The sequence below is a fragment of the Drosophila persimilis genome, unplaced genomic scaffold (genome assembly GCF_003286085.1).
Source record: "Drosophila persimilis strain 14011-0111.01,24,50 unplaced genomic scaffold, DperRS2 tig00000002-arrow-pilon, whole genome shotgun sequence".
In the NCBI taxonomy this organism is placed as follows: domain Eukaryota; kingdom Metazoa; phylum Arthropoda; class Insecta; order Diptera; family Drosophilidae; genus Drosophila; species Drosophila persimilis.
The window spans coordinates 13,481,798-13,607,993 of NW_020825289.1; the positions used below are offsets into that span (position 1 = coordinate 13,481,798).

The 126,196-nt window shown below is 47.0% G+C and overlaps 21 protein-coding genes across 29 annotated transcripts; 10 read left to right on the top strand and 11 right to left on the bottom strand.

Annotated features, from left to right (window-relative positions):
• The first annotated feature begins 3,511 nt into the window (after window positions 1-3,511).
• LOC6592359 (segmentation protein even-skipped) lies at window positions 3,512-4,670 on the top strand. The gene is made up of 2 exons (XM_002018395.1): window positions 3,512-3,644; window positions 3,715-4,670. The coding sequence occupies exons 1-2, from the start codon at window positions 3,512-3,514 to the stop codon at window positions 4,668-4,670; spliced, it is 1,089 nt and encodes a 362-aa protein (XP_002018431.1).
• A 9,289-nt stretch (window positions 4,671-13,959) lies between these two features.
• Window positions 13,960-28,120, top strand: LOC6592358 (ubiquitin carboxyl-terminal hydrolase 31). Of its 2 annotated transcripts, none has more exons than XM_026985263.1 (6): window positions 13,960-14,929; window positions 23,447-23,665; window positions 23,743-24,012; window positions 24,072-25,902; window positions 25,971-26,839; window positions 26,921-28,120. In XM_026985263.1, the coding sequence occupies exons 1-6, from the start codon at window positions 14,360-14,362 to the stop codon at window positions 26,969-26,971; spliced, it is 3,810 nt and encodes a 1,269-aa protein (XP_026841064.1). In that variant the 5' UTR covers window positions 13,960-14,359; the 3' UTR covers window positions 26,972-28,120. The 2 variants fall into 2 exon arrangements, with proteins under 2 accessions (XP_026841064.1, XP_026841065.1); XM_026985264.1 differs by lacking the exon at window positions 13,960-14,929 and adding an exon at window positions 21,201-21,493.
• A 798-nt stretch (window positions 28,121-28,918) lies between these two features.
• LOC6592357 lies at window positions 28,919-31,878 on the top strand. The gene is made up of 4 exons (XM_002018393.2): window positions 28,919-28,939; window positions 30,218-30,516; window positions 30,590-30,931; window positions 31,028-31,878. Exons 1-4 carry the CDS (start codon window positions 28,919-28,921, stop codon window positions 31,668-31,670), a joined length of 1,305 nt encoding a protein of 434 aa, XP_002018429.1. The 3' UTR covers window positions 31,671-31,878.
• A 1,192-nt stretch (window positions 31,879-33,070) lies between these two features.
• LOC6592356 (suppressor APC domain-containing protein 2) lies at window positions 33,071-34,388 on the top strand. Its single transcript, XM_002018392.2, has 2 exons — window positions 33,071-33,958; window positions 34,019-34,388. Exons 1-2 carry the CDS (start codon window positions 33,071-33,073, stop codon window positions 34,328-34,330), a joined length of 1,200 nt encoding a protein of 399 aa, XP_002018428.1. The 3' UTR covers window positions 34,331-34,388.
• LOC6592355 (coiled-coil-helix-coiled-coil-helix domain-containing protein 1) lies at window positions 34,368-34,904 on the bottom strand. Its single transcript, XM_002018391.2, has 2 exons — window positions 34,846-34,904; window positions 34,368-34,784 (listed from the first exon to the last, which is right to left on the bottom strand). Exon 2 carries the CDS (start codon window positions 34,780-34,782, stop codon window positions 34,420-34,422), a length of 363 nt encoding a protein of 120 aa, XP_002018427.1. The 5' UTR covers window positions 34,783-34,784; window positions 34,846-34,904; the 3' UTR covers window positions 34,368-34,419.
• A 224-nt stretch (window positions 34,905-35,128) lies between these two features.
• Window positions 35,129-36,938, top strand: LOC6592354 (neuralized-like protein 2). Its single transcript, XM_026986077.1, has 3 exons — window positions 35,129-35,750; window positions 35,805-36,107; window positions 36,175-36,938. The coding sequence occupies exons 1-3, from the start codon at window positions 35,276-35,278 to the stop codon at window positions 36,288-36,290; spliced, it is 894 nt and encodes a 297-aa protein (XP_026841878.1). The 5' UTR covers window positions 35,129-35,275; the 3' UTR covers window positions 36,291-36,938.
• On the bottom strand, window positions 36,936-38,717 carry LOC6592353 (glutathione S-transferase 1). Its single transcript, XM_002018389.2, has 3 exons — window positions 38,685-38,717; window positions 37,692-37,802; window positions 36,936-37,625 (listed from the first exon to the last, which is right to left on the bottom strand). The coding sequence occupies exons 2-3, from the start codon at window positions 37,784-37,786 to the stop codon at window positions 37,049-37,051; spliced, it is 672 nt and encodes a 223-aa protein (XP_002018425.1). The 5' UTR covers window positions 37,787-37,802; window positions 38,685-38,717; the 3' UTR covers window positions 36,936-37,048.
• Window positions 38,718-38,875: 158 nt separating this feature from the next.
• On the bottom strand, window positions 38,876-46,127 carry LOC6592352 (epidermal growth factor receptor substrate 15-like 1). 3 transcript variants are annotated; one of them, XM_002018388.2, is made up of 12 exons: window positions 45,739-46,126; window positions 45,418-45,654; window positions 44,574-45,334; window positions 44,177-44,498; window positions 44,034-44,123; window positions 43,726-43,788; window positions 43,361-43,558; window positions 42,816-43,304; window positions 42,564-42,752; window positions 42,433-42,501; window positions 40,053-40,608; window positions 38,876-39,986 (listed from the first exon to the last, which is right to left on the bottom strand). In XM_002018388.2, the coding sequence occupies exons 1-12, from the start codon at window positions 45,802-45,804 to the stop codon at window positions 39,268-39,270; spliced, it is 3,759 nt and encodes a 1,252-aa protein (XP_002018424.1). In that variant the 5' UTR covers window positions 45,805-46,126; the 3' UTR covers window positions 38,876-39,267. The 3 variants fall into 3 exon arrangements, with proteins under 3 accessions (XP_002018424.1, XP_026840794.1, XP_026840795.1); XM_026984993.1 differs by lacking the exon at window positions 43,726-43,788; XM_026984994.1 differs by lacking the exons at window positions 38,876-39,986; window positions 40,053-40,608 and adding an exon at window positions 41,534-42,018 and having other exon boundaries at window positions 45,739-46,127.
• Window positions 46,128-46,887: 760 nt separating this feature from the next.
• On the bottom strand, window positions 46,888-51,342 carry LOC6592281 (histone-lysine N-methyltransferase eggless). 2 transcript variants are annotated; one of them, XM_026986202.1, is made up of 9 exons: window positions 50,538-51,342; window positions 50,200-50,435; window positions 50,021-50,138; window positions 49,670-49,965; window positions 49,347-49,608; window positions 48,775-49,280; window positions 47,994-48,716; window positions 47,217-47,930; window positions 46,888-47,149 (listed from the first exon to the last, which is right to left on the bottom strand). In XM_026986202.1, the coding sequence occupies exons 1-9, from the start codon at window positions 51,316-51,318 to the stop codon at window positions 46,943-46,945; spliced, it is 3,843 nt and encodes a 1,280-aa protein (XP_026842003.1). In that variant the 5' UTR covers window positions 51,319-51,342; the 3' UTR covers window positions 46,888-46,942. The 2 variants fall into 2 exon arrangements, with proteins under 2 accessions (XP_026842003.1, XP_002018422.2); XM_002018386.2 differs by having other exon boundaries at window positions 50,200-51,342.
• A 177-nt stretch (window positions 51,343-51,519) lies between these two features.
• Window positions 51,520-51,926, bottom strand: LOC6592280 (larval cuticle protein 9). The gene is made up of 2 exons (XM_002018385.2): window positions 51,860-51,926; window positions 51,520-51,799 (listed from the first exon to the last, which is right to left on the bottom strand). The coding sequence occupies exons 1-2, from the start codon at window positions 51,869-51,871 to the stop codon at window positions 51,533-51,535; spliced, it is 279 nt and encodes a 92-aa protein (XP_002018421.1). The 5' UTR covers window positions 51,872-51,926; the 3' UTR covers window positions 51,520-51,532.
• Window positions 51,927-52,543: 617 nt separating this feature from the next.
• On the top strand, window positions 52,544-53,414 carry LOC6592279 (uncharacterized RNA-binding protein C365.04c). Its single transcript, XM_002018384.2, has one exon. It carries the CDS (start codon window positions 52,589-52,591, stop codon window positions 53,342-53,344), a length of 756 nt encoding a protein of 251 aa, XP_002018420.1. The 5' UTR covers window positions 52,544-52,588; the 3' UTR covers window positions 53,345-53,414.
• LOC6592278 (tyrosine--tRNA ligase, mitochondrial) lies at window positions 53,363-55,104 on the bottom strand. Its single transcript, XM_026985014.1, has 5 exons — window positions 54,959-55,104; window positions 54,556-54,888; window positions 53,926-54,500; window positions 53,661-53,849; window positions 53,363-53,595 (listed from the first exon to the last, which is right to left on the bottom strand). Exons 1-5 carry the CDS (start codon window positions 55,093-55,095, stop codon window positions 53,435-53,437), a joined length of 1,395 nt encoding a protein of 464 aa, XP_026840815.1. The 5' UTR covers window positions 55,096-55,104; the 3' UTR covers window positions 53,363-53,434.
• A 191-nt stretch (window positions 55,105-55,295) lies between these two features.
• On the top strand, window positions 55,296-57,366 carry LOC6592277 (serine protease MT3772). Of its 2 annotated transcripts, XM_002018382.2 has the most exons (6): window positions 55,296-55,400; window positions 55,466-56,178; window positions 56,245-56,408; window positions 56,473-56,582; window positions 56,635-57,094; window positions 57,156-57,366. In XM_002018382.2, the coding sequence occupies exons 2-6, from the start codon at window positions 55,469-55,471 to the stop codon at window positions 57,242-57,244; spliced, it is 1,533 nt and encodes a 510-aa protein (XP_002018418.1). In that variant the 5' UTR covers window positions 55,296-55,400; window positions 55,466-55,468; the 3' UTR covers window positions 57,245-57,366. The 2 variants fall into 2 exon arrangements, with proteins under 2 accessions (XP_002018418.1, XP_026840816.1); XM_026985015.1 differs by lacking the exon at window positions 55,466-56,178 and having other exon boundaries at window positions 55,326-55,400; window positions 56,282-56,408.
• Window positions 57,251-59,427, bottom strand: LOC6592276 (NF-kappa-B essential modulator). 3 transcript variants are annotated; one of them, XM_002018381.2, is made up of 7 exons: window positions 59,306-59,427; window positions 58,888-59,206; window positions 58,721-58,823; window positions 58,351-58,658; window positions 57,997-58,158; window positions 57,564-57,923; window positions 57,251-57,496 (listed from the first exon to the last, which is right to left on the bottom strand). In XM_002018381.2, exons 2-7 carry the CDS (start codon window positions 59,167-59,169, stop codon window positions 57,368-57,370), a joined length of 1,344 nt encoding a protein of 447 aa, XP_002018417.2. In that variant the 5' UTR covers window positions 59,170-59,206; window positions 59,306-59,427; the 3' UTR covers window positions 57,251-57,367. The 3 variants fall into 3 exon arrangements, with proteins under 3 accessions (XP_002018417.2, XP_026840818.1, XP_026840819.1); XM_026985017.1 differs by having other exon boundaries at window positions 57,558-57,923; XM_026985018.1 differs by lacking the exon at window positions 59,306-59,427 and having other exon boundaries at window positions 57,558-57,923; window positions 58,888-59,253.
• A 1,102-nt stretch (window positions 59,428-60,529) lies between these two features.
• On the bottom strand, window positions 60,530-67,049 carry LOC6592275 (rhythmically expressed gene 5 protein). Its single transcript, XM_002018380.2, has 3 exons — window positions 66,406-67,049; window positions 61,600-61,786; window positions 60,530-61,435 (listed from the first exon to the last, which is right to left on the bottom strand). Exons 1-3 carry the CDS (start codon window positions 66,517-66,519, stop codon window positions 60,840-60,842), a joined length of 897 nt encoding a protein of 298 aa, XP_002018416.1. The 5' UTR covers window positions 66,520-67,049; the 3' UTR covers window positions 60,530-60,839.
• A 1,054-nt stretch (window positions 67,050-68,103) lies between these two features.
• LOC6592274 lies at window positions 68,104-68,976 on the bottom strand. The gene is made up of 2 exons (XM_002018379.2): window positions 68,776-68,976; window positions 68,104-68,712 (listed from the first exon to the last, which is right to left on the bottom strand). The coding sequence occupies exons 1-2, from the start codon at window positions 68,959-68,961 to the stop codon at window positions 68,278-68,280; spliced, it is 621 nt and encodes a 206-aa protein (XP_002018415.1). The 5' UTR covers window positions 68,962-68,976; the 3' UTR covers window positions 68,104-68,277.
• Window positions 68,977-69,257: 281 nt separating this feature from the next.
• On the bottom strand, window positions 69,258-70,717 carry LOC6592273 (origin recognition complex subunit 4). The gene is made up of 2 exons (XM_002018378.2): window positions 70,519-70,717; window positions 69,258-70,461 (listed from the first exon to the last, which is right to left on the bottom strand). The coding sequence occupies exons 1-2, from the start codon at window positions 70,708-70,710 to the stop codon at window positions 69,283-69,285; spliced, it is 1,371 nt and encodes a 456-aa protein (XP_002018414.1). The 5' UTR covers window positions 70,711-70,717; the 3' UTR covers window positions 69,258-69,282.
• Window positions 70,718-72,269: 1,552 nt separating this feature from the next.
• Window positions 72,270-73,264, bottom strand: LOC6592272. The gene is made up of 2 exons (XM_026986265.1): window positions 73,152-73,264; window positions 72,270-73,090 (listed from the first exon to the last, which is right to left on the bottom strand). Exon 2 carries the CDS (start codon window positions 72,912-72,914, stop codon window positions 72,339-72,341), a length of 576 nt encoding a protein of 191 aa, XP_026842066.1. The 5' UTR covers window positions 72,915-73,090; window positions 73,152-73,264; the 3' UTR covers window positions 72,270-72,338.
• A 472-nt stretch (window positions 73,265-73,736) lies between these two features.
• Window positions 73,737-74,420, top strand: LOC6592293. The gene is made up of 4 exons (XM_002018376.1): window positions 73,737-73,784; window positions 73,839-73,994; window positions 74,047-74,211; window positions 74,271-74,420. The coding sequence occupies exons 1-4, from the start codon at window positions 73,737-73,739 to the stop codon at window positions 74,418-74,420; spliced, it is 519 nt and encodes a 172-aa protein (XP_002018412.1).
• Window positions 74,421-74,864: 444 nt separating this feature from the next.
• LOC6592292 lies at window positions 74,865-75,417 on the top strand. The gene has a single exon (XM_002018375.2). The coding sequence runs from the start codon at window positions 74,965-74,967 to the stop codon at window positions 75,322-75,324; it is 360 nt and encodes a 119-aa protein (XP_002018411.1). The 5' UTR covers window positions 74,865-74,964; the 3' UTR covers window positions 75,325-75,417.
• Window positions 75,418-93,791: 18,374 nt separating this feature from the next.
• LOC6592290 (homeotic protein distal-less) lies at window positions 93,792-116,661 on the top strand. Of its 2 annotated transcripts, XM_002018373.2 has the most exons (7): window positions 93,792-94,649; window positions 96,578-96,753; window positions 98,824-99,017; window positions 115,321-115,462; window positions 115,550-115,654; window positions 115,737-115,956; window positions 116,071-116,661. In XM_002018373.2, the coding sequence occupies exons 1-7, from the start codon at window positions 94,519-94,521 to the stop codon at window positions 116,087-116,089; spliced, it is 987 nt and encodes a 328-aa protein (XP_002018409.1). In that variant the 5' UTR covers window positions 93,792-94,518; the 3' UTR covers window positions 116,090-116,661. The 2 variants fall into 2 exon arrangements, with proteins under 2 accessions (XP_002018409.1, XP_026841476.1); XM_026985675.1 differs by lacking the exon at window positions 116,071-116,661 and having other exon boundaries at window positions 115,321-115,654; window positions 115,737-115,960.
• Window positions 116,662-126,196: the final 9,535 nt, after the last annotated feature.

Consider the following 126,196-nt stretch of genomic DNA (forward strand, 5'->3'; position numbering starts at 1 on the left):
GTCTTCCACAAGGTTAGAGCGTTCTAGTTACCTGTTAATTGTGGCCATAACTCACATTCACGTCCGCATTCAGTGCTCTCATTTTTAAGATATGTTCTTTTCTCTCTGTGTTTTCTGTTCTGTTCTTTTCCGCTACGGCATTCATATTTTTATGAGGCTGTTCCTTCGGCCGGGCCTGGCATAAATTATTTGAATTTGTTTTTCCATTTGCTCTGAAATTGTCCATTATTGGAAAACTGTGTGTGTTTTCATGGTATTGGATTGTACATAGTATAGTTCGCCTTGGGGTTGGAACTGACTGTCTTACTCTCTGTCCCCCGGGGGATGGCATGCATGGCACTGTCCAGGGTGGAGTCTTGTCTTAAATTGGGGGAAAGTCTGCAACTTGGTCTCACCTGAATTACTGATGGAATTCATACAAAAACAATAATCTTAACCAATTTAGCAGCATTCCATTTACCAAATGTTCGAGGATCTTACAGGCTTAAACATACTACGAAGTATCATACATATGATAGAAGATCTAAGAAGGTAAAACAGTACATTTATCTTCCGATTAAGATTGAAATCAAATCGGAAACAATCTTAAGCAGGTGCTTTTCGGCCATTATTAAGATTCGCACAGCTTTGTTTGCGAATGCTTTCCGTATTGTATAAAAAATAATAATGATAATAATTATTATTTTATGGCGGATATCATGGCAGTACAATTTGCTCGGCATTTTTATGGCATGGCCAATTTTTGCACAGTGTCTAGGCCTTTCCTTTGCCAATTCTGTTACCCGTCTTGTCTCGTCTCCCACTTTCTGTAAGGGAAGGGAATAAAGATAGAGGCCCAGCCCTCCGTCCAGTATTCGCCATTTACTTCCCATGATGACGGACATAATCAGCGAGATCGGATCGGCGCTTTGTGCGTGCAAAATGTGCAATAAAGCAGCAACAACGGGAGGATCGCTAGAGGCTTCGTCTTCGTCTTCGGCTTCGGCTTCCCGGTATTGATTCCGCAGCGAAAGGCCAGAAAGTGTTCTTGGATGGAGTGTTGAGGCCGGACAATGGCCAGGGGCAGGTACTGATCCTCGACAGTGCAACAGCTCGACACTTTCGCCTGGTGAAAGGTCTGCCATAAAGGGTATTTACTGTCGCTGCCGCACTGTCGCCCTGAAGCCATGGCTGGGCCGGTTGAAGTTGCAACTCAACTCAACTCAACCCAATCCAAAAAGGGACACTCTCGCGGACACACAGAGTCAAAGACAATGGTGGCACAATAGGCAAGGTTGTGGGTAGGGTTCTGTTCTGTTCTGGACGGGTCGGGTCGGGTCGGGAAGGCTTGCACTGGGCCTTTTCCAGTGCGGCCAAGAGAGGAGATCGCTCCAGGTAGAGCCTCTGGCGAGTTAATGCTAATGCAAATTGCGGCGCAATATAACCCAATAATTTTAACTAACTCGCAATGGACAGGGCAGTAGAGCAGTAGAGCATTGCAGGAAGGATGCATTACTCGGGAATGGAATGCATAACAATGGGCAAGGACCAGGGTTCCGTTTCGCGAGATGAGGTTCTTTGACGGTTCCTTGACGGTTCCCTGTGTGCTCTCTGCTCTGTGTTAATCCGTTTGCCATCAGCAAGATTATTAGTCAATTTTCATATTTCCAGTCGAGTCGCAGTTTTGGTTTCACTTTCCTCCTTTGCCACTTCTTGCCTTGCCTCATGTGGATGCCGATGCCGATGCCGTTGCCGTTGCCGTTGCCGACCGACGAGTTAGATTTTATTGCAGCATCTTGAACAATCAACTGGAATTTGGTAACATGCTGCGCGGCCTAACCCTGGAGATTGCTCTACTTTCGCCTCAATTGAATCGGAGTTAGGCGGAAGACGGCGGACCCTTGCAACCAAGGGTTGTCTCCTGGCCTCAGGAGTTTCCACAGTCAACGCTTTCGCTGGTTTGTTTATTTGTTTGTTTGTTTTAGCCAGGATTAGCCCGAGGGCTTGACTTGGAACCCGACCAAAGCCAAGGGCTTTAGGGCATGCTCAAGAGATCCCTATATCCCTATCCCTGTCGCGATCCCTAAACCGATCCCATTTAGCAATTTCATTAGAAAGTCATAAAACACACATAATAATGAGATGTCGAAGGGATTAAGATTAAGGGACGCACACACAGGCAGCAGGATCATTAACGGACTAACGGAATCGGGTTATTTTTTGCGCTCAACCGGACGGAGCTTAACGCTAAGCCACAAGCTTAACCCCTTGTGGGCCGCGGCAGGTAAATCGATGACCGATGTCGCTTGCGCAAGGCCCCTACTACTCCCCTTCCCTCCCATATGACACCCCACTAACCCTGCCCCCGCCCTCTCCACCACCACTGTACTGTATGTACAGTTGCCTCCTCTCTGGATGATTATATCATCATAATAAATGTTTTTCCCATCGAAACTGAAACCGAGAAACTTTTCAAATTAAGTTCCGACCCGCCGCCCCCGCCGCCCCCGCCCCCCCGAAATTGTGCTCCATTATCGTAGATATACTGCCTGGAAAATGGTAATGCGAATCCCCCTCCACCCGTGCCCCCCCCAACGCTGGTGGGTGGTGTGGTGTGGTGTGGTGTGGCAAGTGTGAGGCCGTTAAACGTGCTGCATTATATTAAGACTTCATAAAAGAGCAAATAATTCGCTGGGCAAGCATCGATCGATAAATGCTACTCTATGTACCCCCGTGGACATGTATGTACATGGCTATGGCTATGGCATCCATGTACATATGTATATACATAATGGGAGTTGGTGAAAGCAACCAACCACCCTACCATCCTGTACTCTCTTCCTTACTCCTTACTCCTTGGTCCGTCCGTACTGCTGGGCAGCATTATACCATATCATACTTGATGAAGCCGATAAAGTCGCATTATTAAGGGGGCACATCACGTCTCGCTCGCTCTGGGGCGTCCGCCTGCTTGCGGACAAGCGAAACAAAAGATTCGCTCATCCGCTATGAATACCAAATTCCTCTCTCTCTTGCCGTGCACACAAAGAGAGAGAGATGGAGAGAGAGAGAGAGCGAGAGCGAGCTCCATGATAACTTGATTATGTTCTCCGCCTGTCCGCCCCCCGCTTGGCATCCTATTTTTTGTGTGCCCTCCCTTTTGTTCCGGCATCGTAATTGCCTTCATCGTCGCATAATTGTCAGCCAGCAGCAGCAGCACCAGAGACTCTCTCAGCAGCAGCGACTCTCTCAAAGCACCGCAAGATTAGCACCCTCATCTGCTGTCCCGCTCGAACGCCTGGCTGCCTGCTTTGATTGGCTGCAGGGCAGTGCCTGGGCGACGGCGGCCATTGCAGGCACGGGCGCAGAGGTATATAAGGGCCGCGGGGTGGCCGAGAGAGGCACATTCGAACTGTAACCGTCGCACAGTCCAGACACACTCGATCCGCTCCGAAAAGAGAACCGCAGTTTCCAGTTCTTCTTAGAGACAACGCCCTCACCAGCCCATCAACATCCAAAGAACACATCAGCCATGCACGGATACCGAACATACAACATGGAGAATCACCATCACGACTCCAATGCCGTGGACCAGAAGCCCCTCGTGGTCGACCTCATGGCCACGCAATACGGCAAACCCCAGACGCCGCCGCCTTCTCCAAATGGTAGGTTTCCGCAAAGCCCAATGGACACATTCGACAGATTACTAACCCAGTCTTTTCCCTATTCTTGCAGAGTGCCTCTCCAGTCCGGACAACTCGCTGAACGGCAGCCGCAACTCCGAGATTCCCGCTGATCCGTCGGTTCGACGCTACCGAACCGCCTTCACCCGCGATCAGCTTGGACGTCTCGAGAAGGAGTTCTACAAGGAAAACTACGTGTCCCGCCCGCGTCGCTGCGAGCTTGCCGCCCAGCTCAACCTGCCGGAATCCACCATCAAGGTGTGGTTCCAGAACCGTCGCATGAAGGACAAGCGCCAGCGCATCGCCGTCGCCTGGCCCTACGCCGCCGTTTACTCCGACCCCGCTTTCGCCGCTTCCATCCTGCAAGCGGCTGCCAATAGCGTGGGCATGCCCTATCCCCCATACGCCGCTGCCGCCGCAGCTGCCGCCTCCAATCCGATGCTTCCCACGATGACAGCGATGCCCTCGATGCAGTCCATGCAGTCGATGCAGCAGATGCAGTCCATGCAGTCCATGCAGTCGATGCAGGTCCCCGTCGGAGGGCACGCACCCTCGCCGTACGGACAATACCGCTACAGTCCGTACCACATTCCCGAACGCCCGCACCACGCGCCGCACATGCACCCACACGGGATGATGGGAGCTGCCGCCGCCTCCTCTGCAATGGGATATCCTGGAGCAGCCATTGCCGCCGCCATGCCCTCTGCCTCCTGCTATGCGGCCCTCACGGTACCCAAGACACAGACACCGCCGCTGGATCTGCAGTCCTCCTCGTCGCCGCACTCCTCCACCCTCTCGCTCAGCCCCGTCGGCTCGGACCACACCAAGGTGTTCGACCGAAGCCCCGTTCCGGCGACTGCGACCACCACCACCACCACCAGCCCACTGCCAGCTCCTGGTCTCCTGATGACCAGCGCCAAGCGTCCTGCCTCTGAGATGTCGCCACCGACGACGGTGCTGGCGGAGCCCAAGCCTAAGCTCTTCAAACCCTACAAGACTGAGGCGTAGGCATGTCCTCCTGTCCTCCTCCCCCGCTCCCTCAAAGGATTGTACAAATTAGTCTTAGATTGTCCATCCACCCTCCACCCCCCTCCCAAGTCCTATTTATTGAATGCCCCTCTGGATGGATGATATGATATTGTAATCTATAGTTGAATATTAGTGCTTAAGTTCCAACACGAAATCAAAAATAAATCTACAAAACATTCGAAATTATATCTAAAGTGTTTTTGCCATATGTATTTTACCTGAATCCGAATCCGAATCCGAATCCGAACCACCATCCGTTGGGTTACCTGGCGATTTACGATCCAACTGAGAGTTGGATTTGTCAGCGCTTTTATGGACCTGGCTGTTGGATTAGCTGTGGAGAAACCTGGCCTGAAATAGACTCATCGACACATCGACACATAGCCACATCGAGCCATCGAAGGCAGCTGCTCTCCTCTCCGCCCCTCAACTGCTGGCCTGACCTTCGCCCCGGCTCTCTGTAGGGAGGAAACACTGTGTGCAAATTGAGAGGCGGAACGGGGACAAGCGTGCCTTCGGAGTGGCCTTCGGAGCACTGTCAGTGTTTGGCCACCCACAAGCAGGAGACATCAAGACAGGACAGCACGGGGGCATCCACGGGGGTTTGGCACAAGCCAGGAATCAGCACAGAATCAAAACAGAGCCTGGGCTCCGTCGGAGTTCGAGGCGTATTAATGCGATTCCAGCAGAATCGATGCGGAGTGAGAGGGTACCCCGCAGGGCAGCAGCCTTGTGGATGTGGATGTGGGCCTCCTCCCTGCCACGCGTCAGGTTGCATTGCGAGTCAAAATAAATTTCAGTGTCCTCGAATTGTCCTCGGCTAATTAATTGTCACCTCACCCGTTGTGTACTCATTCTGGTCCTATCTCTGGCCCCTGGTCCCTGGTCCCTGGCCTTCTGTCCTCCGACAATTGTCATAATTGAGAAATCATTGGCAAAATAGCAAGCAAACAGAGAGAAATGGGATGGAGAGAAAGCGTGCGTGTCCAGGCAGGAATCAAATTTGGATTTAATTGCCAGACAAAACATGTGTTTCAATTGCAGCAGCAGCAGCAGCCCTTAAAGGGGTGTGGTGTCAATTGCTCATAATCCCGCCTAGCATAGCAAAAAAAAAAAGAGGCAACAACAACAGAGTCAGCAGAAGGCAGGAAGGCAGGAAGGCAGGAAGGCAGGATATCTACAACCCCTGATCCTGGTACTATATCTAATTGAGCGTTCGCATCAAAACATGTTTTGACACTTGCCAGCGAGCCGTAAAAAATGGTCTGTGAAGTGCTCGACCCGGAATCGGAGTCAGATGGTTCCCCCCCCTTGCCACTGCCATGCCACTGACTATGCCCCTTCTGGTATGACACCCCTTTCGTGGTGGCTGCGGCCTGGCTGCTCTTCCTTTGGGGGATGCAACACAAGTGGCAACATTTTATGATTTGATAATAAAGATACACGGCGAGGAGGATGAGGATGAGGATGGTTCTGTTCTGTTCCGTGCTGCCCTGGGGAATGCCTCGCCAGGATTCGGATACAGTAAATTAAAAAATAGCAAAACAGGAAAATCTCTGCAGAATTGGGAGTGGGAGTGGCAGTGGCAGTGGCTGTGGGAGTGGCAATGGGTGGGGTGAGTGGATAGCAATTCGTTTCCCCACGGGCGGAACAGGGCGGGCGGTGTTGACTTTCCGGGCAGGTTGATAATTAATCATGTGGGGATTAGGGATTAGGCTTGTTTGAAATGTAGCAATCATCAAGTTGTTTATTGAAAAATTATGCGACTATGCGGCTCAAGGCGGGCGGATTAGGACACCAGCTGGGCGACACCCACCCTCATATCTGTATCTGTGAGAAGCATCTGCTCTTTTCATAAAAGAGTTAACCGATTTTCGGGTCTGTTGAGGGAATAAATGCGATATTATTATCAATTAGGCATTTGTATCTAATTCGGCATTGTCTCTGTGTTCGACTGAGACTCAGACTCAGACTCCGACTCCGACATCGACTCATACTCATATTTCAACTCGAGAGATCTTGTGTTTTATGGGGGGGCAATCAATGGTTGGATGGATGGATGGATAGAAAGATACATAGATACACAGCAATGAATGGCAGCCACTTCATGCGAAGTTCTCCCACGTCTCCACCTCCACGAGAGGGAAACAATGCATTATTCAATAGCATTATCCAAGCCAAGACAAGACAGGCCAAGCCAAGGCTCTCCTCCTCTGCGAGTATTCGATGTGCAAACAAAATTAAGTTTTATTGGGGCGTGATGAGTGGCCGTCGGGACTTACTTCAGTTTCGGTTTTGGTTTCGGTTTCTGTTTCTGATTTCTTTTAATAGTGAATTAGCACCTCTGTCTCGTCTCTCCACCCGACCGGGGTTTATGGCACGGGTGCTCCCTGGCCGCTTTCCCAGCATTTCGGAGCCGACAAAAGGCAGCTTTTGTCCGTGGCTGGCTGGAGGCGACCGCAATCCGGGGATCTGTAAGGAGTCTCTCTCTCTCTCTGTCTCTGTCTCTCTCTGTCTTTATGAGGTACGAATTTCACACTAACGGTCAATGAATATAAAGTGATCATCAGACGGGGAGTGCAGCCACCGAAGGGTCCATGGTCCACGGCGAGATCTAAAGATGGGCACATACTCGTAGCATAGATCCCCTGGTCCCCTGGGCCTCTGATTCCCATTCACTTCCAGCATAATTGCAAGCCCAAGTTTGAGCGCTAAACGAAGTCGAAAATGTTTTATGAGTGTGCCAATAGATGTACAGACATAGATACATATGTATGTATCTTAAGGTGGCACCTAGAGGGTTTTGCAATCAGCTCGCCAATGAATAAACATCTTTGTAAAATGATGATGCCAGCAAGCATCGGAATAATTTCACACGTTTCAGGCACACACAGCCTCAGAGAGTAGAACCCGTTTGTCGCCACAAATATGCGAGACTCTGACTCGACACAGATACTGTTGTACAAATGTATCTTCCGCTACACATGTACATATGTATTGTATCCATGGGATGTGCTGTGGCAATTTGCACGCTGTCCATTAACGGGGACCATGGAGACCATGCGCCATTCCGTTTATCGGATCTCATTGGATTCATTCTGCCAGCCTCATCATTTTCATGGATATTAACAAACTGATAATCGCAACAATCAAATTACGAATGCGAGGACGGTTGACCGGGGGGGTGGAGACGGAGTGAATGCCTTGTTTAGCCAACATTTCCATATCTATCAGGGGCGGAGCAGGGGAGGGGGCGACAGTAGGCCGCATTCGACTGCAATTGGTCAGGGTTCATGGTAAATGGTGAATGCTCAATGGAAATCGACAATAAAATGCCCGGGAAATCAAATCAATTGCCCTTGATGGATGCTGCGGCTGTCCGAAAAGTTGCAAGATTTTTAGGGTCAACCAAGGAGGGGGGACAGGGGCCAGGGAGAGAGTCCTGTGGCAGCGTAGAAGGACAGGCCATAAATCTGCAGCTGAGATAATGAAACTAGAATGATTGCGGCAATCACTGGTGTGGCTAAAAGGAGTCCATGTCCATGCCGCCAGAGGTGGAGCATATATTGCTCTGCGCATGTCCCTGCCGCATACATAGTGATAGATACAGGATACAGGATACAGATACAGGACCATGGCCAGTACATAGAATACATTATGTAGAGAAGGACCCTCTCTTTTGGTCTGTTCTGTTCTGTTCTGTTCTGTTCTGTTCTGCCGATTACCGATTCTAGAGTTTCAGGACTTTCAGATCCTGCGCACGACGGTGTCAACTTTATTGCGGTTTGACTTTGCCCCTCGAGGAGTCAGAGTCAGAGCCAGAGCCAGAGCCAGATACTAAAACCAGGACCATGCAAGGTCCCAGGTTCTGCTTCGACCATGATTTACAATTCTCATTTTTTTCGCGTTATTTTTTTAGGGGCTTTAATGGCCATCGTAAAGCCGCAGGACTCGAGACCTCTACTCTCTCCTCTCCCTCTCTCTCTTGCCCTCAGATGTGAGAGTGCGAGCAGGAGGTGTGGCATAGGTGGTTCCCATTTCGCGAACTGATTCTAAAAAATGAAATCATTTTTTCTCGAATTTCGCAGAGACGACTGTGTAAAGGCTCTTTGTCCTGGACCAGTGCTCGTCCTTTTTTGCACACTCGGCATCGTTTTTTTTCCCCCCGCTTCGAGTGCTACCTAGGCCTCCGGGGTTTTTATGACGGAGATGATATTCTGTGAGGCTCGGCTAGGCTCGGCTCTCGGTGCTGTTCCGTTTTTTAGGCCATAAAAATTAGGCGGCATAAAAAAACTGCATTGGAATTCTAGTTCTAGTTTCAGATTTTTAGGTTTCCAGAGTTTTTCGGACTTTGGGCAGATTTTTATGAAATTCGCGGAATTCGGAAGCAAAATGCGGAATGCGGAACGGAACAGAATGGCAAATATCCGATATTCCGGGGCTGACCTTGCCGTCTTCTCCGCCTCTGAGGGCCGTAAAAAAATTGACTCGCTGCGGTGCGGTGGATATTTTTTAGAAATGACTTTTTCTGCAGCCTCCTAGCCTCCTTGCCGATCCCGATCCCGACTCTGATCCTGGCCTGAATCGTAAAAAAAGAAGAGCGTACAAAGGCGGAAATGGCACTCAACAAAAAATATGATCTTTTTATGGGCCCATCGCTAAAAAAGTAAGTCACAAAGTCGCTTTCCCTTCTCTGTCTCTGACTTCGAAGGAAGCCGCTTCTCTCTCGCTCCCTCGCTGGCATCGGGAAGAGCAGAGATCTGTGGACACTCCAAGGTCGTGCTGGACTCCGCTACGGGGAAAGCCGCAGGACTCTATTCCACATCAAAGCTCTCTGCGCCGCCGCAGCTTCAGCTTCCACGGAAGATTCACACGATTAGCGGCATTTTCACGTTTGAAACGGACATGCCATGCAAATTATCCGAATTAATTCCGGCCAGTGGTCATGCCCATTAGGGAGTCGAGTCCCCCCTCCCCTCCGCCCACCAGCAGCAGCAGCAACCACTGCTGCAGCCACAGGCACTGCCACTGCCACTGCCATCAGTCACTGCCGCATGACCTTCAGATCGTTTATTGTCCCTGATTTTGCTTATTTTTTCACAGGCAATTTGCGCCTGCTTCTGATGTCCCTCTCGCTCTCCGTTTGTGTGCCTGTTGTCGGTCGTGTCCTTTTTAGCATTTGGCATGCTAAAAATCTGCGCGATCTTAGCCGGAATCCGAGTGGGATTAGAGCGTTTATGGCCTTTAGAGCACGCCCTCGTCCCGGCCTCAATCCTCCATAAAACACTAAGCGCTTTCCCCTAATGCATCTTTTAGATGCTGTATCTGTAAACAACTTTTTAATAGAGCATTCCACAAGATGGCGGATGGATAAGAGAGGGGAGGCTCCCATCCCCCTATTGGCAGTTGGCAGTTGGCAGCTGGGAAATGCATCCGGATCCAGAAATATCCCATCCCATGGAAGCAGCCATCAATTAGCATACAATTAAAGAATGCTTAAACAGGGAAATCAACTTGAACTGCAGCCCCCAGATGCGGCAGATACATATGTATCTGTATCTGTATCTGTGACTGTAAGTGGCCAACGGCTGCGGCTGGGATCAGATCAAAGCGACGACAACATAATTGCTGCTTCACTTCACAGTTTTCGGAGCACACTTAAGGCAGATACACACATACATACCGCATATTACATATTGTATCTGCATCTTCCCTTATCGATCTTGTTGGAGTATCTTTTTTATGTCGCAGCGACAGCGACAGCCACTGCCACTGCCACTGCGGTGGCCCTTGAGGGCTCTGACTGCTGGCGCCTGCTAATTGAGATCTGAGTAGATCGCAGCGATCCCAGCGGCATCCACTTGAGGACATGTCCACTGCGGAAGTGACTTCCTGATGTCCTTGAGAGGGATCCGTGCATCCGACTCTACCGATCCGGTAATGATAATTCGGTGGAGGAGAGGCCTGATATGCCTATGTATGTACCTGATGCCGGGAGCCAGTCCGAGACTAATCCACAAATATTGTCAACTCTTTGGCTCTAATCTGCGCGACCTAATCACTTCCATGAAATGCATAATTGTGCCGTGGCTTTTGATACGCTCCTGACGGAGAGACAAGAGAGAGAGAGGGAACCGCAGCACGGAGATCGGCAAATCCCGGTCCGGACAATGGCCAGAGAATGGACAACAAGTAGCGGCGAATTAGCAATCCTATCATGCTTTTATGGCCATCCCAACTCTTGCCTTTGCTCTAGCTCTGGCTCTGGCTGCTGGCCACCTTCTCCCGGCCTTCTCCCGAATCGTAGGCACCGCCAACCCCTTTAGGGCGATAATCCTTCTAAATGTTTGTATTAATTTCGGGGCGTGGACGGATTAGGGCGTTCGCCCTGGGCGTTACCCGCAGCAGAAACCGCCGTCCAGGAGGACACTGCACCGACTGCGAGTCCTCTCTGACCTGCCGTCTAATCCTTTCGCATTTGCGACTGACTTCTGTGCCAAGTCCGCCCCTAATCCCCTACCCTGCCTGCGCCTCCGCGAAGGAGTTGAGTCCTGTTCGGGGTCCGGGGACTTCGACAGCGACTGTAACCGGATTATCGCCGATTACCCCAGATGATCCGCAGAAAGTCAATCTGGTTCGGGCCTAATGGCCAGCAGTCAAGTCAATCCTTTCGGCCCCGTTCCACTCCCACTCTCCAGAGATCCCCTGATCACAGATCTCCATAGAGACAGATCTCTGTTTATTTGTTTGTTTTCGTTTGTTTTGAGAATTTTTGGCAATTAAGTTTCGCGATTTGATGCGGGATCGGGGCCACGGGGGCGAGCGCATCAAATCCGTGTTAGCCATACCTGTACCTCATGCATCCTGCATCCTCTGGGCCTTTACACAGGCTCTACTCTCTCACTCTATCTCTCTGTCTGTCTGTCTGTCTGTCTCCAAGGCCGCAAAGTCAACAAGTCGGCAGCGAATTTTCCCTTTATTTTCCTGCATTTTTTATGCCGAACTTTGTCTTCCGCTCATTGCGGAGATGATGCGGGGATTATGCGTTGATTGCGTGCAATTACGACTCCCGATCCTGCGAAAAGTGTCCGAAAGTGTCCGAGACTGTTGAAACTTCCTGCTAAATCCTTTGAGAGACCTAAGAACCCCTTTTGTCCTGCCCAAGGACCTTGACTGGTCCTCTGGCGTTGCAGCAGCTTGCGTAAAATTTCATAACCCTACGCGGTATGCGGATGCGTTTCGTGGAACGAGCATCCGAATCCGCATCCTTGCGATTATCCTTTTTACCTCTTGCCAATCCGTTGGCTAAAAAACAGCTCCGACACTTCCGCGAAAGGGCCACAAAAAACAAACACACTGAGAGAAAAGAATCGCTCTCAGCAGTTACCTGGCAGATCCTTTCGCAATAACCCACGCAAGATGAGGTCCGGTTATATAACGGGTTTATATGACGATATGACGACTGGCAGGCCATGAGGAAGGTTTAGAGAATTTAGGATTGCATTGGCAGGGACTTCAGCGTCAGTTAATTGCTCAGGCAGTCAGCAATTGCCGGCAATTATAAAACAACGCAGATGCGGCGCATCTTTATCGTACTCCCCCTCAATCTGCAGGATGTGGATGTGGTGGGGGATGGGGCGAACGGGTGATAAATGTGCGTGATTTGGAATGAATGCGCATCGATTAAAACCGCAGGGCAATCAATTTAGCGCCTTTTACACCAAAATTGGCTTGAACACATCCAATTAATGTCAGCGGGTGAACATACACACCAACCCCATCCTCCGTATAGGGCCCCGGGGCCACCCCGAGAAACAATTACAACAAAGCAACAAACCACCCACACCAGCGACCGAGAGACAGAGACTGAGGGATAGAGAGGGTGGGGGTTACAGAGGGAAGCATTCCGGACAATAAACCTCCAATAAAGCGAATCCAGCGTGAGGCGTCGACGTCTAATTGCTGTTAACTCGTCAACGAGGAGCGCTCCCTCAGGATCCTTGTGCTCCTTGTGCTCCCTTTTGATTAAGTATAGGGTGGGATGTCAGATTAGGTGGAAAGGCAGTCAGAGAGGGAGCGGCAGTGTGGATGTTGGGGCGCGGCAAAGTACACTCTTTGCATCATACACCGCAATGAATGAGTGCCCCATAATTGTGACTCTGAGGCAAGCGACGGCCATCTTTATGTAGCCACCCACCCCCCACCCCCCACTCCACTCTTCGTACTCTCTCCTTTGCATAAAAACTTCTTCCCTCGCTCTCGCTCTCGCTATTACACTTCAACACTCTCTCTCTCTCTTGTTGGGCCGCTCTCTGGCGCATGCGTCTTGGCGCACAGGGAGACTGCGCGCTCATTGGCTGTCAAGGGGGGCGTTGCTTGGAGCCATTGCTCCAGCAGATACATTTGTATCTGTTTGCTCAGCCTCTGCTGCGTTCGCTGCTGTGCTGTCGTTGCTGTCGCTGCTCTGCTTATGGCTAATAAAGTAAAGCAAAATAAAACGCTGCCATAATTGGCATTAATGCCGCAACAACCATGAATACTAAAAAGTTTTTACGAGTAAAAGCTGCTGCAGTTGAGTCGAGCGCGAGTCCGCCATTAGCAGCATCAATGCCGGGACAGGTTGATGGCCCAAAAGAGCGGATAGAAAATTCTGATTCATCTGTAGGTGTGTGTTCTAGTTTAACAAATAAAAGGAAATAATATATGCATAATAAAAAATTAATTTATATTTACATTAATTTTACATACATTCTATCTCCAGTCATCAAAAGTATGCAACACTTTTACTCAATAACGTAAGACGCTACGTTACACAGCTATTTGAATATCGCAGCATCGAGAGTTTGTCAGTCAGCAGACAGATAGATCGGTATTTTTACGGCATTTCTGAGGGTTAGACGGTCACACTGCTGCTCCCTCCTGCAGCTAAAAAATGAGTCGTAGTCTTGAATGGGCAATAAATACGGGTATGGTTTCTGGACCGTTTTGCCTGTTGTCCATACCCTCTTTTTCCTTTCATGATGTAGCAACTGTGTAGTTACCATGTAGTTACGAAGGATTAACCCATTGTAGACCAAGGGTGTATTTTAATATTCCACCAATGATAATGAGGATCTACATGAAGAATTTACAATCAGTAATATCATAATATTTTCCGCCACTTACCTCAAGTCGTTCAACTGTTTAAACAGGGGGGGTTAAGTGGGCTAAGCCCATTTTTTCATCGGTATGGTCACACTGTCTGAAACGCGAAAAGGTGCGGGGGCGCGGAATCTGCGCTCGCAAAGTTAATATTTTTATTACTAAGCTAAAACCGTGCAATGTGATACAGTTTCGCCTGCGTGCGGCCAAAATACAAACGCGAAAAGCGCTCAATAATAAATGCCAGTTGCAAAAGTAGCGCCACCAAAAGTGAAAGTATTTGCATACCGAACGGAGTGGGTCACTAAGGAAGAAGAGGAAGGGGAAGCATAGGCAGACAAACAGCGAAACGAAGCGGAAGCGAGGAGAAAATCGGAAATAAAGTGCATTAGAAATAGGTTAAAAATCACTGCTCAACGGTCAATTTGAATTAGTTAATAACTCCCGCCAGTGCAATTTATATATGTGACGAAAATTAGTGTTTTGCCGAGCTGAGAGTGGGCGAGTGAGAGCGAGAAAGAGCGAGAATGGGCACAACTAAAGAGCAACAAAATGAAGGCGACGCCGCAGCAGAGGCGGCCGTGGGCGCCACCCACACAACACCAACTCAACATCAGAGGAAGGAGACAGAAGAAGAAGAAGAGAAGACGCTTCCCACACCGCCAGTGGTAGCCTCAACCATGGCCACAAATGCCGCCAAAAAGATACGCCGAGCCTTCTCCATGCCACGCAATCCGTTTCGCTGGTCGCGTAAATTCAAGACAGCAGCCGCAGCGGCAGCAATAGCAAGCGACGCAGAGTCTGGAGCCGGCAAGGATAATGCAGGGGAGCGTCGAGGCAGCCATACGGCTATTTCGTCCTGCGTAAGCGGCGGACGGGGACGCAGCGGCAGCATTATTTCTCTGAGCAGCTACGAGGCGGCGCCTGGAGACGCCGCAGCCACCACCACCACCAATACATATGCCAATAGTAACAGCAACCACACCAATAACAGTACCAGTAACAGCAATAAGCGGGCACGTGTTCTGCGCCGTTCGTCCTTCAAGAAATTTCTGAATCGCATTGCTCAGCATCTGAGCGCAACGGTGAATGTTGGAGTAAGTACTCAATTTGTATTTGTAATCACTCTCCACAGTATGGGGGTGGGGTGGGACATGCTCGAACATGAAACTTTGCCCCTCTTTCACCTTTCTTTCTTTCGTTCATTCTTTGTTCTGCTTAGGCGGCTGCAGCTTCTAGCTGCGTGCTCGCTGCCGCCTGCGGCTTCTCTTATCAAGAGCAATATATTTATAAAACGGCATCCATCGCTTAGTGCGTTATCGTTGACTTTGTTTTGGTCGTGTCTGGTTTCTGTGTCTTCTTTCCTCTTTCTTTGTGCCTCCCCCATACTCCACACTCCACACTACTGCTGCACTCTACTCCACTTTGGTTCGGCATTTTCTTTTGTGCAATTCTCTTGTAAATAATGGAATATTTTGAACAGAAAACAAACAACCCAAGAAGTGCCCTTGTTCCTCCCCTCCCACCACCCACAGGGTAGGCCTGCCACAAATCGCACTTTGCCACGTAGGTTTTTTTTTGTCTCTAGTACCCCTTCCACTGCTGAGTCACATTTTGCGTGCTCGATGATAACAGAAAGGTACAGCGGCACGAAATGCGGCTTATTGGGACTTTGGATCGGGCTTTCTTTCTCAATGCAAATCTGAAGGTGCGTCAGGGCAGCAGAGTATCCAGAGAATTCCTTAATCTATATGGTCTCGGGACTCTCTTTGTTTTGCTGGGGGTGTGCTGGGTGGCAGTACTCCCGTACTTTGCCCATAAACGATCAATGTACAGTTGCATTCCATTCGATATAAATCCTTTGTTTACACAACTATAAATACATTGTTGTTCCTCCTCTTTTTTTCCCGAAGTGTATCCCAAATGTTCTCCGCTCTTGATCGTTCTCAGACAGAATTTAATCTACAATTACCATACCCCATACCCGGGGACGGCGCATGGAAATTAATTTTATTTTTGAACAATTGCTGTCTCATTATTATCATAATTTTTGTGTTTCTTTTTTGCGGGTGGTGTGAGGAGAGGAGCGGAGCAGAGCGGAGGGTAGCTGTGTGGGGCTGGAGCGTGAAGGTGAGGAGAAAAGTAGGGCTGGTGCTGAAGCTGAAGCTGTAACTAGCTGTAGGTGGGGGGCTTTTGCCTTTTGTTTCGCAGACAACAATTGTTCAAACAATTTTTGTGTAAATGTTGCCAGCATTTGTTGCTCTGCTCTGTTCGTGCTATAATGAAACAAAAAATTCAGAAACAAAACAGTCCCTGACTCCAACAAGAGCAACAATGCTTTTCAGGTCGAAAGCTGTTGGAGCCAAGCGAAAGAGTGGGACACAGAGGGACTCCCTGCTCCGACAAGGCGCTGGATGACAAATGTGTGCCACGCTTCTGTCAGGAAGACAAAACAACAACAAAAGGGAGCGAAGACAAGTGCCGGGCTCCATGACACACACAGAATCCCCTACCCTAGAGACCCAATGGAATTCAATTTGATCTAATAATATCAGATCATACATACATGTACATACACACATTTGTACAACTGTTGTTGTGCTTGTAATGGGTTGATTAATTGTGGGGGGCAAGACCTTAGTATTGCAGTTGACCTTTTTTTGCGCTTTGAATTCCAGAACAGAACGATAACCGCATACGAAATCAGACAGAATTTCATTCAAAGCGCAGCGCAGAGCAAAAGGGTAGGAAAGGGGGGGAGTGGAATAACACGTAATTCTCAATGAAAACAACCGTATATCTGCCTGCCAGAAGCCGATATCGAGTACAGTGGAAGCTGCAGTAAGCCAAAGCTCAGCTCGCAGATCGAGCTTTAACTGTACTTGTTGTGCAGTTGTTGTTGTTGTTTCCTCCGTCGTTTTCGGGCACGGCACCTTTCGCCACCAGCAGCAGAAGAAACAGTAGCAAAAGCCAATTGGAAAACAACTACAACGTATTATTGTTGTTTTTCTCTGTTCCTTTTTTTAATGACATTATGAGGCAATTGCCCATTGTTGCTGCTTTTATGCTTCGCACTACTGCTGCGAGATTACCTCATGGAAAACAATTGCTGACTCTGATTTATGATTCATGCCTCTGGCATTCCTCATCTCCCATTGATTTTATTCAAAAGCTCAGCTCAAAAGCGAGAACAGCGGAGAGCAGCAGAGCACCAACAACAATAATCTCCCATATTAATGAAAAATATTGCAAATAGCAACAACTGAATGGCAATGAAGCGAGCAGGAGTGGGAGGGAGAATAGGTGCAGAGAGAGAGAGAGAGAAAGTGTGTGTAAAAGTAAAAAGTGACACTGTGAAGACGATCTCTTAACACGTGATGGAGGAGGCACACTTACATCATACATACACAGCATGTACATGCATATGTAATGTACAGTTTGGTCCAAGGTGTATTGAATGTAAGGTGAGGGAATATACCTATCTCGAGGTTCTTTTTGATGTTTGCTGAACCCAAACAGGCAAGCGGTCTCTAGAAATTCCTCACCCAACATTCAATACACCTTGGATTTGTCTATTTCCGTATGCTTTGCAGCCACCCACGAAATCGTGGCTCACGTTGCTGTTGCTGTTGCTGCCGCTGCACTTGTTGATGGGAAGATTAGTACGTAACAGCCGTGTATACGCTTAGTCCTCTTCCCTCCTCATTCCTGCCACACCCACACCCCTGCGTGTGAGGGAATGTGTGTTTGTTCCGCTACTGTTTGCTGATTTTCTATGATATTCAAGTGCACGATATACTACTACTACTACAGAGTGTTACCGGCCGGGGGGGAAAGTGGGGGCGGAAGGCCTTTCGCGTATTTCGTATTTCCGCTGTTTCTGGCTCTCACACGTAACTGTTTGTTGTTGCCACAGTACAGCACTGCGAATCGCTGTCTGTTGTTGCTTTTGCTTGCTTTTTTTTTACGGGAGGGGGTTGCCTCGCACGTTTTGCACTCTCACGCTCTAGCACTCTCTCTCCCTCGTTCTACCTCTCTTTACGTATCTGCCTGTCCCGCTCTTTATCTGAATTCTTTTTCAAGGTAAAATCAATTGAGATCAAACTAATTGAAAAAATGTTTTTAGAATTTTTAGCCTCTGCATTTATTTTCGTATCTCTGCCGTTCGCAACATGTTTATTTTCATAAACAATCATATCATTTTTTTCGGATGGGTCTGTGGTACACTCCCTCCATTAGGAGGAGCTTGGGATGATACATAATGTTTTCAGTGCTGCTTAGGCTGTCTAATTAGCCGTTGCTTCCATCACGCTTTGCTTTTGTTGTTTGTCCGTTCGTCCGTCCGTCCGTCCGGCCAGCAACAAAAATTATTCACGTCACTCCGCGGTAATTACTCTCTGCCTTTGTCTCCTCTTTTGATAGCCCCCAACTCCAACCCACTCTGTGATATATGGTGGATATACTGGAGCCATATAAAGATTGTTGGAGCTGCCATCAAAAGGTCTACACTCTCGCTTGGGGCCACCTCCTCGTAACCCTAAAACAGGGGCTAAGTGAAAAGGTGCAAAATTTATGCCACATCTGCAGGCCAGTCACCGCTTTGCCCTTGCCCAAGACTTGGGGCGCCTGGCAATACTTCAGTCCAAAATAATTTAGATATCAGTTGGGTAGACAGAAGTCAGAGATGTACTTTGCGTTTCATAGCTGTAAGACACTTTGAATTTCCACAAATAATTATTTATAAATATGGCTTAAAATCGATACAGAGTATATAGAGTTTCAATGAATAACTTGATATTTGAATAAATGCGATGATAATTTGTTCAAATATCCCTTCAGTTGCGATACGCACTGTACATATGTAGATATGGCGCCCATAGTCGTGTCTGATAAGCACTCTATGTATTTCCAAGGTGGCCTGATTAGAGCTCTCCCCACCCCGACACACCGGTAGACCGACAGACACACCAAAGACAACCTTGACAAAGCTTTTCCGTTCTCCTCCACGTCGTAATCGAGCCAACCAAAGGGGCGTGGCACTTGCAGTACACATCGTAAGGTGGCTAGGCAGCCACGTGCGACAGTTTACATATTGACGTAAGTAGATCTCAACAACAAGATCTAATTAGTACACCTCTGGAGGAGGGTGCTGTGGGGAGCGGAAAACAATGGAAACAATGGAAAAGGCAGAGTATCAGAGACTTGATTAAGCGTATAACGATGCCATAATCTTAAATGATTGCCTGATGTCTTTTATCTGAGAATTTCTCCGAATCACGGGCATAGAAACGCTTCAACATGTAGCGAAGTAAAAGCTCGTAAATGCATTGGGAGTCGTATTCCGAAATCCATGCATATAATGACGCGATCGATAATAATATGTGTGTCACGTGATCGATCGTCGCAGCCCAACTTTGCCTTAGAATACATAGAACGCCCCGCCTGACTAGTGGGAATATCAAATGCGATTTTATGATTAGACACATGACAAACGACTATCGATAGTACAGATAGATAGGGAGAGAGAGAGAGAGAGAGGGAGAGTCTAATAATAGTTTGTGTTCGAGAGCCTCCATTAATAAAATGCCGTCTAACCGGTAGGAGAACCTAGTCACAAACTCGGTCTTCACTCGGATTCAAGCTTACGATCTCTGGGGGCGGTGGAGGGATGCAGGGAAAGCCCAACCCAAAAGCCAATTTCATTCATGTTCCGAGCCAAGATCTTGGAAATAATAATAGCGTAATGGCAGCAACTGTAACAACAACAACAACAACAACCACATGAACATGCAATTATCTTCAATTATTTACAATTATTTAATAAAAACGTAAACGTAACTACAACAAAATTAACAAGAAATCTACTTGCTGTTGCCTTTTTGTTTTTATTTTTGTTTTAGTCTCTCCTTCTTTTGTGGGTTACGTAAAATGTACAACAAATACTTGAGAATATAGCGCAGTGCAATATCTATAGCAAATAATCATAAGTTATCGCGATCTCTCTCGGGGGGGCTCTCGGGCTTATCACAAATCACACAGCTCCCCAAACGAGAATGGAATTTTCTGCTGGCGCAAGGGAAGCGAGAAAACCAACAAAACGAAAAGAATTCGAGACTTAGCATAATAAGTCGATAAATCGAGTTTCGGGGAATTTTCCAAATGCAACGTAATTGTAAACAAAGTGAAACCAAAGCCAAAGGACGGTGAATTGCTGGCCGAATCTTCTAATACCCTGGAATAGAAGATTTAATTGATATTCTAACGAACTATGGGATGGTCTCTTTCGATAGTATCCTTTGAGAAGCCAATAAATCGCAGCGAATGCGTCCGTTTGATTATGGGAAGAGTAGGGCTAGAGTAGGGTCAATCCCAAATCGAACCACGCAAAACAATAGCCTGACACCGACACCACCCTGTGGATATACCACTTGTTGGCGACTCCAAATGCAAACAAAACGAACCAGAAATGTGCTTAAATTTATAAATAATAATGACGATAACGATGACGCTGACGATGTATGTAGATGATGATAAAATTGCTGCCAGGGTAAATTGAGACAAGTGGCCGATGGCTACTTCTATGCCCCGCTTGCGGCTCAATTAACAGAGGCCGCGAGACGGGGTGGACACGGCAAGAGGTACGGAAAGAAAGGAGAAATTGGAATTGGAATAGCGGCATAGCGGCATACAGCAGACGGCATACGCGTCGTATGCGCAACATCCAGGTCTCGAAGTCTGGATCTCCAGCTGTGTGAGAAATGCTTCACATGGCAGCCTGACCAACAACGCGATTAGGTCAGCAGCAGCCACAGACATGCATACTCGTACGTATTGTACATATAATATGTATACGTATACGTATACGTAAAAAGAATGAGTGCTACATACAGAGAGGAGATCTGGACATGCGTTTGTGGCAACTTAAAAATTCCATTCAATTTATTTTCCACAGCCACAGCCGGAGATCCCCCTTTGCCGTGGGACTGCTGTGGCTTCTCGGTTTACATCACCGTGGAATGGGACTTAATGGGGTTTGTCCTAATGAGCAGAGCTTCTGCTTAAATGCAAAACCCTTTCAGCTTAACGCCGCGTAGGAGGCGGAGGAGGAGTGCCGAGCTCTGGCGCCACTCATATTCCGAAAGAAAATCCGCTTATCGAACGGAACGGTTTGAAGGTCAGTCCTGGGGCTGGGGTCGGGTCGGGTCTTAAAGTTTGCTACAGATGTTCGAAGCGCTTTAAAGTTGCCACAAGTTCATGCCCCTTTGTCAGGCGGCACTCTCTAGAGCAGTCACTTGGCTGCCATTCAATATGGGCGTCTGCTTCAGAGATGTACCATCCGCAGATAGCAAATGTCCGATGCAGCTGGCAAATGTCAATTTTTGCAACAATTTCTGGCTTCTATGTGCTATGGGAAGAAGGGTGGAGGAGGTAGTGAGAACGGTGTCCCAGGGCTAACTTTCTTCCAGGGAACTCCAGAAATACCTGTGCTAACCATATATGTATATTTAAGTAAATGCTTTACCGATCTTCTAACTAACATTTCGATTCCCTCTCTTGCCTGCTGCATCTTCAAGTCGGAGGAGCAGAGCTCTGCTGCCGCCAGTCGGGTAAACTTGATAGACATCGTTCCCTTCTACACCGGATGCTGGCGGAGAAAAGAGGTACAAAGTGGTACAGTGCATCGCATGCTGGTAATGTCATGATCTTCTTCGGTGTAGCGCAACAAAAACCTCACACGGCAGAGATCTATATGCCACACGCCCACCCATCAACAGTCAACCAAAAGCGATTTATTTCTTTCTTTATTTGTGGTTTTTTGTTGGACAATTTTCTATTAGCCGTTGGATTTCTTTATTTTCCTTTTCTTGGGATCTCTGATGCGTGGGTTTTCGCTTTCTGGTAAAATAAAACCAAACCGGCTTTTGTATCCGATTTGTGCGCTTTTTTTGTGGGTCCCCACTGTCTTCATCTACGATTTTGTTTCTCTATTGATTCCATTATTCGTTGAATGTTTTTTTCTTTCGTTTTCTTTGTTGTTGTTGGTTTTTGTATCGTTTGAGCTTTGGCATCGATTTGCTAGACACAAAGATGACGCTGTCATCTATGGCCCTGTCTCTGGGTCTCGGTCTGTGTCTGTCTCCGTCTCCGTCTCTTGCTTACACATCGTTGGCTTGCCTGTTTCTGTTTTTTTTGTCCGACTTCGTCATTCTTTCTTTCACTTCCTCCTACTAGTGCATATAGGCAATGTGGATACACGAAATAAACCCACTTAGCATTGACCGCAGACCACCATTGCAGTTGCATCTTCGTGCAACCCATACGACCGCCTGCCGCCTGCCGCCTGACGCCGCATGCAACAGACCCCAGTGACCTTTAACCACTGGCTGCCCCGTAGTTTTCCGCTTTTCGCTTCGCACTGGCGGCTGCCAATTTCATAATCCACAAAATTTCAGTGCCGTTAAAGGCACTCAGCCCCCCAGATATACATATGTATATACATATGTATGTTTGTATGTAGTTTCCACAGCCACTAGCCACTTGCCACTTGCCACTGGCCACAGCCTCAGTTATAGCCCCACATTTCATTTGATTTCGTTGCGATTCGTTTCCAAAAAAAGCGTGTTTATAATATCGTAAATTCATATTTGACTGAATAGCCCACAGCCCCTTCTCGTCCCCCCAAGCTTCCTCTCTTAAAAGGTTGCATTTAATACGAGTGCAGTGAACACTCTTAGATAGCGGACAGCCTATCGAAACTTGGGAGATTCCCTTTGTAAAATGTTCTGAGCTCTGATTTCTGTGCATATATTTTAAAGAAAGTTTTCTTATATGAGAATACTCTTTTGTTCTCGTCTGTGGAAGTCCTCTTTTAAAGTATCTTCTGTCTTTCTTCTCGATTAAAAGAATTTACCGTATAAGACTTAAGCTCTTTGGTTCTTTTGTTGATTTGGTTTTAAGTTTCTTCATTTTTCTGATGGAAAATTTTCAATTTTTCATCGCGTGTGATTCAGTGCAAAATAATATTTCTTTGATCATTTGAGCACATATTTTGTAGTAAATTGATCTTCATAGTCCCACACAGACACACATCGATGATCCTCCACGTTTACGCAGCTCGTTAGCTATCGTTAAATATATTGTATTCGAAAATGGAGATATGTACATATGTATGTATGTATGTGCATTGCCAATTGATTCGCCAAATATTATAATAAGATATAGGACTGTCCATTCGATAGAGTCTGCCGTCTATCTTTTGAATACTAGGAATACCTTTTGAGAGTACTCAAATATTCGGTCTTTGGCTTGAGTTGGCTTTCTTTCTTGTTTTTATTTGTGTGTGTGTCTGTTTATTTTCTTATTTTCCAACAAAATATTTCTTCATTTATCGCAAATTGATGTCCGAGAGCTGCGCTAAACAATTTTTAATTGGCAACGAAATTGAAACCCATTTGCCCACCCCAGAATGCCCCACAACTCCCAATCGGAGGCTGGGGCTGGAAACGGGTTTCTTTCGGATCAGCCATCAATTTGTTGTACTCCCCAGCGACTAACACTTGCCACCTCTTTCTCTTTCTCTCCCTCTCTCTCTCTCTCTTTCTCTGTCTGTCTAGGCGAATAAACACCGGCAAACGAATGGATTGGGATCGGCGAGCAGCGGCGGAGGAGGAGATCGAGTGCCTCCCATTGGGGGCTATCAGTGGCCGCCGGATCAGACGCCCGGAGTGATGGGGCTGAAGAATCATGGCAACACCTGCTTCATGAACGCCGTGCTGCAGTGCCTCAGCCACACGGACATTCTAGCCGAGTATTTCGTTTTGGACCAGTACAAGGTAAGTGAAAGGATGATTCCATTGAAATCATGTGAAATAATCACTTCTAATCCACTTGCCCACTCTCCTCGCTGCAGGCTGACCTTAAGCGCCGCAACAAGATCAATTCGCGAAAGTTCGGCACCAAGGGAGAGCTCACCGAGCAGCTGGCCAATGTGCTGAAGGCCCTATGGACATGCCGCAACGAGAGCGACCACAGCACGGGCTTCAAGGCGGTGGTGGATCGTTACGGGACGCAGTTTCGCAGCTCCACGCAGCACGATGCACAGGAGTTCCTTTTCTGGCTGCTGGACAAGGTGCACGAGGACCTCAATACGGCCAGTAAGCGACGCTACAAAAGCATCAAGGTACGGGAAATAAGACCAGAGTGCAGGACATTATAATCCCTACTTTCTACCACACACAGAACTCCTATGGCCGGTCGGATGAGATCATTGCCGCCGAGACACTGGCGAATCACATACGGTGCAACAATAGCTTTGTGCAGGCCGTGTTCCAGGCCCAGTTCCGATCCTCGCTGACGTGTCCGCGCTGCAAGAAGCAGTCAAACACCTTCGATCCCTTCCATTGCATTTCCGTGCAGCTGCCGCAGCTCACACAGCAGACGATCTTCGTTACGGTGGTGTACATGAAGCAGCAGCCGCGACAGATCAAAATGGGGCTGAGAGTGCCGGCCGGATCGCCGATTGTGGCCCTGCGGGAGCAGCTGCAGACGGACACGGGCATTGCGGGGTCGCGCATGGTGCTGGTGGACCTCAATGCCGAGGGATTCACGCGCGTCTTCTACGACACTCAGCCCGTGGAGACGCTCAGCAGCATCGAGAGCATCTACTGCATCGAGGTGCCGGAAGCCCAGGCAAAGATCGGCGCCACCCCAAAGGCCGCTCCCTCCCCATCGGCTCCCGAAGCGGCAGAAAAGATCGCCTCTGCCCCAGCACCTGCGGCCGCCCCACAGGCAGATCTGCTCCTCCTAGTGGCCAACGTGTACAGAGCAAAGGACGGGAAAGACATGACCCGCTTCGGAGCCCCGTTTAGTATGAAAGCTCCGCGCGACTGCTCCTACCAGGATCTACAGAAGCGGATGCTGCGCGAGATGTCGCCGCTGCTCAAGCCGGAGGTCTTCTCCTACACAACGCCCCTGGCGGACATGTTCCGCATCCGGCTGCAGGATCCCTCCGCCGACCCCGACACCTACCTGGAACAGGTGGAGCATCCGCTGCTCACCGAAATGATCGACATGGCCCTCTCAGTGCTCGCCTCGGAGGCGGGGCCACCGCACATCAAGCTCCTGCTGGAATGGAACTCGCCCGAGGATCACTTTCTCGCCCGCCAGCAGGAGACCGACGATGAGGCCGTCGTTGAGCACGAGAGCGTGGCACGGCTAAGCGCCAGCAAGGCCAAAGATACCGCCGCCCTAACGCTGGAACAGTGCCTGGAGCACTACACCAAGGCGGAGACGCTCAGTGCTGAGGACGCCTGGCGCTGCCCCCACTGCCAGCAGTATCTGCCCGTGGTGAAGACCCTGGGCCTGTGGTCACTGCCCGACATCCTGGTGGTCCACTTCAAGCGCTTCCGCCAGCACCAGTCGAAGGGTCCGCAAGCGGCAAAGCTCACCACGATGGTCAAGTTTCCGCTGACCGCCTTCGACATGTCCCCCCACCTTGCCAAGGGTGTCCACGAGAGCGCCACCAGCAGCTCTCTGGGAACCCTAGATGGCGGCGGTCGCGGCTCAAATCTGTGGAAGCGGGCCCGGTCCGGCGACTCGCGCTCTTCCACCCTCAACTCTCGCTGCGACCCCAAGGACACGCGGTACGATCTGTACGCCGTTTGCTACCACCAGGGCGATACTTTGGAGACGGGCCACTATACGGCAGCCTGCAAGAACCCATACGACCGGCAGTGGTACAAGTTTGATGACCAGCGCGTGAGCAAGGTGCCCGAAGATGATATCGAACAGGACATCATCAACAACGAGGCGTATATGCTTTTCTACCAGCGACGCAGCGTAGATGCCGGAGAGTGCTCCGGCTCCAGTTCTAACTCTGGGGATCACTGGGTCTCCCGCATTGCTCCAGCCCCAGCTTCGGCAACCTCTTCATCGGCCGACTCAACATCTGGCAAGGAGAACGACGGAGCTATTAAGGCGGAGGCGGGCTCCAGCGAAGTGGCCGAAAGTGGACCAGCCGCGGAGAAGGCCCAGTCCAAGCCCGTGAATATTCCACTCGTGAATGAAGAAGGTAAGAGAATGAGCCGCATAAGCGTCACTTACATGAATATTAATCTGTATGTAATCCCTCTCTTTCAGTTGCTCCAGAAACCACAGAAGCTGTGGCCCCAGAAGAACCCAAAGTCGCCGCCAACGAACTCCCAGCCCTCCCACTGAACATTGAGGAGCTGGACTTCGCCGATGCCGATGCGGATGTCAGTTTGAGTGAAGATGCCAAAAATGAGGGGATAGAAGCTCCAGCAGAGCAAAGCCAAACAACTGCAGCTGCAGCAGCAGCTGCAGCACCCAAAGCTGCAGCGGCTATTGAGGAAGTCACGCACATTTTTGCCATGGACGAGGAGCAGAAAGAAGAACCCGTGGAATTGACAAAGGTCATCAGCAGGAGCGAAATACTACCCGAGAGTCTGCCCACCGCTGATGTGGTTCGGACCAATGGCCATGTGAGCCCCTCCTCTAGCTCGGCTTCGTCGGAGAGCTCGCTCTCGTCGCGTTCCTCGCCACGTTCGCTTACCACCTCCGTGGCAGCGGCATCCACGCTGCAAAACAAACTCAATGGCCACATGAATACCGCATGCTCGAGCATGTTCAATGGGAATGCGAATGCCACACACCCGCAGCTATCCTCTAGCCTGCAGCTTACGCGGCAGGTGCTGAGCAACCACAACTGGCATGGATCCCGGAGCAGTGTCTCGGCTGTGGAGAATGCCACACACCAGCAGCAAAAGCAGCAGGCGGCGGCGGCAGCTAGCCTCAGTCTGCGGCACTCCTTCTCCACCAGCTCCAACTACAAGCTGCGCGAGTGCACCGAGACGCTGTCCTCGCTGCTGCGCAATTCAACCAACACCTGCAGCAAGGACACATTGCTGTTTATTGATCAGCAGAGCCATCACCACACAGCGGGCCTCATCGAGGACGACGATGATTCGTATATGGGACGGTCCTTGTGGGTGAGTTATGCTCTGATGAGAGATACGACCTATTGCTTTTAGAAATCTTGCTAAATGTCTCATTAAATATCTCTTCTGCAGATATCCCCAGTGACGCCACACAAACTTATTACTGTTTCGCCCAAGAATTAAGTGGCGATATCGGGCTATCTACAACACAGAACACACACAACACACAAGCAGGAAACAGGACGCAGAACACGGACACACACACAAAAACGCACTATAGATTTAAGCCTAAAGTTTACTTTATATTGATATTTTTACCGTTTAAGAACGATCGATAAGCATTACGAGGACGTTATACAACACGGTTTACTTTAGTAGGATATACATAATACGATTGCTGCAATATGGCATTAAGTGGAAAAGTTGAGATGAAAACTTCTCTACGAATTCATTAAGTTTAAGGTTATTTATTCTGATTTGATGGCACTTTCTAAAGCCAACGACGAGAAGGACTCTTGTTCACATTTTACCAATTGACATTGCATTATATTCTGTATAACTATAATATTAGTGACTAGGCCAAACAAACAGTGAAGTACAATTTCGTTTCGATTCGGTTTAGTTCTCCCCACACCTCCCCCCGCTTATAAGTACTAGCTTCTCTGTATAGATAGTTCTCCTCCATCCCCTTCCGGATATGTATCGAGGAAGTGCTTGGCATTTCCAATTAGGTTTAGTTCTTTTTTTCACGCGAAACCAAGTTTCAAACTACAATTCTGTATACATAGATACTATATAGATCTAGCTGTAAAAATATACCTTTACCTTGGGGGGGGACTACCTTGCACACTTTGATTTGCCATTTACCAAACGATTTGCCTAAAACTTGTAAGATTTGAGCACACATAAAAGCAAACCGCTCTGGCACAGCGGTCTAAATATATGTATGTACTTTTTTCGATTCACATTGGTTCTATATACCCGATATTAATATAGATATATCTATAAAGATTGTATACTGAAACATATTACTTTATAAATAGGTGTATTGTAAATGTAGAAAGCTACACCAAAACATTATATTGATAACAGTTTAAAGACTCTATGGCATTGTTTTTGCAAAATGTTTATTACATATACGTACTCTATATATACATTATATATAAATTATACATACACCACACATCCATGTATACACGGAATGGAGGAAAAGGATCGGGTCGGAGACTATGGAGAGATGGAAGGAAATAGAAAAGAGGAAGGAACTTTATTACGATGTGTAATGTTCATTGAATTCATAAATAAACGTGAAATTGTTGGAAATAATGGAAACTCATATTTGGATGTTATTTAGAAACAACCTTTCACTTATATGAAATGTGCAAACATATAAACAGGATATCAGGTGAACCAAAATAGGATTGAGAGAAAAACCACTACATACTCGGTTTGTCCACTTATTCGAGACCAACTCAGAAGCTTCGCGCTTGCGTAGAGTTCTCTCGAAGACAACACCCACCATATGTTATCTGAAGAATGCCGAACAGAAGAAGGTTCGTCCCTCTCTCCAGCTACAGCCTTAACCTAGCCTAACCTAAGTGGTTGGAGCTGCTTCTTTCAGTGTTGTGGAAAATTGGGAAGCGGCATATTATACTCGTACCGTATTTTTAATTCTACACTGTAATGTAATGTACGAGTATGTATTTTATCTCCAGCAAAGTCAGCCGGAAAGACCGCTACGAAAAGTGGTTGCGGGCGCCAGACTCGGGGCTCTCTCACCGTCTCTCTGTAGCTCTCTTGTATGCTAAATTCATGGCAAAGCTTTCTTTCAATCCACTTTCTTGCGGCACGCTCTTGCCCGTTGACCGGGCCTCAAGAAGCAACAGCAGGCGACAAAGCCAGAGTCCCACTGGAGGTTCAACGTCTGCTGGCTGCCACACTCTTGGCTCAGTTTCAGTTCAGTTGCTGCACTTGACGCGTCTTGTTCTGTTCTGTGTTCGCGCTGCGGATCAAAGAAAACCGAGACCCGACTCTCAAGAAGGCCAAGACCGAGACCGAGACCGAGAAACCATTATTGTGTGCGTGTCGGAAAGAAGTTGATCGCCAGAAGAAAAGATTGTCCCATTGAGCATGGATTATCGTTTACTGTTGGTATGTGTCATTATGGGAAAGGGAATGGGATGGCATGGCATAGGAATGGGCGCCTTATAGCTGGTGCTAACTGTTTTTGCCATGTCTGAAGTTCGTTGGCCAAGTCATTTGTTTTGCAACATTTGCTTGCTGTGTGGCTGGGAAAATGGCCCGATTCTGGAGCATGCTAATGAATTAAACTAACTGTCGAGTGGTAGGATAGGGAGTGGGGCTTTGGCTCTGTTCTAGTCGGTTCCGTTCCGTTGGTGCGTTCTTCTAGCCTGGGTGCCGCAGCAACTTTCCCGTTAGCCATAGCATGCACACATTTGGAGCACAGCACACACACGCCACCCCAACGAGTTATCTGGCTGGAGGAGCCACCTCTGGAGTTGTTGCTGGCCATCACCCATCACCCATGGACCGAAATGCGGTCAATTCTCAAATCTGCAATTAGGCTACAAATATTTACCATGCAAATTCTTTCCTGTTGTTTCTCCGTTTCATTTTTGTTGGGTTTTTTTTTTTTTTTTTGGTAACAAACGAGTTTTAGCCTCATTAGAATGGGCCAAAGAAGTGGAAAACAGAAGAATGAAACGAGACCTGAGTCTTTGACCCAATTTCCCTTTAGACGGAATTCAAATTTGTGCTGTGAATCATGTCACGAAGTCAAGAGATGCCACAGCTTGGTTTTGGGGATCATCGCATCGTACCCCAAAACAGGCAGAATCACTTGGGCATAAAACATCACAGACAGAAGGGGGGAGGAGATTGGGGAAGAGCAGTAGTGGCAATGACAGAGAAATTCCAAAGTGTCTAAGACTGCAGCCAGGCCAGTCGCCCTCACCAGCACAAAAGAGATGTTACTGACTTGACCTGAATCTCTTTGTTGAACTTTTGATTTCATTGAAGTGGCCAGAATTTCAGGGAAAGTTCCCAGTCGCCTGTCCCCTAGCCCCTAGCCCCTGGACCACAGCACTTAATGGTCAAGTGAGCAGCAGGCCCACAGAGATGCAAAGATCACAGTCTCTGTCTCAGTCTCAGTCTCGGATCTCAGTTTCAGTTTGGTTTCAGTTCAATTTTCAGTTGTCGGGTTTGTTTATTTTCAAGCCCGCAACTTTCGCGCTTTCGCCAAACAACAAAAAATGTCTCAGACGGAGAGAGAGGGAGAGAGAGGGAGAGAGAGCATTTCTTTCCACACAATGCGGGACCATTCATGCTGACTCTGACTTCGACTTCAACTCGACAATTAATTTGATTTGTTTCTCCATGCCCCATCTGTGACTGTCTTTTTATTTTTAGAAAATTCTCAGCTTTCTGCTGCTGGCCCACTTGGGTCTTGGCCAGTCGCAGCAATCGCCCGCAACGGACTACGGTGAGGAGCAGCCGCCCGAAGGCTACTACGCCTTTGTGGAGTCCCCGAACGCCGTGCCACCAAGGGTCAGGCCGCCACCGTATACCTTCGTGAATGCGGACTGTAAGGATGTGGCGGCGGGCAAGAAGTCGGCCGTCTCCGTGCACAACATCTGCGGCGATCTGAACAAGGGACAGATACCCAAGAATCCTCTCGGACAAAACGTGCTTGGCGAGCCCTATCCCTTGTAAGTCTTTCACCTGATCTGAGAACCGAGTCGCATTCCTAAGGAAATCCACAACCATTCGTTTCCCCTCCAGCGAGCTAATACGCAACCAGACGCTGAAGTTCCTCTCGAAGACTCTGCCCGTGCTGAAGGCCGACGACACCTTGCCCAAGGTCACCCAGATCATACGCGATGAGCCCGTGGAGCAGCTGGACAACAACAACATCGACAGGCCGTATCCCGGCTCCGGATCCACACGCATTCGTCGCAGCGTCCCCGATGGCATACAGTCCAATGAGTACAGCTACTTCGATCCTGCTTTGGACGAGGAGGACGGACACCACCAGCAGCAGCAGCAGCAGCAGCAGCGGGAGCAGCAACAGAAAAGAGCCGCCGAAGAGCGTAAACCCCGAAAGTTCTGCGATGGCGGTGGCGTGTAAGTAAATCCTATAATCTTCATCGGAATCATCAGCATCCCTCACGAACTGCAACAGGTCCTTTGAGCTAATCCCTAATAATCTCTCTCCCTTAGATTCTGCACATTATATCGGGCCATTCAGGGAGACACTGGCAGTGCCGCCGCTGCCACGCCCACAGCAGAGAGACGGGAGGAAGTGGGACCCATTAGATATGAGGGTCCGCCCACACCCTGCCCCGCCAAGGTGGAGTATGCCACGCCAGTGTTCGCAAAGAACTACCAGGGCGCCTGGCGCTATGTGGTCCAGATCCCCTACGAGGGCTACTTCACCCAGACGGTGGAGGTGACGCGCTGCATCCAGGCCAGGTGCCACTATCTCGACGGTGGATGTCTCTCCTCGCCCCGCTGGGTTAGCCTGCTGGTTGCAGAGATCTTCTACCCCAATGCGGAGGACACCGTGCCCACCAGCTCAACGACCACCCAGGCGCCCTCGGTGCAGGACTTCCAGGCCTATCAGCAGTACCTGCAGAAGCGTGCCGGTGTGGCCACCGCCTCCGATGGTACCTCCTCCACGGGTCCAAATGGAGCCGGAGCGGGCGTGGCGCCAGCGGATGCCCACTGCGATGGGCACGATGAGCTGGGCTGCTTCCAGGTGCGTCTCTACTACGACTGGTTCTTGATCCCCGGCTCCTGCAAGTGCTGGCGTCCGGACTACTTTGCCAAATACGTGCGCCGGAAGTCAGTGGCCGATTTGTGAGAGCCCATGAGATCTTTAGATCCTTAGCATAAGTGTACTCTTTAGCAGTTAAGAGAGAAGGATCGAGATGAAGTGCTCATTCTAGTGACCCAGGCGAAGGATCCATCGACTTGGATTGCGTAGAGTCTGCAGTTCGTGACAGATACCAGATACAATTTTAACTTAGGCGATTAGCTCCCTCTTTGACTGATTAAGCCAGGCGCATTGAATTTCTACTAATAAATAAATATATTTCTTCTAAAATGCCCCCCCACCTCTATCTCTCGCTCTTCTCTGCTCGCCGATTCGCTTGCGGGGATTTAGGCTAGGCCAAACCGCTTCGATGGTAGTGTGCTCTGTTTGTGTGTGTGTGTGTGTGTGTGTGTGTGTGTGTGTGTGTGTGTATGGGGGCCTGTGCCTCCTTATGCTCTTCGTGAGTATCTGTGTGTGTGTTGTGTTTGAAAGATCCACCGAAAAAAGCAACAACAGAAACGAAACCAGTCCCGCCGCCAGTCAACCAGTTGAGCATGCGTGCCCGCCACAGTCTCGAGACCCATAGTCGAGTGTGCAGTCAACAGCACAACCAGTCAGTTGGGTTTGGGTGTTTTGGCCGGGAGCTGGACCGAACTGAAGCGACGCAGAGCGCCGACGCGACGCCGCACTGGAAGTGCATTACATACACATTGGAGCCACCACTGCCGCCACTCGAAAATAGGTGCAAAACTTGTGCAAAGCCTTGACGAACGGCCTCAAAAGGCTGCCACACAGAATCGCACTCTGAATTGGTGGATACATTTCCGCATAGCTTAAGGTAAGTACTCGTACAATAATGCCGAAAAGTATTGGTTTCTTAAGAGACTGGGCTTGGGGGAAATTTAAATCCAATTTGTAGGTGGAAACTTGTGCCAAGTCTTGACGAAAAGTTACAAGATGTTCGCAAAAGCATTTGGATTCTGAGTGAAGTTTTTGTTTATAAACAATCCCATACAATGGGAAAAAATATGAAACAAAGCAGGAAAAGGAGGCCGTAGCTTTAGATACCATTGCAGAATGGTACTGTGACAGTTTTATGATTTTACAGTGCAAACTTTTGAAAGGCGAATAACCTTCCTTGTGTGCCCTATAAGTCCGTCAAGAAACACTAGTGCCTTTAGCAACGGTATAAAACAGTTCAGGGCGTGAGTCTTTCCTTTTGGAAGATGATGTGAGCCATGGGTTAGGCAATTCTCTTTGGTTTTCCCATCATACATTCCATCAACATCTCCACCTCTGTCTACGTCTTAGACTCCGTTCGTTGACTGAATCATGAAAGATCCAAATGGGCTCACATGAATATTCAAGTTATGCATTGAGTCCACTGCGTGGGACCATCCATAATCCGAGTACACACTTTCCATTTTGGGTCTCTCTTTCAGAGGAAGATGCTGCGGCAGAAAACCAGCACCAGCATGCTGGCCCTCAACACCAGCGATGCTCTCAATGGAAACAGTCCCAGCCAAGGACAGTCCCTGGACATGGATGCACTGCCTAAGCAATTCGTGCTGTCCATGAAGAAGCTCTTCGATATCCTGGACGACAAGCAGAGCGGCTACGTGAGGTATGTGGACATCGAAAAGGGTTGGCAGGACGATGGGTCGAAGGGACTGCCGCGCGGGGTCCTGGACTCTCTGCGCCGGGTCACACCCAGCTGTGGCCTTCTCTCCTTCGAACGTTTCTGTGCCGGCCTGAAGCTATGCCTGCTGCGCAATCAGCAACAGATGAGCGAAGCAAAGATTCGGCCTCGATCACAGCCCCAAAGCCTGGGCGCTGATCTGGAGTACGGATCGCCAGCACCACCGCCCAAGCCTCCGCGTCAGGCAGCAACCGTGGCCACATCTCCTCCGGCTTTGGGCAAGGCGGACATTCGCCACGCCCTCCAGAATTGGCAGCTGAATCTTATGCACAGCGAGCGGGATGCGAATGCGAGTACAGTCAAGCATAAGTCGCTAACGCTAAAGACCGCCCGCGAACAATTCGAGCATCGCGGATCCGCGGATGGTGGATCATCCTCCACCTCGGCCTCGGCCACCGACTGGAACCTGGCCCTGCCACCGAAGAAGTCGAGCAGCAAGCGGCGCGAGTCCCGCAGACACACGCTCCAGCACGGCATCGACTACAATATGCTGAAGCGGCTCAAGCAGCTGGAGGAGCAGCGGGAGCTGCTGCTGTTTGGCCTAGACGGTGTGGAGAAGGCGCGGGACTGGTACATGCAGCAGGTGCTCAACGTGCAGGAGCAGATCAAGTATTTCGGACGACTCGGCACCAGATTCGTGAGTAAAACAAGGCTCTTGTATTCTTCCAAATTTGATTTTCCATTCTATCCACTGCAGGATCAATGGTCGGAGCTGCAGCAAGAGCGCCTCAACTTCCAGCGGGCACGCGTTCTGGAGGCGAATCGCAGCCTGGCCATTCTGGCCGACACATGGGAGCATGGCGGCTATCCGCTGCACATCAATCTAGCAATGCCGTCGAAGCTCTCCGATCTGCTAGAACGCGGCAATCTCTACGATCAGCAGCAGCAGCATCCACACCAGCTCCAGCAGCTCCACAATATGCGTGCCATGTCCAATTTCGTCCTCAGCCAGCCCTCCCCCGAGAGCCAGTCCTCTGCGGGCCTGGGCGACGCCGATGTGGTCTACTAGGGAAGAACTAGAATAAGAATGGAAATAAGTCTTTGACTACTTTGTAAATAGTGTATGTATTATTAAAAGGCTCAACAGTCGGATCTACTCTAGACGGGATTAGGGAAGCGACGCATGTACTTGTTCAGTTGCTTATAGTTAAGGTTGTTGCCCGGCTGCACGACTCCTTGGTTGACGGTTTTCTTGGCCTCGAACTTGCGGTCCATGTAGCACTTGAAGCAGTTCTGGAACTGCTGTATCTCTTTGTGGCAGTACTTTTCCACGAACTCGTTGTCCTTCATGCAGGCGAACAGCATGCCCATCTCCTGCAGACAGGCCACATCCGATCCAGAGTCTGCCTTACCGCTCACCGTGTTCTTCAGGCGCAGCGGCAGAATCTCCTGGAATGGTACATCCTTCTCGCTCTGGGGAGCGCGGCCACGTGCTGCATAGAGGGCTCCGGGAATGCGCATTTCTACGGAAAACACCAAGTCACTCAATTCCCTCCTTTTTAGTCAAATAAATACAAGTTTTACCAATAATATTCCTTTTCTCCGTTATTCAGATCAGCTGTTCCGGTTACGTCAAGCAATGCGATTCTATGCGATGATTTTCCCTCCTCTTTTCGATAAGTATCGCGACATGGATGTTTTTAGATTAAAACAAATTAAATCAAAAATTAAAAACCAACCTCTTTGAATGATAATACCAATACCAAAATAATCTTTTTGGAAACAATTTAACTTTTTTTTAACAAACAATTTTTAATAATAACCTAACCAACACTATCAGATTTTGTCGTAGCTCGCAGCACTGCTTCCGCGTCAAACAACATTTCAGCGACAAAACAACAAAAAACAGTCGGAGTATATAGATATATACGAAAAAGGGTAAATAATAGCACGGAAAGGAAGGTCAAGAATTACAGGGCATAAATTGACCGCCAGTTATTAACGCCCACGCGTCATGGAAGCCGCCCAGAACCAGGACCAGGCGGCCCAGCTCGATGGGCCAACAGACGCGGAGCCGCCGCACCAGCATCCGCTGTCGAACAGTGTGGGCAGTCTGAAGCGCCAGATCAGCCGTTTCCATCCCTATCATGGGTCAAACATCCAGCTCGATGACGATGCTACCGTCGCGTATCGCAGGGCGAGCTTCGCTGATGCATTGGCTTTCTCGGAGCGTCCGCTGGCGCCGGGCGACATATTCCTAATTGAGATTGAGCAGATAGAGCGCGGATGGTCGGGCCACATGCGCCTGGGCCTCACCGAGCTGACTCCCAATGTGATTGAGGCAAGCCCCGACGGCCTTCCGCACTTTGCTCTGCCCGACCTGGCCAATATGGGCAACAGCTGGATTTATCCGATCTCCAAGTTCGATATGAATCAGCGGCAGGAGCCCGTCGACATAATCGAGCCAGAGACCTATAGTCAGTCACACAGTGAGTAGACGGCCATTGATGCAGTGAAGCTTTTGGTAACGCCTGCTCTCTTAGGAAACCTACTGGGCGATGCCCCGCATATAAAGACACCGCGTGGCCTGCTGCCAAAAAGACTGCTGCGTCCGGCCATGGGCAAAGGAAACTCGGACATTCTGCTCACCGACACAGGTTCGCGCATCGGCATCATTTACGTGCCCACAACCAACAGCCCGTCCAGGGGCGAGCTTCATTTCATCATTAATGGAGTGTCCCGTGGACCAGTCGCCAGGGAAATTCCCTTGAATATGGCACCCCTATTTGTTGTTATCGATGTGTACGGTACCACCAAGCAGATCCGCATTATCCAGCTCGATGGCAGTAAGTGCAGTGAATCGAGCCATGTTTTTCCGTATATTTATAACCGTCTACTTGTTCGATTCCGCAGTTTTGTCCCTGCAAAGCGCCTGCCGCAATGTAATCCTGGAGCACGTCCCAGAGGATGCGGTTGACGACCTGCCACTGCCGGAAAGCATTAAAAGATTCTTGCTGCGCCGAGATTAGGGTCACACATAGACGGCTTTATGTAATAGAGCCTTGTGTAACAGTGTGAATGTCTGAGAGAGTGTGTATGCATGAACATGGATCGTGATAGTCTGTTTACCCATATTTTTATAAGCATGTAACACAACCAGTACCAGCAGTAGCAGCAGCAGCCACAACTGAAGTGCTCGTACATTGACTCTTGATTCCAGACAGCAGGCCTTGGGTGCTTAATGTAATGGATTGATGACGATGCACTCCCCTACCTTCCAGTTGAAAACCATACAACAATCCCATTCCCAGGCCAGCCTTTGCTATTGCAGGTGTATAATTGTAAAATGTTCTAGTTATATTTTATATCTGGTTTCGTTCATTATAAATTTAAAAAAGAAAAAAAAACCGCATACGAGACTATGTTTGTAAACATAACCATCGTTAGCATCGTGTAGGTGTATATTTTACAGACTCAATAGGAGGGTTACCATACACATACCCCTATCCAAGAGGATATCTGCGAGCAGCAGAATATTGACCAGACCCAACACCGCCCTGCCTTTTAGCGTTTCGGTTCCGATCCATTCAAGACGTTTTCCATTTGCTTTACCTCTAAGTAATTGTTGCTATATGTAAGCTAAGAATGTAATAAAATACCGATCAAAGTTGCTGTAATTTGTCGTATTCCATATGCCCCATGGGGTTGCAAAACTAAAGCCGTTTATTCAAGCATAGATAAATGTATGTGTAGACATAAAAGATTGGATAAGTAGTCGCTAGGGGAACTACTTGCCGCGATTCTCGGCCAACTTGGCTTTGAAAATGGCCTTCAGCTCTTCGGCCCCATCTCCGTTCAGTTCCTGATAGTAGGGCAGCTCCGCAAGACGTTTCAGCCAGGCGTTGACTTTGGGGAACTTGAACTCATCAATTGGAGCGGTATCGTTCCCCGAAGCGACTGTGGCCACGGCACAGAAGTCGGCAATGGTTAGATCAGTGCCGCACAAGTAGGGCTGCTCCTTGAGGAAACCCTCCAGAATCTCGTAGCACTTTTGAACGTAGGCAATCTTGTCAATGGAACAGTCCGTCGAACCGAAGTACAGGATCGGCTCGTATAGGAAACGCAGGCGGGCGAACAGATGACCCGAATCCAGATGCAGACGTGCATCGACATTGGCGCGCTGCACCAAGTCCTTTGGATAGAGCTGCTGCTGCTCCTTTCCGTATTTCTCCACCAGATAGGCGCAGATGGCGTGCGAGTCGATTATCGTTGCATCCCCATCTATCAAGGTCGGAATGGTATGTTGGGGGTTCAATTTGACGAATTCCGGCGTCAGATGTTCACCTTTCTGCAGGTTAATTGGCCTGTACGGGCGGGGAGGCTCCGGTTAATTGGTTTATATATGGGGTATTATGGTTGTGGGAACTTACCGCAGTTCAAGATCAAGACCGATCGCCTTGGCCGTGAGCAGAACGGCGCGTGAGGGAGGACTCAGTGTGGCATAGTAGAGAGCTGGCTTCGACATGGTGTACTGTGGATAACTGCAGCAAAATGATGAAATTAGTTTGACGAACTCTTCGAGCCACCCACGCGATTAACTTCATTAAACAGCGGTCCAAACCCCCCCCCCCCACACACACCACACCACATATTTAACCTCATACACCAACACTCTTACCCTCGGGAATATCAGATAACCATGCAACTACATAAACATTTGAACATACATACGTACATATGTACATATATGTAAGATAAGTCACTATCAGACGACACTCCTGAAGGAATTGTACTGACAGTCCAGTTATCGCTGGTCTCCACACACATACATACCTATGTACCCCCCACAATATCCCCTTCGCTGGGAAATTAAATTTACAAAACAAATGTAATTAGCGGCCCAAGCACACACACACGCACACGCAATCAAATAGACACGGGCAAAAGTACAGATGTTGGAACAGCGCAGATCGTGCCTTTTTTATGTGTGTCTCTCTTGTTGGCTCTCTCTCTTTCGCTTCGTACATATCTAAGTTTGTTTGCCGGCAGGTTGTAATACCCTTGAAGAGGATACTATCTTGGGCAGACGTTTGCGGTTGCACATAACATTCTTACCCTAAAAACCTATATGCATTTTATTGATCAGCTTTTGTAGCCGTGTTTCAATGAATCGCTGCACAAAACCTTGTTATTCCAGCTACATTTATACAGCGCGCAGTGCTGTTGGATCTGTCAGGGTATCAAATGTTCGGCGGACCGAAGTCTGTCTTCCCCTCTTGTTTTTGTAGCGCTAATGCAGCAGAATACATGTTACATATGTGTGTGTATGTAGGGGGGACTTGGTTGTTAGCGTTTGATCACCCTCATCCCTCCACTTTGAAGATTATTATTATTTCACATTTGTTTAAGCGCACAACACTCACAAAATTTCTATGACCGCTCGCTGCAAACTCGGAAAAGTAAATGTGATGTGGAAGAGAACCTGGAGCAGCGTAACGAAACGAATCGCAAAAGGCAGACCGCAGATTGAGCGCGGCTACGGCTACGCAAGCATTTGCATTGGTATTGGTGAGAGTGGCAGCACCAAAACTGCGGCTGCAGATGATGATGATGATGTCGTTTCATTCGTTTATTATTCATAGACTTTTGGTACAGGTTAAATCATAATGTTTTTAGGGTCTAGGAGTATATGATTACTGGTAATTTTATAAATTTATGTAGACGAATATGTGAACGTACTTAAAGAGCTTATAGATATGCAGTAATACCAACGTTTCTCATCCTACACGGCAGACGTGCGATTCAAAAATCAAATCAAGCAAATCCTTGAGCCCAGAAGAGGTACAGAAAAAGTGCTTGAAGCTCGAAGGTTCGAAGCCTAAATCAAACGATCATAAATAGTAGTTATTAAATGGTGTCGTATAGAACATTATATGCACTTAATTGGAGATTTCAAATTGTTCGATCACACACGTCTGTTTCGTTTCGCGCTCGCCTTCTCAGTTGTTAATTGTCCAGCATACTGCGCTTGAGCGCCTCTTCCAGGTCAGCGTCAAAGCTCTCCGGCTTTGAGTAGTCCGCCGCGTACCTATCCTTAGTTTGTTCCTTCTTGGCCCCGCCATTCTGCTTGCCCTCCGGGAAGCCCTTGCCAAAGTCACTCGAGAAGTTATGGACATCGAAGGCCTCGAATTTGGCAAAATTGTTGTCCAGTTGGGTGGAATTGGTCGGCTTGCTTCCACCAAAGCTGTCCTCGAAGTTGTCATTGAAGGCGTCACTACTAACGGCAAAGGCATCGAATGACGTCCTGCTCGTACTGATTTGTTCGCTGGCCAAAGCTTTTGTTACCGATGTCGGCATTGTTCCTGTGGCTGTGGTTGTGGTGTCGTTAAGCTTAAAGTTGTCATTAAATGCATCGAAGAAGGAATCGTTGAGTTTCTTAGCGGTTGTCGTCGTTGTTGTTGTTGTTGTGGCTGTAGTTCCAGCTGTGTCCGATCCAAAGTCATCAAAGTCCGCAAACGCATCCAGCGCCGTCTGGGACTTTTTGTGGTTCTGTGAGGCATTCGAGTGGTGCGAGGATGGGGCCGGACTCGCGTTCAGATTGAATGCATCGAACTGCTGCATGATATCGTTGTTCAAGGGTGTTACGGCTCTCGGTTTCGTGTTGTTATTGATGCTCATGCCTTTCATGTTGTTGAGGGTCTTGACGGCGCCGGTTCCCATATCATCTGAAATATGAAAATTCTATCATGATGAGATTATCCTGAGCTGAAAAAACCAATTTGCGTACGCACCCTCTGAGCTAAAGTCCTCCGCAAAGTTCTTTTTATGGGCCTCGCCCTTGGTACCAACATCCTCCTCCTGATCATCGTCGGCAAAGGGATCTTTGATGCTGAACGGATCTTCATAGCGGTAGTCCTTGAACGGATCATCCTTAAAGTCTGTGGGCCCCGTGATGAGGCCTGGCGTTGGTGTTTTCGCATTGACGTTTCCTTTGCCGCCGCCAAAGGCATCAAAAAGACTCGCTTCCAGGCCCAAGCTTCCTGTCGTTGCTAATGCTCCGATTCCCAATCCCGTTGTGACTTGCGTCTGCAGCGGTGTGTTGGAACGCGACAAGTGTTGGTTATTTGAGGTGGTGGACATGGTGCTGGTGCTGCTGACGGTGGGAATTGTGGACGCTGTTGACGTGGATGAGGATGACGCTAGCAAGGGGTGCAGAGGTGTGCTGGCAGCCTTGGAGCCTGAGGCTGCATCATCGAACAGGGAGAAGCTGTCCAGCAGCGAGGCATTGATCGTTGGAATAGGGGTGGCCGTGGCCATGGGCGTGGGCGTGCTGGGAATGTTCTGGAGCTGTACGTTTGTTTGCGGGGATGTGGTATGAGTGTGTGAGGGGTAAAAATCAAATAAATTAAAAGTAAATCAAATTAAAATCAATTCAAATCGAGTCTAACTTATAAGCAAAGAGATTATACAGTAAAAAAAAGGGGGAAACCATAAGCACAAAAGTCAAACGAAAGCATTGAAGCACACATCGCAAAGGTGGATGAGGACCACGACCATTAGCATTACCATAATCAGAAACCGGGGAGCCGGTCATGTCCTTCCCAATAGAACTCTCTCTCTGACGTACGTGGAATGATGTCGAACATAGATATTTCTCTTTATTTATAATGCAAAACGTTTTGTCTGTTACATTGTGTGTATTTTGGGTTAGGTTTGCCGCTCCTCTTTATAAGTACGCATGTGTATATGGATATATGTATGTATATTCTATGTACGGAGCCGTGTGATGCACAGAAAAATCAATGCACGGGAAGCTTACGGGAAGTGTATGTGTGTGGGGGCTTTATTATAATCAAAATCTGACAAATATATAGTTGAATATTTGGAGGCTAAGCTAAACCGCATTGATTTCTATGTATAGCATGTATGTTTAAATTTGTATCTGATGCAGTATCAGTTAATAGTAGTGGGGCGGGCAGCCAACTCCGGAGTCTGATGGCCCCTCCCCCATAAAATTCAAACTATCATATTCTGCGGCAGTTACATCCATAATCCATAATACTTATATATTGTATTTTATATGAGTTTACGATGTAAAATGTTGTCAATATATGCTATATGTGGTATGGCTATAAACGTTAGTATTCTCATATGCAGAAACAACAAACAACTTGCATTTAAATTCCCTTTAGAGAGATCCTTCTCTTGACTAGCAAAAAAAACAAACCATCCAAGAAAATATGATTAGATGTTCTCCAGTTAAGATTCGGTATTTAAAAAATTCGAGGGAAATCTCCATAACATAATCGTAATATTAAGTTAAATACAATATATTGCACAACGTTTCGGAATCGAACTTTGAATAGAGCTACGTTTATCCATTTCATTTCATTTCGTTTCTTTCTTTTGTTTTTGTTTTTTTTTCTTGTGACTACATTTATAACACAACGAGACGTAACGCTTGGAATTTGCTTGAGTTTTTGAATTGATTTAGTACATTTAGCTAATTATAGGCATGATTGATAAGTCTGTACTCGCGTACTGATGCAGGAGTACGAGTATGTTTAGGTTAGGTGTAAATATTATATGTATGTGGTTCGCCATTAGCTTTTGTACGCTTCAAATCGATTTGCAATGCTGCTAGAGGAGGAGGCCCTCCCATTAACTGAGTATGTGTGTGTGTGTGTGTGTTAGTACTGGTATATATGTATATCAGATATATGCATTATAGAAATGTGATTATTTTTAAGATGTTCACTGAAAGTAAAGAATTGCAAGAGATGAGAGAGAGAGAGAGACCAGACGGTTAGTTTTATACGAGCAGCACTTGGGAACGGAACCAAACCAAAGGCAAGCCAAAGCCATCGACTACTGGGGGACGTGGGTTCACGGGGTGTACGATGTGGAGGGGCTGGCAATTACCGTTAAGCAACAAATCAAGTGTACAATAAACAAAGTAAAACCAATACAAATAATCAAAGTTCTACTTTTTGTGAGTGCGTGCTTCCAAACAAAAATTTATTTCTAAACTACACAAAAAAACATAAGAAATGTTAGTAAATAATCGTAATTGGAAACCAAATCGGATTAGCCATACTATAAATACAAGTGGTAGTGAACGGTGTGCATGCATTACCACCGATCCCAGCGAACACTGAATTGGGTACCAACCTTATTGTCAAAGTCTTCAAAGTCAGCGAAGCCTCCTCCCCCGCCGCCTCCGCCAAAACCACTCGTTGGCTGTGGGGAAAAAAGGAACAGGAATTAGTAATCCTCTTAGACACTCATGTCCTGTGCCTTACCTGGGATGCTCGTGGCGGGGCTGGTCTGGGTGGCGGCATCTTGGATTTCTTTGGCGGCAATGCTGGACTAGGCGACTCCGGTCGTGGTGGTGGGCCTGACCTCTGTGCGTTCGGGCTGAGCACCTGACCCTGGCCAGTGGGTGCATGCAGAGAGGCAAACGGATCGCTTCCAAAGTCGTCCTTCCCAGGCTGTAATGCATGATCGGGGGGTGAGTCGTCGGGCTTCCCTCTAAACCCATTGCCCGGCCTTACCTCCGGTGTTATGGCGCTGCTTTTGCTGCCCCCGAAAGCGTCGGCACCGAAGGGATCGCGTTGCGTTTGACCAAAACCAGTTGCTGATCCTGTTACGCTCTGGCCAAAGCCCATAGAAGAGCCAGTTCCGCTCTGTCCAAACGCATCGAAGCCACTGTCAAAGCCGGAGCTCATCGTGAAGCTGTCATCGAAGCCGGCATTGATGGCTGGCTTGCTGACCTGGCCGCTAAAGGGATCGTTGCCAAAGCCGTTGGTCGACTGCTTGGCTTGATTGGCCGCTCCGCTGTTGTTCTCGTCGAAGGGATCGTCCTTGGGCATCTCGATCTCCTTGTAGAGTGTCTTGCGAGCGTCATCAAAGTCCGGCTCGATCTTAAGCTGGTACTCGGAGACTAGCTCCGCGTTCTGGGTCTCCATGGCGGCGCGACAGATGAGCAGCGCATCGGTCATCTGGCGCTGGGTCTCCATTAATTGAGTGACCATAGAACGCACCTTTCGATGAGGAAAGCGTAAGCCCAAGGCAACCCCAAGGAATGTACCCCACTTACCGAGCTAATTTGGAGCTGCGTATTCTGCAGATGCTTGGTCAGCTTGGAGAGCTCGCGATTATTGTCGTCGTACTCCTTCTGCAAAGACGATTCCTCATCCTTGAGCTTCTGCAGCTCGGAGCGCTTGGCATTGAGCTCGCCCTCCTGTTCGTTGATGGTCTCCTCCTGCTTCTGGCACTGATCCCGTATCTTGTTCACCTACAAAAAGACATTTGGAAATGCGACTTCGATGAGCGACGGATGCTTGCGGCTGTAGCCAAAATTGTGCATAACATTCAGGCCAACAAATATTCATATACATATGTATAATAAACATGAACACCATAAAAAAAATAACATAAAAAAGTGGAGAAACTGAAACAAACCTGGCTGTTGGTGGAGGATATATCAAGACTTACGTTGGCCAACACGGCCGTAATTTGGTTAACCTTATGAAATCGAATCGAATAAGTTTTGTGGATAAGTTTTTAAGTGCATTCACCGATTTAGTAGGGGTTTCGTTATGCGTTTAGCCAATTTGTTAGCAGGGTGTGGAGTGTAGAGTTTGGAGTTCGTAGGAACCATGACAAAGAAAGGGAAATCAGAGTTCAAATTAAAAATTAAAAGGTTAACCCAAAAGAGCAAGCAAAGTGAAGCAGCGGCCTTAAGGCAAAGATGCATGCAAAATAACTACTTGAGCCTGCAGATCGTCCAGACGCTTCTGGGCCTCTCCCCGCTGATTCTCCAGCTGCTTCAGTGTGGCCGTCAAGGTGTCCAGTTCGCTCTGCAATTGCAAATGCAGTTGATTGTGGAATCGAATCTGCAGGATTCACTTACCTGCAGGCTGCGGACTTCCCCGTTCTTGATGCGCACGTCAGCTTCCTTTTGGGCGATCTCCGTCTCGAGCACACGTCTTTCGCGAGCCAGCTCCTCGATCTCCTTGGAGATCATCTCCAGCTCGGGATTGGAGTATGTGGGCTTCGTCTCCTGCAGCTGCATGTCCACGCCCGATACAGTCGAGCGCATTGATGGCGGCACCATGTTGGCGGTCAGTACATGCGGCGGATCCACGCCACGCTGCTTCCGCTCGACGAACCACATGGCCAGGGCGAACTGCTCCACAGTCAACTTACCCGATTGATTGGTGTCGCACAGCGCCCTGAATGCGAACCGAAATGAAAGGTTAAGTCTAGCTTCCATCGGAAACGGTTAACAGCTGAAATCCAATCCTCACCAGATGTCTGCCAGACTGCGTTGTGGTATACCCGACTTTATGAAAATGTCCTTCACCTCGAGGCCAGAGACCAGGCCGTCCTTGTCCAGATCCGACTGTCGGAATATCTCCTCGAATCGGTTCAGCTCGGAGGCAGTCACCACCCAGTCTGCATTGGCCGTCACCGGGGCGCCGATTGGTATGAGCGGATCGGTCTGGATCAGAGGCTGGGAACTGACCGCGCCCACGGGCGGAATGCGAGTCATGGGCGGCACGGCTATGGGCATAGGAATTGCCGCCGGCGGGGCAATGTCCTTGGGGAAGTTGGCGACGAAGCCACTATCGCCGAACCCCTCACCGCTGGGGGCACGCGGCATGGGAGCGCCAGCTGGTGGTGGAGGCATGGCAGGTTTGGGTGGCGGCCCAGTGCCACCGGGCTTCCGTAGCTCGGGTGGTAGGACACTGGGCACGGTGCGCTTCTGGAGCGTCTGATAGACGAGATGCATGGCCACGATAAATTCGTGCTTGTCCAAATTGCCGTCCTTGTCCTGATCAGCCAGGTCCCAGATGGTGCCGAGGATGTTCATCGGTAGCTTGGACTCCATAAGCACGCCTTTCACCTTGTCGCCGGGCAGCATGCCATCGTGGGGACGGAGCGACTGGAAAAGCTGCTCGTACTTAAGCCGATCGATGACACTGATTGTCCAGTCGCCGGTGGCCGCGCCTCCGCTCGCGACGGGACCTGTTTGAATGCGAGCGGGCACCGTTTTTGGTAATTCACCCTGAGAAAAAGGTCATATTGTATGACACACATAAGTTCGTGGCTATTGTGTAACTGGTGCAAGGTGTATGCCGATTTACTCACCACTTTCGGAGGGTTGACGGTGTCCACATAGATGTTGTTCATGTTGGCCACCTGTCCCGCCTGAGAGAGCGAGACTAGCTTCAGGGCCACAAAGAAACCGGGCTTGTCAAGGAAGCCCTTCCCATTTGGATCGGACAGATCCCAGATCCGACTGAGCACCACATCGCTGAGGCCGGACCTCTTGAGAAACTTGGCCGCAGTCATGGCCTCGATGGCTCCAGTGCCTTTCGGGTCAATCTGCAAAAATCAATAGGGGGTTGCAAAAAAAAAACGACCCAAGCCACATTCTCGCTCTGCTTCACCACGCCTGGGCGTCCTTACCTGTTTGTAGTAAGCTTCGTAGATGCCGATGTGCTTACTGCACACCTTGGCAAAATCCAAATTCATTTTGACCAAATTTTCTTACTGTTATTCAAGAGTTAAGCTGCAGAACGAGAGCAGGGCACGAGAACGCGTAAGCGTAAAGTCTGTTATCACAAAATCGATTTTTCTCCTATTGACGAGGGCGGAACGGAAACGAACTCTCGAAGAGCGAGTGTTCAAACGCTTGTATTTTGTCAACCACGGGTTGCATACGCGTGGGCAGATGCTCTAGCCACCTACAGTATTTCTTCGCGCATTTCAGGCCTACATTTAACATTTAATTGCAATTGAAAACGAATACACTTCTTAAATTTAGTTTTTTTTTTGTCTTTTACAAGCGCAGCAACACCCCGCACCCTTTTGGTGGCAGTGTGACCGTTTACTTATCTATAAGAAATATACCGAAAATACGTCAGAGTTCAACAATATACCGTAAATATACTGACTAATTATTTGTGTTCGTATTCCATCATATTCCTCGACTTTGATATTCGGTTGAAAATAACTAGTTAGCTACGTCCATCAGCCTTGAAGAAATAATTTTATTCGGTTAATATATCAGTTTCCTAAGAGACTGACTGTTTTTAAGTTCTCATATTTTTTGGATTGCTTATTAAATAAGGTTTAAGCGAAACGGTCAGCCACAATTTCACCAAAATTAATTTGTTGTACATGGTTGCTACACGCTATCTACACGCCTTTTACTATATTTGTATGTAAATATAGCGACACCTGAAGGGCAAATGTGTACGTTTTAAACATTTTTTGTAAAATAAAAAAGGCGCGAAAGACGAAAAGCTAAATTCTGTTTTTCCAGCTTCTTTGAAACTTGATTGGTAATGATTTTTTCTCGTATTGACATGTTTTTTTACCTATTGATGCGGTTGATGCATACTTATACTCGGTATTTCTAAGCAGACCATAGAAAACAATATTTCGGTGAAATAGCTTTAAAACAGCATTCATTGGAGCCTAAGAGGACAAAAATTTCTCCAATTCTATAATATTCATTTCGCTAGACCTTCGCCAAAGTGAAATTTGAACTCGATACAGAGGAACAAATGTAGGAAAGTGATGCAGTGAAGCGGTATTTAAGAGAGAGAATAATAAAAAAAATCTTTTAAATTGTTTATTTTATATTATGTTGGAGCTTGAAACTAAACTAGAGCAGACGCACTCGACAGTTCTGGGCACCGCACTGGCAATAGAGAACCTTGTTGGGGACCACGCCTACCTCGTAGTTGTAGTTCCAGGTCAGCTCTGTGCCAGAGCGAATGTGCGAGGACGCGAAGAAGCCGACCCAGGGGAAACGCAGATCGTGGGTATCCACAAAGACATTCTGAACAAACAGATTGGGGCTGCACGAATGCTGCAAGAGCAGGGGAACAAGCATTAATTGAAGATAATTACATGTAACTCGGCTCAACAAAACTCACATTGAAGTAGCGTCCCAAATTGCCAGTTGTCTTCGCGTCCATGATGAAGGGGGTCTGGTCTTTGCCAAAGAAGCGGCGCACAGAGTTTTCACGCACTGTTTCATCCAGATCAGTGTTTGGATTGAAGCTAATTACTGTCCGTTCTTGCGAGTCCAATTCGGTGTTCTGCGTGCTGCTGCTGTTGCTGCGTGAGGAGCGCAGCTTTTCCTTCTTCTTCTGATAATAGTTGTTGGGTCGAAAGTCATCGTCGTCCTCTGCATCGGGGCCGTAGTTGTCATCTTCGTGGTCCAGATCCGCGCGCTCCACGTCCGACTCATAGCCCTCCTTCAGCTGCTCGGCCACCTCAATGTAGTCGAGATCGGCAAAGTATTCGTCCCCCGCATCCTGACCGCCCTCATTGGCCTTCGCCTCCGTCAGCAAGTGACCGGCATAGATGCACACGAAGGCGCCTTTGGGAATGTCGTTGACACAGCGTAGTCCCCAGCCACGGTTGGAGGTTTTGAATACCTGCAGCTTCATCTCCAGCGAGTGCTGGACCACGCGGTTCAAGCAATTCTTCTTACATTTACAGCGTGAGTTGCACTCGTAGATGCCCGTCAGTACGCCCTCGTGCAGACGCTTGTACTGGTAACCGATCTCTTCAATGGGCTTCTTGGGATTGCAGTACCTGACGCCGGTCACGGTCAGCTGCCAGCAGGCGCACGACTCTTTGTCCTGCAAAGTAAACATCTCAATTATGATTGCCTCTCACTCAAACTGAATTTGATTTGAACTTACCGAACAATCATCCTCACAATCGCAGCACACAAGGAACTCCTCGTCGAGATTCAGGTTCACGCCCTCGGTTGGAATGCGCTGTTTGGCATATTCGCAGGGCGGCGGCAGTGTGTTGTCGTAGTAGTTGACTAGAGGAATCGCCATCTTCTCCTGCCCCTTGGAGATGTCCGCCTCCTTGACGATGGTCGATTCTATGTAGTATTCGGCCAGGCAGCGCAGATCGGGAGTGAAATCAAAGTTGTCTACATTCAGGACATTATTGGTTAGCCGCAGATAGGTGTGCACTTCGGCCATGTTGCGCAGATTCCGGCCACACGGACCGCGATAGACGACAGTCCGCTTGGTCTTCTGCTTCATAAACATGCGCTCCCATCCTGACAGCAGTGGCTTGGACAGCGGACTGTAGCTGTCCAAACGGTGCATCATCGGGAAGGGACAGCCCGGATTGCATTTGTGGCTCTTGAATATCTTCGGCGGCATATTACGCTTTGCCGTGAAGTGCACCACCTGACCCTTGGGACGGGTGTCATCGTCCACGTAAATGGTGGAGTTGTTCAGGTGACGGACAGCGGAGGATGAGGATGATCCAGTTGGAGGTGCTGCAGTTGATGCAGGCGAACCTGACTTCGAAGTGCTTTTGCGGGCTATGGCACGTATCTGTTGATCCACCTGCATGTTGCTGGACTCCATCTCCTTGGTGTAACGTATGAACGGTTCCGTGCGCTGGAATTTCCCGAATTTTGTGAGATACACACCAATTAGTAATAAAAGTCAAACTTACCCTTGGGACCCTCATCTGGTGGATGGCACAGTCGGCATTCAGAGAATTCTGGGTCTCCTTGAAGACGGGAGCCAGGCGCAGCGAGCCGCGATAGATCCATTCCGTGTGGTTCTTGTCAGCCTCGAACTGCATCAGCACCAGGCTGCAGTCGACTTCAATGACTCGGGCGTACAGCCAGGTGCCGTTCGACTCGGTGTTCATGCTTTGTCCTTTGGTGCATTGCACCATGGGCCTATCCACCGCATATCTCTCCACGTACTTCTGGATAAAATCGCGCGAGGCGGGATGTACATCCTCCCACACCTTTTCGGATGCCTGGCACACCAGACGTACATCGCTGTGATGCACATACTGGGTGTAGCCGTCGTCGTAAAATATCAGGTAGCGAAAGCGATTGTTTTGCTTCAGGGGCTCGGCGATGATGCCCGGATAGAAAGCACTCTGCACCACGCCCTTCTCTTTGCCACCTACCAATGTGCCATCAAAGAATGCGATCACGCGTGTACCTAGCCGAAAGAGAAAACAGTTAATTTATCTGCTAGAACTGAAGATTATCAGCTGCACCCACTTACCGATGGGCAGACGCACTGTCGGCGGATCAAAATAGGCCAAGTGCTTGGCCGCCACCGTCTTCATCATCGGATATGGCATGTGCTGATACTTGATCTTATAGGCCTTCACGGTGACACCTCCGCCGGTGGTGGTGTCGCAGATCTCCATCACACTTACAGATACCCAGCTAGCAATGGCCTTGTTCTTGACGGCGTAGTAGGTCTCCCCAATTTTGATCGGGGGCCGTACGATATCACCAGCAGCTGGCAGTTGCTGCAGGCGCTAAAATATCCAATAAAAAAATCCAATCTATCAAATTCTTCTTATTCCGGAATTAACTTACTTTATAATCACTAGGGCAGATATTTTGATGGAGATCCAGAGGAGGCAATTGTTTGTGAACCACCTGACATGAGTTGTACACGGAGCAGTGCATTTTGTCAGCCAAGCCTTGGACCTGGGCCAGCTGTAAATCCACCTCCTCGAACTGCTTTGCCAATCGCTCAATTTTGGCTTGAAGGATAGTTTTGGACCAGTTGAATTGATTTGAAAATTCCACCTTATTCAGCGTCTTCTTAATGGCATCTTCCAGTTCGTTCTCGATCAGATCCAAAACATTTTTGGAAAACTCGGGTTTTTCTGCAATAAATTAATATTAAAATCTGGGCTTCTGGAAGTCGTTGGATGGCTTCACCTGGTGTCTTTTCGTCCTCCTCCTCGTCGCTGCTGTCCAGGGTCACAAAATCAGCCTGCTCCTGCTTAAATTCCCTCAGCAGCAGCGGTTGCTTTGCCAACAGCAGTCCAGCATATTCCTGAAAAAATAAATATTCTATAAAAACTATGATCCACCAGCAGAACTAGCAGCTGCCTCACCTCGTACATTTCCACGGCCGTGTCGTAGCAGTCCAGGCAAACGTACTGCGACCTTTTCAACTTCCTCGGGACCTTGTAGAAGTTCAGAATAGCCACGCACGCCAGCACATACTGCTTCTTTAGCCGCTTGCAGTTGCAGTTGATGCAATCTTTGTTGTAAGAGATCCTCCCATCCCAGGCAAAGTCGCTTTTAGACTTTTCCTCAGCTTCTTTTGGAGGGCTACCTATTTCTAGATCTACCGCGAGAATTTCGTTGTCGGATTTTTTGGCGGATTCAATGTGTGATTCATCGATTTCCATTGAATCTACATTATTATTTCGTTTATCTTTTGGCTCACCTTCTATTGCATCCTTGATGGAATCGACAAGCGGCTCCAGCTTAGTTGTAGTTTTTTGGGTTTCCTTGGATTCTTGCATTGCTTTCGATCTTGGAACTGGTACATCTTCTTCCATAGCTATATCATCCTGCAGTTTGAAACTGTCGTCAGCTTTCCGTGGAATCTCTTGCAGCACCTGAGCTTCAGCTTGCTGTCCGTGTTCCTCCTTCACCTCCACCTCCTTCTCCTTTGCAAGCGAATCATCCGAAGTGGGACTGCTTATTAGTTCAATGCTGCTGTCAGCCAACGCTTCACTTTTGCTGCTTTCCTTGCTGTCGGGTTCACTTTCTTTTGGCTCCAACTCCTTTGCGGGGCCTGGTTTTTCCTTCTCTTCAAGTGGCAACAACTCTTCATCGTTAACATCGTTTGAGGAAGGCGATTTGAGGGGGCTTTCGAGGAGCTCCACGCTGTTGTCCGATTCGGTTTTTGAGGCCATTGCATCTACATCTGTAGCCTCTGCGGGAGTAGGGCTACACAGCAACTCAATGCTACTGTCAGCTTCGGGATCCTTGGCGTCCTCAAGTGCCTCTGGATCCTTTTCTTGAGACTTTCTTGAATTGGGACTGTCATTAGTCAAGTCCTTCATTTCCGCATCTATTTCCATTTTTGCTTTTTTCTCCAGTGTTGTCTCGTCGCTTGCCGGCTGCACCTTTCTTTCCTTCTTCACCAAAGCGGTCGGAGCCACATTCAAAGATGCTTCTGCGCTGTCCAAAATGTCCATGGCAGCGGACTCCGAAGCCATGACTTAATTTTTTCAAATTGTTTGGAATAGTTTTAGCACAAAAACGCGAAAACGCATTTGATTTCTGCTCCGGAGAGAATTTGAATGAAATTTGGTAACACTGAAAACTGAAGAAGAAGATTGCCATTCGCATTGAACATTTCAAAAGGGAATTGCAACGAACTATTTTCTGCTATACGTTTGACTTTATTTTAGGAATGAATTGTTTAGGAGCTTATGCCTCGACGACCTTTGGGTGATAGCCGGTTTCATCAGCAGTGTAGACAACCTTGACCAGCTGGCCATTGGGAGCCACATATTCGTATTCGCCAGAGACAACCCAGTTGTCATGTTCCTTCAGCACACCTGACTGGATAGCCTTAATATGGTTGGAGAGTTCATACGCATATTTGAAGTCCTCAACGTTTACTTCGGAATCGCTCTTCAGGACATCAGCCTCTTCGTTGGCATAGGCGAGGGCCAGAAGGCAGGCGAGAACAATCTGGAAAAGAACACTGTAATAAAGGATATTCCTTTTAAATCTTTCGAGATCCTCACTTACCACGAACTTCATGTTGGATAAGGATATGTATGCTGACAGAGTGCGAAACAAATCTAACTAATGCCATCCAAAATAGTCGTTTATATACTGATTTCTTGACATTTCGCGACTGACCTGACGACTACGGCGGCGCAGCAGCCGGCAGGGCAGCCTAACGAAGCGTATAAATTTCCTCATAACTGGATTTAAATAGACTTTTGTCTTAATTTAACAAAACATTGATGCAGTCATTTTGCACAAGGCGTGTGACAGGCATTAATTATTGGTCAAGTCCCAGGAACTAATCTATGGTAATCTGCGGAATATTCTCGTTTTACCTGGATGCTCATCATACGCTAGATTGATTTGGGTACACGAGCAACTTGAAAAACTTTGATAAGTGCAAACCGGTACGGTACACAGCATAACGCAAATAAATTGCTATTTATTTGTTATCAAAAATATATTTGCATAATTAGTAGATAACTCCGCTATCTGTCCGTTTTGGCTCCCGCAAAATTGAACCGGTTCTTATTATACAAAACTTAGCTTTGCCGCTGCAGCCAGTTGACCTCCAAAATACAAGATTAGATCAAACAGTTGAATTGAATTAAATTGTGCCGCCAATAAGTCCAGTGCTGCAAAATCCATATTTTTATATTAAGATAAATTTCGAAGCACTTGACCATTAATTGCCATTCACATTGAAACCACACGTGTTGGTATAAATAATTTTAAACATTTGGAACGATGGCCAGCGATTCTGGCAGTGATTATGAGGTGGAAGCGTTTATAAAGCCTAAACGTGTGCGTCGGGCGGTCAACGATGACAGTGCCGATCTGCTGGGAAACTTTGACGACGAGAAACGAAAGGAAATACTCGATGGAACGTACGTGCACAAGGAGGATGGCAGAAATCCAAGTGATCCCGAGGACAGTGAGGCTGATGAACAAGAGCTCTCCGATGTCGAGGGCGCAGCACCCTCTGGCAGTGCGGCCTCCGAGTCCGAGTCGGAACCAGAAACTCCTTCGGATGGTCGGCTAACCAAGGATCAGTTGGAGTCTTTGCTCAGGGGAGCATCGAAAACAAACAGACATGTTTTGTACGTCACAAATCTCAACTTTGAGACGACAAAAGACGATTTAGAGAGACACTTTGAAGCAATTGGTTTGGTGAAGTCCATTAGAATCCCGAAGAAACGTCGCGGTGGCTTTGCCTTTGTAGAGATGATGGACTTGGCCAGCTTCCAGCGCGGCTTTGAGCTGCACAATACAGAGCTCCAGGGTCGTCGCATCAAGGTCCAGATATCCGAGGCTGGCAAGAAGAAGTCGGCCAACAAGAAGAACATAATCAAACAGAAGAACCGCAAGCTGGCCGAGATGCGTAACGAGCAGAAGACGTTCACGAAGAGCGGCAAGTTCTACGACAAGGACCTGAAGAAGGAGAAGGCCAAGGAGTTTCTGGCGCGCAAGCGCTGGCGCAAGCCCGCTCCCAGACCCACCTAACTAATGTACACACTCCCCTTGTATAAGACTACCTAAATATAGATAAACCCTATGATTATTTAACACAAAACAGCGGACAAATCGAATGAACTATTGCCAGCGCACTATGTAGAAGTTCCGCTTTCCAACCCGCAGCAGGGAAACGCCATTTCGGAGTATGTGTATGCCCGCAGTTATCACTTCGGCAATGTTCTGTACTCGCTTCTGGTTGACATAGAAGCCTCCAGCGTTTATAATACGAACTGCATCGGCTATGAAATGGGGTTCACTTAATAAGCAGTCTGTCTTTTTCTTCTGTTTGTTGGCGAATACTCACTCTCTGTAGGGAAACACTTCGCCTTCATGGCCAGCTGCAGTATGGACATTCCCGGCTCTGTCAGTAGATCCACTACAGCGGCTCCCTGGAACGTCTGCTTTATCTCGGCATAATTCAGTTCGGCCAAGCCATCCACCTTCCCTTTGTACAGTGCATTGGTAACACGCTCAGCCTGCTTTAGTCCATTTTCTGAAAAATTGAAACGAATCAGTCATAAAAAATCGATTGGAAGAATCGAAATTTCAATCGTCTAAGGGGAACGAACCGCCATGCACAAGCAATGTCACATCCTCCGCCAGCAGCGTCTGGGCCTTTCTCTTCTCCGGCTCCTTTTCGTGCTCCTGCATCAGCTGCTCTATTTCGGGTAGGGGAATGAAGGTGAACAGTTTCAGCAGCTTCTCTGCTTCGGAGTCTGGCATTCGCAGAAAGAACTGATACAGGGCAAAGGGCGATGTCTTGTTCTCGTCCAGCCACACAGCATTGCCCGCCGACTTTCCAAATTTGTCCCCCTCCTCGTTGGTCACTATGGGCAGGGTCATCCCAAACACCTCTCGTTTGCGCTCCACACGGCTGATTAGCTCGTGGCCGGTCATCAGATTGCCCGTCTGGTCGGAGCCGCCCATTTGGAAACAACAGTTGTGCTTGCGCAGCAAATGGAGCCAGTCGTAGGCCTGGAATATCTGGTAGGTGAACTCCGTGAAGCTCATGCCATCCTCCGACTCTAGGCGCGATTGGACCGACGACCGAGACAGCATTGAACCCATGCGAAAGTGTCGGCCCATGTTGGCAATGAAGTCTATCAGGTGGAGATTGGCGTACCATTCAGCATTGTTGACTATCCTGTTAGGAATAAAAAGGCCGTTATGATCGTTTTGACTTTTGTCTCTTCTCTTACGTTAATGGCTGCAGAGGAGTGCTGTTTTTACGGTTGTCCCAGAGGCACTTTTCATGGTTCTCAAACACTCTCGTCAGCTGCTGCTCGATGGCTTTCAGGTTGCTCTCGATTATAGACTCTCCCAATTGATTGCGTTCCGTTTTGCGTCCACTTGGATCACCGATTAGCCCAGTGGCTCCACCCACTAGAGCAATGGGCCTGTGACCGGCTCGCTGGCAGTGAAGCAGGCCCATGATAACCAAGAGATTTCCCACGTGTAGGCTATCCGCAGTAGGATCGAAACCGGCATATATGCTCTGCTGGCCGCTGGTGAATAGCTGCTTTATCTTGGGCCTGACGGAAAAAAATTTTCATACATTAAAAGGCGATTATAAGCGCGACTCCAAGGGGTGATACAACTTACGCAGCCGTATCGGGGAAAATGCCTTGAAAGAACCCTCGATCCGTCAGCTCCAGGAGGTTCTTGTGCGCGAAGTACCGCCGAGGGTTGCGGCAGACGCCTTGGAGAGGCCTTAGCAAACTCCATCTTAATTGCAACATTATGCAAAAGTGCACAAAATTCAAATTTTTGCTCGCAATAAAAGTTGATTGAGGTTAGATTGAGCTGTTTGGCAGCGAACAGCTGTCGGCAAACATCTGTTGCAACGTGTTGCTGTGAATGGCAAGTCTCAACTGCACAACAAAGCGCCTTTGTTTTGGTTGATTTAATTGGGTTCTGTTTTCGATTGAACATGTCGAGTGACATGATTCTCTGCATGCAAAAGTTCCTCCTCGCTTATATCGGTAACGAAGGCTAATAGCAATTCGTGAAACATGTTGCTTCAGTAAATTGCTGAAAAGAACTGGTAAGAATTCGACCTCTTGTAAAACTATATTACGGGGATCGGCTAAAGAGCCTCTAAACCGCCAGATAATGTTGCTCAAAATACGCCACGCCCTGCTCGAGATAACTAATCCACCAGCCACAAAGCAGTCTGCCATCATAATCAACAATGAGATTATTATCAGCTCGGCGAGTGTTCTACAGCCCCACTGCCGTGTGGGGACCGATGGAGACACAGACCAGGCGTACAATGGAATCATCAATGGTCTCCAGCAGTGCCAGCTTATCAATGCCCAGGATGAAGAGAGCCGGGCAGGAAAATTTATACGTTCGCTCAATTTCCTGGTGACCTTTGACCGCCAAAGTCAACGGCCACAGCGAAATGTTGCCGCCAGCTCGAGGCGCCACATCCTCACTCGCTACACGCTACATCCTCTGTATGTCTTCTGCGCCTCAGAAGTGTCTCGAAATCTACATAAGATCCTTCTATCTGCGGATTCGGGGGATCATAACTGGGTGCTCCGTTCAAGCTTCGTGGTCCTGAGCATGCGGCCGTCGTCGGAAAGAGAATATTTTGAGCGCTTCCTTGTGCTCATTGGGAACTATTTGCGTCATTTGCAGCCCATTCACACTCTGGACGATGTTTTGGTCATGTGCTCGCCCTTTGGCCTTGAAAACTTCTACAAGACCATCAGCATAGGAAAGGTATCGAACGTGATGGGGCGCAGCGGTTGCTTGTTTGCCATCTCGAATGCCCTGCCGCTGGGCTGCGAGGGATCGGCCGTGTTTAACAACAAGTTGTATGATATGATTGAGTCGGTGCAGAATATTTTGGAAGTATTTGACAGATTTTCCATTTATTCTAGGCGTCTGATTGGCATTGTGATATGTACTTCTTTCCAGCGGCAGCAGGAAAACGTCAACCTAACTCTGGCCGCTAATTTTGGGTACCTCTTGAGGAATTTTATGGAGCAGCTGGGCATTCCAACGACAACATTCAACTTGACACGGGAGCCCTCGAGTTTTGCCTGTAAGAAATGCATTAAGCTGGTGTTTAGCTTCGGATGTGATAATTGCATATATTTACATTGAAGGGGAGCGCACTATTGTAGTAATTGATTCGTCGGGTCAACAAGGTACAGGCACCTTTATTAAGGTCCACAACAAGCACTTCATCTTGACCTGTGCGCACGTTGTGGGACAGGTAAACTCTTGGTTCATAGTCCGCTTATAGATCTAAAATGCGTCTCACTTAGCCCAATGCCAAGGTCCACTGTCGCGCAGCCGATCGCGAGTTCCAGTCGGATGTGATCTGGTGCAATCCGGACTCTACTCGTCCCTACGACCTGGCCCTGCTGACGGCGCCTGACGATGTGCCCGAACGCCATTGCGTGCGCCTGGCGAAGACTCCGGCCACACTCGGCCAGACCGTTTACAACGCGGGTTTTCCCTACTATGTGAACTTTAACTTCAAGTACGACTTCAATCCCTCGATATTCCAAGGTCGGATCATCAATTGTGACAAGGGAGCAATCATGTCCGATGGTAGCGTGCAGGCCGGCCAAAGCGGTGGTCCAATGTTCGACCACAACGGCTACATTCTGGGTGTTTGCGTCTCGAACATAAAGATGGACGATGTCATCTATCCGAACATCAATACAGCCATTCCCATTTGTGATATACGCAACACCCTGCAGCAATTCGCCCGAACCAACGGTGAGCGCAATGACGCAATAATTAATCAATGAATAATATAATGTATGTATGCCTTTTGCAGATGTGAAAGTCCTCAACAATTTGGTTGCCAGCCAGGAAGTGCATCGGGTGTGGTCTTTGGAAATGCCGCCCATACAAAGCAAACTCTGAAGGAAGTTCTATTGCAATTATAGATTTCTACTATAATTGATAAAATAATGTGCTATTTTATAAAGTGTGCCGTTTGAAGCGTAAGAATAAGTGATACCATAAATAAACGATTAGTTAAAGGGCTTAGTTCTTGTCCAGACAATCATTTACATGACTCTGCAATACGCTCAAGGAATTGAAGGACTTTGAGCAGATGGGACAGCGCAGGGTACTGTCCGAAGGCCTAGCGGCGGCGCCTGTTGGATCTAGTACCTAATAGAAGAAATAATCATATGAGTATAAAGGTTTTAATGGCATGACTGTAGCTGCATACTCTTACTGGTCTCTGGTCCTCGCGTAAACTACTTATGCCCGAGCTCGATCGGGAGGGGGAGCCGGATTTGGGGGACTTGTGGGACTCGGCAAGAGCCTCAATCAACTCCTGGTTCCGCCTCTGTAATGCCCGCAGATCCAAAAGATACTGTTCCTTTTCGCCAGCATTCTTCTCGCGATCCGCTCGCTCCATTTCAAAGTCTCTCCGGTAGATTTCGTTTTGTGTCTGCAGATGCTCAATCTGTTCCTGTTTTTTGATATCCCTGTCCATTAGCTGATTGATATCGCGCTGCATTTTGTCCATAAGTTCTTGGGCGCTTGTCAAGTTCACCTTTAAGCAATCGATCTCCTGAATGTATGCTTTTTTCTAAAAATATAAGTCGCATTAAGTATGTACAAAAAAGTTCTCATCATGAGATCATGCATTTGGGAATACAAACCATATCGTTCACTTCCAGATTATCGGCCAATATTTTGGACAGCTCTCGCTGCAGTTCCCGGATCTGACGATCATGTTCTTCTCGCTGCACATAGTTCAGCGGATTGCTCACTTCAATCTCCGCCGCCTTTTCGCTATCTTTCAGTACAAACTCGAAGGAATTCTGCAATTTACAAGAGCAGGGTGAAACCCCAAAGATAAATGAATTTCATTGTGGGTGAATTCTTACTACGAATACAGATAGTTTCGCAAGTACTCATATGATATGTATGTATATACATATATGTGCATATATACGCTAATATCTGGAGCTGTGGACTCTGCACAAAGTCCAATATTGCTTGGGACAACATACCAGCTTGATCTGCTGAAGCTTGTCAATTTCCACACGCATATTGTTGATCAGTGACGTCTTCTCTGAAACACTTTGTCTGAGCTCATCCTGCTCCTTCTGCCGTATATCCTGCACTAACTCGATCTGCTCCAGCTTCGTCTCCAGTTCGGCCTTGAGCGTTTGATTTTCTGCACGTAGTTTTTCCACCTGCTCCTGGCACTCCTTTAGCTGCTGTTTATATTGCTGCTCTTGGTGGTCTGCCTCCTGGCGCCATTGCTGAGTCAGCTTGTAGTAGTCCTGCATTGTGCGATTGACCATATCCAGAGTTTCTATTGAAGTGGTTTGGAAATTATTAAATTTGTGCTCTTAAAAATATTCTTGCTTTACATACTCTTCAACGAAACGTACTCCGCCATCATGTGTTGCAGCTTGACCACATCCTCGGCAGACGCCTGTAGCGAACAGAGGCTGGGAAACTGGGAATATACGCTGTTCTGTAATTAAAAGACAAGAGTTAGGTGTCCGTTATCTTGCAGAAGGGACTACAGAGATTCTTACCTTGAGAACATCCGATTTCACTTCACCCATGATGAAACTTGCGGCCAGAGACTTGTGCCTGTCACTATCAACAGATGTGGACATTGGCCCCGAGCTCGATACAGCAGCAGGTTCGTCAGATACATCGATCTCCTGTGCCACTGTCACTCGTCCATCTCCAGTATTCATTGCATCAGCAATAAGAACAGAGCCGTCGGTGCAGAGCGATGGGTAGGGAGAGCTCCCGAGAATTACAAATGACTCTTCTTCGGACATTGCACCTACGTCGCTGGCACTAGTCATATGTATACAAGCAGAGTGAGCAGCAGTCCGAGATTACCTGGGGATCCCCGAAATCAATTTATTTGATTATACGACTAAGCCAGATGCTATCGGCACAAAGACGTTGATAAATATTATTTTTTTTGTTTATACATACATATGTATATATAAATGTATGATTAATTGTTTTCTGTTCTACGTCGTTAGGTGAAACAGCATAAATTCAGCGAATCCGTTGAAGTACAACCTTATCTCGCTCCCGTATCTATTGATTCAGGGAAACGTTTTTATTTTATTTATTATAATTTTTCAGTAGCTTCGATCAGCTGTCTCGACATATTGGATTTATCGACGATTTATCGGTCTGACCCTTAGAAATAAACCAAAATATACCGTCTCATTTTAAAAATATCTCGTAAATATACTGACTAATTCAAGTTATACTATTATATGTTACATATTCCTCGTTTTTGATATTTCGTCGAATATTACTAGCCAGATAGATCTTTCAGCCGTGCCTACATAATTTTATCCAATTAATTAACCTATTTTCTACTTGACTGGTTTATTATAAATCTTGCTTTGGATTTGCACCAAAAAAGGTTTAGCGAAAAAGTCCGTTGAATAATTCTGGCTAACTTAGCTCTAACCACACAATTTAACTACATTTATGTACTTCAGATTATTGTACTTTGACTAAAACTTATCCATTTCCCAGGGTATGAGTCTGTTGGTTATTTTCAAAAAGGCCAGATCTAACGGTAAGTAGAGGATTCGCTGTCATGTCAATCGATACTTTTATCGATTTCCGTTAGAACTGAAGTCGTCTGTCGGAATTCAAAACGTGTCGTCGGTCCCTTATCTGACGATTTGTTATTTCTCTTTTGAACAAATAAGTTAATGCCAGTTAATGGGAGTATGCTTATTGCCTTTTTGGAAATTCCCGCCAATCATTCATTCAGCTGTGGTGACGTACGTTCCCAATTAAGGCGGCATTGTCGGATATCCGAGATTGATGTGCCCATCACGGGAAGGCGGCCCAACCAGTTACATCGCATTGTAATTGCCAAACTCGGCGGGTTCTAATTGTTCGGGGGATTAGGAGAGTGTCAAACCGGATCTGCCCTCCCATCGAACGGGCTGCACATCTCCATTGTTCGGCTTTAAGTAGGTTTCCAGGCACGAAGTGGGTTAATAAGGCTTTCGCGTGCAGCTTATGGGCATGCGATGGGTGTGTGCGACAAGGAACTGGATTGCCAAAGATGCGACTTTCATCATTAACATGTCCAACCGGTTCCCAGAGCTCCCAGATCTCCGTCTTTGTTGGGATCGTCAAGTGCAGACGACGATCTCCAACCATTCAGAATTAACAAGCAAATAATAATGATAATAATTATGCTGTTTATTATTCAAGAATCTCTACTTGTATTTGATCTTACGGCTAATGCACGCGAATAAATAAAATTAAAGAAAACTTAAACGTTGTACGAATACGGTCGAAATTCCATTAAAGCTCAAAGTGCATCCAAGAAGTGTCTCCTCCTGCTCCTCCTCCTCAACTAAAACGAGGGAAGGCTCTCAGGCACACTCCACCATACGCACTCATCCATGCACGCAGATATATATTGTATCACATTCAATCCTCACACAAAAGACTTATATCTAGGGCCACGCCACCAGGCGTGTGGGTCTTACGCCAGCTGCTGGCGGAACAGTCGCCTCTGTATCTGGTGGGGGGGCTGCAGGTCACGCTGGAGCATGGAGGCGAAGTGCTGCTGCTTCAGGGCACTGATCGTGGCAATCTTGCGGTGCCTGTTGGGGATGGTGGCGCGCGGCCGACCTCCGGCTCCAGCTGCGGCCAGGCCCAGGCGGAAGATGTCCAGGTCGTCGTCGTGGGGCAGCGGCCGGTTCTGGTCCTCCTCCACGGGCGAGCCATCGGGTCGGAGCCGGAAAACCAGTGGCCCGCTCAGGTAGGTCTTTGGCGGCTCTCCAGTAAGGGCAAGGGCCATCGGCAGTTCGCTGCTCGCCTGCTGCTGCTGTTGGGGATGCATTGGAGAGGAAGACCCAAAGCCGTAGGCCATGTCCATGTCCATGGCATACTGGTGCTTCTGCTCGTTATTGCTGTCGAAGAGCGGGTTCGCGTTGGACTCCGCCGCCTGCTGCTGCGGCAGTTGTTGGTGGGTGAGGATGATCAGCGAGGAGGCTGGCGGCGTGGGCAACGGCGGCAGCGGCTTCCGCGTGGTGATCAGTGTGGCACTCGGATGCTCCCGCATGATCGATGACCAGACTGCGGAGAAGAAGCGGACGGGAAGAGAAACAGAAATCAGATCACGTACTACTTGGACCACACGTTGATTCTGCAGTGCGGAAGTTCTGATGCGGAAGCCAGCGTCTGGCCAGACCAGGTCTGCTCTGGCCTGGTCTGGCTTCCCACGCGACACGAGTACTTACTCAGCTCATTGGCATCGCGCTGATAGGGATCGAGTGCCTCCAGCTGCGCGTCTGAGAGTGTCTGCAGCTTCTCGTAGCCGTAGCCGAGTAGATTATGCTTGCACTGGTTCACCGGGAGTCCGCCGCCCACCGTCGATTTGCAGTGCACGCTTACCAGCTGGGCAAAGGTGGAGTACAGGTAAGACATCTGCAAAGCAAAAAAAAGAGGCCAGAGGGTGGATTAGATTAGGCAATGACAGTAGCAGCAGTGCGTGTGTGTGAGTCAGCGGTGGCAGGGGAGTAGCGAAGCGCTGGGATGGTTGCACTTTCGTTGCACAAACGAAATGCATTTCGAAAGCCTCTCGCATGTTGTCTCGCAATCCCCTACCGAAGGCAAGCATCTGCTGCCATGGGGCGTGGGTGTGCTCCACTTTGGGGCTGCCGCTGGAGCTGGCGCTGTCGCTGCTGTGGATGGGTTTACGGTTCAGTAGCCAAACTGAGCGGCCCCCCTCATTGTCTATTCTTCGTGGCTAGCGGAGCGTTGAATGGACTTTTAATTAGCACCGAATGTTCTACATAGATGACACATTCTGCGTCTCTGACTGCGGTGGAATTTCACAGATATCCCCATCTTCTCATAGGTGACGTCAAGCGGTTGAGCTGTGTGTCGTTCGATGCTAATCCAATGATAATAAATTTACAGAAACTCCCCAAATACTGTATCCAAATCCGGATCTTCCCTCACGCCCATTAGCACCGATCACCGGCCGAAAAAAACAGATCAACAAATGAACGGGAAAAACAGAATCGCACGCAATGAAAGTAAGAAGATCTGGGAATCAATTCTGGGTCATTGTTTATTTTGGTATGCTATTGGGGAGGTGTCTAGTGTCCAGTGTCTAGCGTCCCGGGGGCACCCTTGATCCCCTTCCATCGAGCATACAGCCATACATCGGCGCGCACGAAAGAGCTTCATTTGCATTGGATTCGTTTCGGCGTTTTACAATTTTACGCCGTTTGCATAATGGAGGAGACGACCATCATCAGCAGCAGCAGCAGCAGTAGTGGGGAGGGGGCAAAGGTGTGCGGTTGGATGAAGCTCAACTTACGAATTACCGTTACCAAGAGCCAAGAGCCAAGAGCCAAAAGCCAGGCCAAGACGAACAGCAGTGTGCACAGAAACGTGTGCAAAATGTAAAATGCAATTGATACGAATATGCATCACCATCCCTCTATCTCTTTCCCACACGCTCTTCAGCTCTCCATCTCCATCTCTGTCTGTCTCTATCGCTTTGTGTTTTGAGTGTTTTTTTAAAGCTAAACATTTCATGCACTTGTGGCAACAACAAATTACTCAATTCCATTCCGACAAGTGCAAAAGTACAGCACGTCGCAAAAGATTGAGGCTAGGCCGAATACCATGTACCGTTTTGAAGCTCCAACCTATTCAATAATAAATCGGTCTAACGCAGAACAAAGATAAGAAAACCTATCGTGAGGAGACAGATTATAGAATGGACCCTCGAGCTAATCATCATCTATGATTGGACCTATCAGAAATAGTTCGAAATATAATCCAACCGCTTTCACAGTGCTTTCAGGTCTATACTTATCTTTTTTAGTCTATCTGTAACTATGAAACGCACTGTTTAGTATGTATTTATATGTAAAATAAAGTACGTCATGCAGCACGTTATCTGATTCGAATAACTCTGTCAAAATTTTATGGTCCAGGCCCTGACACAATTAAATAATTAGCCAGAACTCCAAAAAAAAAAAAAAAAACTAAACATTAAAGAAACAAATGTGAACAAAAACAAAATATTATCTAAATAATTTATGGCATATAAACGGTGTAAAAATATAAGGTAAAAATTCCAATCAGCCTTTTGCGGGAGTTGTCAAAGTCACGTACAGAATACACCTCAATAATGTATGCACATTTCATACACACATACTATATATTTTTATATATAGATATGTAGATTTAAGATCGTCGCGGAGGCTGTAGTTTATTAGCCTTCCAGCTAAGTGATCAAGCTGACATCGAATGCAATTACGGGAACGTCTAGAGAATGAATTGATCTTGGCCTAAAACCATCTCTCTTGGCCCGCAACTAATTAGATCTCTGACTCGGCTTCCCCATATAAATATAAATAAAGAGGAATATTCAATTAAAACTGAAAAAGCCAAAGATGAGAGAAGATTCAAATTAGGCTGTCGCTGTTCTGGTATCTGGTAGCTTCCCGAACTACAAATAAATGGGCGTAGGCCCAACAAAGCTATCAAAGATCTTCCTCCTCAACCGCCTTGGCGGAGGCGGTTCAACGGATCAGTTCAATAACCTGTTGATATGCGCAGGTTACATTATGAAACATCGAAATGGCCAACAAAAGAAATAAACAAAAAACTGAATCATTTCATAACATACAAAAAACAACGGCAGAGAGCAGCTTGAAGAAATCGTAATGAGACTCCGAAGCGGAGTTGTCTCCTCTGGAATGCTATGGACCTGGTCCCGTTCGATTAGCCACTTTGGAAAAAGGGTTCGTTCCCATTACGAGTTGTATCTGCGGCGATATCTTAACATATTTTACGTAAATACCCGAAAAAAACGTAATGCGAACATAATTTATTTATTGAAGTTCGAACCGCAAACCGGCTAAACGCGTTTGCATCCCATAAAAAACATAAAGGCCCCAAAAAGCCGAATGTTGAATGGATGTTTTTTATTTTTTTATTTTTGCAATCGAAAAATCGAAAGCTTTGCAAACGGTAAAAAGTAGCATCGTCGAAAGAAACTACAGCATCAAAAACAGGAAGAAGAAACCCCCATCTATTAATGGATCCCGCTGGGGCTAGCAGCATTGGAAAGTGAATTTTAATTGCAATTAGAGATTTACATAAGCAATACCCGTCATCATCAATAACCCAACAAATGTTTTGTTCTCTTCCCGCCTTTAGAATCGAGAATTGCGTTGCTATTTTTTTTTGGCATATAATGGGCTTTTTTCCGAGATTATTTTCTCATTTGCGGGGGTGCCGGATATGGCATACAATCAGTTCTAGCTGGATCAGCTTACACTGTGTTCTGTTCAGTTCTGTTCTCTGGGGTTCTATTGTTCGGAGCTTTGATTTTTAAGGCGCAGTTCGCGTGCTTAGCGGTCAGCACCAGCACAAAAAAAAGAGGTTTTCAGATTGATGCGCTGCCAAAAAAGAAAACGCAAAAAAGTCTAATGACTGGGCAAATCGCTATATATACACCTCGTACATTGAAATCCAACAATTAATTAATAAACACATGCAAAAAAAAAGATCCCAGCAAATGTATTTATATTTCTCTTGAAACAAACTCCGCCTTGGAGTTCATTAACCAAAAAACAACAGCTAAAAAATGAACAAACAGAAGAGAAAATTGCTGCAGTGTTGTCACGCTTTGTTGCACAAACATTTGTGCAGAAAAGTGAAAAGCTTTTAGTTGTTTTTCATCCTTTCAAAACGGAGGGGGCGGGTGGGGGTGGAAAGGGGGTTTCGGCCAATTTACAGCAATTGCAAATGTAAATTGAAACCGTTGTTTGCCATAAATGGAAATTAATGTTTGGGCCATGCTCTGGTGACTCCGCTCGTAGCTCATTTGCGTCCCACCTGTTTTTGGCTAATTCGGAAGGCTGCTGGGGATTGGCTAGCTCGCCCCGATAACCTTTCTATGGGGGAACAGCAGAGCGGTGCTCATCGCTTGAGAAAACGAGATATGCATATATGTATATTGTATATATTGGCAATAGTTGGGAGCTGAAACAGAGTCTCAGCCTCGAACCTGCTCGAAGCAGGGGGAATGAAAGTGGGAATCGCGTGAAGTCTTGAAGTCTATTTCCACGAAACAAACTCAGACCGAACGAAACAAGTAGACCGGCTCAGCCGGTATTTCTAACGATGGTCATTATCATGGGCAATTGGCGCGAAGTATTTGCCGCATTTTTGATAACGCACAATGTCAAGATCACACTCACAGTCTGCTTGGGGCATATTTATGCCAAGGACTGTGTCCGTGTTCTTCTGATCTGAAGTATATATTGTATATTGTGTTTTCTTTGTCAGCGCCCCCAAAGGGGGGCACCGAATACGGTAAAGTTATGCAAATGAGCGACCAAATACCGCTCACTGCCAACTGACTTTGAAGATACCATCGAGCAGAGTCTTGTTATCCATTCATATTCCATATTAATTTCTTTTGTTTTGATTGCTTTTATTTCAGCATGGGCACTGCTAGATCGCCGATCCAACGATCCAACGATACGAGTATCTATGCATATTGCGACCAACATGCGTTAACAAGAAAAGACAAGAAGCAGAAGCAGAAAGCCCCGTTAATATGCAAAAATTAGTATGTTTACGATGCTCATTGAAGTTATCACAATATCAATATCAATACTCATATTTATATCGATTATGTTCCACTTAGGCATTCAGTGTCGTGCTAGATTCAACAGATGCACAATGCCAAGGACAATCCGGTGATTCCGATCATAACTAAAGCAGCTGTTCTCTCTGAATACGAGGTGTTATTGAAGTCTCCATACATTTGTGAATACTGAAAGCATCTAGAGATCTGAAAGCTTTCTTTTTTTCAATTAGCACTTCTTTTGAGACTTTCGAAAATATAGCGTTGACAGGAAGAGAGGAAGCTATAAACCCATTTTTTAGTTTTTCAAAATTGTGGATGTGGATTTTAGGAACTCTGATTCATAGCTTTTGAAATCGCATGGTCATACAATATATGCTAATATTGAATATATCTCCGATTGAGTGTTCCGTCTGGCTCTTACCTTTTCGTTGCGCGTCAAAAACTCCCAAATTGGTATGGCTGATGTCGATCCCATTTGCATGGCGAATGCGCTCACCAGACACCAGGCCAAGATTACTTTCACCGCAGTCGTCATAGTTGCGTTGTGGAATAACTGTTGTTTTTGCTGGGGGCAGGGAGGGAGGTTGCGTATTGCGTACTGCACACTAAGCAATAGGTTGACGCTGACAGCCTTTGATCCGTGCTCTGCACCGTATGCTCCGTGGCCTGGGTCAATTGCACGCTCTTGTTGTGTAATGCCTGTGTCCAGCGTAGACTTTCTTTTTCGGGGCTAATTTTTTTTATTGGGTTTTCGTGTTTAATTAGGAAACGCTTTTGTGGTCCATTTGATAGATTATCACTTGGTCCCCGGACTGGGCTTGGACTTTCTTTTGTTCGCACTTAATTGAATTGGCCGAAACAACAAGCGTGGCTAATTTTGTGTTATCTATTGATTTTGTTGTTGCTTCTTTTGTTCGTCGCAGCTTGAAACGCAAAAAGCTCGTTTCACATATCAGGGGGGCGCGTGCGGTGGAGTGGGAGGCGCCTTTAACACGATCACGTATACCCGTATATCCGTCGAAATTCCACTAAAACACCACAACAGCGTTGATGACAAAACCGGCAACGACAATGTCTGTTAGTCTTCTTCAATCGAAGCCGCAAGCGCACACGTATTTATGCTCCAAGCTTGGGTGGGGAGAGAGCGAGCGCCAATGCTGGGGAGCACAGCGCAGGAGAGTGTACGCGAGTGGGAGCGGGAGAGTAAGCTGCGCTTGAAGAGTGTGTGTTGTGTTGGCTTTGTCAAAGGTATATGCAAATAAAGGTACGGCAGCCTCGGTCCCCGGTACTCCAGTTTTTTGCGGCATATTTAAAGAGAAACTTTAAGAGGGCTTTTTGAAAGTTCCTCACCTTGCATTAATATATGCAGCTGTGTAAGCTTTCTGCTGCTCTCTCGCGCTCGCTCTTTCTTTCTCTCTCGCTCTCATAGCAAACTTGTTTGTTCTACGCTTGCACTAAAAATAAAAATTAAAAAAAAAAACAATTCGAAAAATCAAAAACAAAACACAGCAATGCCGGGCATTGCAAAAATTTCAAAGTCAAGTTTGTGGAGTCGTCATGGAGTCTGTCCCGATATACAGAGTTCGAGCCCGGATTGTAATTTCCAATTGTTTATGGACTTTTAATTGCCAGGCTGGGCTGGTGAATTCTGGTCAACAGCAACAATAGCATGTCAAATATTTAACAACGGATCGCTAATTAAACAAAATAAATACATCAAATCCTAAAATGTTTCGGCGCCAGACGGACACGATCCTGTTTGCGAATTCAATTTGCGTGAACTTCATTTAATTGAATTATAAAGCAAAATGCGGTGAGCCAGTTGACCAGTCCCGAAACGATCCCCAACTCCCCGTAGGAATGCGATTGTATTTAAAAACGGCTGGAATTTCCTAATATATATAATGTCACATAAATTTGATAAGCAGAAATCGTTCCATTGAGTCGTTTCAAAAGAAAAAGAGAGGAGGAAGAAAGCCGTTAGGTTGTTGACACATCCCCAGGGCGATTATATGGTGCCACAGAAGAAGAACCGTACCGTTAATGGACTGCAATCAGTCAGAGACTGGGGGACTGGACTGCCTTCCGGGACCCGATAAAGAAAGGCTCTCCAGAGCAATGGTCTTTGGTATTCTCGACTTTATTTCAAGATTTGCGCACATAAAAATAAATTAGCAATGCACAAACACACACGCATATGGTATAAGCAGTGAAAGATTTCACCCACGGACACCTAAAGTTCCAGAGATGCCTATAGAGAGCTCTCACTGTTGAATCATATGTCACTTCTTCCTCACAAATGATTGTACTTTAAGAAGTTGCGATCGTAGCGATTGCCTCCGCCATACAGATCCCGGTCCTCGTTGTTGTTGTACATCATGAAGGGGGCGTTCTGGTCGCCGTTGCCGTCAAAGATGGGCACGTAGCTGTTGAAGTTGAGATCCTCCTTCAGACGATGGTCAGGGCGGCGGCCCAGTTGAATGACCTTGGCGTACAGATCTGTGTCCGATTGGAGGGCGCGATCAAAGTCCTTCCAATGCACAAACTTCACGTGCTCGCTGGGAATGGCGTTGTTGTCGAGGAGCTCCATCAGGGTATTGGCATTTACCGGCTGAACCACGGTAAGTTCTCGCTCCTGGCCAGCTGCCTCACCTGTGGCCAGGCGCCGCTTGCTGGGCTGCGACACGTCCACATCCCAGAGCCAGGTCAGCAGAGGTGTCACAGCGGTCTAAAGGATAAAAAATAGTTTTGAGAGCAATGTTGTGAAAAGGTTTATTGGGTCGTCACTCACCTGCTGTTCGCTTCGTCCTATGCGCGGAATGGTCTTCAGGTTCTTCATTCCAAAGCTTTCGCTTCGCTTACCCAGGCGGGGGACATTCTTGGTGATCTTCAGAAAGAATCCTGGGCTGTCATCTGCCTGGCTGGTGGCCACGAGCACCAGCAGGAGGATAACTCCTAGGACAGTTAAGGATCTCATGCTGATGACACTCCAAGTTAGCGTGACTGCTGTGACCACCGCAACGTCTTTTATATTGGAAAGTCACCCACATTTCGAGATATTTCGGATGGGTCTGAATAAACCACATGCGGGTGGCTCCAGGAATTAACATTATCGATCCGCTTCGACTCGGACCAGATAAGAGCTCAGCCTGACCTGAATACATACATATATAGAAATTCGTTATATACAGAACAAGAACAAGCACAAGTTGAATATAAAAACCTAATTTATTATAAATATTACAAAAATAAATAAGATAAAAGATTAAGGAATTGGTGGGATCAAGAAAGATCCTTACTAGATGAGCGAGCTTTGCGCCCATTGAGCCACCTCCGTGGGCAAGGCCTGGTACCGCTGAACCGCCTGCTGAATCTGGCCGTAAGTCAAGGCCATTTTGTGCATTTCAAACTCCTTCTGCACCTTACCCACGCCGCTGTTTGAGAGCGGCATGATCAGCTCCCCGATTCGCAAATGTTCGAACGCCTTCAGGACAATCGAACGCTCCACGCTCTGCATTGTGGTTGAGATCTTGGCAAACTTGGAGAAGCGCGCGAATACAATCTCAAAGTTGAAAGGATCCCGATCGTAGATCTCCGAATGATGCTTGATGGCTATAATGAGGCACAGCTCCAGCACAGAGAGGCCGCAGAGCAGGTCAATCTTGTCATCCCCCTCGTATTGGGCAGACAGGGCCGTGAGCTGGTCGACAGTGATGTGGGGAGCATCTGGCTTTAGTTGCGCTACCAGACGAAATATGAAGTTCTTCAGGAATGCTTCGCTGATGTCGAAATCGTAGAGCATCTGAAATGTTTTTTGGGCCTGTGAGGATTTGAGCATTTTGGCATGGTGCTTGTTCCAATTTTCAACGAATTTGTTGTCGAACTCATACTCCACGCCATCGAAGTGGTTCCGATTAAAGTTGAGAGCTTCCGATTTGAGCAGATACAGGCTGTCGATGCGGTCGGCACTCGCCTTTAGCTCACTGTTACTGGGTATCAAAAGGAGCTCTTGGCAGAGCTTTGTGTACGCCTCAAACTGGTCGGCACTGGGGAACAGAAACACTTGTCTGTGGGAGAACCGCGACTTGACGCGCTTCTCCAGCAGCTCGATCACATCCAGGCGGCAGGTCACTCCCAGCACACAGATCGGTGCCTGGGCCGACTGCGAGACATCAAAGAGGTTGTACAGCAGCGTTTGGTTGTGATGTGTACAGAACAGATCGAATTCCTCCAGAATAAAGACAACGCTCTTGGATTTCTTGTCTCCCGCCTTGAGGCACTGCAAAAGGAAAGCCAAATTCTCGGCGAACGAGCCAAAGACCTTGCCGTCGGCTGCATTCTCCAGCCGCATCTGCACCGTAATTGACTTCAGTGCAATGCGGTCGTCTGTATGCAGATTCCCGTCGAGATGCACTATCAGCGTGTTCTCCACGAACGATCTGTTGACTAGTAGATCTGTCAGCACTGCATTTATGAGCTGCAAGGACTTTGGTTAGCTTCAGATACAAATATATTAAAGTTCATTTTATCATACCGTCGTTTTTCCAGCGCCTCGCGGCCCAATCAACAGCAAGGAGTTAGATTCGCCCATTTCCGCGGTACGCTGCAGCAATTGGCGCACATTGGAGCGCTCCTCTTTGTAGCCTCGCAGAGTGGTATAGTCCCGCTGAAGGCGCTCTTTGAGGAACCGCCTAGCTTTTCTCAATTCCTGGGCATCCTCCGGCATTATTTTATTTATTTTTATTTTGAACGCGACGCTAAAAACAACAATCAGAAATATACTGAAACTTCGTCAAAAATATCAAAATATACCATAAATATACCTCATTGTTGTTATTACCAACTCAAATAAATACCGAAATATACCGTCTCATTTTCAAAATATACCGATAATTATTCATATTCCTCGTTTTTGATATTCCGTGGAATATTACCATCTATATAGAACATTTGGCTATGCCCACATAATTTTATACGATTTATGAACCTATTTTCTACTTAACTGGTTTATTGTTAATACATGCTTTTATTGGATCTTGTCTAAAAAAAGGTTTTAGCGAAAAGGGTCAAACAAAACAAACTAAAGAGGATAGTCGTTCATATTGCTCAATTTTGATATTCCGTCGAATAATGCCGGCCAACTAAAACCCTTTGCTCTGCCCACATAATTTAAGGCCATTGATGAATACATTTTCTACCTGATTGACTACTTTTAAGTTCTCTCTTTTATTGTATAGTGTAGAAAACAAGGTTTAAGAAAAAAAAATGTCACGTCAACCGGAGCTTAGGCACAGGTATACCCTATTTCGTTGATATATGTACATATATGAAGAAACTGTTTTTCCCAGCTGTTTTAAAACGTAATTAATATATAAATGATCTCAGATTGTTATGTTTAAGACATATTAATGCATATGATTAGGGTCTTCTAAATATATCTCGATCCCGATACCCATTCTTGGTTTCTGTAAGAAGACCAAAGCCTTCAAAATATCGTTGAAATACATTTAAAACAGAAACTGACTAGTTTTGGCCTATATTGGTGTATTAGATGACAAACATTTTCTTAGTTCTATAATATCCATTTCCCAGGGTATGCAAAATGTTGCTCAATCCGCGCAATGTTGTGGAACAATGCTGCTCGATTTCACGGCACATGAGTCTGGCCCATACAAATTGAATGTTGCCAGCAGCATACACGTAGGAAAACGTGAGTGGTATGGAATGCGCCGTAAGGGACATTGTTGAGGGGAAAAAGGACATTGTGGCGAGGAAAAATCCCAGAGAAAATCCCAAAAAAGTCCCACCAAACTTGAGCGCCAAATAGAAATTGTTTGAATGTGAATCATCGATGTTTTTAGATTTCATTAGATTTAAAATTGAAATCGATGCTGTTATTGATTATAAAATTGAAATCGATTCTGTTATTGATTATAAAATTGTTATCGATGCTGCTATTGATTATCGATTATTTTAAAATATACCAAATAAATGTCCCAGGGCTGCAAAGCAACAAATAGTACTATCGTTAATAACTATCGATAGCAGTTTTCAAAATCAACAAAAATCTAACGGCGAAAAACGACGAATTCGCGAAATTCAGTTGGTACTTCCAATTTTCTATTGATACATAACACAAAAATGCGGGAACTTTTAAGTAATTATTGCAGTTCAATGGATCTTGATTCATTGCTGCCATTTTATTTGACCTAAACAAAATCGTTTGTGAACGCGTGAAAGGCAGATATGAGGTAGGGAAATAAACCTCTGCATTAAGGGCGTCACTTTTAAATAAGTCCAAACCTTTCCTTTTATTTTTAAATTTAGTTCGGTTTATCAAATGCTCTCACATTCTCACATGTTTGGCGGTGGAAGGGCAATTGTGCAACTGCTGCCTCCTATCCGGGGCCTGTCCCTGGGTCCGGCAATGAAATTATCAGACACCTGGAGGAATACACTCGGTTTCCTCGCGAACAGCCTTGACTGGCGTATTAGCTCCAAGTTGAGGGGCTTTGTATCGAACATGTTTGGACCGATGTGGATCTGGCTGGTACAGATGTAATTAGACTGCGTGTCCTGGTCCACCGTCGGTACGTCCGGCAATCTGGGGGTACCACGTATCGAGCAGACGTCATTCTTTTGATTCCACAGTTCGTTGATGGGGACGTCATTGCTGCAGTGATTACTGCATGAACTGCTACTGGGCAGTTGGTGGACCTCCGAGCAGCCACTGTCACATTTCTGTACCTCTAAAGAGCTACGGCCACTGTGGGACTGAAGCTCCAGGGTGCCCATGGTCTGTAGCTCCAAATCAACACTGGGCTGGTGCTGCTTCAGCAGTTCACTCATCATCTGAAATTCGGCCTTCAAGCTGTTAAGTCGCTCCATCAGTTGCTCTTTCACCTGCCTGTCCTCCTCCTCCGGCTTCATGGCCTGCCAAAACTGACCTGTCCGCTCGACCAAGAACGTCGAAAGCTTGACCCAGGTATATGTCAGGCATAAGACAATGAAAGAGCTGCATATTAATTCAACGGTAGGAAAAGTTTGTGGAACAGCTTTCGGGATGTTTTTGCAAGGCAATTGACTATATTTCAAGCCAGGGTGTTCTGTAATGTAATATATATAGATATACGGAAGGATATGTACTCGTGATGCGCTCCTTCTCACCTGAGTACAGCTCCACATCGAATCCCTGGGTGCCCAGCTGTTCCTCGATTTCATGAAAATAACAGCAAACAGTCCAGGCGATGAAGGCCAAGGCCAACAGGAACAGACAATTTATGTATTTAAACATATTTGTTCTAAAATATGTTGTTGTGTAATAGAACTGTGAGTCGTGTCGATGTCATAATGGAGAATGAAACAAAAATCAAATTAAACGTGAATTTCAAATTCGAACAAACAGGAACTTGCAGTTTTTCACAAAGGCGCGGACTATCCTTTTTTGTTAAAACACTAATCTTATAGGAAACTGACTAGCTTATAATATCTGTTTCTAACGTTGCCAATTTTTTGTACTATCGGGCTTGTATTAATTGTTCTGACTAGGTGGATCAACTGTCTTGCACTGATCGATGCTATTGTTATTATAAAGCCAAAAAACCTGAGCTAATGGGCCTCCACATTTCGGAAATCGATATTTGGGTATACTGATTAGGAGGGTTAATGGAGCGATTAATTATAATTATAGTATATTCGGAGTATAGTACAATATTTGTTTTATTCGAGTTTCATTCTCAGTTTTGTTCCAGAATGAATACCCTGCGGTTTTTTATACTAATTGTCATAGGACCGATCGCAGTAAGGAATCGAAATATATATTAGAATGAGAACTGAGGAGTTGTATACGAGCAGATCTGCGGAAACTTTGAGTTCAACAATGTTCGCTGCTTGGTGCGGGATCGGGTATTTTTGGACTTTGATTACTGCTATCTGAGATCTGTGAATCGAACATATAAGTACTTGTCGCTGAAAACCAAACTTCACAAGCTGCCGATTACTAACACCGTGGTAAGGGGGATTTTTCATACAAGCCGGGCCACGTAACTTTCGATCTTTGCAGACCAATGCCCAGATAAGGATGCGCGAGAATAAGAGAATCCTGTACAACTTCGATGTCCGCTTCGATGCCTGTAAGTTCCTACGCGATCGAAGCAACGTCATTGTCAACTGGATTTTTCAAACATTCGCCGACTTCTCGAATATCAACCACACCTGCCCCTATCACGTGAGTGCAATTCTTAAATTCTCAAGCAAAAATTGTCTTATGGTCTCCCCCGTTTCTAGCATGATATTATCTTGGATAAGATTCCCGTTCAGCATATAAACAATATCATCCAGACAGTTGTGCCGGATGGCCGATACTATCTCAATACCACCTGGTTTGTCGATGGCATTCCGCGGGCCGATGTAATGATCTACTTTACCAAAAGCTAAATAAACGGATCGGTTCTGAAAGCGGAATGTGGTTAAAATTTAAATAGTCTTTAAAGTCGTGTCTCCACAAAGCATCTCGATTTTCAAAGGGATCTTTGTTTTTAAACCTAAAACTCGAGGAGTTTAGGGATACATTGTATTGGTTTTGAGGTGGATGTTGACATGTGTCCCATAAAGTATATATGTACATATATTCTTGATCAGAATCAATAGCCGAGTCGATATAGCTTTATTTTCTGTTCGTTCACCTTTTTTCATATAGAGTTCTGACAAAAAAAGAGGGAGTTTTCTTCGCACAGCTGTCGGTGGCAGCTTAGGAGCGACTGGACCTGGACCGAAGGCACCTGTCGCTTGTCAAGTGGTTTCTGGCCAGCTCTGCTAATGCGATTAGGGAAACGGAACGCTCGACTCAGCTGCCAATCACATGTGCCCTGGACGAGGGCTCATCCAAAAGTTGCCATATTCCCAGATACTGACACTCGTACTGGAACCTCTAAGGCCAGTTCTACAACTACAACTACAACTACAACGACATTGTCCGATCATGCCAGCAGATCTGGTCGCAAAGGAGCGCTACCAGCGCGACTTAAACACTCAAATAAAGGCCATCGATGAACAGTGGAAGGAGCAGTTATCGTGGTATCCGCAAATGCAGGCCTTCCTCTACGGTCGGGTTCCCCAGATCTACTTGGAGAGCCGTCAGATGTATGGGGACGAGCACTTTCTGCGCTACGCCCGTCGCCATCGCCTGCACCAGAAGCACACGGTGACCAAGCAGGATGCGGAGCGGATTCTGTTGGAGCGCCAGGAGAAGCTCGACTCAGATGCTCTCAATTGCAAGGCCTCACCCACTGAGAACGGAGAGTACGGCCGCGTCAAGCCCACACGCCAGCACTTTTGCTAGGCTCCAGTTAGTTGCCATTGAAGTTCCGCCAGTTGAGGTCCCCCATATCTATATTTGTACAAGACATACGATTAAAATATCATCGCCTGCTGACAATGCAACTCTCAATGGCCGTCACTTCATTACGAGATTTGCATGACCGTGCGCATAATTAACAAGGTGAAAATGTCAGCCCAACTGGCAACCGGTTCTCCTTTTTGTCGGCTGATTGAAAGTAGAAGTAGAAGCCCTCTCCGGGGATCTCGGGTCTCGGGTCTGGGGTCTGGGGGTTTTTCTACATACGGGCAGTTCGGTTGAATAGTTCGCACAGGTAATTAAGTGATCACGTCTGTTCGGAATGACTCGTCTCGTTTGTTCAGTATGGAAACGGTTTATAATATGGCCCATAAACTGGGAAATATTCCACAAAAGCCTGATATGATATACATATCCATATGTTGGATTATTGAACTGCAGATCAAATGGGTACTTTGAACAACATACGAGTACATATGCATATATATGGGCTGGCATAATGGAAGCCTAAAGGCTGGATTATGATTGGAATAAGTGATCCAATCAAAGCGACAGACGACTAGGAAAAAATTAACTAATTTTTAGCGGAGAGTAAATCATAAAAATATATCTATTGGTAATAATACAGAGATCCAGTGACCAAACAGTCATTAGTGAACAGTCGATTAGTAATTCAGAATAATTCGGAATCCTGGAATCTATTTACATAGCAATGTATATTTATGAATGTGTCTACCGCGACAGCTGCTCTTCTTCGCCAAGGCTGCCCCTCAAAGCCACGTCCACTGAGGTGTCATGGGGGGTGAATTTTCAATCCGTATGATTTAAAAGTTCCCTATGCAAATTACTGCCAAAGTTGGCAGACCCACAATACCTTCACATGGCCAGAACCCTCTTGCACATACAAAGTGTGCGAATTACACAAAGAGACGGAAAACTTTAAGCCCATGCCTCGGAATTGGGCCAGAAGGCGATGGAGCCTGGAAGTAGAGCGGGAAGAGCGCAGGTATTTGCGACTCATTAGACACATGACAGCATTCACAGGGGGCTGGACGAAATGGGGCTCAGGGGTCTGGAACTCTGCTCTCGAGTGGGCATTGGCATGGGCGATGACTGTGGGCGGAGGTGGAGCGGCAGAGGAGAACGCGAACTCGTGTGAAATATCAGGCAACAGCGGCCCACAAAATCGCTCGTCGCGCAATTAAACGGTAGCAAATAATTGCTATCGAAAGGCATAATGATGGCCAGATCCATATATACAGGGAATACTCCTATACATACAATGTATACAATGTATCTTCCTCTATACGGACACTTGAGTATGTGTTTGTGCCATATCTTGATTCTGAGTCGAGAGCTTTGCGCTTCTTATTGTTTGCACAATTTTCCCATCAACATCGATGCGAACTTTTTCAAAAATGATTCTTCTTTTTGTTGAATCATCTCAGCCCAAGATCAGGCTGATTCTGTCTGTTTTTGGGAAGTTGGGAAGTGCTGAGAACGAATATTCTGTAAAAACAAAAGAAAGAAACGGCAGAAAAAGTTACGGCCTTAGACAAAACAAATAAACATAGAGACACCTACCACGAGGAGTGGGCTGTGAGTGGAATTGGGCATCGCAGTGCAGTGCCAACCCCTTTTCGGGTCCTTGGGCCAAAGGTAAACATACATTTGCGGATTTCACGCCGGGGCTCAGACAGCATTGCTGATCCTATTAGAGGGACAATGACATGACAATGGTCACTGACTGACTGACTGGCGCCATGTCTCTGTCTAGGGCAGGATTCGCCTGCTCTCTCTCTCGCTATCCGGCCTACTCGTGCTACCACTCTGTATCTCTTTCTCACTCTTTTAGCCATTACACGATGACCCGAGTCCAGGGCCAGAGCCTGGGCCAGTGCGGATTAGGGCGTAAAAGGGACTTAATCCAGTTTTGCATCGATCTTCCACTCGGTGCTGTTTTTGCAGGTAGCCAGGTCGGGAACAGGTTCGTACTCTGCTCTGTCCAAGGCAGGAAAAGCCAAATAAAATTATAAAAAACAAAAAAACAAAACACTAAAGCCGAAACATTAAATAAATAAAAGTCAACAGCAGTCGGCAGCTCATAAACGATACCCAGTCTGTGGCGGCAGCTGACGCCGGCATAAACTTCAGCTTCGAATTAAAACGCCATTGGCACTTTGGCACGCATAGACAGAGGACTCCATCGCCATCCCCAGCTCCATCTTCATCTGCGACTTGGACTTGGACTTAGATAGAGCCAAAGTTGGAGCCACACAAAAGGCAACTCTTTTTGGTTTCGCCGACAACTGGCCGTCAGCCAATTTGCCAATTTCTTTAGCTCGGTTTGATTTGCCGCCAAAAAGACGCCTGAAAACGTAAAACAAAACCAAAACTCAGCTCAGATCTGAACAAAAATAAGGAAAAAAACCCAAAAACGCCCCCAGGCTGGGCAGACACAATCTGAACTTCAAACTTCCATTTGAATCTCTTGTTTAGGAGAGGAAAGCAGCAACAAATATGATAGGTGGCCTAGGCCTAGAAATTTGTTAGTGAATCAGTGCCTACTGGGAGTCAGGGGTGTAGCTAGGCAGGGGGTTAGCTATAACTCCATACCATAACTACTCCAGGCCGAAACATTATAAGAAATAGGTCATCAAGGGATGTTTATGTAGAAAAGCTTCTGGCCAAAACATTATTAATCCGACGAGGACAATTGTGAGGCCTGCAGGCTTGTCTGGTGACCCCTGTTTTTGGGGCCTTGCCACCACTGCCACTGGCCAAATTACACTTATGGCCATAATTCAATCAGCGCATTATCAATCACTGCGGCTACTTGTCTTGCCCAGTGAGTCAAGTCAATCAGCCATCGCCTATCTCCCTCACCTCGCCATCAGCCTCCCATTGTATGTCTCTCTCGCACTTGAGTGTGAAACACGTTTGAAAGTCATTAACTTAAATGATTCACTTTCTGAGCCATAAATTTCGCCACTAACTGGCTCGCCGCCTGCAAGAGTCTCTGTCTCTGTGTGCGAAAATAAAGCCAGCTACCAGGGAAGAAATATCTTTAAAAATTGCTAAATAATCGCCTTAAATGAGTCTATAAAAATGAACACCCTGAGCCCCGACCTGGGCTCGGGACTCAGCTCGGGATCGGACTCTGGCTAGAGCGCTCAATCGGCGATCACAACGGACCCATGGACAGAAGTAGCTCAAAAGTGCTTTCAAAGCCTCAAAGTGAATTTTCATTGCCAGCGGAAGTCGTAAATCAATTTTTTCCTCTACCAAAAAAAAAAAAACCCCAGAAAACATGAAAAAACGAAAAAAAAAAATGGGGAAAAAATGTTGAATCTTTCAACTCAAATATATTTAGGCCTAGAAATCAGGGATAGACGAGGGAGAGAGGGAGATGGAGAGGAACCCATTCTGGAAGAGCATCCGCAATGAAAGAAACTTTTGTTGTTTGTGGCTGCTTCGTCGACCAATTTCGGCTAAGACGACAGGCATAATGATAGGGGCCACTTTTGCCGCCACCACTGCCGCCACCGCCACCGCCACTGCCACTGCCACTGCCACGCACGCTATCGCTATGGCCAACAGCCGTGGGGCAGGCGAGGCTACGACTACGGCCAGAACGGAAAGGGGCAACTTGTCAGACAATGTATTTGTATTTCATCTACGTTTCCGTTTCAACGTTTTCAAGACGCCATCATGACATTGTCAGTGGCGTCGACGACGACGACTGGAGACATCTCACGCAGCCTTAGAATACCCTACGCAGGCGGGGAGTTGGGGAGCATCATCTGGGACTGACTGGCTGGGACACTTGGGCCGAATGGAAAGTATGGTTGTAAAAGTAGGTGAGTGGGAACAAAAAATGCCAAAATGGAACTGAGGATATCTACAGAAGGTCTAACCAATATCTCCACGACTGAAAACGTCCCAGCAGAATCAAATGATATACATAGACGCATCTAAAAGGGTCTAAGTGTAAGAGAAACACAAAGTTAAACAGATCAGAATGTTATCAGATAAAAGATAACCGTCTTAGGCAGGAACAAGTAAGTTAAAGATGTACAGAATTGGTTGAATAGTTTACTGAGAGCAGAAAGGAAGATTCAACCTCATTCTGAGAGTATGAAAATCCTCTTTAAAATATCTTAAAGTATCTGGAAATTTTGGATGAGGAAAATCTTAACGGGGAGCCCTTGATGTTGGGAGCCAACGCCTCTGTCTGGCAGAAACAATAGATCGTCCAGCCGCAATCCCATTCCCATTCCGATTCCCATTCAAATGCCAATGGGATTATCTATGAGCTGTGAAATCCTTTTAGGCGGAAATTATGGAAACCCACACACAAAGCGCAGGACAATGCAACAAGTGTTGCAGCAGATTGAGCAACAAAAGGTTCATAATTATGGAAGCCACACAATGCGACACATTCGATGCGAGACCGGGGCGAGGACGAGGATGTGGACGAGGGACGAGGGACTGTAGCAACCCTCGCTGGCAGAGGTTTGTTCGGGGTTAGGGCCAAGGCAGTTGGCCAGGCTAATGAGTGGCCGCAAAACAAACCATAAACCATTGGAAATCTTGCACATTGATTTCATGCCCTCCGACTTTGGCGGCATCTTGTTCCTTCTCTACCACTTGACACCCTGCTTTTGGGTCAGATTTTCCCATTTTCCCCGTCGCCTCTGAATTTATGTTCGAAAATATTTGGGAAATTAAATCATTGCCGCCGACAGTTTTATAGTCCAGGGCGTGACGGAGGGAATCGAGGAGTTCGTGTGTTGGGGGTAAAACTATCTAACAATGACCTCTCCCTCTCTGGGCTCTCTTCCCCTCCCCCCCCCCCCCCCCGCACTTCCAGCACGAATGAGCAAATTGGAAAAATGTCAATTATGCGCAATTTTGCCTAAGCAATTGACATTTGTTGCCGCTGTGGCTGTGGCTCTGACTGTTCGCTTTGTTGTTTGCTGCTTGTTGCGATTGCACGCATACTTGCTCAAATAAATTGACAAATAGGATTTGCGTTTCTCCACATTGATATAACCTTTCCCAGGGTATTATGATTTTCAGCAATGCTTTGAGAACCAAAGAATGTGACATTTCCAAGCCCATTAGGTATATCAGCATCAACATCTGTATTTGGATTTGGTAGACAACAAGGAGTCTTTTTTCCAGTACTACTTATTGGAGAAAGGTTTTGTTCGAAAAATTTGTGTGTTTTTAAGGAGATTGTAACTAAATAAATGTGGCTTTTTTGAGCTAGAACGAGGCATATGCAAGGGTATATAAAACTTCGGAAGTCTTCCTTGTTTGTTTTTATTGTTTTACACTGTCTGGCTTTTTCTCCTACTGGCCATTTTGAATTAATAAATTGCCGCCAATTTGCCGCTAGCCTTGCCAGCGTGGAAAACTCGAAAAAAATCTAAAAACAAAACTGTACTGATAAACCAATTGCGTTGTTTGATATTTTCCATATTTTCCACATCTCTTATCTGAAAGTCATATCCCTAAATATTGACAGCTCAGCGTGGATATGCTGCCTTGTTATCATCCGATTGTTCTGCTAGCGAGAAAAATAAAAATCATGTGTAATTAATGTAATTGGCTTTGTTTCGGAGTGAGACATTCGATTGCATAAACACCACCGAAGCCGGCTGATTGATTCCGCTTTGATCTTTGTGTGTGTTTTTGCTTTTTTTTCTATTGAATAAAATCCAGAACAGCTTGAAACTTGTTTTCGTGTGGAATTGTTAGTCAATATTTGCACTCATAACTCGATCGATGCGGATCTGTAAATGTGAATCACGTCAATCTTTAGACTTGCGAAACTCTATCAGAAATATAGTATGGTGCCTTGTTTTTTTCTATAATTATCTATTGGTTTTATTAGTTTGAATACATTGTGTTTATAACAATATTTCTCTCCCTCAAAATTTCCATAATTCAAGTAATCGATTGTATTGCCTACTTTTAGGGGAATTACTTTGGAATTCCTTAAAAAATATATAAAAATGTTAAACAAATATAATCTTTAATTTTTTAATCTATATACGCTTTATGCTCCCTGTATTATATTTGAATGCAGTTTAAAATGTTTAAAAATGTTCAAATTGTTTCCGACTTCTCTAAATTTCATTGAACCATTCCATTCACTCTCTTTTGTGGATTTTCCTCCAGCTCCACCCTTTTCCGACGACCAATTGAACTGAAACCGATCAAAGATTAAGCGGATCGACTCCACCCTTCACTCTAGTTACCATTCAATCCCGAACCATTCATGAATGACCTCGGCTAAATCAAACCCGAAAACAGAACACGAACCGAGTGGAAAACCTTTATCGCGGACACGCAATCGAAACGGAAGTTGGGCTCAATTTATGGGTGAAATTATCCACTAGCGGTCAGGTCCACACATGGCAAACGAGAGCCGCTCCAGTCGACCAAGATTTGCTGCGTTGTGGAAATAAATGGCCGCTGGCCAGGCTGGATGGGAGATGAGAGATCCGAGAGACTTCTGGGCCCGATCATCATTGGTTGGCATCAGTTGGGCATCGACAATCGAATTAGAAGAGTTGCGGGCAGTGGCAGGGGGCAGGGGGCAGGGGCAGAGCAGGACTCATGAATGAGCAACTCCAGTGGAGTCAACGCATGACATGAGGCATGAGATCAGCATGTTCCAGCCAGAGCAACGGAGGCAGCCGCAGTGAACCCATTTTCTCACCTGTTAAAGTTGTAAAGACTCGAAAACAACAATTTATCGCTGTTGAGATCGCCGCCTGCCGCTCCTCGAGAGGTCTTCACCTCTAGCTTCACCGGCTCTTGCTCTTCGATTGACTCTGAAGTCGGACTGGGACTGGGACTGGGACTTGGATTCGGACTCGGACTCGGGAGTCGGACTTCGATTGCATTTGGTTTTTCGAGTTTGGGTTTCGGGCAGCGTCATACGATTTAATTGCTTCGATTGTGTCAGCATTTTTATACACACACATCTATATTTATATCTATATCTATATAGTACATGTCTTCATCAGGCCAACATTTCGCTGCGGAAGGGGGCGTTTTGTGGCACAGACAGGGAACCCAACCGGACCGGACTCAACTCCGGGTCTCCGCGGATAGGCGCTCAATAATTTGATGATCATAATCAATGCCCCTTGACTGACATTTGCTGCTGTTGCCAAGTCTCCATCTCCAACTCCAACTCAGGCTCTGGCTTTGGTTTCTTTTCGGCATTTCCCTCAAAAACATAACAAAAGGCGAAAAAAAGTTGTTGAAAGCCGATTTATCCTTTTGATGAGGCGCTCGTCGATCCACCTATCGATGAGGATGATGACGTTGATCATTTTGGTTGAAAGTCAAGTGTTTTTGTTGCACACTAAAAAGGATGCCGCCAATTTGTCCTGAACAAAGCGATCAGGATAACAAGGCTACAGAGAAAAGGGAGCGTGGGAGTGGCAGTCAGTCGTAGGACTCAAACCCCCCCCACCCCTGCCTATCAACCAAATGAGGCTTTGGTTCTGTTCTTCGTTTTCTGATTTCTGGTTTCTCAAACTTTTAATGCTCGAATCGCATGCGTAGGTTTTCTATGACGATTAAAACCCTCATATGTCAACTGGGCCCATTCATCATCATCTGCCAGAGACAGAGGTACGGTACAGACGACTCTGAGACAGAGGTAGCAAAACAGTCGCCAGACACTCTGCCTGATGAGCTCAAATCTCATCAAGAAGTGTCTGGCTCGGGGTTCATATACATATATCTCTGTCCCGGCCGTATTTCGGGTAACCTACAGCACCTACTTCACCTAGCCGAGACTCTGAGACTCTGGGACTGTGCCTCTGACTGCGGAGCTTGATGACTTAATTTTCATTTCAGTCTGCACTGTCAGAAATCTGGATATATGTAGTTGAGGTTAGCCTCTGGCCAGTCCGTCATCATGTTGGGAACAATTCTCTCAGTGTAGCAGGGCACCTTTAACCCAACATGATCAGGTGCCTCCGAGTGAGACTCTTCTTGAGGATTGAGGCTGTTGTTGGTGCTGGAGCCAGTCGACTACTTGAGCGTCACCACAGTGACACACGCAAGTGTTTGGCCTGTCTCTGGTCTGGAGTCTCGGCCTCCTCCTCCAGCAGGCAGGAACCCTCATCACTCTGGCCATGATGCAGCGGTTTCTGTTCTGGGGCTCCTCTCCCGGGCTCATGTTGAAGATGTTGACTATGTTGACTACGAGTATTTGCTGTAATGATTATGGTAGCGCCTTCTGGCTTGCATCGGATGATAAATCTATCTTTTATTAGCATTTCAAACACACTCCAGTGAGTTGCACGTGTCCAGGCCGCAGTGAGTGAGTTGTTTTGGGCTTGTTTACAGCTGTTAGCTTGGCCTAATCCCAATTAAAACAACATTTTTCATCGATCTGGTTTCGGCTTCTAGATGCCTCCTAAAATTCAAGTGAAATCATTAATAAGGGAATAATAATAAAAGTTTTCAGAGATTTATAGAGAGTGGTTTGTCCCGTACCCTCCTCCCCCTTCCCCCTTCCCCCTTCCGCCTTCCCCGTCAAATATGGTCTCTGCCTGTGCCATTTCCTTTGGGTCCATATCTGGGTGTCGTATATAAATCGCGTGCTGCTCTGGAGGTCTTCAAAAACGCTTACGAGTTGATGCCCCCAAGGCACTGGGCGCAACAACAGCCAGAGCCACATCATCAGCCTTCTTCTTCGAGTTGGACTTGGACTGGGACTCTGTTTCTGTTTCTGTCTCTGTCTCTGTTTCGGCCTCTCATTCATTTTGTTTGGGTGTTAACCAACCACGGAAGAAGTCCAACTCCAGGTCCAACTCCAGAGCTGAAGCCTTGCCTGGGGTCATGGGCCAGCTCCTGTCTGTCCCGAGCCAAGAGCCCCGGCCCCGGTCCCGGCCCCGGCTAATGATGATCCCCCGAGTAGCATCTTTTTTTCGGTATTTTTCCCGCTTCGCAATATACCGAGTTGGTATTTTTTGTAGAGTGGAGAACACGAAATGCCAAAACAAGATTGATTTCCTGAAATCGAAACCTTGAGACGAGTTCCGAGAGAGACACGCAAAGGGTGTCTGTCCGCCGCTGTCCGTTGCCCAGATCGCCCATGTGATAATGATGTTGAGAGCAAGTTTCCGTCTCGTGTTTTTCTTGGGGTGGCGGCTATCATGGTACCCGCCAGCGAAATGCAAAAACAAATTGTTTGTGGGTCAGCGCTGGAGATAGGGCGAGGGCGAGGGCGCGGTCGAGCCAGGAGACCCTAACAAGGGCAGGACGAAGACAACGTCGAGGATGCGGCTAAGGATGATGATGAGGATCCAGCTACAGCTAGGGTTGGGGCTGTGGCTGGGTATGGTGATGGTGATGGCCAGGAGGGCGTTTCGTTATTTCAGGGAATTCAAGGGAAACAGAAACAGAAAAAGGAACAGAGCGGCAGCGCGGCAGAATCGGGAATGGGGATAAGAGGCCTGCCCGTAGGCGGAGAACGACCTCGTCTGGGGCCCTCTCTCTGTCTCTGGATCTGGCTCTACGAATATCTCCGACTCGGACTTAGCACACGGAAGCCTAATGCTTGCAATATGATTTGTGATTCGTGCTTTTGGGCATGGCTCTGTTTCGTTCGTTTTGGTTTCCCTGGAAAAGGCTGCGGCATTCTAGGCCTAAGCTATGGCAATGACAAACCGCCTGAGCGCTGAATGGAGCAGCAACATTGAAGCAGAAGAGGCAACATCAGAGCAGAGACGGAGGTAACATCCAAAGCAACAACAACAACAACAGCAACAGCAGCAGCAACTGCCACAGCAGCAGCATGCTAATTTATGAAGTAGCAACTTGCAGCGACATGGATGCAGTAATTATAGCTTGGCAACTTGCTGCCAGCCAGGCCCAACTGCATGAATGGAAAGAAAGCCAGTTTGTCTTGCCGCTGCTGTTGCTGCTGTTCCTCCTGCTCCTCCTGCTGCTGCTGCTGCTGCATCTCCTGCCCTCCATGCTAAACAGAAGCTGTTCTACTGCAGCGTGGCATCAGGTGAACGTGAACGTGGACGTGGACGTGGACGGGAACGCGCCCACTCTGTTAGGCCGCCAAACTACAGGGAGACACCGGGCACACTGAAAAGATATGAACATGAAAGGAGAGCTTGCTGACGAACCGAAGTCCACACTACCCTTTCTTTTCGATGCCAGTTTTAAGCTATTGATGTCTGACCAAACCAATATAACCCATTACCTATAGCCAATATAGATTTTGTATCCATCTTCCTTCCAGGAGTTGGCCTAAAAGGGCTGTTACTTCGTTTTTGACCCAAGCATTTGTTTCTTAGATGGCAAGCTGCCCGGAAAAACCAAAGCACCCTCTGCTGAAAAGTATGCGAAGAAAAAAGTTAAGAAAAAGGTCCTACCCCGTGGCGTTTTGGCTGTTGATGGGTTGGCTCTCTGCTGACTGCTCAGCCAGAGATGGAGCAGCAGGCAGCAGGCAGCAGCAACATAGTTTACACACCTACCGAGGCCGGGCTGTGGCCGGGGCTGGGCTGGGCTGGGCCGGGCCGGGACCGTGCTCCGTCTCTGGTACCCTCTGGCCAGCAACATGCACTTAACTGGTAGCCACAATGCACTTTATAATACCTCAAGAACATGGCTCTCGCTCTCTCCTTCTCTCTCTCTCTCTCTCTCTCTCTCTCTCTCCCTCTCTCTCTATCTTCCAGTCGCTGTTTGATAGATGCTGCCTTGGACTACCCGGAGCGATCTACCAGGGGGCGTTGCTGCTGTGTTGCAGCAACCAGAGCAGCATCAGTAGGCGCAACATCAGCAGTAGATGAAGTAGAAGCAACATCACCGACTGGCACCGTTAGCTGACTTGTGAGCTTAGGCCTCATTTGCATTTGCACTCAAAATTGGGCCATAAACTGGGCCACGGCGCTGCGAGAAATTCGCATCCGAATCCAATTGAGGGCGAACTTTTGCCCGGCGCTAGGCCACGGCCTTGGATTAGCTAAATCCGTAAAATCCGTTCAGTTCCGTCTCGTCTCGTCTCGTCTCGGGGTTAATCCTTCCTTCCTGCAGTGCCGCAGGACCACGGGCAGGTCCGCTCATTAGCCCTTCCACCACCCACTCAGGTAGGGGTAAAGGCAGGGTGAAGAGAAATGCAAAGGGAAAGGTGTGTGGCAGAGTACGAAATTATAATTAGCAAACTCTTGGCAAATCTCTTTTTAATGCAGAGCAGAGCAGATCAGCGGGGGAAGAGTCGAACTCCGATTGAAATTGGAGCGTAGCGGCAGCAGCAGCGGGAGAGGTGTGAAAAGTCAGCGAAATTCGTTGCAGAATTTCTTGAAAACTGAGCAATAAGTCGGAGAGCATCGTAGAAGGGGTAGAGGCAACAGCTTCAGCAGCAGCAGCAGAAAAGAATTAAAAGCGCAGCCGCCTCTCATCATCATCAGCATCATCCTCCAGAGCCTCATCCTCTTCCACATCCACATTCACATCCACATCCACCAGAACTCACGCACACACATCAAACCGGGGTTCTGAGACATTAAAGATGCCGACCCGCAGAGGATTTAGTCTGTGGCGCCGGCCAGGGAGACAATATAAATCATATCACTCACACACACACAAAGCGAGTGGCCTCAGAGAGAGAGAGAGAGAGAGAGAGAGGGGGAGTGCCATATCCCCTCTGTGGCATCCTTTGTTAATTAATTGTACATCGCCGATATGGACACCTTTTCGTGCCCTTACCTTTCCATTGAGAGTCTACACCTCAAAGCAAAGTCTTTAGTTCTGGGATAGTGTAGGAAGTTCTGTATGTTTCAGAGTTCTATCTATTCTTGAGAATAGATCCTACCACTGCGGTTCTAAAATCTCGAGAAGACTTCTCCCATTCATTAGTGGTCATGAGAAGACTCTTAGGATGCACTTAAAGAAATACCCCCGATATGGATATAGTTTCTGATGATCCACCCTTAACATTTTTCCTGAGATTCTTTTCTTCTCTGCTGTATCGCTCAAAGTAAACCTTAATTCTCAATATTTATTTGAAGCTCAACGGAAAACTATTCAAAGGAAACGAATCAAAGTTTTTGAATAGGTCCATGTTCCCCCGAATACTCGAGATTGCGGATTTTATTCTGGTGGCGTTGAAAAGGAATGGAGGAGGCGAACATCACTGGCGTGGACTGCCAGTGCCCGCATAAGCGGGCGAATTCCTTGCAGAGTTTCACCGCCAATCGGCTGCAGATGCCTTGGTGGTGTCCGCTCCTGGAGAACCTCTTTATGCTGCTGCTGATGAAGCTGCTCCAGATGTAGGATGACCCGCTGTCAACTGTGTCCCCGTACTTTTTCGGTAATTGCCGGTGATGTAAGCCAACAATGGAGCTGGCCCCAGACGGGGCGACAAATGTCACACATGCTGCGCGTAAATCACACTGGAAACTGTTTTTCTTGCCACACACGATAATTTGTCAAGGGGCTGGGGCGGATGGGGCATGGTGGATGGGGGGTCGGGCGGAGGCGATTCTAATTAAATTGTTCAAATGTTTTCCAGCGCGTTTTTAGCTTTTGGGTCTGGTGCTGGAAAATCGCTGACAAATGTTTCCGTCAAAACACACACACAAAAAAAAAGGAAAAATCATTTTGTTTTTGTTTCAATGCAGCACCCATAGAGCACCCACCTACACACATGGTGGGAGCACAGTGGTGCGAGGTATATGGTTATAGAATGAGAAGTATAATGCAAAAAATGGCTTGAATCGCAGGAGCGGCCTAGGGATGTTCGATTCTCAATAGTATCACCTTCGAAGCTAAAAACTTCCCCTATCCCCTAGAAGTGTAATTCTTCTTGGAGAAAGTGCATTCATTCTGATACACCGACCTTATAAAACCTTGACATTGGAGTGCTGGTAATGCTTTTACTCTGTCTAGAAGACTTCTCTCAGTATGCTAAACGTAGATTTCTATGTGATATGAAAATAGTCTCTGCCAAAAGTTCTTACATCTAGTTTCCTTTTCTTTCAGATTTTGCACCACTGTGCCGTACCTCTACCCAAATGCGATTCTCTGGTAAATTAAACTTTAACCCAAGGAGTGTTACGTTACTCTTCCCCCTTTAGAGAAAAGCCTCAAAATTCCAGCTAGGAAATAATTTAAAACGAATTAAAAACGCAACCGTTTGAAACCTCCCAAACCCAAACAAAATCGTACCCAGCCGAAGCCAACCGAACCGAACCGAACCGAACGCATCCAATTGAGAATAGCAACAAGTTAATTTGAGCCAAGACCCACGTGCGCCCACCTCCCCACTTAAAAGGTACCTGCCCCTGCCCCTGCCCCCGCCACTGAGAGGGGCAAGCAGCTATACCCCACTCGGGGCCATCGCCATCGCCATCCCCTCCACTGTCACCTGTTTTTGTGGCTCCTTTTGAAAAGTCATTAGATAAAATTTCGAGTCGAGCAATTTGAATATTTCGATGGATGGCAATGTACGCGACTCCCGCAACTCCGAGTGCGGACTACGGACTACGGGGGGCTCCGGGGATCCGCTGGTTAATTTAAGGTGATAATTGCTTTTTAATGTGACACAACTAAATTTTTTTTGTCCCTATTCAAATATTGTTGTGGCTGCGGTGCCGGAAGTTTTTTGGGCCTGCGCATGTGCAGCCAAGAGGTGCACACAGAGTGGCAGGGAAAGGGGAGGGGGAATGGGAATGGGAATGGGATGTGGATGGGGCGCACACACTTGTTACGTGGCAGCAACAACAATAATAAAGTGTCAACAATTATTTTCAAATTTCCAAAACATTTCATTTGGTTTTCGGTTTTTTGTTTCTGTGTCTTTTTGGGTGTACAGTTTTTGTTGATGGTTTTTTTTGTGTGGCATTTTATTATTGTTCCTTTCGAGTGACGCTGCTTAAAATGTTTCCCAAAGTGTGAAATTGTTGAGACAGACCCTTGGGGTGAACGGTGGGGGGAGGTGATCGAGAAGAGGGGTACAAAAAAAGAGGCAGTTGATAAAAGTTTAACGTCGTAAAGATTCGTTCATAATCGTATGTATCTATTATTTATTATATTTTGAAATTTGTTTACTTTCTTTTAAATAAATTGTAGTTTTGTTCATTTCATTCATTAGTTAATCTATTAATCTCTTGCCTTTTTCCCAGTCCAACGAAGCCATCATATCAGCGTTCAGCGGCTTAAAACTCAATTGAATTTCTGGCCAAGTGCTTGTCACTACGGCCATTTCCATTGTGTGTTTCGGTGGCTAATTGGCCCAGTTGGCCCCCCACCAAATCACGCCTTGTCCTCACCTCGTTCAATGCGGAGATCCGATCCACAAATCCTAGGACTCAATGAATACATCAACAGTCAGTCGTGGAGCTGGGGCCGTTCGGCTGGAAATTTATTGGCCCGGGCAGTGTCGGTGCTGCCAATTAACGCCAGGATGAAAGCCAACGGGCCAACGGCTAACAACGGCCAACCGTCGAGTTATAGCCACCAGCGTTGATCTTTGAAGGAAGCCGCCTGGCAATGGCACTGGCACTGGCCTGGCACTGGCACTGGCACTGGCTCGGGCGGGAGCGGGTGGCTGCAATGAAGTCGTTGGCTCTTCTGGAGTCGTAAACCCTGATTTATTTCGAATTGAATGTCAATACACGCACACACGGCAGCTGGGGCCCGTCTCCATGCGGCTCCATGTGAGTCCATGGAGGGCCCATCGGCAGAATGCCCGAAAAGCGGAGCTCCGCCACAGGCGGTCCTGACCCAATTTGGCGCCTGCTGTGGCGCTTTCATTAGCCTCCTCGTACATCATAAACAAATTCATAAAAGTCTCTTCCTCCGCGGCTGCGGCTGCGGCTGCCCCATTCGCGTTGCACTTCAAAACTCCACAGTTTATGGCGTTGAAAGGCGCATCGAATGGGCCCTCTCTCCTCTCCCTCTCTCTCTTTCTCTCTATGCCATTCTGCTCCAAAGGTGAAGTTAGCCTGCAGTTTGATTTTCGCTAGTAGAACAGAGCCCGCACCCCGCTAACCACTGGCCGATCTCCAGCCCCTGGACTTGGACTCATTAAAATGTAATTTGAACGCGTTGCCTCGCATTTCATTTGAATGGAGAGTCGGAGACGGGCCTGGAGTCGTGGTAAGAGACGGACAAGTGAGCAAATGCCACTTGGAGTCAGTTTCCATTTCATTGAGCCCGAAACAACCCTCGGAAGCTAGACTTCTGACCAACTCTATTCCTGGCTGGCTCTCGCTCTTGCGCTCTCTCTCTTTTGCTGTCCTTTTCTGGCCTGCAGTTTGATTGATTTATGTCCCGGCTGTTGCCTTCTCTTTCTCGAGTTCGGGTTCACTCATTTGTGGCACATTATTATTTGAATGATAAATTGTATTTGGTCGGGAACTTTGTTCATTGCTTTGCATTTCCCCTTGTAGGAGGGTCCTCCATCCCCGTCCATCCCCGTCCCTGCCAGACCCCTCTCTGCCTTTAGTTTCGTGGGTGTTTCCATGTTGCGCTTTCCCCTCTTCCCGTCGTTCCCAGGCCCATCCTCCATTGGTGGGCGTTTGTGCTGTTCATTTCGAATTTTCCGTTCGATTTTCCTTCATTGTGGTTCTCCTTCGGTTTTTCTTGGCCCAAAATTAATCGTCTCATTTGTTCAAATGCCTGGCTCTTGGCTTTAATTCGGGAATTAATGTTATTCGGTAACAAAATCGATTTGGCTTCCGTATTTACTCAGTCGCTCTCTTTTTCTGTTCTCTCTGAAGTGATTTCTTTGCCAAGTGAGATATCAAAGTAAAGCTTCGGGGTTACATGTATTTTGGTGGTACTTTCAATATAATAAAATGGAATTAGGGTAACCTCCGTAATACATGCATAATGGCAGAGGCTAATGGCTGAACCGGACAAGAAGTGATGGAAGGAACAGGGTCAATGGCAAGCGGCCGGAATGGGTCAAGGGGAGGAAAAATTAGGCAAGATGATCCATAAATATAGAAAGGTTGAGTAATATTTGGTATAGATCCTAAGAAAACCTGGTAATTGGGAGATTACTAAACCCGCGCTACTCAATCTGTTTACAGATATCGATTGTTCTCTATATGTGCCCTATATCTGCCTGATATGTGATGCCCTTGACTTGATCTATGACTATTTTATACAGTAGTCTACTGTGACAATTTGATCAATTTATTCGCTGGTCTGATTGACTTGCAAACGTGTTGGTTTGACATATTTGCACGTGTCTCGTGTGGCGGTAATTTGATTTTGATTTATGGGCAATTAATCGCGGCCCAACAGAAGCACTTACACACTCTCATACTCGCGAACGGACACAGATGCTCACACACACAAACACGGACGCACACACGGACACCCACCCGGACGCACACACGGACACTGGGTTGGCAGTAGCCAAAGCAAACTTGGCCTAATCATAATTTGCATTTAATAAATATTTCATTGAGTAATTGCAACAATTACGTGCATTTGAACTGTTCCCCTAAAATTAGTGCAGCGTAGCCGACCTACAGAGAAGAACAGGGACTCAGAATAGAGCTGTATGCCCTACAGAATACAACACAACCCATAAATAACAGATTCTGTATTAAAGGGTCTGAAACAGAACAGAAACGGTGTGAACTGTGAAAGGTATGAAGGCGTCTAATAATATCTTATCATTACACAAATGCACAAATAATATCGACATTGATGTAAGAACAGAACTGAACAGAATCGTACCGCACCGAACCGGACCGTAAGGGGATTAACATTTCAATCGGATCAAACTTGCCTGCTCAGCGCACAATTTGTACTACATATATTGCTCTCGGGCCCATTATCTTGATGTTCAATCTGGATCTATTTACTTTATACATATAAATAAACTTTTTGTTGGCTTTTATCCCTCCCTATAGCTGGTTAATTGCTGCGGCGCTGATGCTGACGCTGGGCTGTGTCTGTCTCTGTCTCTGTCTATGGCTTATGAATATGCATTTTCAACTTTTAGCGGAAATCCTTCTCAGGTGACAACTGCCTGTCTCTTGGGCTGAGAGAGGGGTTGAGAGGGAAGCTCGCTCCGCCGTCGCTTTTTGATTTCTTTTAAAGAAAAAATTGACTGTCTGATTCTCTGGCTTTTGGACTCTGTGTCTCTGTGTCTTTTTCTCTGGTTCCGTCTCCGGGCGACCGACTTTGTGAATGAAAAATGCCGCTCGAAATGCGGCTCGCTGTCGCCGGACCTGGCTACAAAGCGACACAAAGTCCAACAACAACTTTTTGGTAAGGACGCCATTTTGAATTGGACTACGCGTGCGCGCTCTCTCTCTTTCTCTCTCCCTCTCTCTCTCTCTTACTACTACCTCTCTCTCGTTCGCTCTTTGGAGTAACAGTCGCAGTGGTAGGCGTGGCATGCGGCTCTCTTTGCGCCCCAGCGGGGGCGTTCTGGTATGCGTGCGCTCGTGTGTGTGTGTGTGTTGGAGCAGGTGAGCAGATTGTCGGCCTGTTAGACAGGTTTGCAGACGCTAAATGCAGCCACTGGATGGCGCCAGGTATGCCAAAATGAAAGAAAACATAACAAATTTTGATTTTTCAAAGAAAATTTCCACCTCTTACAAAAATGTTTAAATATGAAAACCATACAGTATTTAAGTATATTTTCTTTTCATATCATCCCACTTGGAGAGTGCTCGCAGTATCTAAACAAATCATTGAATTAAATTATATTTGATTTCCCCACATCTTTTGGCGGCCCCCACAATCCGTTGGATGTGCCACAGTTTCGATTTGAACCGAAAAACCCGCAAACAGCAGAAGAAACAGACAAAATTACAGGTTCAACAATCAATTTAATAATTGAGACCTTTGCATTTAATCAACATTATTTAAAACGTCAAAATATTTGCACTTTCCATGGGTAGCCAGGCCCTGCCCCCTCTGCCACCTCTGTCCGGCATATTTGCATATAAATGTCACAGAGAGGAGAGAAGTCTCCGCACCGAAAATCCCGAAACCCGAATATGGGGGGCGACAGGCCACGCCTCAATACGGGGCCCTAGACCTAGACAAAAGGCAGAAATGACAGTAAAAACGGCGAGTAAGCAACCCTCCCCAACCCCCGGAGCGACGGGCTTAGTGGGAAAATTGATGGTATTGGTTTGGCTTCAACACCACCAAACGCACACCGACACCAGGAACCGGTAACGCAACAGACGATTGGCGGCTACGAGCATCAGAACAGCAGCCGTCCCGCTCCGGCGCACGTCTAAGCCGAGCCGCTGTGTTGTTTCGCTCGCACACTACAACCACAGGGCGACAAAGCGACAGCGCAAACAAGTCGGGCTCGGCTCGAACAGCGCGCAATCGCGCCGCGGAGGCCTTACTTTGTTCGGAACTTTGTTGGAGGGCAGTTCGTCGTCGGTCGTCGTCCGTTGCTGCAACCTGCTGCTGTCGTTGCTGTCGTTGCTGTCGTTTCCGTCGTCGTCGTAGTCTTTAGCGTCGGATCTAAAAACCGTCTGCACCGAGCCGATCTGAGAAGTGTTCCGATCCGATTCGTCGCGCTGCCGTCGATTGTGATTTGATTTGAGTTGATTTGCTTTGCTTTGCTTTGGATTTGAGTTTGAATTCGAAATGCGGCCGTCGCTGTAATCGGGAATACTGAGTGTTAAATCAAAAGCCAGTGCTGAATGAATGCACAGCCCGAAATGATACACAAGCTTCCTCCCCCCATTCATGACCAGTGTGAAAAGTAATCAAAGATATATATAGAGAGAGAGATCAAGAAAAAGAGAGTGCAAAATAGAGTTAAAGTGCTAAAGAAAAGCGGATTGCTACCTCGCAGCTGGAAAAGGATTTACGCGCTCAAAAGTTTAAGAAACAACAACGAACTGAACAGCAATTAAAACTTTGTTTACGTGTAATTAAATTAATCAATCAATCACACACACACACACACACACATATATATCAACCAATACACACCCATTATCGAGTGTCTAAGATTTCGATTGAAGCCTTGATCGTTCTCAGATTGTATCGAATTTCCTTACCGCGGGTCCAGCCACCAGAAAAGCCTTCAAAATTCTTGATAAAGTGGCCTCAATAGGCGCCAACACGCTCAATTTTACGGACCTAGGGAGCCCCTACGAGGGGCCTCCCAGCACCCCCCAGTCGGGCATGGACGCCCCCGATGCCCCCCACACGCCCAAATACATGGACGGTGGCAACACCGCGGCCAGCGTCACGCCCGGCGTCAACATACCCGGAAAGTCAGCCTTCGTCGAGCTCCAGCAACATGCCGCCGCCGGGTGAGTTTTCAAGGATCGGACTCCATTTGGGGGCTACGCCATTGTCAGGGAGCTTATCGGAAGCCGAAAGATCTCTTGGGCTTATGTCAAAGAATTGCCCAAAACTCAGTGCAGCATCGAGCCTTTGACTGACTGCCACTCAAAAGACTTGCAACAGACTCTTGCCACATTTCAGTTATCCGAATTCGATCTAATTTGTGTATCATGCACCAACCACACCCTGAAAGGAAACAGCAAAGTTGGGAGTTAGGGCGTTCCCTGGTTAGGCAAATTTACTTCAGATAAAACCTATAATTTTAATTGCTAGAAGTGGAGGTATGATAAAGATAAAGGTGTTTTAGAATGGAAATGACATGCATTTTGATGGGAATAAAGTATTTACTATTTTGCATTTTCCTATCAGACTTTTTCTGTATATTTGAGAGCATATACTGGAAATGCCTAGGAAGGGTAAGAAATAAACTAGCTATGTATTTTGAGTACAAGAACCATTAACAGAAGAAGATTTATTGGAAGAGACGAGAAGGGTTCTTTATAGATATGGTATTTATGCTATCATTCTAAATTCCTTTGAAGTTTGTTTAAAAACATTTGAAGAGAATCATTAAATAGCTAAATGCTGCCATATTCCATAATTTATAAATATTTTCTGCCTTCCGCCTTGACTATATTATTTGTGGAGTCTATGAAAGCTTTGCAGTTTAATGAATAGGATGTTGAGGGATCGATCCCTTTTAGAGGTCTCGGCATTATTAGTTTTGATTAAGAAAATCTCTTCAGTTGCACTTTCCGGCGTGCAGTCCATGCTGGTGCCTCGCGACTCGAACGGAAGCCAAAAATAAATTCAATTAAGTTCAGTTGAATCTACTCCCGGCTCTGGCAGTCCATGTGCTAAATAAAGCATGTTTCCCGTAGGGTTCCCAACGCCATCATCATCGTCATAATCGAGGAGGGTAGATACATACATATGTATGTAGATACATATATGCAAGTTCAGTAATACTTTTTGGAGTACTGCCGCCAATTGTTTTTCCAACGCACGATTCGATTTTTCATTATACATATTTCATTGCATTCCCGGGTTTTTGCGGTTTCTTCCCTCCATGTTCTTCTGTCATTTCTCTGGCTCTGTGCGTGTTTAACTTCTGGGGTTTGGAATGCTTCGCTGGGCTTGGTCTCGGTCTCGGTCCCGGTACCGGTCCCGGTCCCCAGGAGCTCTATCTTCCAAGTAGCTGCCATGTTGTCCGTTGTTCCTGGTGCGTTGCGGTTTCAGTTGCGTTTCATTTGGCTTTTTGACCGGCTTCCGCTTCCGTGTTCCGCCGTCCGTGTTCCCGGGCCAAGAGAGCATTGAATATTTGATGCAATTCGTTAGGAACCCGAGCATAATGCATGGGAACTCGCTCAACTGTTCCAACCGCCGAGTGTTAACAAAATATTTACGACCAGTATAGGGAAAACTCCAACCGAAACTACAACCAAAACCCAAAACTCTGACACTTGTATTGATTTTTCTTTGATATATTTAACCGCATCAAGTTGGGGCTTTAGTTTTGTTTCGGTGTCGTTTTCCGTTTCTGTTTAAATGAAGTCATGGCAAAAGTTTGTGGTCTCCCTGTTCGGGCCTAATTTTTTGTTGTGAGAGAAAAAGTTTTCGTTTCGACGCTTTTTGCATTAAACATGAAACATTTTAGGCTACTGTTTTTCTGTTTAAGTTTTCGTGTGGTTCGTTGTCTGCGACGTTTGAATTTAATAGTGAAAAGTGTAGACAAAACACGCAAACTACATGGAAAAAATAGGGAAAATGGGAAACGTTGATGTGTCCCCGTACACGATTCATTCATCGAGAATATCCTCTGTAGTCGCCGTGTACTCTATTTTTACTCAACCATTTATTGATTTTCTTTTTCGACATTTTACTGGTCTTTCAGGTACGGCGGCATACGGAGCACCTACCAACACTTCGGTCCACAAGGAGGCCAGGACTCAGGATTCCCGAGTCCGCGCAGCGCCCTCGGCTACCCGTTCCCGCCCATGCATCAGAACTCCTACTCCGGCTATCACCTGGGCAGCTATGCCCCGCCCTGCTCCAGTCCGCCCAAGGATGGTAAGTGACCTCCTATCCTTCCATCCATCCATCCTCCCATCTCTTCTCTCCCTTAGCGCGTAATTTGAGGCCGCCTGCTGGGGCTCTTCTGTTGAGATCTTTGAGAGATCTCTTGGCAGCTTCCTCTTCTATTTTTTGGCGACACTTCAGCTCGAGAGCGCGACGCCTCTCGAGTGCCATTGTTGTCTTCTTTAGCGGGGTTTTTGTTTGCCCGTTGATCTCAAGATTGACTTGTCTCCATTCAGTCTCCCAAACTCACAAACTCTTTAGCGATTTCATTATTTTTACTTCTGTCCAGTTTCAATTGCTTGTTGGAAAACAGTCTAAAGATAGTTTTGGCAATCTTTGTTTTGGAGTCTCCAAAGATAAAAACAAGTGGTATATCCCAAAGGTTTATCATTTAATTGAATGTTTCATTAAATTTTTCTTGCTCGCGTTGCACGTTTCCTCTTTTATTTTATTTCAGCTTTTTCTTGCTTTATTTTTAGACCTTTTTCTGTTCGACTTTTTTTTTTTGGCAAATGTTGTTCCCAGTCTCAGTCTCTGGCATAATTGCGCGCTTGACTGTGACAATTTGTTGCTGTTTTCATTGTCATTTTGTTGAACAACTTTGTTGCTATTTCGATGCGTTTTGGTTGAGCAGTTTCCATTTTGTGAGTAAAAAGCAATTCACTTTTGTGGCTGCTGGGTGGCTGGCTGGCTGGCCATTGTGGCTGGAGACAAACAGCAACGCCAACGCCAACGCCAACGCCACAGTGGGTCCCAGCCTCAGTTCTAGCCTCAGGCCCAGACATTGTCACTCATACGCAACGTGGGCCCAATTAACCTTGAGGCTTCTCTGCTTGCACTTGAAGTTAGCTTCTGGCCTGGTCTGCCATAAGATCTGGGAAAGCAGCTGATCGTTATCTACGTGTCTATATGGCTATAACTATATTCTCCCTGGTGTTCCCTCTGATGATTCAGGAAAGTCCTACTACTCTCTGTCTCTCTCTCTCTCTCTCTCGCCTGCCAAACAGTTGTTTGTAATTATAATTGCAGTAATTAGGCTTTCGTTTGGCGTAATTAATTACACCATTCTTTGGCGTAGTTGCCTGATGGATGAATGTGTGGCAGAGAACCGTTGGCCAGGAGCCGGAGCCCGTGCCCGTGCCCGAGCCCGTCACTCACACAGATAGAGACACTACACGCACACTAGGGAGCCTGGGCCGGCGCTGAGTAATGGGCCATTGGGTGGTCGACAATGACAATGATTGCTGCCATCTCTGTTGCTCTGTTGCTCTGTTGCTCTGTTCCATTTTGTCATTAAGAGTGTGCAGCACGTGCTGGCTGCTCGGGCGCCAAATAAATTCGGCCTACACCAGCGCACAGATACACGGATAAACGTACAGAGGCCTGGCACACACCTGTAACCATATTTGGCATTTAATAATAGTTCGGCGGCACCGTGTGTGTTAGTTTTGAACAATTAGCAACGTCAACAGTTGGTGCAGCCGCCGCTCATTGAACTTGAGCTCTACGTATCGCCATCGCCATCACCATCATCATCGTATCATCGTAGAGCTGATGAGGCTGATGATGATGATTTATTCGTACCACAGCACTGCGGAGTGCTTTGAACTTTCAATTCTGCAATTAACTATAATTCGTTGACATTTACAAGTTACTTAACAAATCGATATAGGATTCAGAGCTACAGACATGAGTCTTTTGTATTGTTTTTTTTGTGATTTCTATGGGTTGCTGGCTGCAGGGGCAATTAATTCAGGTCCATAAATGTAACAGTTTCATGCATTCCATTCGACGGGGGAATTTCCTCATAAATATGCATATGGCGCACACAATATACACAAAAAAGGGTTAAGTGTTCTACTCCCCCCAGCATTCTGCAGCATTCTCCCGCTCCACCCAAGCCGGCAAGCCGCCCAGCCGCCAAGCCGCCCAGCCGCCAAGCCGCCGCTCCATTCTGGCCATAATTTCATAGCCTAATTATAAATTCATCATTGCAAAGTCGCTTGCCATTTACAGAGCCAGCCGACTGACGGTTTCCATTCCTTTGTTCGGTTCTTGCAGACTTTTCCATCTCGGACAAGTGCGAGGAGTCCGGCCTCCGGGTCAACGGCAAGGGGAAGAAGATGCGCAAGCCCCGCACCATCTACAGCTCGCTGCAGCTGCAGCAGCTCAACCGACGGTTCCAGCGCACCCAATACCTGGCCCTGCCCGAGCGGGCCGAGCTGGCGGCGAGTCTGGGCCTCACGCAAACGCAGGTGAGTCCAAATTTATAATCACATTAAGTTTCCGATAATCAATATTCAATCAGTTATTAGTATCGGCGTCATTCTGCTGAATAATATCCCCTTTCTTAGTCAAAGAAAACTTATTGAAGTGCACTTTGAGTTGATTCTCGGCACAACAAATTAATTAAGTTGTAAATCATTTTGTTGAAGGATACATACATATGTATGTCCCCCCTGGGTCATTCTATTCTGTAAATGAGTTGATTCTTTATTACAAGTTTCCCCAAATCGGCCACAAACTTTAAATGCTGTTCTGAATCGAAATTGAAAGAGCATAGAACGGCAGTAGAATTTCACTTTATTCACCATTTAGTAATACCTATCATATTATTTTGAAAAGAGCTTATATTTTGCCCATCCTACAATCCTTCGATAATGGATCTACATATTGTAGATACCTCGCACAATTCCCCTGGCTGTGGCAGCAATCCTTTTAGCCACTATCTCCGCAGGGCTCGCAGTTGGTTAGCATTTTTCAAATTGAATTGTTGACGTGCCTCTAATGTTGACTGACAAACGAGCAAAGACACCAGCCGCAGAGACAACGGTGCAACAATAGCAACAGCGCTTGCCTCCTACGCCTGTGACCCTCTCACTTGACAGCAGACACACACGCACACACACACACACACACACACACACAGATACTCACACAGATACACTCATCCAACATGCAATGTGATGTGCATATTGTACGTGGATGCATTTGTAATACTTACGAGTATTATGCTATTTCCATTTTGCTGCTCCTCCACGTGTGTCAATGTCAATTCTATGAAAAGTTGTTCTGTGGCTGCTTCTGCTGCTGCTGCTGCCCCTTGTTCTCCAGCATTGTCACAGACAACACCCACCCAAGTCCAATCCCCAGCCCCAATGTACTCCCCCGGGCCCCACTTTTCATTGCTTTTGTTTAATAGTTTTTTCCCATTCGAGCAAGAACAATTCGCACATAAAAACTATGCTAAAGAAGAAGCTAAGGGGAACAAAAAGCTGTGAATGGGTCTCGTTTTTAGAGAAATTTATTGATAGTGGGCGTGGGCTTCCTAATTGAATTAGTGTGCCACAAAAGTTCATGTGCCCAGCCACAGACCGGAGCAGTGGCAGTGCCACAGAGAGAGAGAGAGATAGAGAGAGGGAGAGCGCGCTATGTGGCACCAGAGGGAGAGCCAGAATAATGTTGTAAAGAAAAACTTGTAAAACAAGTTGAAGACGAAGACCCTGTGCCATATCTATGTATGTGTGTGTGTGCTGGGGTGTATCTGTGTTGGTTGCGTGGGTGTTGCTCCAGCCGCAAGTTGTTTATCAAGATACATATTTGAATATCTGACAAGAGGCAGAGGCAGGGGCAGTGGCAGTGGCAGGGGCAGGGGCACGAGCAGGGACAGAAGTAGGGGCAGTCAGTCAGTCTAGAACGGGCGTGCCACACGGCGGCTGTGTAATAAATTCTGCTCCAGAGCCCCCCTTCTACAGCTTGAGTCACCCCCAGAAATGGTCTATAGATACTATATATGTACGTGTATAGCGAGAGGAAAGACGCTGATTTCCCCGAAAGCTGAGACTGTGGCAGCTGTCAATCGAGGCAACTAAACAAATAGCCACGCCCCTAGCGCCTGCAGCGACACAATCAATTTCGGTCTATCTTGGCCTGGCCTTTAAGGGGTTAAGCAGTTGGCCAAAAGCATAAATTTATGACTGCACTTTAGGGTGCTACCAACTTGAGCTACACAGTGCGAAAGATAAGGGGTACATTGGAGCTAAAATATTCCTTTGATATTTGGAAAGTTGTCACACTTACACCGGCCATTAGCCACTTGGAATGGATCTCATTTTCTCTCAGTGTGGCCGTAGGACCCTCTCGGCCGGGTTTTGGCTGCTTTCGCTTTCCGCAAGGAACACAACTTTTGGGCCGCGTGTTAATTAAAACCGCCCTCGCCATTTGAAGTGGCGGAAGTTTTTTATTGATTTGCCCGGGACCAAGAGCCAGGCCAGGCCAAGCCAAAGACCAGCAGCAGGACCTGGAGTAGGAGGCAGGAGCGGCAGCCGAAGCCGGACCCGGCCACGTGGAGTCGGACAGAGGCTAGTCGCACTCGCCGGGCCCACCACGCCAATGTTTGAGACGTGCAAACAGACCATTGTGCTTGGCCCAAAAGATTTATGCGTTACACAAACAGCAAACAGTTAGCGGACTGCAGCCTTAGCTTAATGGCCTTCAGCCACACGGCCAGAGGGGGGTGCAGCGGCTCAGGGGCGGGGGGGGGGGGGGGGGGGGGGGGGGGGGGGGGGGGAAGTTTTTGTTTTCGCGGGGCGTGTTATACAATTCGGTTTTTGTGGCCCGACAGCAGCTTGTCCGGCCTGGAGCCCGGCTCAAGAGACACGTTCTAACACCTGCCAACAACCAGCAACAGCCAGAAGCAACAAAAGCTGGTCTATATAAATATATACTACATATATAGCATATATGTATGTAGAATATTATTATAGTATGTTAATATTACCGCTAAAAAAACTGTGGCACATTGCTTGCTGTTTTACAGCTTTTTTTATAATTATGGTAATTTTATTATGATTTTTTGCTGTTTCTGCTGCTGCTGCTGTATCTTCAGCCACAAAAAACTCGTTTCCAGTTGCATCTTTCACTCGGCCACTTGCTGTTCGTTTGATTTGAAAGTGCATCCGGTGACTGTTAATGAGCGGCGGACCCCCAGACCCCCAGACCACCAGACCCCTGAATATCTCCTCTATGCTCGTGAATAGGTACCCAACTATAAAAAAAAACACACACACAGATTGAGCAAATTATTAAGTTTCAATTAGAGCAATATCTTGGCTACTGTTTGCTTCCAGCTCTCCCTCCCCCTCTCCTGCCTGTTGCCACTTCGCCTAATTGAATAATTACATAGAACGGCTCAAAAACGATTGCCAAAAAGTTTTCAATACCCCCCAAAAAAAATAAAAATAAACAAACTGCAAGCTCAAATCTGACAGCGCGAGACAAAAGTGTATGTACAGATACAGATCCCCTTCGACAGGCACCGCTCCTCTGATCTCCATTCCCCCAAAAAGCACAAACAGAAAAAAAAGAAAACCAAAAAATATAAAGAATATAAAGAGGGGTTAACTGAAATAAAAAGAATACAAAAATACTTTTAAACTGCGTGTTTATGAGCTCATATCGGCACATTTTGATCTGGTTCCCCGGCTGCAGCTCCGATCCTCTCGAGGAGGGCGCAACAGCCAGAGAAACAGCCACGAAATATTTGTAGGAGGCCACGGCCACGCTGGCTGAAAACAAAGGATTTGGCAGACGAACTGCCAAAACGGCGCTTGTGGGAGCAAAAGGGAACACCATCCCAGCCCAGCAACAAAATGTTGGTAGTGCAATTGCTGAAAGATAGCTGGTGATATAGCAGCTATAATCTGGCATATTTCCAAAGATCTGGCCATTCTTAAGCTTGAAGATATCCAAGTACACCCCTAGCTAACTTCTACTTGTACCAACTTTTTGCGTTGGGCGCCAGCCTCTGCCGTGGTCTGTCTTCAAAAATCAACAACGCCTGCTTTATGCGCTCGTCTGCAGCTGTCTGTGTGTGTGTGTGTGTGTGTGTGTGGGGGGTTGCCGTTGCGATAGCAGTTTTGCGAATCTTTGGGCTTTCGCTGCTGCACGCAGACGCAGACGTCGCCCCAGCCGCAGCCACAGACGCATCGCCCACGGTGCACACCTTCGGTTTGTTGCTTGCCCCGGCTGCTGCGATAAGTCTGCTCCACCCCTAACGTGCAACGTCGTGGCCCATGCTCTGGAACCTCTCAAAGGTCATGGACTCCAAAATAAGAAAGAGAAACCCACAAACAAAAAAATATACAAAAAAAAATGATATTTCGCTGGAATTTCAGGCCAAATAAAATACTTGTAACGAAATTAAAATTAATTTCCACATCAGCAACAGCAACAAAGAGCAGAGTCAGCGGGAGAGGGGGCGGGAAAAAATAGAGAGAAAAAAAAACTAGCACAACTTGATTTAAATAATACAAGTGTCTAGTTAGTATCAACGACTAAGCGAGAAAAAATGAAAAACTGGCTGACCGCATTTAAATGCTCAGCCACAGAGCCGCAGCCGCTGCCCCCGACCGTGCCCGTGCCCCAGCCCCTGCCCATATCCCAAGCGTCGCTGCTCACGTTCGTTTATGCTGGGGCAGGGGGCTGAAGCAGAGGCAGAGGCACATCGTATATCAGTGATTGCCTGATTTACGCGAGCAATGTCAATTAAATTATGGCACATAATACAATGTAACTTAGTGGAGGCAGCAGCCACACTCACGTCTTAATCGCACGCACATTGCAGCAGCAACAACAGCAACAACGAAACCAGCAACATCGGTGCCCCACCAGCAGCAGCAGCAGCAGCAGCAACAGCAACAGCAGCGGCAACATCGCGCCGCTTCCTTGCCTCCCTATGTCGAAATTTTTGCACCGCCAGCTCTCGTAACAGGAACTTTGAATTAAGTTTGATCAATGCTGATGCTGGTACTACAACAGCGGCAGTGGCAGAGGCAGAGGCAGCTCGGTGGCAGCAGCAGCAGCAGCAGCGACAGCGACGCGACAACAAACAAGTTGCCATTAACAATGATGCATGGCTCGAGAGACAGGCATGGGGCTCGTTTCTCAATTTCTCACCAGGCCTTCTCTCTTCCTCTCTTTCTTTCTCTGTTTCTCTGACCGCATTTGCATTTTGAGGAGAGCTCAATCTAATGCCTGTCAAAAAATACAAGTATTGGGGGATACATGAGAGACAAAAATATATATATATTCATGTGGTATATGTGGGGACTCATAACTAAATATATAGATATCTGGAAACTGGCATAGACTTATATACAGATACATAGATATGGGAATACAGTAGTTGGAGATACTCATAGACTTACAGATGCGCTTAGAAATGGGCATAGATAGATAGACGTTTGAGTGCTTACGTGCTGTCTGCACCATCTTGATTAGAGTTGACATAATTCGCTGTCACAGGTAGAGATCAAACACACACAGAGACAGAAATTGACCCACAAAGCGTGCCAAAATGCACAGAAATGAAAGAGAAAACCCAAATGGAAATGGCTGGGGGATACGAGAATAACATCTCCGGGCCAGACCCCATCCGATGACCGTTTATAGCTTCCTCTAGCCATTAGCATTTGACCATCAACTCCATTCTCCACAGAGCCCATCAAGTTGCCACACAACTTGTGGATCGGATCGGATCCCTGCTGCTGTAAGCAAGTTTTGCGTTTCATTCACAATATTTTTGCAGCTTTCAAAACGTCCAAACTGGTCGCAGTCACAGCATCAGCACAGCCAGCCCCATCCGTCAGCGATTCGATCAAAATCATTGCGTACAGAAATGCTCAGGAAATTACAAAATTGGTATTGGGGTACGGGTAGCGAGGCGGAGTAGGAGCCAGCAGGCTAGTGAGTGTTATTAGCCTGGTCAAGTGAGAGTATTCAAATAAATAACATTTTATGATTATTGCGCATAGCTGGAGTGCCAGTGGCCCAGTGGCCACGGCGACACGGCGGCTCTATTGGCCAACAATACTTGGGGCTTGAGTGGGCCAAGACCCGGCCAGGCTGGGTTAATTACGGTCTCATTTCGTTGACACACCGCGGAAAGGTAGATGTAGACCCAACCCGACCACACTACACACCAGCCCCAAGGATGCCCCTCTGGTCTGAAGATTTCTCCGATGCGATAATAATAATAATTATTATTTTATTACCGAGACTGCGACTCCGTCATCAGGCTGAACCTCAACTGGTTTCTGGTGCGGTTTCTGAACAGATACATCCGATGACGACGATGATTATGACGATGATAGGATAGCCCCGCTCTAGTGGGTGGTTGGTACCCGGTACCCGTCTCATATTATAAGTGGTTCTCAAATTTGCAAATATCGAACGGGCCGAGAGCCACCCCGTTCGCTGCACTTGCTGGCCTTGTAACGGCGCTGCCAATTAGCCGGGCTCGAATATCCTTTCGGGCACCCGGCAACCAGGGCCTTGTACTCTGACACCAATTAATGCGGGATTTGTCTGGAGATAGTTTCGCAGGGGGAGGGCGGGTGCAAAGGGCAGATCGGTCCGGAGTTTCCTTGGAGGTTTTCCCCCCCACAACGACAGCAACAATAGCAGACAACCAACTTTTAACGCTTGGTTAACTCTCGGGTCTGTCGCTGTTTTTTTCCACTCTTTTGTTGTTTTCCAGCATTATCATGATCTCGGCTGTGAAAATGCATAGGAAAATGCTGTGTGTAAGCGACAAATAATAGTCAGTTGACCATGATTTCATTTTGCTGACTCGAACCGAGACTGGCTACAGAAAAAAGACAAATAATATTTAAATTACAATCCCCGAACCCCAACAAAAACCAAAACCAAAACGAAACGAAACGAAGCCCCTTGAAAAGAATGCGCTTATATAAATTGCACAATTAACCGCCACACTTTTTTGTTAGCGTTTTTCCTCCTAGTTTTGTTTTGTCATTATCTGAACGATGGGATCTGACCACAAAAATTATTTTTACATAGTCGAGAGGGTCGGTGGTCGGCGGTCGGCGGTCGCTTGGGTCTTCACTTAATTTCACCTACATCAGATGGATCGGGATCTGGTCGATGGGGGCCCAGGCCCAGGCCCAGGCCCAGCCATGTGGAAAATGTGTTCCTTCAATTGCCCTTTGATGGGACCTCTTCATGGGCAATGGTCATAATTGGGAGCATCTAATGGAGGTCGGGTAATTGAAAGTGCAGCGAGTTCCAGGGGAGTTCCTGGAGTCGTAGTTCCAGCGGCTAGGGCTGGCTACCTTTCCCAAGCTCTGATCCGCGACCGGTACTTCCCATACAACACGTGATATCGACTCTCAGGCATTTGATATTCTTTTTTCTGCTTTAAGCAGAATCGCATAAATATTAAACAAGTTTCGGGGTTTTCCCCTGGCTGCCCCTGCCACCGGGCCGCAGCTGCAGCTAGCGGAAATCTTTTACGGCTTGGCCAAAAAAAGTTAGTCGATCTCTGCCCCTCCCTGCGGCCATCAAAACCCAATGACATAACTAGACAAAGTGCACAACCGATTTTTACTGTCACTTGCTACAAAGCCAAAAAACTAAATTAAAATATGACTAATATTTTGCAGTGACTGTGAAAAGCGCTTAAGACATACACTGAAAGTACAGCAGCCACAGCAGCGCTGACTAACCCAAGTCTTGCCTCAAAAACAGTCCAGCTTTTTGGGGGAATGAGGCTTGGGATACTCTCGGAAATGTGTGATGGCTGTGGTACTCGATATACTAATCATTCTGTGGCTGTTCTGACAGCTTGGAAGCCCTTCATTGTCTGCCGTGCAACGTTCTGGTGAAAGCGGTAGTACCCTCTACAAGGGTATATTCAGCTGTACGAGGAGTACACGTATATACATAGTATGTTTATACTTATTTTCGTACACGCCCCTCCGTGCGCCCCTTGGGCAACTACTACATACTTGAAATTGCACTTGTTGTTGCCGTTGCCGTTGTCGTTGTCGTTGTCGTCATGAGTCGCCGTTGTTGTGTTGTATCTGTATCTGCTAGAATCTCACCTTGACAACGTCTGATCAAATGCTGCCGCCGATTTATTGTTGAACAATTTTCGTACGTCAGCTGCTGCTGCTGCTGCTGCTGCTGTTGTATCACTTATTTTGTTTTTGTTTTTGTTTTCATCATAACTTTTCTGCCGCTGCAGTGGCTGATGGATTACAAAACTTGAACTGAGTCAGTGTTTCAGCCGCGGAGCAGCACCGAATTAGAATTACAAAATTTCAAGGCTTTGCAGGTGAATCAAAAATGCGAAAATCTCTGTCTCAGCCCGAGTCGCATTCGCATTCGCATTCGCAGTCGAAGTCTCAGCCCGAGTCGCATTCACAATCGCATTCACATTGCATGCCAGTCAGTCAGAAAACAAAAAAAAAAACTTTAAACGCTGCTTTGGGGCGTTTTTTCAGTTTTTATACCCTCGGTACTCGAAGGGTAGAAGGGGTATACTGTATTCGGAGACCACCTAGTGTCTATCTGTATATAAATACAGATAATCCTGGTAGTCAACGAATTGACATTCACCAGCTCCCCGGATAGTTCGCTTCTATTGGATCTCCTTCCGCAGTGTGGACCTTATGATTAGCGGGTATCTTTTAGTCGGAATACCAATTGCTAGTTTCAGTTTTCAGCCTGTCCGCTGGCTGCCGTTGTTCGGGTTTGTTTCAATAGTTCACAGCGCGCTGTGTTAGCTGAACATGGGAACAGTTTCCGGATTTGACAACGACAATTTGTTGCACAATTGCTGGCCGAGAACAAGCAAAAACAAACGCTTTAAGAAGTCCGAGTCCGAATCCGATGCCGATGCCGATGCCGGGATCGAGGCTTGTCAATAGCTTCAGGCCGGATGAGCGTCATCTCAGCCCATTCTCATAGGTTCCCTCCTCCCTTCTACCTCCTGTCAGCCCGAACCACCTCGACCAGGCCTCTTTAATTGTTTCTGTGAATACGCATGCTGGAAATGGCAAATCGAGGCATTTCTCTCTGGCCTGCTAAGCACTAATTGAGTTAGTATAATGCTCGATTTGTCCTTGGCTGTGGCTAACTTTGGCAGTTGGCATGCGGCTGCACTTGTCGCTTGTTTTAGCCAGAATCTCAGCTGAGTTGAGGTCTGCCCAGGCCCCAGTCTCCCTCTCTCTCCCTCTCTGCCTCAGGATCCGTTACCAATCTCAACCGGCTAACAACATAATTAATATGATTTTAATTTGAGCTCATCTCAAAAACTTGACTGAAAGCTGGTGAAATGCGGCGCTCAGCGATTGAGCAATCATCGCACAGAACTGGCTCTACAGACAATGTCTATATAGAAATTAGATCAATATCTTTATTTATATACCTATAGTATATATCGATGGCTGCAGAAATCGCTTGGCTCCTCGTTGGCGTTTCTCATTAACAGCAACGCTGGCCAGCGATCGCATCGCGATGCCTTCTTTCCAGTCCAGTCCAGTCCAGTCCAATCCAAGAGCAAGACCAAGACCAAGTCTGAGCATCCAGCGCTACGTTAATTGCTATTAGAGTGGCTATAGAATGGGAAGGGGGATATGGTGGGGACGTGGATCTTCTTATATAAACATCAGCTGCTATTCCAGTGGCAGTGGCAGTGGCAGTGGCAGTGGCTGTTGCCGGTTGCCTTTTAGCCATCGTCTGGCCTTGCTTAATTGCATATTTATTGTTTATTAAGCAGAGTTTTTCCACCGCCGGCGGAGCATCATAACTGGCCAACTCTTCAGTACACCCTCCCGACTCTGTTGCCAATCTACCATCTACCATCTCCTGCTTTTCCCTCATCCCATTCACTTTTTTACGCACTGCCTATATATGCATAAATTAATGAATCTAGCCAAGATCTCTGCCAGCTTCATTCATGGCATTGGCGACTCTATCTATGTACTCCGCTTGCCCCTTTCCCCTTTCCCCTTTCCGCTTGCCGCTTTCCACTGACTTCATTGATAAAGATCAATGGCATAGCTGGGACATGGCTGCATGCTGCCCCCGGGGGAATAGCTCGCAGAGAGCACTGGCTGTGACCCAAAAATGGTCATCAGAATCAGACGGCATACTTTGGCTCTCCAATGAGCACCACTGAGCCCCACTGAGCCCCAGTGAACTTTCGCTATGCAGGAATCCATATAAACCCATACAAATGAGCCATTAATTTGTTTGAGCAGCTAGGGCTGGGATGGTGTACGGTAGCTGCCCCACGTGCGTGCCGCCACAAACGAGCGCCTGCCACAAGTCCCGCGGGGTCAAAGCTGCAGCCTATCCACGTGTTTCAACTTTGAACGAAGCTGCTGCTGCTGCTGATGATGATGCTGCCGCATCGATTTGCTTTCAATTTGTTTGGCGGCGACTCGGTCCAAGCCAGCCCGGGCCTGAAGTGGAGTCGACCGGACCGGATCGGACTGCACTCGGGGCTCGGGCAGTGTTAACGTGCGTTCATTTCGAGCTGGAGTTGGAGTCGGGGCTCTAGCTCAAGCTGTAGCTGGAGCTTGGAGCTTGGAGCTGGGTAGCAGATTCAAGGCGTTGTTGCGTTGTTGGCCTTGAAGCCTTTGAGCGTTTTTTGTCGAAACTCTGTTGCGGCTGCCGCTGCCTGCCGCTTTCCTTTCTACCGTTTTTTCTTAAGGTTTTTTTTGTTTTGGGAAGGCGTTGCCCAAAACAGCCCGCAACGATTTTATTTGGAAATCACTTTGGTTGCACCTCTCTGGACGTGGCCAGGGCCCGGGCGAAGGTTTCTGTTTGCTCAGTTTGCTCTCCCTCATGCTGTCTCTTACTCCACTGATGTATCTCCCTCCCTCATTCGGCTCAGGCTGCTAACAAGAACGAAAGACTTAAGCAGCGAACTTGAGCTGACTTTTTAGCATGTGGCTTTGTCTTTAATGAGCTGAAAGTCGACGCTGAAGCTGAAGCTGACGCTAAAGTTGAGGCTGAGGCTGGAGCTTAGGTTGGGGCAGAGTGTGCGTGACACTTGACTCTAGGGCAGGTCCGAGCTGGGACAGGGACAGGGGCAGGGGCACACGGGAAACACAAAAACCTTTTCAAAAGAAAAGTTGTTTTTTTTTGTATTTTGTTCCTTTTTTTTAGTTTTTGCCACGACATGGCATTGTTGTATGTGTTTCGAAGTCATTGCCTGCCTCGAGGCGATTGTTGTTGCTGCTACTCGCTGCATTCAAAATTATAAACAAATTTCTGTTGTTGCTGCTGTTGCCGTACGCTCCACGTATAACAACAAACAATCGCATGCAATGAACAAATTTTCCAAGCACAATGAAAAACGCCACCGACAGCAGCCAACAGCCAGCAGCAGCCAGCAGCAGCAAAAGCAGCTACAATGAGGAGAGTTTATAATAACAATAATAAAATGAAAATGCTACGGCCGGCAAGTTGCGTAATCCGTCAACCATGGCAGTCAAAAGAGCATAGAGAGGGGGGGCCGGGCGGGGGAGGAAGCGAGACACAGACAGAGGCAAGTAGAAGAGGCAGCAACAGATACTGAGGAAGACACAGCTTGTTTATATGGCATGGAGGATGAAAGGGGTGGCAGCTGGGCTGAGATCTACTTGGGTCCCATTTTGGGGGCCTTTCAGCACACGCAACAATTGCTGTTGTTGCAGCAGCAACAGCAACAGCACCGGTACCGGCAATCTAAAATTTGCAATCGTTTTGCTCCAAAGATATATATACTTTAAATGCGTTTTTTTCTGTTTATTTGGTTGGCTTTTACTTTTTTTCGGTGCCTGTTGAGCGATAAAAATCAGGCATAAACATGAGTTAACCAAAAATCAAAAGTGCCACGCGGCTGCTGCTGCTTTTATGAATGACTGACTGAGTGACTGACCGACTGACGGACCGCGGATCGCGGACGACGGACGGCAGACGACGAGTGAGTTATACTGCCCGAAAGCACTTGTTGCGCCAACAAACTTGTATGGGCAGCTTCAACAACTACCAAACAAAATTCAACAACTACAATAACAGCAGTTTAAACACGAACAAAGACTGTAGTTTCAACAACAAATGCCAGAAAAGAGCAGTTTCAACAACAGAAAAAAATTACAACAATAGCTACAACTAGATTTGAAACAACAGAAACAAGAACAAAAGTTTCAACAACAAGAAATGCAACTCCAAAGGCACCAACAACAATAAAAACAACTACAACAGCACTTGCACCAGCAACAACAACGCTACCTGCCATCACCGGCTATTGACGAACAACTTCAGCGACAAGATCATAAATCAAAATTTGTATTTTATTTTCGCGCAGACCCAACTCCCTCACTCTCTCCCTCTCCCCCTCACTTCCTCTCGCACACACGCTCTATCTGTTTTTTTTTTAATTTTTATGAATTTCGTGATTTTTTCATAGCTTTTTTTCTGCATAAATTAAAAATTGCCGCGCGAGTTGCGCGCGTTTTGCTGGCGATTGCAGTGCGATTACAACCGTTTGGCCAGCTGGCGCGTGCTGGAAGCGTCTCAGAGGAAAGTTGTTGGCCATTAAAGTTAATAGAGAGGCAGGTGGAGAGCAGGTAGAGCCAGAAGTTAAACGAAAGTGATCGCGGGCTGTGATCATCTAACACATCAAACGTGGGGCGTGAGCGGGATGCAACTTTCAGGTCCGGAAAGAAGTTAAATCTGCTACAATTGGCGCCTGCTGATCGGGCATCGATAATCGGTGAATCGGAGCTTCCACTAATCCACCTGCGGCCCATTAATCAACGGCTAAGACAATGCCCATGGCTCTGGCCGGGCCGTAATTCAAAGCTGCCGCTGAAAGAAGCCGCCGAAAATTGTTTTTCATGTTAACCGCTTTGGCCAGCAAATTGAAATTTCTCGCACCAAAAATGTGCAGCAAAAATGCTAAAATCTTGTTGCACGGAATTTATGAATGAAAACCAAGGCAGCAGCAGGGCCAGTAGCAACAGCAGCAACAACAGCAACAGCAACAGCAACAGCGGGGGCAACATCAGCAAACATAACAAGCAACAAGCTGAGAACAATGAGGGGAAAACTCTGTTTGGTGGCCATAAATTTGTGGCAACAAAACTGAGACCATTTCATGCCTCGCCATTTGCTCTTGCCACTGCTGTGTTTGTTGCCTTTGTTGTTGCTGCCGCAGCTGCTGTGTTGTCGCTCGCCAGGAAAAGCTATAAACATTTTTGTTGCTTTTTAGCCAGACATCCACCGCGGGTCGCAGTGGAAATGCATTTGCTTGAGCAAGCCATCAAGAAGGAACCACAGATACTCTAGAATGTCGGAAAATACTAAAGGAAGATGGACTCTTACGTGGATATTCAAATCTCAGCTTGGGTCAAAGGTGTGCAGAGATCCGCAACACTCGTATCTGAAGACCATCCAGTGGCTTCACCATCCGAAGCTACCCTTTTCCTGCCAGAGAGTATCGGACATTATCCCATGGCTTATTTTTGGGGCGTTGAGGCTGTCATTAAGCCCAGGCATCCGTGTCCAAGGCCCTGTCCAGGGCTTTCTTCGCCGTTTGCTTAGTGCAAATAAAGCCGTACGTTTTTCGGCAGTGGGAGGAGTTCCCCCATATTTATGGTTTGGCAAGGGGCGTGCAGCTCGTTGGGCGGTGATTTATCAGGGAAAAGCTGTGAAATGTTTCCTAGGAATATGAAAACCTTTTCGCCCGGCTCTCCCACACAAATCAATCGATGGCCGAATGGAGGCCAGATGAAGTTATTAGAGTTTTCTGGGCAATTGGCTTATCGGTTTCCCACGTTTTAAATGCTCAACTGTCAAATGAATTAGAGTCGGTCTCGAGAGGGGCGGAGTGCCTGGGGTTGGGGACACATTTGGCAATGCCCGACGAAACCAGTTAACAGCCACGCAGGTGTCTCCCTCTCGCTCTCCCTCCCCCCTCTCTCTCTCTGTTTCTATCTGTATCTTTTGTGAGTAAGTTTTATCGCTCGAACGGCAAGTGTTCACAATTAGAAAGCCCACAACAGTCAGCGGCAGTGGCAGCAGCCCCAAGTGGTGTCCACTCTTCGCCTTGCCCCAGCATCATCTGTGCTCCATCATCATCATCATCATTATCATCATCATCGTCGTCGTCGTCATTGTGATCGTCATCGTATTTTACAGTCCACTTCCACTTGGCTGGAACTGTGGCTGAAACACTGGCTGAAGGAGAAGCGCGTTCCCGTCGTCATAAAACTCATCTGTAATCTGCCTCCAATTCGAGGTCCGACTCTGTCTCGGGCTGGAGCTCCGAGTCGGACTCTTGGCTAGCCAGCCATCAATTCTGCGTTTGACTGCATAAATTATATGGCAAGTGACATATTGCGGAAGTGATCAAGCAAGTGTCTGACCATCTGACCAGCCGCTCGAAGTGGGTTAAAAGGATAATGCCACAGAGACGACTTCGATCTGTTGTCTGCTGCTGCTGCTGCTGCTGCTGCTGCTGCTGCTGCTGTTGCTGCTGCTGCTGCTGTTGTGGCTGCCTCAAGTTGACACAGTGACATGCTAATTTCTTGCTGCTTTTTGCCATATTTGTTCATATGAAAGTGGTACAAATTCAGAGAGAGAGAGAGAGAGAGACACAAGTACCCAGACGGTGGGACACCATAAGGCTGATTGACATTTGACAGACTGTCTGAGATCCCAAAGACACTTTTACTCTCATGCGAACTCTTCTTTCCCCCTCTCTATATTTTGCACTGCTTCGTTTTTCGCAGGGGAACTTGTTGAGTTGATATTTCATGTACGATTTCGTGTATATCTCGTTTATCTATCCATTTGTATTTATATAGATGTATTTTTTTGAGAGTTTGCTTAAGCTGACAATTGAGAGGCTGTTGGCCATTAGTTTTGACATTTGCTTAACTTCATTTTAGCGCAAAACGATGAACAGCAAACCAGAAATACATCATAAATAGACAGAAGTTGGTTTAATATGGAAACATTTGTGGGGATACTACAGTTTATTGTGCCCACAAGTACAAGCAGGTACAGTTTTTTGGGGACTGTTGCTGTAAGGAGAACCTCGACAATATTTGATCATTGAGCGCAGATTTTTCGCTTGGCCTCCCTTGCGTAACAGCTATAAAATATATCGTACGAGTTTCTGTGCAAAGGTACACACAGAAAGGTAACTTTTTTTTGTTTGTAGGCATAGTCTATTACCAAGTTTATGCCTTTATCTAAAACCAGCAGCGATCAAGGCTCTTCTTTGGCTTTCTTGTGGCATGTCTAGATCTGACTGTAGTTCAAGTGTTTTTCCAGTAATTGAAAATATCTCTAAATTTGTTTAACCCCCAGCCGAGACTCACAAAATGCTTCTCGCTTGATTGACCATTTAAATGAAATGGAAATGAAAATTTTACTTGTGGATTTCGGCTACCGTTCGACGTCAAGGCTGGCTACGGGAACGGGGCCGGGGCTGGGGTTGGGGTTGGGGCTGGGGCTGGGGATGCCAATGTCAATGATCCGACAATTGATTACCTCAGCCCCATCAGGCATCAGACAACAGCCAATTCTGGTAGCTATCGGCTAATTGAAATCGATGGCCCAGGCACAGATACAAATACAAGCACACGCTCATAGTGGAATGCACATAAAAGCCGAGTCTCCTCAAACTGTTTTTATGGGCAAAAAACCTAAAAAAAAAAAAACATGAGCCAAGTCAGTGAAATTTGCCAAACGCTGAAAAAAAGCTGAGCTTGGAGCGGCGCTACAAAAATCCAACCAACCGCGAAGAACGACCTTGAGCAAGTCTGGCCTGGCAAGTTTATATAGCATAGATATAGATAGAGTAGATACGGATACGAGTACATGTGTATGGGGTATGGCACAGTGTGGACGGACGCCATGCAAGATTGCAGGCTGCAGATACAGTTAAGAGTGCGCATAAATAGCATTAGATACGCGTCGTTTTGGCCTGATGCCTGCATCTATATTTAAACACGCTCACTCGCAGATACTTCTACTTGAGTCACAGTCAGCTACAGATTCCGACTCAGGCAGAGCTTCACTGTGGGATATCTTGGGGCTGGCTTTCAAAAAAGTGAAGTGCTCCGGCAGCGACTCACAGCTCAGCGCACAATTAGTTCTACGAGCAGCTGGAGCTGAAGCTGAAGCTCGAAAATGAAAACTGAAAGTATCTGCGAGATACATTTTGGCTGCTGGCTCAAGTGCCTGCTTTGCATTTGCCCAACAAAGATACAAGTTTCTCAAATGATGAAATACACTCGATTAAGACATGTGTTAGACTCTCGTATCTCGTAGATACTTTTATGTGTGTCGCACGCTGCCAAAAACTATAGTTTATAGAGCCATTTTCCTGCCAGCTGCTTTTCACGACCATTCACTCTTAATTTTATATGAAAAGCTGTTTGAAAAGCAGCCATAAGCCACCTTCCCACATATGTATCTATCTATAGTTGTAGCTGTATCTTTGCCTGCATCTCTGTATGTCTCTGTATCTATTACTCCGGTTCTGCTCTGGCTAAGGATGCTGTCGATCCGCATTAGCTCAAACTACTAGGCATAGACAATTTCATTTGCATTTGCATTTATCGCTATTCACACGCCGATCAAATAAAGTGCGACTCATGCTGACTTCGACACTCACCATTCGGCGCCTAATTAGCGATGACTCTCTGGCCGTGCCTCATAATGATCAAGTGTTTTTCCCTGTTGCAGGTGAAAATCTGGTTCCAGAACCGCCGCTCCAAGTACAAAAAGATGATGAAGGCGGCCCAGGGTCCGGGCACCAACAGCGGCATGCCTCTGGGCGGAGGTGGACCCAATCCTGGTCAGCATAGTCCCAATCAAATGCACAGTGGTGAGTCGCCAGAACCCCCGAACACCTATCCCCATATCCAAAGGGAACCAGGAACTAAAGGATCTCCCATTGCATCTGTTCTTTCAGGCGGTAATAACGGCGGCGGCTCGAACAGCGGCTCCCCCTCACATTATCTACCTCCCGGACACAGTCCAACGCCATCGAGTACGCCCGTGTCCGAGCTATCACCTGGTAAGTGGGATCTGCTTGATGCCTCTACTCGGCTTCCACTTGGCTATATCCCTGTGTTTTTTCCTCCTTTCCCTCCCCTTAGAATTCCCCCCAACGGGTCTCAGTCCGCCAACGCAAGCACCGTGGGACCAGAAACCCCACTGGATCGACCACAAGCCGCCACCGCAAATGACGCCGCAGCCACCTCATCCAGCGGCGGCAGCGCCACATCCGCAGTCGCACCACCACAACCCGCCACCCCAAATGGGTGGCTACGTGCCCCAGTATTGGTATCAGCCCGAGACGAATCCATCATTACTAACGTGAGTTTAAGTCTTTAAAGTCACCCCTGACATCATCCTGGCATCCTGAAGAGACACTCTAGAACGAACCTAACCAACTCCTCTGTTACCTTTTCTGCTCTCTGCAATCCACAGCGTTTGGCCGGCGGTCTAACAGCATCCGAGCACGCTGCCCTCGGCTGCCTGGATGCAGCATCATCACCACCACCACCAGCAGCAGCAGCAGCACCAGTCGCATCTCCACCAATCCTGCCCAGACCTGGATATGCAGCAGCACCAGCTGCAACTAGGCCTCCAGCAGCATCGGCAGGACTATGCCAGCGGGCCGCTGGGTGGTGGCGTGGGCGGGGCAGTGCATCACACAATATCTTAGCCAATAACAAAACCATGATAGCAACCTGTAAAATATCCATGAAACTATTGACAAAACCCAACAAACGAAGAGAGGAAAACTTAAGAGCTAAAGCAAGAATTTTGTACATTTTAAAAATACTATAAATATGTTTACCAACGTGAATAAAGTCGTTCTAAACTTTAGTCTAGCTACTATCTAAAACACACAAACACAAAATCTATAAAAAAAAGAAACACAACTTAAAAAACATTCCTCAAGAGAAACACAAACAAAAACACAGAAGCAAGTATGAAACGTGTCCTTTAATTTTGTTTAATTTAGCAAATTAACTTATGTATAAACCTATCTATATATGAAACAAACAACAAAACATAAACTACATACTATATATAGTGAGCAAAAGCAACAAAATACAAAAGCATAAAAAAGTAAATCGTAAATAAAAATCAAATGAAATGAAAAAATCAGCTGTTGATCTTAAGAGTTTCTTTCGAAATATTTTGTTCTTGTGTAGAAAATTCGAAATAACGAGCAACAAAAATCAGTAAAATCAGATCTCAAATGCAAGAAGAATTCCCCTCGATTCTCTTAATAATTTTTGTTCGTAGTTTCGCAATCTTGTTTCTTTGACCCCACACAGCACTTGGAAGAGGACCCATGCCCATCCTTAGAGAAAAGAGTCGATTTCGTTCACTTAATGTGCAATAATAATATTACTTACCAAGTCTTGCCCCCTTTTCTCTTTTTTTCTGGTAATCTCGCACCCAAAAACTTATTGAATTGTATTTATTGTATTGTACATTTTTGTATAGACCCCAATTGAATCGCCAATCTAATCTTTTGGCAGATGAAAGATCTGCCATCTCTCCATCTCAATCGGAATGAAAATAAAAAAAATGGAAATGGGAATATGAATGCTCTTTCTTAAATGCGATTCGATTCGATTTTGAGCTTGCTGTAGCTGTAATTATGGATTAGTTTTAGTTTTAGTTGTAGTTTATGAACGGTAATTAGTACGTGTGTTTCACTCTAGTTTATTTAATTTATACCAACAGCAAAAACCAGAATTAATTCATAAATAATTGATAGTTTAACATTTAAAGTGCGTGCGTGTGTGTAGATAATGTATGCGTATGTGTGTATGTGTGCTTGTGAGTGTGTGTGATTGAATTGTAAACTATTAAATGATAAAGAAACAATAATTAAACAGTGAAATAAAACAAAACTACGTTTCAGAAAATACACAAAAAAAAAAACCCAAATTCATAGAAAAACTGAAAGGAACAAAAATATAAAAATCATGTGCTAGCATTTAATTAATTAGTTTTAATCTAGAAAATGGCAAAAAATAATGGTAAAGCCTAGCGATTCGTTTGCCCCTCCCGACCTCTATCCCCACTCCTTCCCTCTTAGTTTTAAGTAATTAAAGTAATTCTAAAATCCAATCAAACAAATGAAAATAAACCAGAAAAATCCAATAAAAAAATAAAGAAAATTTTAATAATCTGAAAATTATTGTTGAAAACGTGGGCAGGGGGAAGAAGGCCACTTTCAGGGACATTGGCTGCCGTTTAAGAGGACAGAGGACAGAGGAGCAGGGGAAGATGCCGCACATTAATGCATTACACTTGAAAAAGTTAAGTGGCATTCAACGGACGAGCGAGTATCTGTGTGCTCGGTGTGAGAGCACGTGTAGTGAGGGTGTGTGTGAGTGCGGAAGGAAGCGTGAAAATCTGTTCCATTAATCATAAAAGAGCGCAACAGGATATGCTTGAGGCTGGCAGGCTTTTACAGGCTCGATGAATGGTTCCATTATGTCCTCGAGGCAGCATCGTTTTGCACCCGACCAAAATAGAACAGAGGGAGTGAGAGATGCAGATACAGATACAGATACAGATACAGTGCGATCTTCTTATAGAGTGAGGCAGTCCCATCTCTCACCCTGATTCGTTCACTTGCTGTTGTGCAATTAGCTAGGAAACACACATTTTAGCAAGAGAATCAACTCTCGCAGAAGTATCTTACAGTCCCTGAGAGTATCTCAAGCTGAGACTGTCAATCACACATATTGTTGGTTTAGTTAAAGGCTGACTTCCAGATTCACTCGGCTCTCGGCATTCGAATGGCACATAAAAAACAGAGCCCAATGGCTGGACAGACAGGCTTCAACTGTCGCCTTCTGTTGGTTCTGTTGGAGACCCTGCTCGGTCCCGGTCCCGGTACTGGTCCTTGCCCTCAGCCTCATTAAATCAACACCTTTTCGACCCGGACCCTCAAAGACAATGGCCACGAAGAGGAATTTCAGCTCGAAAGAGGATTTTTGCATTTCTGAACGCTTTTTGCGATTTCAATTTAAAATTTCCGACAAGAATTCACGAATTCTCTCAGCTCAGGAGTACTCAATGGTTTCTAATTGAGAGAGAGACAGACCCAGGGCACAATAGCAGTAGGGACCTGGCTTTCGGTAGCTAGGAGTGCCCTGGCTGTACTTACCGTGTTTACATAAATTAGCAGCAATATTGGGCCTTGGAGGAGGAGTTGCTGTGGCACCAGGAGGTGGATGAAACGACTGAAACAGTAGAAGGACAAAGAGTCAGAGTCAGAGTCAGCGTCAGAGTCCCAGTCCGAGTCAAAGGCAAAGGAATTTCCTTGTAAAAATGACGCATACCAAACTTAGACACAACGGGGACATCCAACGTTGTCGTTGCTGTCATTCGAGCGGTTGCGTTCCGAAACTCAACAAGGTTTTGTGTCAACGCCAAGTCCAGCTTCAGCATCAGCTCCGAGTCCAGCTCGTCTCTGACTTCCAGTCTATACGAGTACCAAATTGGTATTGGTGTGTCCGTGGGTCCAGGCCAAATACTCGTACAATAAAGGAAGGAACTACAAAACTAAACAAACAACAAAAAGAGCAGAGCCCAAGAGCTGCTGCAGTTGAAGTTATTTGTGAAATTCATCCGTCAAAGTCGCGACCGGCCCTGGGAGCCTTTGCCTCAGCTTCAGTCCAACCAAAACCGAAAACCCAAACCCAAACCCAAGCCCGAACCCAGCCCAGACATTGGGTCTTTGGCGTAAAACTTGAAAAGCGTTCCTTTCATGGCTTTTGCCCATTGTCTTGAACCTGGCTACTGGTCATGCATAGCTCCTGCTCCTGCTGCCGCTTCTGATTCTGCTGCTACTTCTGTCCCTGCTGCATTCCTGCGCACCGTCCGCTTGGAATGATGAACGATGTGTCGCTGATGACCTGATCAAAGTGGAGCATCTGCACGCATATCGATTGCAGAGCACTGGACCAAAGCTCAGTTCGGTTCAGCTTTGGGGACGGGACGATCGGAGTAGAACGTCCGAGTAGTATAGCGTCCTCCTCTGGTCTGTTGCAATGTTTAAGGACATGACATTTTTTGTCGTACCGTTTGCTAAAATAACTTTGTTAAGATTTTTGCAACTCGCTTTGGGGCCTGGCCCCCAGCCCCCAGCCACCAGCCGCTGGCCGCTAGCCTCCGGCTCTGCCTGTACCGCTTCGCACAAAACGAAACGAAAATCCCGAAAAAAAAGCAAGGGACAAATTTGATGTGGCAGGGAGTCGGAATCGAAATCGGACTCGGACACTGGCTTTTGTAGTCTCTCTTTTCCTGAATTGCATTTTCAATGAGGCACCATAAATCTTGGCCAGGCTAAGAGCCGAACAGAGGGCAGGCAGCCACAGCCCCGCAGTGGCAGTAGTCGCTGTCTCTGACCGATATGACAAATGTATTTTATGAACTGTCAAAATAGGTGTTGAAAATGAATTAATTTGCTCTCTCTCACTCAGCGGCTCAGCTCAGACTTCGACTGTGACTCTGACTCTGACTGACATTTGGCGGCAAACATCAGACCCGTAATGCGTAAGGTCGTCTGACATTTGTAACAGAGTTGGCTTGTGCAATCCATGGCGAGAGGGTGTGAGAGCCGTGGAAGAGGTCGCTGCAGTGGCAGACAGACGGGGGCATGTCTCACACATTTCAGCTGCTGCGCCTGCGCCTGCGCCTGTGTCAAGCTTCCGAGTCCAAAATCTGAAATGAGAAATCCGAAACGGGCAATTACGCGAAACTGGGTTTTATTTCCCTACCTCATAGCTCTGACTGTCGATAGTGGCTGTGCTGCAGTCGTAAACTCTGCTAATTTAATCAGGCTGGGGGCGTGCCACGTGAGGCACGTGACAAGCGAGCGTTTGATCTACCCAAAACGAAGTGCAGCTGCCTTTGAGGCGTGCTTGGCAGCTCTGCAAAAAGCAGATCCAATCGGGAGGGAACCATTTCCCGAAAAGGTTCTTCAACTGTGGAGGAGGGTTTGCTGCTTTTGCAGTAAGCTTTATTTGTGTGAGTGTTCTACCTATATAAACATAATTTTCAATCCTAGAAACATCCCTACATCCATTTGTGAACCTAGAAGTTCCCAAGCATCGGCATCCCCAACACACTTCCTGCTTTGTTCAACCCATCTGAATTCCCCCCCAATATAATCTATTGTGCAATAATTTAGAATTTTATTGCGACACATTCGAGGCGACTGACAGAGAGAACTACGAGTACTCAAACGCGTATGAAAGCAAGTGCATACTCGCCAAATGTTTATTCTATGAAAACTAATGTTTTATGTATTTGTGGGCTGACATTAGAGGGGGAGAGCGAGATAGATATGCTGACCAGGGCAGCATATGATTATCGGTGAATCGACATCGACTGGCCTCTTGACGTTTTCATAAATACATAAATAAATGTTAAGAAGCTCCGGACTCAAGTGCAACCAGTCGAGGCTTTCCCAAGCCCCTGGCCCGGGGCGTGAAACGCGTTTTCTGCTTCTTTTCTGCCAGTCCGCCGTTGGAGTCGCCTCATGTTTAATGCGAAAGTGGTGAGCGGATCAAGAGCAGAGCAGAGCAGGGCAGAGCAGTGCGAATGTGTTGGCCGCGACACCTAACACAAGTCGAATGCTGGACTCCACTTGCAGCTCCAGCTCCATCTCCGGCACCATCTCCTGCCTGGGTCTTATGCAACACTCTGGGGACATTGTAGCATAAGCAATAAACACATTAACGTGTTATTTAGTTGTCAACATGGCCAGGAAGCTGCCTTTGGCTGGCTTTGATTCGAACCGCGCGATAGCCGCCATAGAAGGCAAAACCGCGACCAACTTCGCAGAGGACTCCCATCAGATCAGATCCGAACCGAACCGAACCGAACCGATGCTATGCTATGCTAAATTAACTAAATCTCTTGTGCGGATGCTCGAACCAGCATATGAAGTGCACATGAAATTTTCTCTCGCCAATTGTGGGTGATTCTCGCCCCCCCACATCACTCAGACAAAGGAACCGAAGAACCCCAAACAAAACGGAGGGTTGTACCCACAAAACAATGCCCCAAGTCGAGGCATCGTCGGGCCAGAGTTCCCAGGCGAACTGTGAAAGTGCCGCATCATCCGCCTGGCTTGAGATCTGTTGAGTTGGGCTTCGCTGCGGTGCGTTTCAGTTCAGTTCAGTTCAGCTCAGCTCTGGTCGGTTCGGTTCTGGACCCTGAGCTGGGGGATATGTCATAAATTGATTGACCCAAGTGCTGGCTGCCCCTGCCCCCAGTCCGGGGTGGAGAATTGTCTCCGGCTGCTGCTGCTTTCGTTGTCGTTCACAAAACTGATTTATGATTATTTCGCAGACAATTAAGACAAATAAAACGCAGCAACAAGCCAAAATTCAATTAAATCCATTAACAGAGAAGAAGCTCACTCTGGGTGTCTCTCGCTCTGTTTTGCTGCCTTTGGATTCTGTTGTGGATCCCACAATCTTTATAAAGACAAGCCGCCACTGGACTCTGGGGATCAAAAGAAAGAAAGCGTTTCCATGAGGGTCTCTACTTCTATACCCTCTCTTTCTCTTAATCTCGCTCTCTCTGTCTCTATCTTGAACGCACCACAACAACAATAACTAAAGAGAACAGCTTGACCTCTGGAGGTCAATTAAATTGACTCGATTTGCGGACAACTGCCGAGCGGCGCTGAAACAATTCGATTACCACAAAAGGGGGTAGCAACAACAACAACAACAACAACAACAACAAACCACAATACAACCAGGCAACAACTTTTGCTGTTTGCTGACGACATTCATTTTGGAAAGTGTTTGGACTAATCAAGATGTGGCTCATGCAAACGAGTTGAACCTAAGGTCACACACTCGGAGTCGTTCTCGGGCACAGACAGCAGTCGACGGCAGTGCTCCACGTCCAGTGGGCCCCAAATGGTTGACAAATCAAAGTGTTTGGCTGAACGTGAATGGATATCGTCGCGGTCTGATGGGGGCTTGTGGTTAGGGGTAGTAGCTGGAGGCCCAGGGGTTGACATCTCAAACAATCAAAGCACTTTAACCACTTTATTAGCCCAATGGCATTGGGTGAGAGACTGGGACGTGGAAATTTATGGATATACTTGGATTAAATGTAGTTCAGAACTGGACTTGTGGACTGATGCCAGTTCTTGACTGAAGAACTTGTGAAAACTAATCAAACTCCCACAAATACGAGCATTCAAAGTTTTCAATGCCATTGGATCAGAGCTGCGGTGCTGCAAACCGCAAACGCTATCAATGACAGTTTATATATATTAATGCCGGAACCCAAATGACCTCCGACCCCAAAACCACAAAAGTTTGCGCAAACAATAATGAGCAAATCCAGTGCATGCCATTATTCCCTGCCCTCTCCTCAAACGATCCAACTATAAAGGACAGGAAGGAAATAACGTTTGCCATGCGATGAAATGAATGTGTGTTTGGATTGAAAAACTTTTTGCATTTCGCTTCAAAAAAAAAAAGGAAAACCAAAATAAAACAGACCAAAGTGAGCAGCGGCGAGAGCAAATTAAACTACGTGATATCATTAAAAATGCAGCCGCAACAACGGGCTGGGGCACGGGCACGGGATCGGGCACGGGCACTACTCGTAAATAAAAAGGTGTCGCCAACTGTCAATCAACGGAGAACACTCCAACGGCGATGAGGTGTGAGCCGGGGGCCCCCTGCCGAGGCAAACACTAAACACAGATCGGATAATACGAGTACGAGTACGAGTACAAATGGATAGAATGGATTCCATTGGGTTTCCATTGGGTTCTTTTGGGCTTAGAGTAGTGCGACCACGCCCACGGACGGATCTTCCTTCTGTCGCTCTATTGTTCGGAGCATGTGCACTTTTTCGCTTACGGATTATCGATGTCGCACTTCGGAGCCTCTTAATAGATCAATTTTCAATCAATATTCGTTGGCCCAGCGGGTATTCGAGGTCGAGTCGAGTGCCTGCTCTCTAATGCACTCAGGGGCTAAAGGGACGGGACCGACCTCTCCCTGCAAGCTGCAAGTCTCCCACAGAGAGGAAAAGATAGTGAGAATCCAATGCTCTATCTAATTGCAGTTGGCAGAAGCCGAGGCAGAGTTTGCTCAAGAAATCGATTAGGAAACCCACTGGGTCTGGTCAGCCACCAAGATAGATCGAGAGAGCGAGAGCGAGAGCGAGAGAGAGGGATACTCGTAGAGCAGAACCAGTCCCAGTCAAATCCATTCAACATTGGTTGTTGCTGTTGCTCTTTTGTTTTTATTATTATTACTACAATCTATCGATGGGGATCGGGCGATCGGGTGATCGAGTGATCGCAGCGGCAACCTGTTGCGCCGATCGCATTTTGTAATTTAATGCTCGGCTTCTGGTTAATTGCCACTTTCATTGTTCAGCGGACGTTTGAGTTGGCCGAGCCACACAGAGCACCAGCATCGATCCAGCAAAGATTAACCCATGAGTGTGGCCCCCAGATGTGTGAATGAGTGAGTGTGCGTGCCTTTGAGCTTTTGCTTTGCTTCGCTCTGCTCTGCTTTGGTTTAGTTTTGATTAATTTCCCCCGAACTCGCCCCCCGCTGTGAGCGCTCAGCTTTAGCCACGCATCTCCATCGGGGTAGCTCCTGGAGATACCTCGGCGTACGGGTATGACATGGTGGGAGATCAGAAATCAGAAATCAGAGATCAAGTGCGGTTCGCTAATCGCATTCACAACGCTCTCCGAACTTCCAGGAAACACTACTACTAATAGGATTTCTAGCAAGCTTTTGTTTGCTTGAACGTTTTGGAACCCATGTACCCCCAATCTTTCAGATGGTAACAGTTGTGTATCGTCTACTCCTGCAGCTGGCCGGGTTCCGTTGGGAACAGATGCAGGAGGTCGATAGAGAGAGAGAGCGAGAGCGAGAGCGAGAGAGAGTTGACAAATCCGAACAGTTGATCGAGTTGTGGTTGGGGCGGGTGAGGCAGCGTTGGCGGCAGGGTTCCGTTACAACGGGGTAAGGACCCTTGATCTCGGCCAGCAACAAAGGCCGCACTCGAGGGCGCAACAAATGTCGCTGCGGCAGTGGCAGTGGCAGTGGCAGTGGCAGTGGCAGTGGCAAGGGCGCGTCCACCAGTTCCAGGGCATTGTTTCAGCTGGCTTCCGGGTGAAGCAGCACCAGCGTGCTACTGGCGGCAATTCAAATTGGATTCTTAAGACGGCGACACAGGAATCGTGCACCGTCGAGCTGGGCGGAACTTGCCACTCTCTTGCCTGCCTGGTTGCCTGGCTGCCTGGGCTACTCCTCTCCAGCGTCCGTTGCTGGAGAAATCCGCTCACCTTTCGCTCGCCGTTTGTGCCGCATTGTGTAATCCAAAACGCGCCGGAAATCAGCTCAAAAAAATAAAACTCGAGAAGAAAGCAGCGGCAGCAGCAGCAGCAGCAGCAACAACAGGAATTGTATTTTTGGTTCACGCCCATTCGAACGTTTTTTAACAAAACCAGGCACAAAAAACCAAAGAGAGTGAGGGGGGGGGGGGGGGGGGGGGGGGGGCAGGAGGGAGGGGAGAAATAAAACAATTGCATAAAAACAGCGAAGGTGCAGCTATGGAGAGGCAGTATTTGAATGAGTGTGTGTGTGTATCTGCAAGATACATGCGCAGCAGCGGCTGCGTAACTCTAGAAGGGAGCCGACGACGAGCCTTTTGTCCTGTACCCGCCACCCCTAGATGAATTTCAATCTTCGGGCGATGCCCAGATACAGATACAGATTGTCGCAGGCCTAAGCATATATTTATCTCAAAATATGTATCTCAATGTGCGAGCGAATGTCTGTCAATTGTTTGCTTTCGGCTCACTAGCGTGTCGGATCAGTCAATTACGCAATTAGAGCGGGCATTATGGTCACAGAGTAACTAATTTCTGGGCAGGCACCTTCTCCCGACCCAGACCCAGAGCCAGAGCCAGACCCAGAGCCAGACCCAGAGCCAGACCCAGAGCCAGACCCAGAGCCAGACCCAGAGCCAGACACACGATGATCTACCTCTCTGCACTCTCTTTCCCCCTTCCCGGGGATTGGAGCATTTCACTTTCAAGGTCACCAGACAGTCTATAATTTACTTTTTTTTTCCTCTGTGGCCTGGTGTTGTGTGTGTGTGTGTGTGGTGTGTGTGTGTGTGTGTGGTGTGTGTCCCGTTCCGTTCGCCCATTTGGCAAACATTAAATTATCATGTTGCTGTTGTTGTGGCTCACTTTTTGTTGTTTTATTTTCGGGCCAATTTGCAATTATGTTGTTGCTGCTTCTCTATATTATTATTATTATTATTTTCAACAGACTGAAGTCAGGCTTGTTGTCGGAAATTTCGTATACTCATATAATCGTGCAATGTCGAAAAGCCCAAAGATCGAAGTCTGAACCGAACCGAACCGAACCGAACCCCGAAGAACCCCGCACACAAAGTGATTGACTTCTGATTGACTTGCTGAAATGCGGAACAGGTTGGACCTGGAGATGGCGATGGAGTGGCCTGGCATGGTCTGGCTCTGGCTCTGGCCCTGGCATCCATTGGC

Excerpts from the sequence above, each read along its gene's own strand:
- LOC6592277 (XM_002018382.2), top strand. The coding sequence starts at position 55,469 with ATGTTGCTCAAAATACGCCACGCCCTGCTCGAGATAACTAATCCACCA. Across the intron at positions 56,179-56,244 it reads GCCGTGTTTAACAACAAGTT|GCGTCTGATTGGCATTGTGA; the intron begins GTATGATATGAT and ends CATTTATTCTAG. Across the intron at positions 56,583-56,634 it reads GTGCGCACGTTGTGGGACAG|CCCAATGCCAAGGTCCACTG; the intron begins GTAAACTCTTGG and ends CGTCTCACTTAG.
- LOC6592276 (XM_026985017.1), bottom strand. The coding sequence starts at position 59,169 with ATGACTAGTGCCAGCGACGTAGGTGCAATGTCCGAAGAAGAGTCATTT. Across the intron at positions 58,824-58,887 it reads TGAAATCGGATGTTCTCAAG|AACAGCGTATATTCCCAGTT; the intron begins GTAAGAATCTCT and ends TTTTAATTACAG. Across the intron at positions 58,159-58,350 it reads AGCTTCAGCAGATCAAGCTG|AATTCCTTCGAGTTTGTACT; the intron begins GTATGTTGTCCC and ends TGTAAATTGCAG.
- LOC6592274 (XM_002018379.2), bottom strand. The coding sequence starts at position 68,961 with ATGAGATCCTTAACTGTCCTAGGAGTTATCCTCCTGCTGGTGCTCGTG. Across the intron at positions 68,713-68,775 it reads TAGGACGAAGCGAACAGCAG|ACCGCTGTGACACCTCTGCT; the intron begins GTGAGTGACGAC and ends TTTATCCTTTAG.
- LOC6592278 (XM_026985014.1), bottom strand. The coding sequence starts at position 55,095 with ATGTTGCAATTAAGATGGAGTTTGCTAAGGCCTCTCCAAGGCGTCTGC. Across the intron at positions 54,889-54,958 it reads ATTTTCCCCGATACGGCTGC|GCCCAAGATAAAGCAGCTAT; the intron begins GTAAGTTGTATC and ends TTTTTCCGTCAG. Across the intron at positions 53,850-53,925 it reads GACATTGCTTGTGCATGGCG|AAAATGGACTAAAGCAGGCT; the intron begins GTTCGTTCCCCT and ends TCAATTTTTCAG.
- LOC6592356 (XM_002018392.2), top strand. The coding sequence starts at position 33,071 with ATGCTGCGGCAGAAAACCAGCACCAGCATGCTGGCCCTCAACACCAGC. Across the intron at positions 33,959-34,018 it reads GACGACTCGGCACCAGATTC|GATCAATGGTCGGAGCTGCA; the intron begins GTGAGTAAAACA and ends TATCCACTGCAG.
- LOC6592354 (XM_026986077.1), top strand. The coding sequence starts at position 35,276 with ATGGAAGCCGCCCAGAACCAGGACCAGGCGGCCCAGCTCGATGGGCCA. Across the intron at positions 35,751-35,804 it reads GACCTATAGTCAGTCACACA|GAAACCTACTGGGCGATGCC; the intron begins GTGAGTAGACGG and ends CTGCTCTCTTAG. Across the intron at positions 36,108-36,174 it reads CATTATCCAGCTCGATGGCA|TTTTGTCCCTGCAAAGCGCC; the intron begins GTAAGTGCAGTG and ends TCGATTCCGCAG.
- LOC6592272 (XM_026986265.1), bottom strand. The coding sequence starts at position 72,914 with ATGAAGCCGGAGGAGGAGGACAGGCAGGTGAAAGAGCAACTGATGGAG.
- LOC6592292 (XM_002018375.2), top strand. The coding sequence starts at position 74,965 with ATGCCAGCAGATCTGGTCGCAAAGGAGCGCTACCAGCGCGACTTAAAC.
- LOC6592290 (XM_026985675.1), top strand. The coding sequence starts at position 94,519 with ATGGACGCCCCCGATGCCCCCCACACGCCCAAATACATGGACGGTGGC. Across the intron at positions 99,018-115,320 it reads TGGGCCTCACGCAAACGCAG|GTGAAAATCTGGTTCCAGAA; the intron begins GTGAGTCCAAAT and ends TCCCTGTTGCAG. Across the intron at positions 115,655-115,736 it reads CGTGTCCGAGCTATCACCTG|AATTCCCCCCAACGGGTCTC; the intron begins GTAAGTGGGATC and ends CCCTCCCCTTAG.
- LOC6592358 (XM_026985263.1), top strand. The coding sequence starts at position 14,360 with ATGGGCACAACTAAAGAGCAACAAAATGAAGGCGACGCCGCAGCAGAG. Across the intron at positions 14,930-23,446 it reads GCGCAACGGTGAATGTTGGA|GCGAATAAACACCGGCAAAC; the intron begins GTAAGTACTCAA and ends CTGTCTGTCTAG. Across the intron at positions 24,013-24,071 it reads GACGCTACAAAAGCATCAAG|AACTCCTATGGCCGGTCGGA; the intron begins GTACGGGAAATA and ends TACCACACACAG.
- LOC6592281 (XM_002018386.2), bottom strand. The coding sequence starts at position 51,318 with ATGGCTTCGGAGTCCGCTGCCATGGACATTTTGGACAGCGCAGAAGCA. Across the intron at positions 50,139-50,199 it reads CGGCCGTGGAAATGTACGAG|GAATATGCTGGACTGCTGTT; the intron begins GTGAGGCAGCTG and ends TTATTTTTTCAG. Across the intron at positions 47,931-47,993 it reads ATTGTGAGGATGATTGTTCG|GACAAAGAGTCGTGCGCCTG; the intron begins GTAAGTTCAAAT and ends TTTACTTTGCAG.
- LOC6592273 (XM_002018378.2), bottom strand. The coding sequence starts at position 70,710 with ATGCCGGAGGATGCCCAGGAATTGAGAAAAGCTAGGCGGTTCCTCAAA. Across the intron at positions 70,462-70,518 it reads GAGGCGCTGGAAAAACGACG|CTCATAAATGCAGTGCTGAC; the intron begins GTATGATAAAAT and ends AAGTCCTTGCAG.
- LOC6592359 (XM_002018395.1), top strand. The coding sequence starts at position 3,512 with ATGCACGGATACCGAACATACAACATGGAGAATCACCATCACGACTCC. Across the intron at positions 3,645-3,714 it reads GCCGCCGCCTTCTCCAAATG|AGTGCCTCTCCAGTCCGGAC; the intron begins GTAGGTTTCCGC and ends CTATTCTTGCAG.
- LOC6592275 (XM_002018380.2), bottom strand. The coding sequence starts at position 66,519 with ATGACGACTGCGGTGAAAGTAATCTTGGCCTGGTGTCTGGTGAGCGCA. Across the intron at positions 61,787-66,405 it reads TTTTGACGCGCAACGAAAAG|ATGTCTTACCTGTACTCCAC; the intron begins GTAAGAGCCAGA and ends TTTGCTTTGCAG. Across the intron at positions 61,436-61,599 it reads GCGCGATGCCAATGAGCTGA|TCTGGTCATCGATCATGCGG; the intron begins GTAAGTACTCGT and ends TCTTCTCCGCAG.
- LOC6592293 (XM_002018376.1), top strand. The coding sequence starts at position 73,737 with ATGAATACCCTGCGGTTTTTTATACTAATTGTCATAGGACCGATCGCA. Across the intron at positions 73,995-74,046 it reads TGCCGATTACTAACACCGTG|ACCAATGCCCAGATAAGGAT; the intron begins GTAAGGGGGATT and ends CGATCTTTGCAG. Across the intron at positions 74,212-74,270 it reads ACCACACCTGCCCCTATCAC|CATGATATTATCTTGGATAA; the intron begins GTGAGTGCAATT and ends CCCCGTTTCTAG.
- LOC6592279 (XM_002018384.2), top strand. The coding sequence starts at position 52,589 with ATGGCCAGCGATTCTGGCAGTGATTATGAGGTGGAAGCGTTTATAAAG.
- LOC6592355 (XM_002018391.2), bottom strand. The coding sequence starts at position 34,782 with ATGCGCATTCCCGGAGCCCTCTATGCAGCACGTGGCCGCGCTCCCCAG.
- LOC6592352 (XM_002018388.2), bottom strand. The coding sequence starts at position 45,804 with ATGAATTTGGATTTTGCCAAGGTGTGCAGTAAGCACATCGGCATCTAC. Across the intron at positions 45,655-45,738 it reads ACGAAGCTTACTACAAACAG|ATTGACCCGAAAGGCACTGG; the intron begins GTAAGGACGCCC and ends TGATTTTTGCAG. Across the intron at positions 44,124-44,176 it reads GGGAAGTCCGCAGCCTGCAG|AGCGAACTGGACACCTTGAC; the intron begins GTAAGTGAATCC and ends TTGCAATTGCAG.
- LOC6592353 (XM_002018389.2), bottom strand. The coding sequence starts at position 37,786 with ATGTCGAAGCCAGCTCTCTACTATGCCACACTGAGTCCTCCCTCACGC. Across the intron at positions 37,626-37,691 it reads GGTCTTGATCTTGAACTGCG|GCCAATTAACCTGCAGAAAG; the intron begins GTAAGTTCCCAC and ends CCGCCCGTACAG.
- LOC6592357 (XM_002018393.2), top strand. The coding sequence starts at position 28,919 with ATGGATTATCGTTTACTGTTG. Across the intron at positions 28,940-30,217 it reads TGGATTATCGTTTACTGTTG|AAAATTCTCAGCTTTCTGCT; the intron begins GTATGTGTCATT and ends TTTTATTTTTAG. Across the intron at positions 30,932-31,027 it reads TTCTGCGATGGCGGTGGCGT|ATTCTGCACATTATATCGGG; the intron begins GTAAGTAAATCC and ends TCTCTCCCTTAG.